General features: G+C 51.5%; 5 protein-coding genes and 1 non-coding gene across 20 annotated transcripts; 3 read left to right on the plus strand and 3 right to left on the minus strand.

Moving 5' to 3' along the window:
• Positions 1–11,333: 11,333 nt before the first annotated feature.
• Positions 11,334–63,060, plus strand: Niban2 (niban apoptosis regulator 2). 2 transcript variants are annotated; one of them, XM_020173783.2, is made up of 14 exons: positions 11,334–11,610; positions 42,802–42,932; positions 47,261–47,389; positions 49,169–49,274; positions 50,521–50,688; positions 55,979–56,094; positions 56,643–56,747; positions 56,831–56,993; positions 58,421–58,608; positions 59,407–59,562; positions 59,968–60,084; positions 60,287–60,394; positions 60,492–60,603; positions 60,939–63,060. In XM_020173783.2, exons 1-14 carry the CDS (start codon positions 11,556–11,558, stop codon positions 61,529–61,531), a joined length of 2,247 nt encoding a protein of 748 aa, XP_020029372.1. In that variant the 5' UTR covers positions 11,334–11,555; the 3' UTR covers positions 61,532–63,060. The 2 variants fall into 2 exon arrangements, with proteins under 2 accessions (XP_020029372.1, XP_073909246.1); XM_074053145.1 differs by lacking the exon at positions 11,334–11,610 and adding an exon at positions 34,426–34,546.
• Positions 63,061–64,236: 1,176 nt separating this feature from the next.
• Positions 64,237–95,861, minus strand: Lrsam1 (leucine rich repeat and sterile alpha motif containing 1). Of its 10 annotated transcripts, none has more exons than XM_074053149.1 (28): positions 95,781–95,861; positions 95,283–95,406; positions 94,836–95,048; positions 94,279–94,315; positions 93,638–93,741; positions 93,166–93,222; positions 92,242–92,286; positions 91,055–91,132; positions 90,846–90,914; positions 88,730–88,814; positions 87,745–87,866; positions 86,276–86,366; positions 83,172–83,302; positions 81,887–81,916; positions 81,653–81,775; positions 81,210–81,349; positions 80,414–80,458; positions 79,184–79,254; positions 76,456–76,555; positions 75,148–75,235; positions 74,130–74,204; positions 72,577–72,657; positions 71,123–71,218; positions 69,302–69,400; positions 68,190–68,321; positions 67,159–67,240; positions 66,352–66,497; positions 64,237–64,914 (listed from the first exon to the last, which is right to left on the minus strand). In XM_074053149.1, the coding sequence occupies exons 5-28, from the start codon at positions 93,707–93,709 to the stop codon at positions 64,789–64,791; spliced, it is 2,184 nt and encodes a 727-aa protein (XP_073909250.1). In that variant the 5' UTR covers positions 93,710–93,741; positions 94,279–94,315; positions 94,836–95,048; positions 95,283–95,406; positions 95,781–95,861; the 3' UTR covers positions 64,237–64,788. The 10 variants fall into 10 exon arrangements, with proteins under 10 accessions (XP_073909250.1, XP_073909251.1, XP_073909247.1 ...); XM_074053150.1 differs by having other exon boundaries at positions 95,283–95,513; positions 95,781–95,818; XM_074053146.1 differs by lacking the exon at positions 94,836–95,048.
• A 33-nt stretch (positions 95,862–95,894) lies between these two features.
• On the plus strand, positions 95,895–99,519 carry Rpl12 (ribosomal protein L12). Its single transcript, XM_020173792.2, has 7 exons — positions 95,895–96,056; positions 96,426–96,499; positions 97,611–97,709; positions 98,111–98,192; positions 98,733–98,819; positions 99,215–99,327; positions 99,465–99,519. Exons 1-7 carry the CDS (start codon positions 96,020–96,022, stop codon positions 99,468–99,470), a joined length of 498 nt encoding a protein of 165 aa, XP_020029381.1. The 5' UTR covers positions 95,895–96,019; the 3' UTR covers positions 99,471–99,519.
• Positions 96,941–110,615, minus strand: Znf79 (zinc finger protein 79). The gene is given in 6 exon segments (XM_074053157.1): positions 96,941–101,647; positions 101,650–101,699; positions 102,387–102,483; positions 102,773–102,899; positions 104,790–104,878; positions 108,177–110,615. Coding segments are annotated over 6 exon segments (1,479 nt in total). The 5' UTR covers positions 108,193–110,615; the 3' UTR covers positions 96,941–100,547.
• LOC141415972 (small nucleolar RNA SNORA65) lies at positions 98,531–98,659 on the plus strand. The gene has a single exon (XR_012440913.1). It is a non-coding gene; the product is annotated as a small nucleolar RNA SNORA65 (small nucleolar RNA).
• A 1,183-nt stretch (positions 110,616–111,798) lies between the features above and the next one.
• Slc2a8 (solute carrier family 2 member 8) lies at positions 111,799–121,463 on the minus strand. 5 transcript variants are annotated; one of them, XM_020173793.2, is made up of 10 exons: positions 121,317–121,463; positions 121,058–121,220; positions 120,664–120,870; positions 119,344–119,443; positions 116,241–116,440; positions 115,347–115,490; positions 115,152–115,260; positions 114,342–114,515; positions 113,811–113,956; positions 111,799–112,370 (listed from the first exon to the last, which is right to left on the minus strand). In XM_020173793.2, exons 1-10 carry the CDS (start codon positions 121,370–121,372, stop codon positions 112,233–112,235), a joined length of 1,437 nt encoding a protein of 478 aa, XP_020029382.2. In that variant the 5' UTR covers positions 121,373–121,463; the 3' UTR covers positions 111,799–112,232. The 5 variants fall into 5 exon arrangements, 4 of the variants coding, with proteins under 4 accessions (XP_020029382.2, XP_073909256.1, XP_020029383.1 ...); XM_074053155.1 differs by having other exon boundaries at positions 115,347–115,493; XM_020173794.2 differs by lacking the exon at positions 113,811–113,956.
• Positions 121,464–121,896: the final 433 nt, after the last annotated feature.

A 121,896-nucleotide genomic window follows, 5' to 3' on the forward strand; every position in this document is an offset into this window, starting at 1 on the left:
TTGAGCTATGCGTGAATAGTCACAGCAGCTTTATTTGTCACAGCTTTGAACAGGAAACAGCTCAAATATCCATCAAAAACCAAGTGATAAACTGTGGCACATCTTTTTGGGGAAATGGGGGTGTTAAGGCAGGGTTTTCTATATAGCCCAGGCTGGCCTAGAACTCACAATCCTTTTGCCTCAGCCTCCTGAGTTCTGGGATTACAGGCATGTACCACCATGCCTGACTTAAATTTGGTACATCTATACAGTATAATATAGCCTAGTGATAAAAAGGAATGAACTAGTAGTACAATAATATTGATGAATTTCAAAATAATGATATCAAGTCAATTTTCTGAAAAAACAGACAAAAAGAGTAATACTATATCATTCCATTTATATAAAATCCTAGAAAATACCAGCCAATCTATAGTGATGGAAAACAGATCAGAGTTGCCAGGATGCATGGTTGGTGGGTGGGTGGAAGGAGGGGGAATTACAAGGACCGGGGAAACTTGTGGGAGCCATTGGTATGTCTGCTGTCTTGACTGTGGAGATACTGAAGTCATTAAATTGTACACTTTAGCCAGGCACTGGTGGTTCACGCCTGTCATCCTAGTTACTTGGGAGGCTGAATCAGGAGGATTGAAGTTTGAGGCAAGCCTGGACAAACAGTTTGCGAGACCACCATCTCCAAAATAATCAGAGCAAAATAGGCTGGAGGTGTGATTCAAGCAGTAAAGTACCTGCTTTGCAAGTTTGAAACCCTGAGTTCAAATTCCAGTTCCACCAAAAAAAAAAAAAATTGCCCACTTTACATATATGCACATTATTATTCATCGGTTATATTTCCATAAAGCTGTCAACACAAATATTAAAAGCTCACTGAGAATTGTGCATTTGTTGTACATGAACTAGGCTCTCAAAAATAACGGAAAAAGAAACTGTAAATCGTGCCTGACCTTGTTTCCTAGATTGGCACTTCTGGCCTCGCCCTGGGTCCCTAAGCATCCTTTTTCCTAACTGGAGTACCCCCCGCCCCACCCAGAGAATTTCCACACATCAGGGCTCCACAGCCCAGCTGGTGCACCTGGGTCTCTACTGGCTTAGCTCACACACCACCTCCTCCTCCACAACGCCTCCCTGGCTCATGCTACACCCTCTCAGCGAGGGGCTCCCTGGGGCTTGGGCTCACACTGCTATCATGGAGCCAGTCCAGAACCCAGTGTGGCTGGTGGGTAGACATGCCTCACTTGTGTGGGGTCCTGAGTTTGATCCACAGCACCACTATAAAAAAAAAAAAATTTGAATCCAGTGCAGACTTGCCTGTAATCACTCTGGATGCCATCAGGAGTTATGAGTGTGCCAGGCCCGGGGCCAGGTGTGTTATGGATTGATGTCATTGTCTCCCTACAGCAACCAGTTTGACATGGATTGTTGGCTCCACTGGTGAAAGCCAACCTGAAGTCATGGGAGGAGTGAAGAACATGCTCCCCCCGCCACCTCTGGGTGGCCATATGCTCTCCTAGACGTGCAGAGAGAGAAGATTTCTTGTCTTCGGGACCCTTTGGAGGTTTAGGAAGAGCCTGACAGGAAGCACTAAGTTGATGTTTTCCAGAGCAGGAAACAGTGGGAGAAGGTAGGCAGCCCAGGTACATATGGACACTTGGAGTACTGGTGGAAAGGGAAGAACCCAATTAATGAGCTCAACATGAAGTCTGCCTGGTTTAGTCAGTGACTAGCTGGGGAGCAGTGCAAATGTCTGAGCCTCAGTTTCCCCATCTCTCAAATGCACCAGCTTTGTCCTACCAGTGGGGATCTGGTAGCCCTGGGTGGGAAAACTGGCTTCCCTACTTCCCACCCTTGTGACTGACCTTGTCTCTCTCAGCTTTAGTTTCCTCAGTTTAGTTTACAAAATGGGGCAAACGACAATCCAGCCTTCCTGGGACTGTCATGAAGATGACATGTTCAAAGGCCTGGCCGGTGCCTGACACATAGGGCTGCTTGGTGTCAAACCCATGTCATCCCATAATTATCATTACATGACCACTGCAAATCTTTAGGCACAATTCCTGGACAGGGAAGGCTCAAGTCAGTGAGACAACGTATTTCTTTTCTTTTCTTTTTATGGTACTGTGGATTAAATGCAGGGCCTCTTGAAACACTCTACCACTCGAGCCATGCCCCCAATTCTCCTGTTTTTTTCTTTTGTCTTTTCTTTTGGTATTGGAGTTTGAACTCTGGGCCTACATCTTGAGCCACTCCACTAGCCTTTTTTGTGAAGGGTTTTTTTCAAGATAGGATCTCATGAACTATTTGCCTGGGCTGGCTTTGAACCTCGATCCTCCTGATCTCTGCCTCCTGAGTACCTGGGATTACAGGCGTGAGCTACTGACACCCAGCACTCTCTCTGCTTTTTCAATTTTGTTTTTGAGATGCAGTCTCTCTCACTCACTTTGCCCAGTCTGGCCTGGAACTCAAGATTCTCCTGTCTCCACTTCTGGAATAACTGGGATGAGATAAGTTATCTTCAAACCACTGAGAACACTGGGGAGAGTTTCCCACAGTTACAGTCAGTATGGTTCCCTCGACAGTGTAACTGGGCACTAGAACCCTAGAGTTGGAGGTGGGGGTAGGATTTTCTCCCTGGCAGCTCTGGCCCCTTTAGCAGAATGCTTAGTATCCCCGCTCTTCAGACACTAAATGCCAACAGGGTCCCCTTCAACACACACACACACACACACACACACATTGCAACACCTCCAAGCTCAGGGCGTGGTGGCACACACCTGTAATCCCAATATTTGGTAGTCTGAAGCAGATCTTGAGTTCAAGGCCAGCCTGGGCTACATTGTGAGACCCTGTGTCAAATAGACAAAAACACTTCCAAGTACCCTTTTCCAAAAGCTTCCCAGGAGGAGGTACCACCCCACCTCCTCACCTCCCTGCACTAGTGTAACTAAGTGGAGTGGGCGACAGGAGCCAAATTCAGCCAGGGCTGCACTTGCCAAGCCAGCTGTGGCCCTAACCTAAGAATGTCCCAGACTATTGTCACTGATTTTTCTAATTCTCACAGCAGCGCCATATGGGCAAGGGCAGCCCAGGCCTTGTCAGCTCCCTGCTCACAGGTCCCTGGCCAGCCCTTAACACAGAAGCCAGTGCCCACCCAAAGCCCCACTCTGGGCTCTCCCCACCGCATCTCCCTCCATGTCTCCTCCCACCTTCCCCTTGGCCTTCTCTCTGTAACTCTCCCTGCAATAGCAGCTCTCTGCCAGACTGTGGCCCCTGGAGGGCTGGGACCAAGCCACAGTCAGTCCCCTGCACACTTAGTGCTCAGGAAATGGTTTTGGAGCTCAGGATTACCCCTAGAAGGCCCAGAGGACGGAAATCAGCAAGGCCTCAGGGAGAGAGGAAGGAGGGCTGGTTGGGTGCAGAGAGCCCCACCCTGAGAGCCTGGCCCAGCTTCGCCACAAGCTTAGTCACTGGAGGGCTGGGCAGGCACAGTAACATGGCCATTCTGGAAGGTTCTGAGTCACCCACTGGTGAGGGGCAGCTGTGGCCCAGCAGGAAACCAAGGCTGAGGGAGAAGGGGTAGGTGGGGGTTGGTGGGGCCCAAAACCCCCGCCCTGGCCCTGAGGAACTGGGAGACACTGTCCAGCACTGCTCAACAGGCCTTGCTAGTTAGGATTGGGGCTGGGGTAGGTTGGGAGGTAAGATTTGTGCACAGTTTGCCAGGACTGCTTCTTCTTTTTTTTTTTGGCAGTACTGGGGTTTAAACCCAGGGACTACACTTTGAACCACTGCATCAGCCCTTTTGTGTAATGTTTTTTCCTGAGCTAGGGTTTTGGGAACCCTAGCTGGCTTTGAACCTTGATTCTACTGAGCTCTGCCTCCTGATAAGCTAAGATTTACAGGCATGAGCCACCGGTGCCCAGTGTCTTCTTTTTTAACCACTGTGGTTCTGGGAATGCATGCTAGACAAGTGCTCTACCACTGAGTTTCATCCTCAGCACATCACAAGTCTTCTTGACAAGGGACATGTGATAAGTATGTGGGATGTACCTGGGGAACTGCGGGTTGCTAGTCACTGCAGCAGGGCAATTCGTCACCCTGTATCAAACCCTCAAAAAGAGATGTAACCCAGCAATTTCACTTCTAGAACTTTATCCTCAGAAAATAGTTATGAAAGTGTTCAGTCATAGGACAATAGTTCTCTGCTTCCTGTCCCCTCAGTTCTGAGAATGAAATCCTAAGTCCTCAGCAATTGAGTTATACCCTCAGCCCCAGAAAAATAGCTTCCTGGAGCCATACAATGTGATAGAACCTAGTCATAAAAAAATCTAGTCATAAAAACCTAGTCATAAAAAAAGTTCTTGAGACCCCATCTCAACTGACAAGTCAGACCTGGTTGTTCACAACTGCAATTCCAACCTCAAGGGAGGCATAGGTAGGAGGATCTAGGTCCGAGGCTGGCACAGGCAACAAATGCAATACCCTACCTGAAAAATAACTAAAGCAAAAAGCGCTCAAGCATGGCTCAAGTGGTAGAGTACCTGCCCACAATCATGAGGCCCTGAATTCTAACCCCAGTACTGCCAAAAAAAAAAAACAAAAAACAGGAGATAAGAGTCAGACTTGCTGGACACCAGTGGCTCATGCCTATAATCCTAGCTACTCAGGAGACAGAGATCAGGAGGATCTTGATTCAAAGGCAAATAGTTCATGAGACCCTAGTTCAAAAAAACCCATCACAAAAAAGGGCTGGAGGAGTGGGAGTGGTTCAAGGTGCAGGCCTTGAGTTCAAACCCCACCACGGCAAAAAAAAAAAAAAAAAAAAAGAATGAAGACACACATGTGTAATCATAGCACTTGGAGGCTGAGACAGAGGCCAGCCTAGAATACATAGTGAGACTCTGTCTCAAAAAAACAAAAACAGGGCTGGTGGAGTGACTCAAGTAGTAGAGTGCCTGCCTAATAAGTATGAGGTTCAGCGTTCAAACCCTAGTACCACCAAAAAAAAAAAAAAAAAAAAAAACCCAGAAACAAATACCACTCCCCCAAAAATTAGTACATAAAAATTCATTGTCATGGAAAGGTGTTTTTATGATGTGATTAAGAGACATGCAGAAATGGTGAATAGCTGGACATAGCAGAGAACCCCACCTTGTTTGAGAAACCAGTGCGTGCACAGGATTGGGTGTGGGGTGGCACATTGTAGTTCTGAAGCAGCCAGAGCTGCTTTTTTTTCCTTTGGGTGCTAGGGATTCAACCCAGGGCTTTGTGCATGCTAACTGCAAGCTCTACCACTGAACTACACCCCAGCACTGCATGGGATCTTTTTATTTTTTGGTGGTACTGGGATTTGAACTCTGGGCCTCACGCTTACTAGGCAGGCACTCTACCACTTGAGACACTCCACCAACCCTTTTTTGTGATTTTTTTTTTTTTTTTGAGATAGGGTCTCTTGAAATATTTGCCTGGCCTGTCTTTGATATGTGATCCTCCTGATCGATGCCTTCTGAATAGCTAAGATTATAGGCATGAACTATAATGCCTGGCCTGCAGACAAGTCTTACCTTTATTTCTTACTTGCTGTGGAACTTGAGACAAGTCCATTTACCTTCACTGAAACTGTTTTCTCTCCTAGAAGGTACATGGCCAGAACAGAATACGACAGAAGGTGCTGGGGTTTGAACTCAGGGCCTCCAACTTGCTGGGCAGGCACTCTACTACATGAACCACACTCCAGACCGGTTTTATTTTGTTGAGATGGGGGTCTTAATATGTACCTCAAGCTGGCCTTGAACTCTCAATCCTCCTGCAGCTACTTCCCAAGTGTTCGTATTACAAACATAAAATCACACCCAGCTCAGTTTTGGTTATCTTTTTATTAGTGGTGGTATGTATGTGTGCATACTGGATTTTGAACTAGGGACTCTCATTTCCTAGGCAGGTACTCTACCATTTGAGACACCCTACCAGCCCTTTTTTGCTTTAGTTATTTTTCAGATAGGGTCTCTTGTTTTTGCCTGGGCTTGGCCTCAGACCTCAATCCTCCTACCCGTGGCCTCCTGTGTTGATGGGACCACGGTGCACACCACCATGCCTGGCTTATGGGTTGAAATGCAGTCTTCCTAACTACCTCCTCCAGCTCCCCACACCACTCACGCACCCTGGGCTGGTCTTGAACAGCAGAACTCCTGATCTCTGCCTCCCAAGTAGCTAGGAATGACAGGCATTAGCCACTATGCCTGGCTGAGCTTTGGTTATCTTTATCATCTTGTCATTTTCACTCCTGGTCTACTTGCTGGCACTTCAACACCCCCTTGCCTAGCTTTGGTGTTATTGGGTCCAACCATGACTGAGGAAGGTGGTGAGCCCCCTTCCTGGAGGTAGGCAAGCCCAGGCTCTGCTGGGAGAGATGGTGTGAGATGGACTTTGCTCTCAAGCATGATGGGCATGGCCACTGCAGGCACAATCACAAGCTGGTCCATGGACAAGCCAGGTAAGTCTAGGGTCAGGTTTGTCTCCTGTTGCCAATTCCTCTCCAATATCCAGGCCAGGGTGTCTGTACTTTGTAGATGGTTACAGCAGCATCCATTACGTCCGACACCAGGAATGTCATGTTGAATGAGGGCATCCTGGTCCTCTATTTAAACAGATAAACAGATAAACTCCAGAGTAATCTGGAGTGTGGTGACTGTGATGAAGAAACAGTTAAGAGTTGCTGGGGAAGCAATAATGGGAGCCTGAGCTAAACTAGGGGTTGGGGAACTGATAGGCTCTCTGATGAAGGATGAGTTTAGCTGAGGTCTGAGAAATGGATGGTGCTTGGAGGGGCAAGATGGGGAAAGGGAATTGGTATTTCCTAAGCTCAGACGTAGGATAGAGCATGGCTGGTTGGAGGATGCAAAAGTTCTGGGTGGCGTGGAGAAGGGGAAGTAGAGGGACAAAGGAGAGGCTGGAAGGATGCTCTCCAGTCCCTCACTCCCACCCTCGCCGCACCACATTTAGCGTCTGACTTTATCTCGAGAATATTGGGAGCAACGGAAGGTTGAAGGCAGGGGAGTAATATGACATGCCTTTTTTTTTTTGTCTCTCTCAGTACTGGAGCTTGAACTCAGGGCCTTCACCTTGGGCCACTCCACCAGCCCAATTTTTGGGTTTTTGAGACAGGGTCTCGTGAACTATTTGATGGCTTTGAACCTTGATCCTTCTGATCTCTGCCTTCTGAGTAGCTAGGATTACAGGTGTGAGCCACTGGAGCCTGGCTTATATGTGTGTTTTAGAGCAATCCATCTGACCACCCAGTGAAGAAAATAGTAGGCTGGAGGTTGGTAACCCCAGCCAAGGGCTGGGCAGTTGCTGATGGTAGGAGTCATTAGGACCTGGACTTGGGGTAGTGGTGGAGCAGGTGAGAGGACAGTTTGGCCATTGAAGGATCAAGGAGAATGTTTAGCAGCCAGAGGCCAGGTGACAAGTGGCACAGACTATAAACTTTGGCTCCTTCCACCACCCAACAATTAATAAAAAGGGGAGGTCCAGGCCAGGTGCCAGAGTCCCTTCTGCACAACCGGCCATGCCAACCAGGTAAACAGAGGTAGACATACGATATTCCTTAAAAACAAAATCCCGATTCATTCACACTCCTTGCTGTTTACTGGAGGTGTTTGTTTTTTTTTTTTCCTCCTGGTCTATTTCAGGTCTGACAGGTTTGTAGGGAGAGCAGTGCTGGGGCTCAGAGCCAATGGGGAGGGAGAGGGACCCATGGGGCAAGGAAGGGCCCCTCTCCTTCCTGCAGGACAAGGAAGGGGCATAGGCCAGAGCCTTTGCTGAAAGCTCTGGGCAGATCCCTTTCCTTCCCTGGGCATCAGTCCAGGCTCTAGCTCCAACCTTCCTTCAAAGAATTATTATTCTTTACCTTTGGGTCCGGGTTTCCAAAAGTGCTCTAGGGTGGGGCAGGGCAGGGCAGCCCTACAGGGAGGCAGTTTGGCAGAAGCCACTTCCTGACAAAGGACTGATGAGTCAGGGACTGTAGGTGGCATTCTGTGCTCAGGAGGGGCAGGCCCAGCAGGTGGGTGTCAGAGAACCTTCCCTCCATGCCCCAGATAGCAGTCTTCCTATCCTTCATCCACATTCCTGCTGTCTACCAAGGAAAGGGTTGGGAGAGCTTGGTGGGTAGAGATGGCATCCAGAGTCCTAGAAAAAGAGCAGATATACCCCTGTCCCTGTCTTGCAGAGTTGAAACAGTCTTACTATAGAAAGAATTCTTGCAAATCAGTACGACATTGCAACAGAAAAGGAAGCAGAAGAAAGGAATTAAAAAAAACACAAATGAGCTGGGGATGTGGCTCAGGTTGCTTAGCATGAGCAAGACCCTGGGTTTGATTCCCAACACCACAAGAAAACACCAACACACCCACAGAAAATAAATGTGTGAAAGAAGGCTTCAATGTGCTCAGAATTAAAAGGCAGACATCAAAATGACTTCAGGCACGAGGGCAGAAGTTGCCAATGTTTTTAAAGTTGAGAAATTTCTCTGCTGTCTGATTTCCTGGAATCCTTCATAATACTGATGACTATAGTCATCCTAAATTCCTTAAAAAAAAAAAAACAAAAAAAAAACCACCAAAAAAAAACAAAGCAAGAACCTTCATCCACACCCAAAGACAGTAACTAGCTTGATTTACTAACATTCTGAAGAAAGCTGAGAACTAGGGAACTTTGGGATCTTCCCAGAAGGGAGGTTTCCTCAAGTTGCCTCCCAGTGTGCTCCCACCTCTCCAAGGCAGGGCTCTCTTTCCCTTCCCTATAGGAAGTCTTGGAATAGTCCTGTATGGCCTGGGGCCCTACAAGGACTCATGCTTGCCTTTGCTCCCACTGACACCCTCCTGGCATACCCTCTCCACACATCCCAGAATTTTAAGAAGGATTGCAGCCAGGTGTGGTGACCTAGACCTATATGATCTCAGCATTCACTGGGGAGGCTGAGGCAGGAGGATCTTGAGTTCGAGGCCAGTTTGGGCTGCATAGCCAGACCTTGTTTGAGAAAAACCAAGAGCTAGGGATGTAGAACAGTGGTAGACCATTTGCCTACCATCTGCAAGGCCCTGGGTTCCAATCCCAGCCCCACTAGAAAAAAAAAAGTGTAATCAGCACCCAATGAAACACTTTTATTTTAAGTGTAACTCAGTAACTTGGGACAAGTGTGTGCTCCTACCACTCCCCTACGAAGCAGACCATTTCTTTCCTCCCCCAGTTTCCTCCAGAATTTTTTGTAGCTGATAGCCTCTGCCCCACCCTAGAGAGTGATAGTTTGCATACACTGAATGAATCCTGAATTGTTACGGACTGGCCCTAAGGTTTGGTGGGAAGCTATTCACAGGCATGCATAGCACCCTGCAGTTCATAATGCCTTTCCACTTTTGAGGCTATAGCTGCTCTGTCATGAGTGACATGTGACAGAAGAGCTCCTAAACCAAGAGGGAAGGTTCCAGGCATGATCCAGGCTAAGGGGCCTTGTGACCTCACCTCTCCCTACTCAACCCAGGCTTCCAGCCTGGCAGAGGAGACAGCTGGCTCCAGCCCTCCGCTGACAGGGCAGAGCAGGCTTTCCTAGCTCTGGTAGTTGGAGCTGTAGGAAAAATGCAATGAGGTTAGCAGCATCACTTGCTTCTGGCTGCTCAGAGAACATGACGTGCTTAGGAGACTCTCCTCTGGTCATGTTTGCCTTGTCTTTACTGTGCAACTTTGACAAGTCACTTTCCCTCTCTGGGCTACCTCTGCACAAGAAAACTAGTAATCCTTGCCAGAGTGATTTCAACTCCACCTGATGACTCTCTGCTGCCTGAATGCACCCTGTTCTTCAGAGGCTGGGCCTTTGACTGCACAAGGGCCCCACTCCCTGGAATGCTGTTCCCCAGTATCTGCTGTCACAATTCTTGTTTTTCAGCTTTTAGTTCTGGTACTAGTTCTGGGATTGTCCTCAAAACAGAATGTTCTGATCCTTCCTCAAGCTTCTCTACCCGCTGGAGGGCAGGACTGAGATGAATAATAGAATGACAGTTCTGTTTATTGAGAGATGACCTGCCATATGCCAGGCACCAGGCTAGGCACTTCGTTCTTTTGTTTAATCCTTCCAACACAGCATCATCATTCTAACTTGTCAGATGAGGAAACTGAGGCCTCTTGTGTCCAAGGCCACAGAGGGCAGGGCAGCTTAGGTTTCCTCATCTTTTCACCCCTAGCATCTTGCAGAGTGTCTGGCAAATGGATAGTTGCTGCTTAGCTGTGAAATGACTGGTGAATGACTGAATGCATGACTAAGGGTTGGTAACACCTCCAATTCTTTCCAAACACATCTCCTGTGGTGGTGACAGGCTTAAGGACAGGTGCTCAGTTGGTAACTGTTATGATCCTCATTTGCTGCCTTAGATCACAGTGAGAGCCAGTCAACCTGCCAATAACGGGGTGGTAGTACAAAGTGGTGAGTGCTCCTTCACCAGAGGTTAGCAAGTAGCAACAGGGTGGCCCTCCTCAGATCTGAGCACCAGCAGCCAAGTCCAAGATTTGGAGGGTCACAGTTGTTAAGCTGTCTCCTCTACCAGCTTGGGAGGTCCTGAAATGGAACCACATTTCTCTGTACTAGAGACCCACCCATGCCCAGCCCCACGGTCCGAGTACTCAAAGTCCATGTAGATTCCTGGCTTTTCATTCCAACAGTCTTGAAAACTGTAAAGTGCGATTACATTTTCCATTCCTGACACACTCTGTCCCCACAAGCCGGTTTCCGAGTGAAGTGCCCATATGTTGGGCCTGAGGAACGCCCGCCTGATAGTGGGGTCCTGGTGCCTTTGCGCCCGAGAGCCCCCCCCAACCCCGCTCACATCCCCTCCCCCTCCGCCCCTAGCTATTGTGCAAGAAGGGCCGGCACACCTTCTGGGGCAGGTCCGATCAAGGCCAGGGAACTTCCTGAGTGCGGGCGGCGGCAGGACAGGGAGCAGGGGGTGGGAGGCGAGGAGACGAACGCCGAATTCCAGCCTGTCTGTCTAGGCGCCCCCTTCCAGTCCCCAACGTCCTACCCAGCTTAAGGAGGGGAGACCCCAGACTGAAGCACCCGGGACGCCCCGTTCTTTCCGATGCCCCCAGCAGTCCCTTTGTTCGCCTGACTCCAGGTCTAGGACTCGTCTCTCTGGGGTCTCCCTTCCGAGGACCATTTCTTTGTCTTGGTCTCCCCGCGGTCCGGACGTTCCCCGCCCGCCCGCGCGCTGCCGGGGAAGGGGGCGGAGCTCGGGCCTGGGGGCGTGGCCTGACGGGCCGGGAGGGGCGGGGCGGGGAGGGGCGCGGCGGGGCTGCGGGGCCTGGGCTGGCGGGCGCGGGAGGCTGAGGCGTCCGGCGGGAGGGACGCAGCTGGAGCCCGAGCGGAACCCAGCAGAGCGCGAGCGGAGGCCGCAGCCTGAGGCGGTGGAACGGGGGACGGAGCGGGCCGGGCTCCCATGGCGTCTGCGGCGTGCGTCTGAGCAGCGCGGGCAGCGGCGGGCGGTGGCCGGATCGGGCCGGGGCTCCTCCTCGCCATGGGGGACGTGCTGTCCACACACCTGGACGACGCTCGGCGCCAGCACATCGCAGGTGAGGACCTCGCAGCAGCGCAGCGCGCGCCGGGGGTTCAGGTGCGAGCCCCCGGGCCACGCCCCCACCCGGCCCGTGGGCTTTGCTGGGCCGGGGTCCTCCGAGAGTCAGGCCCAGGGCGGGGCGGGACCGTGTACCGCGACCGAGCTTGTTCCCTCCAAGTCTGGGCACCTCTTCTTGCCCTGTTCTGTGCCCTCCCTTCCTCTTCTTGAGGATAATCGGACGCCCCCCCCCCCACCCCCCACACACACCGGAACCCTCTTGGAGCCTGGTCGGTAGAATCCCAGGACCTATTAACCCAGGTCGAGCTTCGAAGGGGTCGCAGCCTGGCACCTCCCACCCCCATCCTGCCCAGCCTTTCAATACCACCATCTATCCTTTCTGGAATCTGCCTCTCACAGCCAGAGCGCCCTGATCGCAACCCCCCCACCCCACCTACTAGCTGTCCTGTCCCCAGCACACCCCCGTACACGTGGCCGAAGTTTCCAGGAGAAGGGCCCTTTAGGGCCCAAGACTGAACCTAGAGAATGGGGCTGGAGATGTTGGGGGCACTGGAGGGGGTGCGGTCCCAGTTCTTTAGCTCAGACTCAGCTGAGCACTCCTGCTGGTAGCAGGGACCAGGAGGCAGGCTGGTCAAGGCCCAAGAAGACTTCTCAGGGCCACTTCCTAGCCTCCCCCGTGCACCTTCCTTCAGCCAGTCCTATTCTCAGTCTGTCGCTGTATGGTGGCCAGTTCTCAGAAGGGAGCTGCCCCATGGCTTGTGAGGGAGCCCAGGGTGCTGAATTCCTTCAGGAGAATGGGAGATGTGGTGAGAATCTCAGGCTGCTGGAGAAATCTGCTCTGGCTGACCTCCCCAGGTAGAGCAGGGTAGGGCAGGGCAGGGCAGGGCAGGGCAGGGCAGGGCAGGGCAGCAGGGCTGCCCTGGGTGGAATCCCAGCATTTGCTGCCTAGGTGTATAAATGTCCCAGTGCCTTGATTTTCTCCTCTTTGAAATGAGGTCCTTATTGATGGGTTGTGGGGAGACCCACAGTTTTTGTAGCTTGCTTAGCACAGGGCCTGGCATTCAGGAGGCACTGATACATGGGGTGCTGGCCAGGTAGATTTGGCGGCAGATCCTGGAGAGGAGACAATTCCTCTTATTTCATTTGCCTCCTTGTCTAGTGAGTTCAGAGTACAGGTTTACCTGTGTTTGTCCTTGATGTCCTGTAGAGTTTTCAGCCATGTTCTCCATACGCCTTTGATAGCAGAGACCCCCTTGAGAGCATAGACCGGGTGTCCCTTAACGCCGTGTCCCCAGGGTCCCACCCTGACTGGGCTCAAAGGAGATGCTGGGGAAGGCATGCCTAGTGACTGTAGTCCTGGGCAAGTGGCCTGAGTTTCCCTTTGTGCCAGGCCTATTAGGAGTGATAGAGAAACAATCAGATCCTCTCTTGCCTCCGACCAGCTGAGTGAGGGTTAAGTCCTGGAAGGCCTCCTTGTAGGACAAGGCCTGGACTCTGGGAGGAAGGGCTGGGTGGAGTCTTCCTGTCCCCTCCCTGTTGGTGGCAACCTCCTGGGGCTCTGTAACAGTCCCTCCATTCAGGGCCTCCTGTTGGGGCCCCTTACCAGGCGGGTGGGGTATACCATGCTTCAGTGGGGTTTTTCCTCTCCCCACACCCAGCTCTGCTACTTTCCCACCTCCTGGGTTGAGAACTGCCACCCACTCTGCCCCCCCCCCCGCCCCCCCGCCCCCGGCCATTTCCAGGGGTGGAGGTTGAGCCACTAAAGCTAAGTGTGTTCTGCTGGAGAGGGCTGGGTTTGTTTTGTGGATACCAGGCTGGGAAGAAGAGGGTTGTGCCCACTCAGAGCTTGCCGACCTCTCTTCCCAGCAGTTCTGTGCTATAAATAACCCCCTTCAAGATGCCTCAGATTCCAGAGCAGGCTCACCTGAGGGGGCTCCTGAAGTGCAAGGGGGGAGGCTGGAAGGAGGGGAGCCCAAAAGCCTCCCTGCCCTCTCCAGAGGAAGTGAGCTGCCGTAGGACTCTGTGTGAAGGGAATGAGGGTGTGCTTTTTCCACCTTCAGCCACCCATGAACCCTCTTCACCCTGCCCAGGGAGTGCTGGGCTCCTCCATGGCAGACAATTAAAATTCCAGAGCCCTCCCTACCTGGGGCTACTACCCCCGTAGAGGTGTCAGCTTTGGGAACAACACTTTTCACAGTGCCCTGAGCTCCCAGAACTGGTAGGGTGCTGCAGCTTAGCCAGTAGCCTTGCAATGCAGGTGAGCAGGTGAATGCCAGCTTGCAAGTCCTGGCAAAGGTCAAGCGTGCTCCTATCCAAGGTGCTGTTTTGCTGCCCCGGCACCTTTTATCTTGAGATTTCAAAAGCTCTGGCAAGCAGGGGCTTGTTCCACAGCAGCAGCCCATGGAGCTGGTAGCAGATGATTCCCTCCTACTTTAGTGAGGAAAGAGGAAGGTATCCTGGCCTGGGAGCCAGGAGGCCAATGGAGCCCTGGGCAGGCCACTTACTCTCCCTGGGTCTGTTTCCCTAGCTGTGAATCGAAGGGGGTGTGTCACCTTCCAGCTCTGAAGGTGACCCTACAGGTCTCCAGACTTGAGCCTGCTCAAGTCCCCAACACAGACACCACAGTGTGTTAGCATGACTTTGAGCCAGCATCTCTATCTCACTTTCCTTTCTCCCTCCCTCCCTTCCTTCCTTCCTTCCTTCCTTCCTTCCTTCCTTCCTTCCTTCCTTCCTTCCTTCCTTCCTTCCTTCCTTCCATTGAACCTCAGTTTTCTTTTTGCTGTAGTACTGGGGATTGAATCCAGGGCATCCTCACGTGTTAGGGAAGTACTCTACCACTTGAGCCTTGTCCCCAGCCCTTTTGTTTGTAGTTTTTGTTTTTAAGATAGGCTAAACTTGCCTGGGGCTGGCCTCTTTACTCAGATCCTGCCTGCACCTCTTGAGTAGCTGGGATTACAGACATGGCTAAAGCCTTGTTTTGGGACCTCAGTTTTCTTGTCCATAAATTGGGAATACTAACAGTAGTTGCTTGCTAGGCACTGCTGGGAAGATTTAATGATATAATGTAGATAAGGTGCTCAGCCCAGTACTGGGGAGAGGGCAGGGAGGTGAAGAAAGTGCTCAGCAAACAATTGCTTTTATTATTGAGATTGTCCTTCAGTTTCTGTAGTTGGTTCTCTGGTGAGTAAGATGAGTGGCTAGTGTTTGGAAGGGGGGAAGGGGCAGTGGCAGCTGTGGCTTCTCTGAGGTTTGTCCAGTTGCTAGGAGCAGGATGGCTGGTTCTCTGGTTTTGAGAGTCCACCTGGGTTTCATAAGCCTTGATTTTGGTGTTCCCTCTGCCTTGGCAAATGTGTATGATAGATGTGGGCTGTCCGGAGTGGGTCCAGAGGACAGTGATAAAGGACCTGTAGAAACAGTGAAGGAACTAGATCTCGGACAGGTGGCTAAATTAGGCCAGCCTACCCATTCCATGTGACCCAGTGGACAGGACTAGTAGGAGAGAGCGTGTCTGGGCTCTTGTGTGGGTTTTGAGCCCTTTGAGGGATTCTATGCAAATATTCTGAGCCACAGAAACCAAGATGCCTCAGGTGGGGGTGGGGGTGGAGGGCTGCACGGCTGGGCGCTGGGCACTGTGCCCTTGGCAGGAAGGCTGGCATTGGGGGAATCCCCTTGTCTCTAGAACAGCCTGAGGGACTCAGCCATTGACTCCACCTCTCCCCCATCACATACCATCCGCCCCCACATGCCCAGTAAGGTGTGCTGTGGGAGTGGCAGACTTCCCAGCACCTGTGCTCCTGGTGCTCCGCCCTACTGTTGGGCTTACCTTTCCCCTGGCTAGTTCTTCCTTCCTTCCTTCCTTCCTTCCTTCCTTCCTTCCTTCCTTCCTTCCTTCCTTCCTTCCTTCCTTCCTCCCTCCCTCCCTCCCTCCCTCCCTCCCTCCCTTCCTCCCTCCCTCCCTTCCTTCCTTCCTTCCTTTCCTTCTTTTCCTTCCTTTCCTTTCTTCCTCCCTTTCTCTCTTTCTCTTTCTTTCTTTCTTCCTTCCTTCCTTCTTTCCTTTCCTCTCCTCTTCCCTTCCCTTTTTCCTTCCCTTCCCTTAGCAACTTTATAAAGACATAATTCACCTACTGTATAATCCACCCACTGAAAGTGTACAATTCAGTGGTTTTTAATATATTGGCATACTCCTACAACCATCCCCACACTCAGCTTGAGAACATTTTCATCTCTCTGAAATAAACCCTAAACCCATCTGTAGTCACTCCTGTTTGCCTGAGAACTCCAAAGTCTAGGGAACATTTTTTTTTTTTTTTTTTTTTTGGCGTTACTGGTTTGAACTCAGGGCTTCATGCTTGCTAGACAGGTGCTCTTACCACTTGAGTCACTCTGCCAGCTCCCCTTTTTTTTTGTGGTGGGTTCTTCAGTTCTTTGATAGGGTCTCGTAAACTACTTGCCTGGGCTGGCTTTGAACGAGATCCTCCTTTTCTTTGCCTTCTGGGTAGCTAGGATTACAGGTGTGAGCCAATGGCTTAGAGAACCTTTTTCTGATAGACAAATTAATTTATGCACAGTTAAGGAGGGAAAGTAAGAAAAGTGAGAGCTCCTCCATCTTCCATTTATAATCGCTCTCTGGAAGAAACCATTTGTTTGGCTTGTCATCATTTCCAAACGTACCTCTCGAAGTGTACACACTCATATAGCTTTATTTACAAAAAGAGATCCTGTTCTAGGATTCTGTGGTTTGAGTTTTTTTCCTGAGTAAATTGTGGGCATCTTTCCATGTCAGAACACAGAAGCCTGAGCCTACCTCCAATTTTCACTGCTGGTTCAGTGCTGTGCCTGGGGCAGTTAATTTACTCAGGCTCTTGGTAGTGGGCATTTGGGGTGTTTCCAGTGTTTTGCTAGTATGCATGGTGCTGCTTGAACCTCCTTTTACATAGCCTGTGCAAGGTTGCAGTATCCTAAAGACCTCAAAGTGGAACTCCTGGATTTTTTATTTTTTTTATTTTTCAAGACAGGGTCTCACTAAGTAAGTAGCTCAGGCTGGCCTTGAACTCTCTATCCTCCTGCAACAGCTGTCCAAGTGCTGGGATTACAGGTGTTCACCATCATGCTGATATATAACCTTTGAAAAAGTGGCCAAAATGTATCTCAGTGTTGAATATTATCACCCTTTTTGACAATCAAATGTGAGAAAAAAGGTAATCTTGTTTATTTATTGAGCAAAACAAATAATGCCTGTTTATGAATTGATTTTAAAAATGCACCTCTCTACATTCTGGAAGTGGCTGCAGGTTCCTGGAGTGTAGAATGCAGGTATTCTGCTATCTGCCATCCTTACCCAAGAGGCTTGCTGGTTGTTGTCCTGGCTTTGCTGAGAGACCAGACTGGCTGGAAGCAGTGCCCAAGCTGCTGCCCTTAGCTGAGGGTCAGCCCCTGGGGGTAAAGTGTCGGGGGATTGTGCTCTCTCTTGTGCTGTGTCTCATATAACATGCTTTTGTTGGCTTTGGCCCTGCTCTCCCCTCCCCCCAGGCTCCCCTAGTCCCCTCTATCCTTCCTCTCCCACCACCATGGCCTGAGCTCTGGCCTCCTGAGGGCCTCCCGCCTTACCCTCCAGGCCTTCCCACACACACTGCCAAAAGAGACCTTTTTAGTCCCAAACTGGGCCACAGCCCACCCTTCCTGCTGCCTGAGGAATGAGGCTGAAAGACATGAAGAGGGGTCACTCCCCATCACCCTTTGTAGTATTTTCCTCTTGTGTTTGTGTTATAGGTTGCTGGGACTATGACTCAAGTTTGTATCTTCTTTTACTACACCATTTGTGATCCATAATAAACAGCTCCCCCAGGTCATGAACAGTCCTAGGACAGATAGGCGTTTTCTTAGTCTCTCCCTGATTGCTGGACATTGGGTTGTTTCTTCCATGTTGGTTTTTGGGGCAAACTGAGTAACTGTTTATTTCCTTTCTGGCTCTGGATGGCTTCCCTGCTTGTTCTACTCTTCCCCTATCCTTCTTCCACCCCTCAGGGCATTATGAGGTCTGCTCCTTCCTGGGAGCTCCAGACACCTCTGAGCATCCTTCCCAGCGAGTAGGTTGGGAGGTGCTGCCGTGACCTGGGGAAGGTTACTGATGTTCATAGCCTCTGGGTGTGTGGCCACATAGTGTAGCTGCTTCCCTGGCCTGTGGCACACAGGGACTGGTCCATTTCCTGTGTGAGGATGGTGGGTGATGGAGTAGGGATGGGGTAGTTACCAGGCTTTGAATGCTAACTGTGATTAGCTATTTTTATTTATTTATTTATTTATTTATGGTGGTAGTGGGGTTTGATCTTGGGGTCTTGCACTTGCTAGACTAGTGCTCTACCACTTGAGCCGTGCTCCCTGTCCTTTTTTCTTTAGTTGTTTTTCAGATAGGGTCTCTTGCTTTTTGCCCAGGGCTAGCCTTAGATTGTGATCCTTCTACCTATGCCTCCTGAGCAGCTGGGGTTACAGGTGAGACCACCACACTTGTCTTTTTTTTTTTTTGAGATGTGGGTCTTGGTAACTTTTTGCCCCTGCTGGCCTCAAACCTCCCCATCTGTGCCTCCTGATCTCTGCCTCCCACGTAGCCAGATTATAGGTGTATGTCTCCACAGCTGGCCAAGATTAGGTATTCTTTAACTGAGCAATTACTATGTGCCAGGCCATCCTTTACTTCAATTGCCTCACTGAATTCTCACCTAGTGGCAGGCCAGGATCTGGGTGTGCAAAACCTTAGCTCATAAAACCAAACCCTACTGTGACTGTATAGCTCCTGGTGCCCAGAGTGGGCTGAGGGACAATGTGGAAAAGGCCCCAGAGAGAGGCAGCCTGAGGCCTGGGGCAAGAAGGGAGGAGGAGCCAGGTGGGAACAGAGAGGCATGTGTCAGAGACTCCTGTAGGCTGCACAAATGTACCCACCCGCCATTACGCAGTCGGAGCCTCATAGCCTCTCTTTGACCAGTCCTGTTCGCCTTGGATTTGCCCCCCTCCTCCTCCGCAGGCGGGGCGCATGACTCACTTCGCCCATCCTAAGCATCATCCTGCCGGTGCAGAAATTCCTGAGCTGCCTTTTCCTTCCCTGGCCCCACCCCTCCACTTCCCTGCCCGAGGACCAAAGGTTTTCTGAAGCTGGACTGGGCAGAGTTTTAGGCAAGGTGGAGGGCAGAGGCCTGGTTTAAAGCCCTTGAGGGGGAAGCAAAGCCACCTCCTCCTCTCCTGGTAGAGTCTCAGAGCCTGAGTCATGGGAGGCTACAGTTTTCTGATCTCAGAGATTGTAAAACTGGAAGAACAGGAAGTGCCCGCCTGTGAGGGTGCCTGTCCTGCCCCTGGGACTAGTCCCCCTTTTGGAGGTGTGTTACCTCTGGCCCATACAGCTGAAGGGACCTGCCTGGTGCCACAGTGGATAGAAGTTTGAAGCAAGGAGCCAAGAGGTTCTGGGGCAGTGCTTTGCGGTCAGGCAGCCTGGAGCAGAGCCCTGCCTCTTTGCCATTGGATAGGCTGGTGTTTTTGTGCAGCTAAGTGTTTATCTGAGCTTCAGGGTCCTCTGTAAAAGATGACAGTTCCACCTTTTCAGCACGTGAGGACCAAGTGTGACAAGCCCTGGTGGTCAGAATACGGTTGAGTGACAGCTTTTATAGTTGTTACTGTATTGGGCAAATTTGACACCCAGAAATTATGCCAGGTCTGTCCTGCACTTTCACACATGCCTGGCACTCTGCCTTGCTCTGGAAGGTGGCCTGTCCCAGTGTGAGGAGCACCAGCCTCTGACCCTGGATACCTGGGGTATTCAGCCCTTTCTGCGGGGCTGTAAGACAGGGCTATGGTTGCCTGGCCGTCAGTCATTTCACAGCATCCTCCACTCAATGCTTGTCGTTGGGCAGAATACAGAGGGTGATAGGGTCACGAGCCTGGTTCTGTTGACAATTTGCTGTGTGACTGGACCAATGACTGTGCCTCTCTGAGTCTTTTCTCCCCACTTGTGACCTCAAGACCGTATCTGCTCTTGGGAGTTCTCTGCCTCTGAAAACCCTTTTTTCTAGAGGTCTAGAGGTGCACCCCCAATGAGATCTTCTATAGATACATTTAGTCATTCTTTCTTTTACTCATCAGTATTTATGGAGTGTAGCCCATTGGCAGAGCGCTTATCTAACATTTGTGAGTCTCTGGGTTTGATCACCAGCCTTGAAAGAAGAAAATGTTACGGAGCCCTTGTGTGGCAGGCAGGCCCTGTGCTGGGGACACCAACTCCTCTGTGGTCCCTGCCTATGCAGTGGAGCACGGCTGGCTATGCCTCCTGAGGGAAGGAATATTCTGAAATGGCAAGGTGGAGGAGAGTGGATGACCTGTTGGAGTGGGGAGAGGAGTGGTGGTGGTTGACATAGAGGGAGCTACAGGCCTTGGCCTTGGAGAGGAGGGAACTTGTCCTGATTATCCTGGAAAGGCATCTTCAGGCAGAAGTGGCACAGATGAGGAGGTCAGCTGTGCATGAGGGTGGATGGGAGGAGGTGAGCCTGTGGTGGGAGGTGGGGCCTGGGCCATGCAGGTGGGGGTAGGGCAGAGTGAGGGGACACATGCAGGTGGGGGAATGGGGTGGCCAGGCCTCCGAGACGGTGATCTGATGTGCATCACTCTTGCCCTGCAGGGTTGACAGAGCCCCTCTACAGGTCAACGGAGGCCAACCTCTAGGCAGGAGGTTCTGGAACTTGTGAGTCTCCAGTCCTCTGATGACAGAAGTCTCACTCATTTCCCAAAAAGACTGAGTTATGAGAACCTTCTTCCCTTCTAAGGAAAGAAAGAGGAGAAAGAGGGCTTGTTTTGAGATTCTGCCTCAGCTGTCCAGTCTTTTATCAGATGTCTTCCCTTCTCTGGGCCTCAGGGTCCTCATCTGTAAGGTGGGCATAACAGTAACGCGGTGAGATGATATGGCTAGAGCTCTTTCTTTTCAGGAAACGTCAGTTCCTAGGGTCTTGGCTAATATTGTTGTGTAGAGTCCCAGGCAGGACACTGGTTGAGGGAGTCCCTCCTGAAAGGGGCATCAGAAATGCAGGGCATGGGCCAGGGGACTAGGTGCTGGAGTGGGGTAACTGGGTCTCCAGGAAGAGGATGGTACTTGGGCACAGGAAGAATGAAATTGTGGTTTGCAAGGTGTCAAGGTGTGAACCCCCACTTTTCTACCCCACCTGTTGGGAGCCCTTTGTGGGGTGCAGGCTGGGAAGCTGGTGACCCAGTGTAGGTGCCAGATGGCCTTTCTTCCTCCTCTCTCTGCCCATCTGTGACCCCTCCTCCTTGTGTCTGTCTGTGCAGTTGGCAGAAGTGCCTTTCCAGTTCTCACTTCTTAGGAAACTGTGGGTCTTGGGATTGTTTTTTTTTTTTTTTTGTAATGGTGCTAGGGTTTGAACTCAGGGCCTCAGGATTGCAAGGCAGGTGCCCCACCCCAGCCCAACATGAAGTGATCTTGGAAGAATTTGCTGTGAAAGCTGTCTTGTGCCCTGCCTGAGCCAGGCTGTGGGGATGAAGCTGTGACAGGAATTCTGAGTTTATGGGACTCATTGGGGGCCAAGAAGGTTCTATCAAGCTGGGTGCCCTGTGGTTTGTGTTACAGACAGTGTATGTTTACATTTTCCAAAGTGCATGCTGGTGTTAATCGCTCGGAGGCGTGTATCTGGCCTTGACCATGTGCAATAGGTTTCTAACAGGGAAAGCTGCCTGGCCTTGGGCAAGTAACTCTTGGCTGTCAGTGAAGCGGGAATGGTGATCCTTGCCTTTGGGGTGCCTGAATATTCTGAGAGATACAGTACTCAATTCCTGGCCTGTGGAAGGTGCTCTGTCCATTGTGTGTCACTTGCATCCTAGCTCAGTTTCCTGGGGGTGCTGTTTGTGTCATTTGCCCCAGCCGGCCAGGGATTTTAAGCATGATCCAGACATCCGGAGGGAGTGAGCTGACAATTACACTTCTGTTCAGTTTTTGTTGTTCAATTTTTGAGGGCAGTGGTCTGGAAGGTGGAGGGGAGAGGATTGAGCAGAGCAGAGCTTAAGCTTTGGGGAGGTCCAGCCCTGCTGGGCTGTGGGAGTTGTGAGCCCCCTGGATAGTTTGCCCACGGTTAACTTGGGACTGACAGGGCCCCTGCCTGAGCTTGGTTCTGCTGTTGTGTAGAGGCTGATTTTTTCCCCTCTGGCCAAGACCCTTTTTCCTCCCAGCCAGGAAGAACTCTTTGAAATCATTTACTCATTCCCCTCTCCCATTTCATTACTGAGTAAACTGAGGCTCTGAAAGAGGAAAAGAGGTTCCCAAGGTCTCAGAGGTTATAGAACTGGATGGGTACCTATAGCCCCTAATACCAGCATGAAGCCTTTTCCTCTCCTTCCTCCACCACTCCCATGGACAAGCCCAGACATGGTCAGAGAAGGGGTGATTGGGCTGGACTGGGCTGCAAAGGTTATAATTTTGAAAACTAAATAAACAAACAAGCCCTTGGTGAGAGAGGCAGGTCTTATACCAGCCTCACAGATATGCCAGTGTCTGGGGAGACAGCCTAGGCCTATCCAACTCAGACAGTGAGGTGCTGTGTCCAATTAAAAATAGCCAAAAAAACACTCCCAGCCCACCCCCACTTCCATATTTAAGGCTGCCAGGAAAAGGGGATGGGGAGAGGGCAGCCCTTCCTTGTGGGGAGTGGGGTCTGACCCTCAGAGAATGACTGCTAAGGACAGCCCTCCAGGCTCAGCTCAACAGTCACAGCCCATCCTGTGACTCTAGTTAAGGAATATCTCCTCTCTGAGCCTCAGTCTCCCCATCTCTAAAGTGGGGTGAGCCCATCTGTCATGGTGGTGTGAGGATGGGGGGTGATTAGAGCCAAGTGGTTGAATACAGTAGTTTCTTTCTCTCACCCTGACCCAAGGCCTGCTGGGATCTCAGAAGCCCTTCATTTCTTTCTGGCCTGGGGCGTGGGCTCCTCCTCTGAGTACAGGAGTTCTTTCTCAGTGACCAGGAATTGGCCTGGTCCTGGGAGCACAAACTTCCAATCCACGCGCGGCTGTAGAGGACTGTGCGCAAAGTTTAGCTTTCCTGTTTGAGGTTGCGGCAGAATCTGAGAAGAGCTGCCTGGGGTCCTGCCCTGTAGTCTGGGGGCTGGGCAGGTTGCCGGGCCTGGCCCCCTCTACCCAGGTTGGGCCCAGTGGATTTCCTATGCAATTAGGGACTGGGCCCTTTGCCTTCTTTCCCTTTTCCTCCGTTCTCCCAAATTTGACTTCTAAGAGGCCAGCTCTGTGGATGGGAGGCCACCCAACCTCCAACCTGCACAGACCTGTGTGGTCTTGGGTAATTCCTGCCTCCATTTTGGGCCTCAGTGTCCCATGATACAAGGGAGGGGATTAACTAGTGAGTGACCTCATTGGTTAACATGTGTCCCTTCCTTTAGGCCCTTCTAGGCCTCCTGTTTCCTCAGCGTCAAGTTCTAGGCCCTTAAAAGGCCTTGCAGACTCTTAGACCCTGTCCTGTAGCCAGGAGCACTCTTGCCTGGCCTTCCTTTCATCATGGTTGTGATTCTAACTTTCTTTCTTTTTTTGGTGGTACTGGGTTTGAACTCAGGGCCTCACGATTGCTAGGCAGGCACTCTACCACTTAAGCCACTCTGCTAGCCCCCTCTAACTTTCATCCCTATAACACCTGAGGGCTGCTTTCCCATGGGCACCTCTGAGGTGGACAGTGACCTTGCAGGTGACAACTTGCTTCAGCAGCTACTAGCCATGTGCCCTTAGGCCAGTTACTGCTCCTTAGGCCCTGGTTTCATTAGCTTAAAATGGGAAAGATGCTGATAGTTAACTGGATTATAAAGCTTCTTTATGTGTGTAGAGCACAGTAAATGCTTTAATGGAGAACTATCACGCACACTTATTGGTCTGACGTGTTTTAAAACCCGAGCAGTGAATGACTGAATAAATGCCACTGTGATATTCTATGTCATTGCTGCACAGGTACCCTAGAACTCTCTGATGAAGGGCTTGGTGAGGGCAGATGTGGGGGGATACAGAGTGGTGGGCAGATGCAGGAGGGCTTACACTTCCCCTCTTCCTTCATGTGGAAGGAGTGGTTTGGGCCTGAGGCCACAGGCACACAGCTTGCTCGCCACACACAGCACACATCTTCCTTCCTCTCCTAGTCCATTCCTCTCCATGTGACTCACTGCCTTAAGACCTTTGTTCTTGTCCTTCAGGATGAGACCCAGGCAAAGAATTCACTCCCTGACAGGCTGGTCCTCCTTCAGGGTTCCTGCCAGAACCCCTAGTGTGACAGGCAGGGGATGGGACCCTGGTCCTGGCACCCTCACTGACTCACTGCATGTCAGGCACAGGGGTGCACACCAACTGAGAGCCCCCTGTGTACTTGGCACCGATACAGCCAAATCCAGCCTCCCTGGCCCTGCCCACTCAGCTCCTGGCTCAACAGGGGGAACATGTCCAACAGGTCGTTATTAGTTATCAGAGGTGATAACCTAATCCTCAAGAGTCCATCCGTGTCTATGGGACCTTCCTAGCAATGACTGTCATTTGTTCCTCTGTCACAGATGAGGAAACAGACTCCCCACGGTCAGAGTTCCCTGAGTGGGTGGCAGTGTGGGCTCAGGTCTGGGACAAGTCCCTTCCCCCCTTGGTGCCTCCTTTCCATTCCCTTGGCTCAGAATGGTGTCGTGCAGGGCTGGGGGTACAGGAGCCAGCATCTGGTTTGAGCCTTGGGGTTATCTAGGGCTTGGCTTACAGCCCTCAAGTCCTTCCTCTGTGCATCCCTAGGCAGGAGTATGGGGTACAGAAACTGCTGTGGCTGAAGCATTGGGTCCTTCCAAAGGCCAGACAGGAAACGGTGATGGGAGGAGGGTGGTCCTTTCCTGGCCACCCCCACCCCCACTAGCAGAAAGGGAGCCACAAGCCCTGAGGGAAATCCAGGTAGTCACTCCACATGTAATTTACCCTAGTGATTTGTAACCAAATGGTTACATTAAGGCATTGGTTAAAACCAGGGATAGGGGAAACAGTGTACCAATAATTATCATTTAATGGAATAATATGTAACCATTAAAAGGGAAGGTGTAGAACTCAATGGTAGAGTGCCTGCCTGGCTAAGTGCAAGGCTCTGAGTTCAAACCTCAGTACTGCCAAATAGAATTAAATGAAGGAAGGTATAGTTTTGTATGTCTGAAAATATATACTTCTAGATAGGCATAGAAAAAAATGTGGTCCAGGCTTGGTGTGCATGCCTGTAATCCTTGCACTTGGGAGGCTGAGGCAGGACGATCATGAGTTCAAGGCCATCCTGGGCTACATAGTGAGACCCTGACTAAAAAAAAAAAAAGAAGTTTTACCAAAACATAGAGATTATTTTGAAACCATAGGATAATGGAATAATCTTTTTTTTTTCCATTCTTGATTTTTAAAAAATTTTTTAAAAGTTATTTTATTTTATTTGCTACACTGGGGTTTTGAACTCAGAGCTTCATGCTTGCTAGGCAGGCACTCTTACTGCTTGAGCCACTCTGCCAGCCCTTTTTTGTGATTTTTTTTTTTCAAGATAGTTAATGTCTCAAAAGTATATTTAATTTTTTTTTTTTATCAGCACTTGCCAGGCAGGTGCTCTACCACTTGAGCCACTCTGCCAGCCCTTTTTATGTGCTGAGTTTTTGTGAGATAGGGTCTCCTGGTGAACTACTTCCCTGGGGCCAGCATTGAACCTTGATCCTCCTGATCTCTGCCTCTTTAGTAGCTAGGATTAGAGGTGTGAGCCAGTAGCACCCCAGCTCCTGATATTTTTTAAAACAGTGAATGTATTCTATTAAAAAGAATGCTGTAACCCTGTTGATCATATTTTAGGGAACAGGTGGAGTCTTCCATCTGACTCTGGTATCTGAGCCACCACAACCTGACAGGAGCCCAAAGGGAGTAACAAGCACAGGGCAAGCTCTGAAAGGAAGAGGGCAAGGAAGATTCTGGAAGGAGGAGGTTTGAACGAGTTTCAAAGAATAAGGTGGATTTGGGCCACCGGAGTTGGGTATGGACAAGTGGAGGGAGTGACCCAGCACAGATGGTTTCCTGACGGGGGAGAGGTGCCCTGAAGAGCATCGGGGAGTGGAGCACTCGTGATACTTGCTAGCTGCACTGGAGAAAGAGGACTTTGCTTGGCTGCCGTGGGTAGAATAGCAACACATTAGTGGGCACTTGCTCTAGGCCTGGCTGCTGAGGGATTTGTGGCCGTGGTCAGATGGACTATCGTAGTTCAAGCTAGCGGGTGGGTTGATTGTGCAGACACAGTCTCTTTCCATGCCAGGCACTGAAGGCCTGGTGTGGGTGGGGGCCTCAGAGTGATGAGGAGTGGGTGGGTTCCCATCCAACTGGAAGGTCAAAGAATCATCAGTCCTCCAGCCCTCTCACCGTTCTGGCCAGAATGTGGCTCCAGGTCCCCTGAGGGGCCTGTGCTTTGTACCTGGCACTGAACTTGGGTGGCTGAAGGTATGTAGGAAGCAAGGACATTTTTTGTTTGTTTGTTTGTCTTTTTAGCTAGGGATCGAATCCAGGGCCTGACACATATTAGGCAAATACTATCCTACTAAGCTACAGCCCCAGCCCTAGGGAGCCCTTTCTGCAGGGCTCAGCGCTTCTGCTCTGCCTGTCTTCATTGTGACCTCAGCTCTCTGTGCCTCTGTTTGCCTGTCTGTAAAGTGGGATCAGCTATAACCACCTCCCAGAACATTCTGAGGGACGCCACACATAGCACATAGTAGACACTCAGGAAAAGTGTTTCCTCTTGGAATTAAGGTTCCCTGCCAGAGTCAGGGCCTCTTTCCACAGGAACCCTGGCAGCCTGGATTCAAGTGACAGCCTGTCATTAGATCAGGTCCCTTGACAGTGAGCTCTGACCTCCATCACAGACCCTCCATGGCTCTCACCTGCCAGCATCCACCAAAAGTCAGGCCCTCACAGCCCTGATGGCATGGGACCTTCCAACTTTAAGCTTTCCCAGAACTTCCCCCTTTGTTAAAGATGAACAGTATCTAGTGGTGAGCAAAAATTAGAAAAAAACAGATAAGTAGTAGGAAGAAAATGAAAACCATCAATAATCCTACCATCCAGAAATCATGACTTTCAGGCATTTTCCTGATGCATAGTCTGTTCCCCTATTTTTTTTTTTTTTTGCTTTACTAGTTTATTTTTTAAAAAATTTTATTTTATCATGTTTACATTTACTTACATGTGTATACATTATTTGGGCCATAGTAGGTTGTGGGCACACATGTCTCTGGCAGCTTGTTGTGTGGCCATAGAATATTCCATCATGCTTCAGTAGTCTGTATATTAACTTGCTCAGCCAACCTCCTCCTGCTGGGCAGTTGGATTTTTCTGTTTGTCATGGCTGTGGACTGTGCTACATTGGATAGCTTCAGTCTTTTCCATCAGATTAATCCCTTGATCTCACCATGCTTGAGCACCTTCTCATTGTCAGACTGGGTGCTAGGACTAGGGGTCCACAGTGGGGAGGTGTCCTTACTCTCCTGAGGATCTCCATTTTGGGAAGACAAATCCAGCATAGAACGCAGTGGAGGTGAGAACTCAGGCTGTCTTTGGGAGCCCTGGGCCCATACTAACCCAGACCTTGGGACCTAAATGATGACAGAAGAGGAGCGAGTTCAGGCAGAGCGTAGATCTGCAAAGACCCGAAGCGGAGAGTTCAGGGCTTGGGGAAAGGAAAATTTCCCAGACACTAGCATGTGGTTCTTGCCAGCCACAGCAGTAGCACCAGAATGTGCTCTATATTCGGTGGTCGTTTTCCAAAGTACCATCATCTGTGTCCCTGTGAGGGGCAGGGCTTCTTCTTTGGGTAGAGTGATGTGCCTGTTTAGATCTGAGTGACCACGGACTCAGGCCTTTTCACCTGCACATCCTAGTGTGGGGGAGGATGCTGCTGGGCAGGACCTGGCCTCTTGGGTTTCCCAGGCTCCCTGCAGGTGCTGGATCATCTGACAGGATCTGAGCAGGAAGAGGAGGCTGAGAATCTGAGCTTAGGTGATGGCTTTAGTTGGTGTGATGGGGTGGTGGGTGACCTTTTCTGTGGCTGACATGTGACCTGGGACTGGCCTGGCTGGCTCCAGACTGCCTTATGCAGTGAGAACCTTGCCTGATGGGCAGAACTGGGACTAGAAGCCCATTGTTAACCCTGTCCCAGGGGCTGGGCAGGAGCTATCCCCAAGCCAGGATTAACCTTTCTGGGAAAACCACGCTGTCCTGTGTCTCTTGGACTCCTGGGAGGCTCAGCTGTGGAGCTTTGGTGTGATCTTACAGATAGAGCACCAGTGCTTATGTGCTCAGTGCTGAGGGTATGTCATAACAGGACCTGGTCAGAGTCCCATCCTTTTGGGAGAAATGGATAGGAAACAATGAATAATTAAGGCCAAGTTATGCTCATGACTAACAGGGGCTTCTGATCTGAGGAGGGGGCTGGTGACAAGGACAGTTCCTTTTGGCATCCTAGGTTGACAGGTGGATCCTGAGTGGACCCCTGGAACCTGCCACTGTGGCGAGAAGAGACATTGTGTTGTGTCACACTTGGAGAGTGTTAGGACCTTGAGGGAAACCATGTAGTCTTAACTGCTGGATAGCAAGAAGGTCAGTGGGCTTGCCAAAGGGCATCCAGTGGCAGTCAGATACCTGGACTGGGGCCTAGTGGTCATAGCCCTTCATCACCACCCATTCCCCAGTGAACTGATCCCCACTCACCCTCAGAGACCCCTGGGGAAGCAGACAGAACTCAGAGCCTGTTGACTGGAACAGTCTTTCATGAAGCACCAGTTGGGGGTCACACAGGTGCCTGGAAAAGGGAGTAGGAGGCTAGTGGGGCTCCAAGAGGATTTGTCCTTCCATTTTTCTTTCTGACCCCCTCTGCAGCTATGGGAGACCTGCAACTGGTGATCCAAGGGCAGAACCCGTGCCCTCTGGCCAAGCTCAGAGGGGCAGGCCAAGGGAGAATTGCCATTTGGATAAACTTTCCATCTTCCGTTTTTTTTCCTTCCTTGTGGTACTGGGGATCAAACCCTGGGTCTCACTTGTCTGGGCAAGTGCTTTACCGCTGAGCTATATCCCAGCGTTTTTATACTTTATTTTGAGACAGGGTTTTTGCTCAGTTGGCCATGCTGCCTGGAACTCGTGATCCTGCTACCTCAACTTCCAGAGTGGCTAGGATTACAGGCATGCACCACCATACCTGGCTTTTGTCTTCTATCTGTGTAGACATCTCCATGCCAAGGGTCCCTGCCATTGTAGCCTGAGATTGAATTTCCTGCTGGCCCAGCAGCAAGCATATGACTTTCTTTGGCTCATCTTCCTCCCTACCTTTCCCCTCTCTCTCTGGCTTTGTGAGAGCAGGATCTCTTTCCTGTCCTCACACTGCCTGCTGTCAGGACCTTAGAGTGGGAAGCTGCAGAAAGCAGCACTTGCGGTTGTGCCCATGTGGCTGCATGTGTGCCTGCGTGTGTGTGTGTGCACATATGTGAACGCAGGAAGTAGTCTGGGTTCCAAGGAAGCTTGGGAAGAATGCTGACTTGGACTTAGTGAAAAGGATGTTGGCATTAGAGGGCACCTGGCTAATGAAATGTGCAGACTTTGTCCCTGTTAGGCCTTTCTTGTTGGGGCTGGGCCACAGTCACTGGCACTTATTGGTTCTGATTAGAATAGCACTGGCATTTATTGGGCTCTTAACTGTCAGATAGGCAAGGTGCCAAGCTCTCCTCATATGTCATCTTATTTGGTCTTTACAATAACTCTTTGGAGTGGTACTATTTTTTTTCTTTTGAGATAGGGTCTTGCTATGTAGCCCAAGCTGGCTTTGAACTCATGATCCTTCTGCCTCAGCCTTCTGAGTGCTAGGATGACAGGTGTGTGCCACCATGCCTGGCTGAGATGGGTACTATTTTAATGCCCATTTTGTAGCTTAAGAAACTGGGGCTCAGGAAGGTCAAGATTGATGGTAGAGCTTGATCTGTGTGGTCTCAAAGTGTTCTTACTGCTAATCTCCCTCCTGGGGCAGAGTCCTCTCCAGTCTCTGTTTGCACATGTCTAGTGGTGGGAAGCTCTCTACTTCCTGGGGTCACCATCCCATGCTGGGCATCTGACAGTGAAAGCCTTCACTGGGATCTGGTCTGGGCATCGTGGCTCACTGGAGAACAGGCTGCAGTTTGGCCAGGGTGTGGCTGCAGCTGGGCTTTCCTAGCATCTGTTTTCCCAGGGAATTATCCAACTCTGTGGTTTGGGGCAAGGCACTAAGTCCTCCCTCCTTTTCCTTCACAGCCTGGTAGTCAGCCCTTTACAGCTTTATCATACACTGTTCAAGCCTGAAACAATGTTGAAGCCTTAGAGCTATTTTCTTTTTAATTTAAAAAAAAAATGTTTTGAGATGAGGTCTCACTATATTGCTCAGGCTGGCCTTGAACTCCTGAGTTTGAGAGATCTTCTTACCTCAGTCTCTTGAGTAGCTGGGACTGGACTATAGGTGCATGCCAACACACGGGGCTAAAGGTATTTTCATTAGCATTCAATCTGGTGTCTTAGTTAATGCAGTAAGAAGGAAGGGTTGGAGGGAGAGAGGGAGGGAGGAAGAGAGAGAAGAGAAGAGAAGAGAAGAAGTACAAATACAAGATATCAGGTGAGCAGGACAGACAGCATCCCATCCTCCTGAGGCTACTATGGGAAGCAGGAGCTTAGAGACACAAGTTTGCCTGGGGCCACACATGAATTGATGACAGCTGAACAAGGATGGTGCACCACCCCTGGTGACTGATGGCACAGCCCAGGGAGAGGTGGGCCGAGGGCTGTGGTCTGGTGAGGGCTGCTGGCTGCGGTCTGTTGGGTGTTTGCTTTCAGAAGTCTTTGCTGAGGTTTCTTATCCACTTCCCTTTTCAGATTAACTCACAAGGGCTCAGAAAGATTGGGCCCCAAGTGTGTCCCTTCCCCATCCCTAGCTTGCTCTGCTGAGGGAAGGGTTGCTGCTGTTCACATGTCCGTTGCTCATCCCCATTTTGTGGCATGACACACATCACAGAAAACTGCCATTAGCCCTGTGACAGATCCCACTGCCCACTCTGGCCAGCGCTTGGACAGATGGAACTTCTAGCTCTTCAGTCAGTCATTGGTAATTGGTAATACAGTGTCCCTTTCAGCCCCCGACTTGGGCTCTGTGGAGTTAAGCCATTTCCTCTGATCCTGTGACAACCCAGCAAGGTGAGGACTGTTGGTCTTTCCTTTTACAGCAGAGGAAACTGAGGCTCAGGCAGGATTAAGCCACACACTCAAAGTTCCCCTAGCCAGTGAGGGGTAGGGTTTGGATTTGAAATGGGGTTGAGTCCAGAACCCAGACACTCACTACTCCGTGGAAATGCCCTTGGCAGAGAAGTGTGATAAGTGTTTATGGAGTGGATTAGTGCTTTCCTATGTGTATGAATCTTTGCTTGCATTTCCTAGTTCTTTTTCTGGGCGCACTTGCCCTTCAGCTTCCTCCTCCATCTCACCAGGTACCTCTCCCTCTGGACCCTGTAGGCTGAATCATTCACCCTCCTCTGGGCTCATGTGACCTGTTACACTTCTCTTAGTTGGGACACTTGCCCGTTGTAGTTTTTTGTTGACATCACATTATTGGATGTGATTTCTCCTTGATGGTAGGGAGTGGAATTTCCTTGCCGTCTCCTGAGTACACAGTGCCCATAATTGCTGAGTGAATGAATGAGAATAACACTAAAGCTTTCCCGGCCAGCATGATGAAGCCTTTGAGAGCTTCACCTGCCCTTGGCTTTACTGCCAGCCTCCATTTTGATTGAGTACATCAATCCTGATAATAACAGTGTAATTATCCCCAGTGCACAGAGGAGACATCCTAGGCTCAGAGATGGGAGGTCGCTGGACCACAAAGCCAGATGTGTCCCATGTCTGTGTCTCCAGGCTGGGTGTAGGTGAGGTTGAGTAGCAAGTGGGAGGGACTACCGTGTATGATGGATGGGCCTTCTGTGGCATCTTGTGGTTCTGAGGGCCCTCCTGGCTGCCTTTGACCCTTTCTTCATTGCTCTACTGGCCCTGGGTGTGCCTTGGCTGGTAGGGGTTAGTGTGGGACAGCAACCCTGGGAGCAGCTGAGTGTTCCCTGGAGCCTGGGCACAGTGCCCAGGGAGGGCCAGTAGGCAGGGCCTGCTGCTGGGGGCCTTGGCACCCCTTTTCTGTCCTTCCCAAAGTGCAGGGGTGTCTGTGTCCTGGACTCCCAGAACAAGCTGCCAGCCGGAGGCTGTGGGCCAGGGGTTGCTGCCAGGCAGGCAGGCGGGACCGGGAGGGGATGAGAGGGCCTTTGTTCCTCCTGTTTGTGTCTAAATGGAAATGGACTTCTCCCACTGAGGCTGAGGTGTAAAGGGCAGCTCCAGGTGGGCAGGTCTTTGCCTGCCTCTGTTGGGGGCATTTCCTTGGGCCTCCACCCCAGAGACCCTCTCCACCTCTCAGGCCCTCCTTAGTCTCACCACTCACCCTTCCCCACCAGCCCTGGTTAAATATTTGCTAGCAGAGAAGAGTTTTCAAGGCAGCTTTTTTAGAAGTTCCAGCTGACTCCCTTGCCCTAAATCTACCTTTGGGATAAGAAGACCCAACCAGCTTGGACTCTCAGATCTGCCCAGGCTTATGGAGTCCTAGGTGACCATTTTAGCATCTGGAACTTGATAACCTGTCCCCGGAGGACCTTGCTGCCTTGCCTGTTTGTGGAGTACTCACTTTGGGCCAGGCAGGAGCTGGGTGCTGGGGAGACAGCAGAGAGCAGGTCTTGGTCTTGGGAAGCTATGGTGGAGAGAGCCATTCACCTGCCATGTTTTTTCTTTTTTTTTTTTTTTTTTAATTATTATTGTTTTATTATTCATATGTGCATACAATGCTTAGGTCATTTCTCCCCCCTGCCCCTGCCCCCTCCCTCTCTCCCCCCACCCTGGCAGAAACTATTTTGCCCTTATCTCTAATTTTGTTGAAGAGAGAGTATAAGCAATAATAGGAAGGACCAAGGGTTTTTGCTGGTTGAGATAAGGATAGCCATACAGGGAGTTGACTCACATTAATTTCCTGTGCGTGGGTGTTACCTTCTAGGTTAATTCTTTTTGATCTAACCTTTTCTCTAGTTCCTGGTCCCCTTCTCCTATTGGCCTCATTTGCTTTTAAGGTATCTCCTTTAGTTTCTCGGCGTTGAGGGCAACAAATGCTAGCTAATTTTTTAGGTGTCTTACCTATCCTCACCCCTCCCTTGTGTGCTCTCGCTTTTATCATGTGATCAAAGTCCAATCCCCTTGTTGTGTTTGCCCTTTATCTAATGTCCGCATATGAGGGAGAACATACAATTTTTGGTCTTTTGGGCCCATATTTTTTCTTTTTGGCAGTACTGGAATTTGAACTCAGAGCCTCGTGCTTGCTAGGCAGGAGCTCTACCACTTGAGCCAGTTTGCCAGCCCTTTTTCTCTGTGTGTGTGTGTGTGTGTGTGTGTGTGTGTGTATTGAGTATTTTTGAGATAGGGTCTCACTTTTTGTCTTTGCTGGCCTCAAATTGCTATCCTGCTGATCTCTGCCTCCTGAGTAACTAGGATTACAGGCACGTGCCACGGGTGCCCAGCTCATACACTATGTTTGAATGCAGCTCAAGTCTGAAGAGGAGTCACGGGCTATGATCCTGGAGGTTGGGGAACCTGGACTTGGTTTTTGTGTAGGGGCTTCCAGGAGGTGGCATTCAAGTCTATGGAGGAGGAAGAGCCAGGTAGAGGTGATGTGTGCTGGTAGAATAGGCCAGATTGGGGACCTCAAGGCCAGATGCTGGTTTTCTTCCTCTGGGTACAAACATCTCACTGACTTCTTTCTCCCCCCTGCCTCCCCCACACCATTGTTCTCAGAAAAGCCAGGCCACTAACACGGTGATGGGACCCCTATTAGCTGCTTTCCCATTCCCCCAGCCTCAATTTCTCCATCAAGCTTGGACTCAATCTCAGAGGGTCCCAGGCTCAGTGGCCTGTCATCAGCCTATGAAGTTGGCTCATTGAGGAGGGAACATGTCAAGGCAGGATTGGACTCGAGCCAAAGGTTAAAATAGTAACCATGTACCTTTCTGTGCCTGCTTGGCCCTTTGACTATTGCTAACAACAAAAACCAACTTCTCCTGAGATTCCCCAGCCAGTCTGTGAGGTAGGAGGGGGACTATGACTTCATACCCATTTTACAGATGAGGAGATTGAGGCTCATCTCAATTGCTAGGTGCTGGGGAGACATGAAAAAGATGAGATACTTTTTTGCCCTGTTGATGGGAATGTGCCAGCAGAGCCAACACTTGCTTCTGAGCTCTCTGCCTTCCAGTCCAGTTTCTGCTCACATCCTGGTTTGCTCTTACTGTGTGATGCTGGGCAAATCATTGGCCCTCTCTGAGCCTCAGATTCCTCATCCAGCAACTGGGTTTGACAGTGTCCCAGTCGGGTTGAATGAAAGCATGTCCACGGTGATTGTTAACATGCACGTGAGCTGTCCTCAGTGCTGTCAGGGAGTTAAATATGACAGGCATTAGCTCATGCTGCAGTTATCTTTATAATTACATGCAAACTGGGGACTGCTGAGCCTTGTGAGGAGGAGATGGCATGAGATCAGGGCCTTGAAGTCTGACTGAGCTTTTGAACGTGGAAATGAGGGAGGGGTATTCCACCAGAAGGCACAGCATAGGTGAAAGCTCAGAGGGAGGAAACACTGGGTGTGGTGGGAGCCAGCCAGGGCACACAGAGAATGAGAAGAGGAGCGGGATTGAGATCCTGGATCTCAGATTCTATTCATTGTAACCTGTTGGTGGGCCACGGTGTGCCAAGCTTCAGGGCAGGTCCTGTGATGGTGCTGATGGGTAAGTCCACCTTCTCCTGGGCCCATCACAGTCCAGTGAGATCCTTTATAAAGTAATGATCTTCTGGACATTTCCACAATCCTTGGAGTCTAGGTCAAGTTAGCCTGGTTCAAACCCCAGAGGACAGTCCCTAACCTTACAGCCTCAGTTTCCTCAGTGGGAATGCTGCTCCCACTTACTCCTGGATTCTTATCAGGACTGGTGTCCCCCGCAGAGTGCCTGGCCAGCCTGGTCCCTCACTAGCTGTGTCCTAATTGCTTTGTGTCTTCCTTCCCTGTCTGTCCCGGGGATGATGGCAGAGCCTCTGTCCTTCTCCATTTTGAGGGTTCCCCAGTATTGCAGGCACACACATGGCAGGTGGCTGTCATTACCAGGCCCTGCCATGCTGCTGTTTATGGGAGGAGGGTTTTCCTTGTTAATGACAGGCCTCAGGGAAGGTGTGATGCAGCAGAGGGTCTCCTCAGTACACCTGAGGCTCGCAGGGAGAGAAACCTCGTGTGGCAGCCACCTTCCTAAGGAAGAAGGGTGTCTTGTGCCTTCTACCTCATTCCCAGGACCAACCAAGGCCCCTGGTTGCTGTAAGTGTCCCTTTCTGCATGAGGAATCTCGGGGTTGTGGAGCTGTATTGCTTAGCACGGCCGTGGTGCTGGCTGAAGTCTGCTGCCTCAGGCTGAGGACTCAGGCTTCTTCCTTTTTCTACTGTACACCAGGCTGTGACCCACGCTGTCAGCGGGGCTGTGGGTGTAAGGGGAGGCACCCAACTATCTTGGGGACTTCCTAGGGGACAGGACTGTGGAGAGCTCAGCAGAGGAGGAAGGAGTGTCCAGATTTCAGACACCTCAGGGGACTGGGGCACACGAAGATGCTCAGTTTCTATTCCAAAGCAGAGGGAGCCATGGGAGGTTTTGGAGCAGGGGAGGTCAGGCTACCGTCTGGCTCCTGGTGTGGGAGGTGGTGGGCCTCAGAGGGAAGTGTTCTGGCTGGGGGCAGTGACAGGGTGCAGGTTGGCCTGCACTGTGCTGGCTTCTTGACTGGCCCTAATCAGCCAGGAAGCACAGCTCGCCCCAATGGCCTTGTGCTGGGGAGCAGAGCATGTGGGGTGGGAAGTAGCAGATCTGTTCCTATGGTGTCTGGAAATAGGTTTCCAGGGACCTGGCATTGCTGGAAGGTGCCTTCCTCCCCAGGTGACTTGCAACGTGGTCTACATCAGCCCCTCTCCCTCTGGTACTGTCCCCTTCTGGACAAGCCTGAACTGGTGGATCTCTCAGCTGTCCTTCCCCTCCCTAACTCTGGCCTTCCAGATTCTGGCTTCCTGTAGGCTGACTGCCAGTCCCCTTCTGCTGACTGACAGAGCCTGTCATTACCCCCTTATCCTGGCTTCCCACCTGATTACAGTCCGGAGCAGGAGCTGTGTGTCAGCCCTTCTCCTGGGGCCACCCACAGGGCCAGTGCTGTGGAGAGGCCTGATCCCCAGAGACTGGCAATTTGGGCAGTGGGCATGAGATGGATTTGCCCAAACTTCAGTCCCCTGTTAGACTCTGACTAGTCTGGGTCTATGTCGTTTATAAGCTGTGTGTTCTTGGAGAAGTCACTTAACCTCTCAGAGCCTTAGCTTCTTCCTCTGTGAAGGGGATAACACATAAAAGCACATGAAACATGGTGTACTACACGGCTACTGGCATGCTGAACAAGTGGCTGCTGCCACTACGTGTAGATGGTGAGAATGGGGAGGTCCAGTACAAAGGCTGTGGGCCAGGCCTGCACTGGAGACCTGGCATGACAAGCCCAGCTGTTTTGGGACATGCTGTGTGACTCTAGGAGAATGCTGCTACCTCTCTGAACCTCAGGGTCCCCCTCTGTCCCAATGACAGAGACGGCAGTGCTTTGGACAACTCCACAGGACGGAAACTGAATCCCTATCCCTGCACCACCTCTGCAGTTCCCAGGGCTCTGGGGGTAGGTCAGGGCCCTAGCTGCCTCCCCCACCTTCTCACCTGGACCAGCTCCCCCCCATTCTCCAGGAACCAGGCAGTCAGGTTCTGAGCCTGCCCCACCCTCCAGCTGCTGTCACCTGCTTGGTTTCAGTCAGCAAACCTCTCAACCCTGAAACTGGGCTGGACCTTCGGGGTGAGGTGTGTCCCTGGAGCCTGCTGGAGGGACCGGATGAGCCAGGGATGGATCTGGCTTGGTGTCACAGCTTGGGCCAAACCAGGGTTGGAACTGGCATAAAGTCCCATGGTCCTCAGGAAGCTGGGTGCAGTTGTGGCTGGAGATCGCCTTCTTTGTCCCTATGCCCTTCCATCAGGGATAGGGTGGGGATTCAGCCTCAGGTTCCAGGGTCCCAGACCTGGGCTCAGTTTTCACTTTTGCTGCTCCTCAGTGAGAGACATGGCAGGGGCTGTCAGTTCTCTGGAGCTTGGGCTCCTCGTGCAAAACATCCCACAATACCAGCACCATCTGCCCCCCAGACTAAGCAGAGGTTTTGGGGTTTTGCCTGGGTAGGATGCTTCACGCAGGTGCAGCACAGAGGGGTCTTGCTGCTCTGCTTCCGTGCATATTCTCTGGGGGCCTGCACTCCTTCCTCCATACTCAGCTCAGCAAGCCTCTTTCTCCAAGCCTCAGCACAGTGGGCCCAGGGCCCCTCCCCCAGCTCCCTAGGCTGCAGGGGACTTTAGACCTCCTCTGTGGGTCCTCAGCTCATGCCCACCCTCTTCTATCGCACAGGAAGTAGCATGATCCCTAATGTTGTCAATTTGGAAAGTAAGAGATTAGCATTCTTCCGGCTGCTTGTGGTACTGGTCATGGGGCTGAGCTGGGCTGGGGGCTCTCCCTGGGTTAGAGGAAGCCTGGACCAGAGGCACTTTATGGGAGCTTGTATTAGTGCTTCCTTTTTGCCAGGGTGAAGTGTTTTATGCACATTGGTTCATTGATTTCCTTACCACTGAGTCAGGTAGGTACTGCTTCACCATTTTGCAGAGAGAAACAGGCTTACAGAGGGCAAATGACTTGGGCAAGGCCACATAGCTAGTAGGTGGCAGAGCTGGGACTTGAACCCAAAGCCTGCATGCCCATGTGGAGCCCTGGAGCCCTATTTGAGGGTTGCACCCTGTCCTCTCCCTAATTCCTCTGTCCTGCACGAGGTGGCTGCGGTCAGCCTGACTCACCAGCTGCTCAGAGGAGGTGCTGAGACCAGCATCTTGGTCAGCTCCTGAGGCCAGGGCAGCACTGATGAGATTGGTGTTAAGATTTCAGGTCAGCTGAGCTTTCAGAGACTCGCCCACCCAAATTAGAGGCCCAGGGAGGCTGGGCAAGCAGGAATCCAGTGTATGGGGAGGTCCTCCGCCAGCTTGGGCCAGATGAGAGCCAGTGGAAGCTGGAGAGCCCAGATGTATGTCCCTGCTCTGACACTGCCAACTGTGTTTTTTTTTTTTTTTTTTTTTCCGGTACTGGGGCTTGAACTCAAGGCCTACACTTTGAGCCCTTTTTTGTGTGATGGGTGTTTTCTAGATAGGGTCTCACGAACTATTTGCCTGGGCTGGCTTTGAACTCTGATCTCTGCCTCCTGAGTTGCTAGGTTTATAGGTATGAGCTACCGGTGCCTGGCCTCCAACCGTGTGACCTTTGGAAAGACACTTTGCCTTTCTGAGCTGCAGTTTCCATCTGGAAAATAGGGATAGTCAAGCCTGTTTTGTCTCCTTCCCACTTGGGACTGGGCAGAGATCCAGCAAGAGACTACAAAGCCAGGGGCCTGTGAGAGGGGCCACGGACATGGGCAGGCTTTATAGGGTTGGCTCTAAAACCCAATTCTAGCTGGGCTGAGGATGTAACTTGGGTAGAGCACTTGCTTAACATGCATGAGGCTCTGGGTTTCATCCCCAACACTAAAAGCAAATGAACAAAAAGCAACAAAACCCCCACTTCTTTTTATTTATTTATTTATTTATTTATTTATTTATTTATTTATTTTTTGTTTTGTTTTTTCATTTTTCTTTTATTATTCATATGTGCATACAAGGCTTGGTTCATTTCTCCCCCTTGCCCCAACCCCCTCCCTTACCACCCACTCCACCCCCTCCCGCTCCCCCCCTCAATACCCCGCAGAAACTATTTTGCCCTTATCTCTAATTTTGTTGTAGAGAGAGTATAAGCAATAATAGGAAGGAACAAGGGGCAAAACCCCCACTTCTGTCCCCTTCTAAGCTGTGTGCCTTTGAGTAAGTCACTGAGTCTCCCTGAGCCTCAGTTTTCTTACCTGAAAGGTGGGATTAACATACCTGTTGGGATTAAGCAGGCCACAGAGCACACTTGAAGTTCTCAGAGGGTAAGCAATAACCTGGTGAGCTCCAGGAATTCTGGGGCCAGAGTAAGGACTGACTGGTGAGGGGATCCTTCTGTGTCACCCCTCGACAGCACCAAAGGGTTCAGTCCTTGGAGATGGGTCCAGCGGTGTCAAGATCCACAGAGCACCCCTTACTCAGCTGGCTTGCAGTCAGGCTTGACTCCAAAACAAACCCCATGAGAGAGTGTGTGTGTTTCATCCTGGCCACCTGTCCTGGGAAGTGACTTCTTCAGGGCTTCTCATGCAGACATGACATGGAGACAGAGGCCCGGATGGGCGGTGGCACCCTGAGGTCTCTGGACACTGACTAGGAATCAGTTCCCAGAATTTCTAGGCTGCCCTCAGGCTAACACAGGATCCAGGACCTGCATAGGCAGCCCCTCCTGGGACAGGCCACTTAGGACTCAGGACATTTTTGTTGAGTGACAGTGAAATGACCTTCTGTAGCCTTGTAGTCTGTGGTTTATAGACCTGGAAGGCGGGACTTTTTATTTATCTATGCTCCCTTCTGGGACCAGTTGAAGAATTGGGGTGTGTGGTGAGGCAGAATCGGGGTGGTAGCCCAGTGTCTGAGTGGATGAGCTCCCCTCCTAATTCTGAGGGATGATGCTAGTACAGGGGCATAGACAGAGGAAGCCCAGACCAGGTTAGGTGGAAGCCTGGGTTCCGGGGTGTTCTGTTTGACCTTTGTTGAACCTTTGTTGAAGACATACCCATCACAGTCATCATCTTTTTGTGATTTTTGTCCTGGCTCTTTAGGAACAAAACAAAACAAAAACTTTTATTGGATTTTTTTAGCTATAAAAGTTCTACCTGCTAATAAAAGTTTCAGACAGCGACTCAGTGCTGTTATAAACTGAGGACTGTTATAATTAAGAATAACGTTTCTGGAGCCCTGCGCTGAGCAGCATGCATTGTGAGCAGGTTCTAGGGTGCCCATTTCTCTCTTTGCTGTGGCAGATCTGGTTCTCAGCCACCACACACACCCTCATCAGGAGGCTGGCCTTGGGTACTGTCAGTCCCCAGAGCTTCTCACCCAGCAGCACCTGGGGCTGAGTCAGTGCAGGAGGGAGGATGAGAGCATGTAGCAGGCTGTGGGGGAGGCGAGGTGGCACACACCCACAGGCTGCACTGCCCCAGCATCTCTAGTGCACAGATGCCATTGTATGGGGGACCCAGGACCCCCTAAGCCAGCCATGCCTCGGGTGTGGTTACAGCCTGCTTACTTGCTGCCCTGGATGGGGAGGGATGTTCTGTGAGGTCCTGTGGACTGTGGTCAAAGCCAGGAGGGGGTTCAACTGGCTGTGGCTTGAACCCCAGTTGCCTTAGTTTGACCTCAGATGAGCCCCTCACCCTCTCTGTTTGAATCCCCTCAAGGTGATGAGTCTTGTTTTCCAAAGCCCTATCTGATGTCCACCCAATTCCATGTTTCAAAAAGTTTCCTGGTGGTGTAGGCTGGTGTAGAGGAGAAGGGGGTGCCCCAGACTTCAGGGACCATCTATAGACACCCAGGCAGGGACACAGTTGTGAAATTCTGCTGGCAGCTCTCAGGAGATAGCAGCTACAGGGTGGCAAAAAGGAAAAAAGAGGGGCACTGAGCAGCACTTATAGGCAGGGCTGTGGAGGGTTGCCTGGGCCATGAGCTCAGCAGGCAGGGATGGGGGGAGGCCCAGCCTTCCAATAAGAAATGCCTTAGGGCCTCCGTGTCTGCCTGAGTCCTCTCCTATATGATTCTGTTCCTTTCTCCCTTGACAACCCTTTGCCCAGGCTGGACTTTGTGTGAGTGCTACTGACGTTTTGGGTCCTTCTGGCCCCTCAGCGCCCTGAGTCATCTCTTGTGTTTTGGGTACTTCCTTTGTACTAAGCACATAGCAGTTCCTACCCAGCTGGCTTAGGGTATCTTGCAAGAATGTGCTCGCTATCCCATGGCTCTGTCCCCACTGTCTTTCCCTTCTAACATGCCCCGTTCCCTGGCACTGCCTGTGTGCTGTCTGCTCCATCTTTAACCCCTTGTGGAATGCGCCATCCTCACCCCTCCTGACGCTGCTCCTGTGTCCTATTGCTATTTCTTTGGCCATCCCCTGTCCTTGCTTAGTAACTATTTGGCCATTGGGCCACCCCCAGCTCTCCTCCCTTTGCTGGGCCCAGTTGTGGTTGCATCAGTGAGCAAAGGGGAGCTAGGCCCACCCTGTAGGTTTTTTAAGCCTTAGACAAACACTAGTGCTCTCCCATTCCAACCCATTCAGCTCCTGAGCTTAGAGCGCAAGGCTGGTTTGTGAAAGATCCCACACTCTCAACTGTTCTGGAATTTCAGGTCATAGAGGGTTTATCCAAATATGGATCCAAGCTGGGTGTGGTAGAAATCCCAGCACTTGGGATGCGGAGACAGGAGGATCTTGCCAGGAGTTCAAGGCAAGCCTGGGCTATATAGAGAGACCCTGTCTCAAAAAAAAAAAACAAACAAACAAAACAAATAAACAAACAAAACTACATATGGATCTAGACCTTTATAGCTCAGATAGCAAGGCATGCCTGTAATTGCAGTTGGGTGAAATTAGGGTCATGGCTGCTGTGGTTTTCTTTGGAGAGGGGTGTGGAGCTGTATTCTCTTTTTCTATTCTACTTAATGGAGTAGAAGTTTCTGCCCTTCCCTTCTCCCCTGAGTCCTATGCCTCTTCTGAACTCTGGCCCACTGATAACTTGTCTGCACCCCCACGGGGCATCCCTAGAATGAATTTCATTCTGGGTCCTCCTGTCCGCCCTGGCCCCTGTCTACCCAGTGCTTTTGGGCCCATCAGCTGCCATAGCTGCAACCTGGCCCAGAGACTCAGCCTCCTGCTGGCCTCTGGTTCCTGCTCTGAGGGGCACTGGGCACAGGACTTTCTGATGCTTACTCCCTCAAGGCTCCCTGAGACCCTCAGCCTCCTCAGTGGGACAGTTGGATGAGGCCTTCTCCTGCCTCAGTCTTGCCCTGTCTGTATCCAGTACAGGGTCTTTTTGAATACAGTTTTGGGCTGCACCAACTGGGCAACCAAAAACTTCTGTGGGTCAGAGATCCACAGGCTCAAGCCCACCCATCCTGCCGCCATGTTGGGAGGATGCCCATTGGCCACAGAGGATCAAGGTAGAACCTGGGCTGAGGATGCTGGGTCCACTAGCCTCATCCCTAACAGAAGATGACACACACCACCTCCCCTGGGCTCTCATGAAGATCCTTTGGGATTGTGTTGTCAATCTTGACTGACCCTGGGTTAGCGCTCAGTCAGGCATAGCTGTCAAGATGACAGTCAGATGGTCATCTATGTTACTGTCTACTGTGAAGCCTCCTTTCTCTATGGCCCCAACTCATTTCCCGCCTCTTCTGGCCCTGCCCTGTTTAGCCTCATCTTGAGAACGATTCCCATGGTCTCTGAGAGTTCTGTTCAGGTTTTTAAGAAATAGGCATTTAGAGAACATTCCTCATTTGTTCTCCCCTTCCTTCCCCCAAATTGGAATCTGTACAGACATGACCTCATTCCATGAAAGGGTGCACAGTAGGCTAGGCCTGTGAGGGGGGCTGGGTTGAGCTGTCTCTAAAGACCATGCCCCCCACATTGTCACTGGGGCAGGATTAGGGGTGCAGGCACACATGAGAAGGCCTGAGTCTGGCATTCTATTGGTCACTGCTGAGTGAGCATCTCTCGTGGGCTTGTTGGGTTTTGGTTTTCACTGTGTGTGGCCACTGCCCATCTTCTTGTCTGGAGGGTCACCCTTTCCCAGGGTGGCCAACTTGTACAGGTGATGCAGCCCTGGCCAGAAATGCCTTCAGTGAAGTGCTTATACAAACAGTTCTACATGTATGAATCTGGGGCTTCCCGGGCACTCTGCTCTAGATATCCACGATGACCTCAGGCTTCCATTTGTCCTTTCCTTTCAGAGAAGACAGAGAAGATCCTGAGGGAATTTCTCCATTTCTATGAGGACCAGTATGGCGTCGCACTCTTCAACAGCATGCGCCACGAGATTGAGGGCACTGGACTGCCACAGGCGCAGCTGCTCTGGCGCAAGGTGAGAGGTGCTGAGGGTTCAGCTCGGGCTCTGCCACCCCTCCCATATAGCCTTGGATGTGACGTCTCTGGGCCTTAGTCTCTTTCTGTTGCCCTGATTGTCTGTAAGGGTCCACTCGTTCACTGAGGGTGACACTGTCACATCCCTCATCTGTCAAATGAGACAAGGACACTGCCTTCGCAGAGCGATTGTGCCTGGAACAGGGAAGGTGTTTGGCCAGAGTTGGCTGAAACTGTCATCATCACTGGCCTTGTTATTATCCCATAATTAGTACCAGGATCATATATGCCCAGGAAATACTTGTCCAGGGAAGAATTGGAAGCTGCCTGGCTCCACCCTGGAGGGTCAGTGTGGGCTAGAGGAAGCAAGTGGAAGGGAATCCTGTGGTTGGCCTATGGAGGGAGAGGATGTCACAGGTACAGGTGGAGCTCTGAGTTCTGGGCTGGATGCTGCTGTTTTTGGTTCCCTGCACTCAAGGGACTGCCAGTCCTTGTTCCCTGGGGATAGTGCAGGGGTCCTGTGTCAGTCCAGGAAAGTCCTGTTTGGGGGCCTCACTTGTACCAGGGCTGAGATCAGTGCCTTTCAGTGACCTCCACCCTCTGCCCCTGGATTGACAGGAAGGTAGCAAAGGAAAAGGAAAGGGTGGTGAGGAGGATGGTCTGGCCCTACAGTGACTCAGTGACAGCCCTGTAGTTACTTCTGGCTGGCTTCCCTCTGGGGAATCTGATTAACTGAGGCCATTCCCCCAGAAATGTGTGCTGGCCAGGTCAGCCAGGTGACCCAAGGGCCTGTGGCACTCAGGGTCATTAGTGGCTGAATTTCTGCGATTGGTGGGCTGCTGATGTGCCACATTTCCCCACCCTGTCCTGTTGGCTTCTGTGGGGCTGCCCAGGGCATCCTGTGCTCAGGCTGCAGGATGCTGAGGCCTTGCCACAGGGAAGGGATAGAGACCCTCTCTTAGCCAGACACAGGACTTTGTCTCCACTTCTGTAGTCTGATGGGAAAGGACTTGGGGACCTGTGTCCAAATGCTCTTAGTAGCTGGTAGCCTGGGCAGTTGGTTTGATCTCCAATCCTCTGACATTGGTTACCTCCTCTAAGGGCCAAGGTGAGGACTCAGTGAGAGGGCAAAAGTCCTGTGGTCAGGAAAGCAATTGGGTTACTCAGGTTTGAATCCTGACCTGCTGGGTAATTAGGCAAGTGGTATCACCCTGCTGTGAGGCTGATTTCAGAGAATATTGTCCTTACGGGCCAGATAAATCAGAGCAGCCTTGTGGGAGGGGAGGAGGACTTGGGGAGGGGGGGTCCAGCCAGGCAGTATTGGGATTTGGGGAAGGCCTTGGGAGACAACAGGGTGGAAAGAAAAGCTTGGGAAGGCTCCGGCCCCAGACTGGGTGGCTTTGGTTTGTTTCTACACACAAAATGAATGACTAAAAATGGGCCTATTTACCATGAGTTGGGAGGGGCCAGAATCAAAAGAGTGTGCTAGGGAGCCCAGTTTCCCAGCCGGAGGCTGTAGCTCAAGCTGCTCACAGTCTGGAATGACACCCTGGAGTCTTTCTGGAGGGAAAGACTCAGATGACTCTGTTTTCTGTACATGTTAGGTGCTGGGGCCATATGGCCCTTGATGGCCCTGCAGATGCCTAAGGTGACAGTAAATAGCTGTTGACACAATCCAGTGGGACCTATGGAGATGACAGGGTGAACACATGCCTGGGTATCAACGGGGGCTTCCTGGAAGCAGGGCTATTTCATTGGAGGACCTGACAATGGAGGAAGAGTTTACTGGGTGAGGGGAGTATCAAACTGAGGGAACAGGATGTACAAGGGCTGAGCCCAGTTGACTGACCTAGGATGGGGAGGCAGACCCCCCAAGCCTAGCCCAGGATCTGTTCTGCCAACCCCCAGCTTGCCCAGGTATCAGGGTATCACAGGGCACCACATGGCCCTTTGCTTTTGGACCCAACAAAACCTGTCTTTTTCCTTGACAATGGTAACCTCTGACCCCAAGGCATCAGGGAGCAGAGGTGCCCAGATGTGACCCAGCCTGAGTTTCTGGCAGGGGTGTACCCATCTGGGAGGAAAGGAGGCCTTGAACTCAGCCCAGGTGAGCAGGCTCAAACTGCTCTTTTATCCAGAATGAAACGTATGGGCAGCCCATGTCCAAAGAACCCAAGACAAATGGGGACCCATTGCTGTGCTAATCATTTTCTTTGTGTGAGACCTGTCTTTCACATTCACCAGGGATACATGGTTGTAGGGAAAGAGACCTATAAGCCAGAGGAGCAAAACCAATTTACTCACAATCCCTGAAAGATAGGGAGTTTTGGTCCCATTTTGCCATTCATGAAACTGACTGACACCATGTGAAGTCAAAATAACATCAGAGAAATAACTGATAACAATCATCAGAATAATAACAGTAATTGTTTTTATTAAAAACATCATAGAGATAAAATGAAAATAGTAATAATAAAAGCAGCAATAATAAGAAAGACTTAAACAGTTGCTTTGTGCTGGACACAGTCCATTCAGCCTCCACTGAGGCATGGAGAGGAGGAGACACACGAGGGCTGGCTCCTGTGATGGGTGGCAGACTGAGCGGGGAGCCCCAGTCGTCTGAAGCTTTGCAGAGTCTAAAATATTTTGTCTGGGCTGTCGGTTCTGTTTCACTTCCTGCAGACCTTCCACTTGAAACACGACTCTGCCATTTGAAAGTTTTAAAAATAAAATCCAAACCCACAGCTAGGCAGCCATTGTGAGCTGCCCCAGGATCTGGAGGTGGACATAGTGGTACAATGTGAGTCTGGCTTCCTGGGCCCAGGACAGCCTCCCTCTGGGACCATCCCTGTCCCTAAGTCTGGGAACTCACAAATCAGATGTCTAGCAGAGTGGTGAGGGGGAGGGTGGGGGGGGAGGGCTTCCCAGGATGTTAGGAGAGCCCTGGCTGCACTTTCTTTCTAGAAAAAATGGATTACAGGGCTGAGTTTTGGTGGTCTAAATATAGGCCACTGAGCAAAGCACAAGGTGTGTGGGGGTAGGGGAGCCATTTTTTCCTGTAAATATTTTCATCCTGGAGGAAGTGTGGTCTAGGGTCTTATTGTTTGAGCACAATGGGCTCTCCTTTCTGAGAGTGTTTCTTTCCCCTTAGGAGCCCAGGAGGGACTAGGGAGAGGGGAGCCGGTGAAGGGCCCCCGAGGAGTGACAGACTCAGGAGAGAGCAAGGAAGCTAGGAAGATCTGAGCACAGTCAAAATAATTTTTCCAGTTATTACACACATAAGCATTTCTTTGCAAGCAGCACCATATTTATTATACAACAAACAGAACCTGCTGAGACAGATCACTAGTCTCCCCTGGGTTCTCTATGTTGCATTATGGCTTTCATATCTCCCTTCCAGAAGCTTCCTGATGCTTGCCAGCTCAGGAAACATGTACCTGGATGGCCATAGCTTCAGCTTAAGATCCCACCCTTGGTATAAGGACCCCCCCTCTCCCCCCCAACCTCCAAGACAGTCCTGGAGCTGGGAGACTGTGGTGTGCACTCTGACTCTTCCTGCCTGCCTAGTGCCAGCTGCTGCTGCCTCCATTTCACAGATGAGGAAAACAGGGCTCAAAGAAATGCTGTGTGAGTCAGGCAGAACTAGGGCTAGTAAAAGTCTGGGCGTATCTGCAGTTCACACAGGTCATCTTCCTGCCAGGAAATACCCCCAGAGGAGGCCCCTTTTACCCCTGCCCAGGTCTGGTGAGGCCCGTAGTGAGCTTTCAGAGCTGGGGGGAATCTCTGGAGACACCTTGTTTAAGTTTTTGTTACCTTGAGGGAAAACTGAGATGCAGAGCTGGGCAGAGGCTTCCCAGATGCTGGGCCCTTGGAAGGCCTTGCCTGTGGGGTGTCACCCCTAGCTGGAGTGACTGCCGGGCACTGATGTGGCAGCGGTGGGTGGATGGAGGAAGCACTGTGCTCCCCAGACCTATTGCAAGGTGGCTGGGCCTGGCCTAAGTTAGGACAGAGTGGGAGCCCGTCAGCCTGGCCGGGCCCTGAATTTGGAACCGGCCTGGGTCTGAGTTGGACCCAGGGTGAGCCCCTCCATCACCCTGAGCTGCCTCTTCATCTACCAAGGGGGCAAGGTGCAGCTCTGCATCTACCAAGTGGGCAAGGTGCAGCTCTGCATCTACCAAGTGGGCAAGGTGCAGCTCTGCACCAAGGGTTGGGGGAAGTGCCCGCCAGAGAGTGAGTGAGAGCATGATCACTGCCTGTTGGCTGCTACCTCCTAGGGGACCCCACCCCTTCCCAGGCAGGGACCTCACACCCCACCCCTTCCATCCACAGGTACCCCTGGATGAGCGCATCATTTTCTCGGGGAACCTGTTCCAGTATCAGGAGGACAACAAGAAGTGGAGGAACCGCTTCAGCCTTGTGCCACACAACTACGGGCTGGTGCTATACGACAACAAAGTGGTAAGCGAGGCCCCAGCCGCAACCCGCTCTGGGCCCCAGTCTTCCTGGTCCATTTTCCCTGTTCCCCGAGTGCTCCTCCAGTCATCTGTCCCCTTGCCCCAGGTAATTCTCACTACATGAACCCCACTTCAAAGCTTCAGGCTCCAGACCTGCACCTCACACCTGCTGCCCTCATACCTGTTACCCTGTATCTCCCCACACTGTTGCCAGGGCCAAAGCAAAATCTCCCTGCCTTCCCCATCTCCCTGACCCCTTGCTCTCAGTGGCTCCTTGTCTGAAAAACATTTCATTCTGGGTCCAGGTGCTCAACTCACAAAACCTCATAAAGCCATCCTCCGATCACTCTCAAGTCCTCCCAATTGCTCCATCATCAAGGCCCTGAGCCTGGCCCTCCCTCAGCAGCCCTCCTGCTTCTCCTTTGACCCCTCCCATCTTTGCTCTTCAGCAGTCTCCCGGAGCTGTCTGCTGGCCGGTCTCTGCCTCCTCTACTCTCTGGGCAGTGTCACACATCCTCCCGCCTCATTCTTTCCCACCTCTGTGAGTAGGAAAGGCTTGAGAACGGATGGGAACTAGTTATATCTTATCTTTGCTTTGGGCCCTTGGAGAAGCTGCATCTGGTTGAGCCACAACCTCGCTTTCATCTCCCAAACATTTCTCCAGAGTTGGCTAAAGGACAGGCCTGTTTCACAGCAGATCAGTTTTTAGAGTAATAGAAATAGTCAGGTACAACCTTGTACCCTAGGGTAGAGGTTTTCTAATGGTAGCATGCATCAGAATCACCTGGAGACCTCAGCTCCTTATAAAAGAGGTTGCTGGACTTATTCCCCTTTCTCCTCAGGTCTAGGGCAGCAGGATCAAGGCTTTCAAGGTCAAGGAGCCCATTCATCTCTGCCCAGGTTCTGAGCTGCTCAGGCAGTGTTGGATAGTGACCCCCTAGTGGCAGACAGTAGCATGGCAGCCCTGCTGTATGAGCTGTTCCATCAGAATTGCTTCCCCCCACCCCCCCACATGCTGGTGTAGGAAAGCTGTGTCCTGACCTAATTCTCCTCCAAAGAAGACTGTGTGACACTAAAAGCTAGGAAGTTGGTGGGAGTGGGGGAGATGGGTAGTTCAAGGTGATCTGGAGACAGCCCTGGTCCACAGTCTACACCTGCTACTTCTCAGCTGTGTAAATTTGTGGCTAATCCACCACTTGAATTGTTAGCAGCCTGTGAAATGAAGCATACAGTACCCCAGAACAGTGCCTGATATATAAAAAACATTCCTTTTAGTATAGCTGCTGGTTATAGAGGCAGCTGTGGCTATAGTGATCATGTAGCAGCCCTCCTTATGTGCCAGGCACAGTGCTAAACATCTGATGTGGTTTTCTTATCCCTTCTCACCCAGCCCTGGGAGGCAGAAGCCCCGAACCAGGTTTCACTTGCTATACCACTATCACTAGTTACCCTGGTAATCAATCTTTTTTTTTTTTTTTTTGGTGTGCTGGGGTTGGAACCCAAGCACCGAAAATCCTAGCAAGTGCTCTACCACTGTGCTATATCCCCAGCTCCAGTCTACCTTTTCTTTTTTTTTTTTAACTTTTATTCATATGTGCATACAATGTTTGGGTCATTTCTCCACAGAAATGACCTTTTCTTATCCCTCTCTTTCCTTCTTTCCTGTCCTCCTCGCTACCCTGGACAGGCAGTTGAGTAGGGCCTTAGAGCTGAATTGGAGATGGGATTTGCACTTGGTCACGCCTTTAACCTTGCGGGTTCATCTCTCTTGCCCCTTCCTCAGGCCTATGAGCGGCAGGTGCCACCCCGAGCCATCATCAACAGTGCAGGCTACAAAATCCTCACCTCCGTGGACCAGTACCTAGAGCTCGTTGGCAACTCTCTACCAGGTAAAGGACAAGCCATCCCCAGCCATCCCTAGCCACGCTGCCCATGCAAGCGAGGAGTGTGATCCTGAGCCCTTTGCTCCAGGCCACATTTGCAGAGTGGCCAGCTGGATCTAGAGCTGCCCACAGGTTGTGCCAAGTACAACCTGAGCCGTCCAAGGGGAGACCTGGAAGGCCTGAGGGGTGGGGTTTGTCTGAGGCCATGCTATGGACTGGGTCTGGATCCGTGCAGGTCCTCATCCAGGTCCTGATGGTGCCTGAGTCTTAAGCTGCACAGCTGTGGAATGTGGGGGGGGTCTCGCCTCTGTCCTCCCCGCCTCCTGGGGCCCCTTGCTGAGTGGATGCTACATTTGTGAGGCGTTGCTGTTTTCCATTTCTGTTCACCCTGCCAAGGCTCAACGGAAGCCTTATGCAAAGAACACCTGCTGTGCAGACTATCCCTGGGAACTGAGGGACGTGGGGGGGGGGGGACGACGGACGGACGGACGGACATGCCAGCCTGGGGTCAGCTTGTGTCCCTAGCTGGGACTTGGGACTGAAGCCCTGATGGTGGTGGAGACTTGGTAGGAGTCCATGTTCCTGGAGGCCAGGCCTGTGCAGGTGAACACCTCCCCCTCCAGCCCTTGGCTTCTGTAGCATCTACAAGATACAGGTGCCTAGAGGACAGAGCTCAGGGTGTGGTAAAGACCCTGAGAGGTGGTGTGTGCACCATGCCCACACCAGGCCCACCCAGAACTGGGCACAGAGAACTATTATTGTCGGATTATTGACCATAGTGGCTGGTCACAGCCCAGGACCACTTACTTTGCAGGATCTCACATATCCATGAGGAACAAATAGAAAGAGAAAAATTCCCTTCTGTTTATTTCATTTTCCCACGTGCCTCCCTCCCCACTGGACATGGAAGCCACACTTTGGCTTCCACAGCTGAAATGTGTAGGGAAACCCAAGAAGGTAATGCTTAGCCTTGGAGCATCGAGAACCTTACCCAAGAGGGAGATGGGTGGATGTGACCTACTTCCGGCTCTAGGAGGGGTTCCACACGGATGCTGGATTCTGAGGTTCCCTTAGCCAGGCTGTGGAGGACAGAAGGAAGGCACCTGCCTCCCCACTGACCTGCCAGCCACTTCAGGACAGGCCAGCCTTCTCTAGGCCTAAGTATGCCTGTCGGCCACAGGATCAGGTTCCTGCTGTCCTCTGACCTAGGGAAACCACAGAGGGCAGCTGCTCAGAGAAGATTTCTCCACAGGGACTACATCAAAATCAGGCACTGCCCCCATCCTCAAGTGCCCCACACAGTTCCCGCTCATCCTCTGGCACCCTTATGCACGTCACTACTACTTCTGCATGATGACAGAAGCCGAGCAGGACAAGTGGCAGGCTGTTCTACAGGACTGCGTCAGGCACTGCAACAATGGTGAGCCACTGGGCCTGGGCAAGTGGGCGCTAAGTGTGTCAGTCACCCAGTGGCCGAGTGCTGTGTGGCAACCCTGCTCTATAAGCTGTTCTGACTTCCCTTCTAAGTTTGTAGGAAGCTGTTTTATCTCCCAGAATCTTCTTCCTTGATAAAAACATTTCCATGTTGCTCAGGAAACATTAGGAAATTGTTGAGGCGGGTGTAGTTGTTGAGCCCTTGGACTGTAGATCACAATCATAATCCTGATTTGACCACTTTCTAGCAATGTGACTTTAGAAGACTGATTTTCCGTTTGGGGCCTTTGTTAAATGGTGATAATAACCCCTCCTGTGTCTTAGGGGGTTTTTGGGAGGATTTGTGACCAGATTTGGGTCACATAGATAAGAAAGTTCTTGCTCTTTTTTTGGTTGTTTTTCTTTCGTTGGTACTGGGGTTTGAACTCAGGGCCTCACACTTGCTAGACAGATGCTCTTACTGCTTAAGCCACCCACCAGCCCTTTTTTGTGTTGAGTAATTTTGAGATAGGGTCTCGTGGGACTGTTTGCCTGGGCTGGCTTCAAACCATGATCCTCCTGATCTCTGTCTTCTGAGTAGCTAGGATTACAGGCGTGAGCCACTGCTGCCTGGCCAAGTTCTTGGTCTTGTTAGAGAAAGAATTCAAGGACAGACACAGAGGAGATTTAAGCAGGAGCAGGTTTATTTATGCAAAGCAAAGTGAACACAAAGCAAAAGTGCACCCTCCAGACAGGAAAGTGTGCAGGCACAAAAGGGGTGCTGCATTGGAGATCCCAGGACCTCAAGTTTTTAATCAGGATTTGCATTCATGGAAAACACAATTAATGTTCCAGGGGATAGGCCTTGTGTCATCATCCCCACATGTCAGGCAGGGGAGTTCGTGACCTTGGATGGTCAGACCAGGCCTGTCATTTTTTGTGGCCTGTGGGGTCTTTCTGTCAGTGAGACCCTACTCTGTGTCACAGGTCATTCCGTTAACATCAAAAGTCCAGGATGTGATTCCATATCAACATCCAAGCCATGATTCTCAGCCATCAGGTTTCCTAACTCCAGTGTCATGCTCACAGTGAGAGTGCAGTCCATGATGTGGGAACATCCTTTCCTTCCTCCTCTGTAAACTCTGGTTCACTCAGTTATTCAATAGACATTTTTAGTATCTACTCCGAAGACACAACAGGGGAGCAGGGCATGTTCCCTACCCTCATGCAGCCAGCTGTCTGGTGGGAGAGATAGATGCTAAACAGATGACCCACCAGGGTGATGTCACAGCTGTGTTGGGTGCTGAGTGGGAGCACCCAGTGAACCTTGAACATGTGTTGGGGGAGGTGCTGCCCTGTGACTGGGGAGGGGTTGATCTGGGTGGGCTTCATGGTGGAGGTGATGGTTCGGTTGAGACCTACAGAATGGACAGTCAGTCATAGGGAAGAGTGCTGCAGAGAAGCTGGAGCCAGCATGAATGCATGAGCAGTGTAGAGGAGGGAGTGCCAGGCTCTGCATTAGGGAGGGGGTGACCTGAAATGGGGCTTGAGGGGGGCTCTGGAGTCAGGTCTGGAAGGACCTTATAGGTTCTAAGGAATTAAAAAGGTTTAGGATTGTCTTCCAAGAAGGGGTGGGGCAGTGGGGGTCTTTCCAGCCCTGCCCTGGACCCTGACTTTCTTCCAGCTGATCTGGCCTCAGGGAGGCAGAGGGGAGCCCTGTGCCAACCCTGGTCTCCAGCACAGCTCCACCCAGCTGTAAGGGAGGTTTGGACACCTGGGCGGAACCCAACTCACCCCACCTCTCCAGAACCGCCTCTGCTGTCTGGAATCTGCCAGGCAGGATGAACCAGGTCTTCAGCCAGGCCAACCCCTGCCACCTGGACTGGGCCCTGCCCTGCTGCCCACAAAGAGCCTCCTGTTCCTAGGTCCCTGGGGCTGTGGTGCTGGTGAGGGTTCTGGCTGCCTGGCCTGGGACACCCTCCTCCTTCCCCTATCTCTGGCCCAAATGCCTTTCCCCAGGCTTCCAGGGCTGCTGGCAGGGTGGTGACCCCAGGTCAAGCAGGGGAAGGAGGAGGGATAGGCCGGGTGGGGTGAGGCGAACCAGTCTTCAGGTCTCCAGCTCTGTAGCTTGTGAGAAGGATTGAGATGATTTGAGTGGAACTCCTAGCCTCCAGCCTGGCATATACAGTGAGCGGCACACAGGGAGCCCCTTGGGTCTGGGGTGTGGGCAGGAGGGGAGGCCCGGGGAGAGCTGCTGGACCAGGTAAGGATGGGAGGTTGTGACAGAAAGGTGTCCTGCAGGGGCAGCCCTTCAGCCCAGGCAGGAGCTGACAAGGCTGGTTTCAGATGTGGGTCTTTCCTCCACCCCAGGACTGTGAGAAAATTCTTTGCTTCCTCCCTTTCTGAGGCCGGCCTGGAATTTGTAGAGCCTGGAATTGCTCACTCCTGGTGCTGCCAGGAAGTGGGGGGTGGGTGGGGAAGGAGGCCAAGCTGGGTGGCCGCCAGCCAGTCCCAGGGCCCCCCTCACATCCTGCATTCCTGAACAGTGGGGGGTGGCAAGAGGCAGCTGGGGCACTGGCCTACTGAGTCCTCTTTGCCGGCCTGGGGTACTGAGGTCAAGGCTTCTTCCTGTCTGACTGGAGTCCCCTCTCTGGCTGCTGCCCTGAACTGAGAATGAAGTTTCCTTTCTCAGAAAGTCTCCAGGTCTGGCTTGTCAGTGAGTCCTGCGTTCAAGCCCTGATTCTGCAGTTCCCTAAGCTGTGTGTCCTTGAGCCAATAACTTTGCCTCTCTGGGCCTCCGTTTCTTCATCAGGACTGAGACTAGCAACAGTGTTCTCGCGCAGCGTTTGAGGATTAAGTGAACTCTGTGTGAAGTCCTAGCCTAGCACTGTATCTTCATTTCCCAGGGCTTCCAAAACGACTGCACAGACTGGGTGGCTTACACGACAGAAATTTAATTTTCTTCTAGTTCTGGAGGTTCCAAGTTTGGATCAAGGTATCGGCAGGGTCATCCCTCTGTGAGCTCACGATTTTTGTTTTTCATTTTTTGTTCTTTGAGTTGGGATCTTACTATGTTGCTCCAGCTGGCCCCAAACTTCCAGGCTTAAGCTATCCTCTTGCCTCAATTTCCTCAGGAGCCAGGGTTATAGGCTGGAGGCACTCTACCTTCTACCCATTTTCTTTCCCTTTTTTTTTTTTTTTTTTGTTGTTTTTTGATGGTCTGCCTTACCAGCCCTTTTTTGTGATAGGGTTTTTCAAGATAGGGTCTCTTGAACTATTTGCTCGGGCTGGCTTTGAACCATGATCCTCTTGATCTCTGCCTCCTGAGTAGCTAGGATTACAGGCATGAGCCACATTTCTCTAAGAAATTTCCCCTTTTGCAGAGTGGCTCAACTGGTAGAGTGCCTGCCTAGCAAGCGTGAGGTCCTGAGCAAAAACAATAAAACAAAAAACAAATTTCTCTTTCTTATAAGGACACAGTCATGCTGGATTCAGGCTCACCCTATCCCCTCAATTGAATTTATCTCAGTCCCAGTTTAAGGTACTGAGGGCAAGGGTATCAAATGAGACACATGGGACCCTCAAACGTGTCAAACCCTGTGACTTGATGTGTGGAACAGAGAAGGTCCCCAGAGTCTGAGGCTCATGTCCTGCTTGAACTGGCGTAGAATCCCTCCCGCCTCACCTTCCTGGCAGACACCCTACCCCTCAGGCCTGACTTGCATGCAAATGTGGATTCCTGGATGTGAGAGAGCCAGCCTGTCACGCACTACTGGATTTTCCAGGCAAAACCTGGTCTCTAGAAGACGGTGTCCTCCTGAGAGCCTGGCTGGGGTTCTTCCAGGCCCAGGTGGTCAGCCCTGGCTGGGATACCCCTGCTCTCCTCCCATCACACCTGCCTGGCCCTGAGTCCCTGAAATGGAGGGTTCAGCATCCATGCTCCATGCAGGGATGGGCTCTGCTGAGCTCCCTTCTGGCCCTGACAAGCAGTGATTCCTGTTTCCTCCCTGTGGCCAGATCACTGTGGGAGGGAGGGTCCCCCCATGCTAGACGGGACTCAGCTTCCATGGGGTGACTCAGCCTGTAGTCACTGCAGTGGGTGCTGGGGTTTCTTTTGCTCAGACTGCTCTTTCCCCATCCTGGGCTCTGGGGACACTGGTCAGAGGCACATGGCCAAACTTGGTGTTAACCATGTTTTCCCCATCCCCCAACCCCAGTTAAATTTTGCAGCTTCCTGCTGCTTGCTTTGCCTCCTTAGCACTGGGTCTGGAGTCCATGCCTTGTTCACCCACCCACCCTCTAACATAAGCCACCAACACCACCAATAATAGCAACGCAGAAATAGTCTTTTTATAGTTGTTACCAATAATAAAGGCACTTCCTTTTTTTTTTTTTTTTTCCCTGCAGTGCTGGATATGGAGCCCAGGGCCTTGTGCAGACTAGACAAGTGCTCTCCCACTGAGCCACACCCCATCCCCCATTTATTCAGTAAATTTCTTCTAGCATCTATACCAGGTGCTGACTTGGGCCCTTAGACAAGACAGATCCAGGGCAGCAAGAGCTGGTTCTCAGTGTCTTACAGAAAGTGTCATTCAGCATCCCTGACTGTGGCCCCCTAAGACCTCACAGTCCCCATGCTGAGGGCCAGGGGGTTCCCCAGTGGGTGTGGGAGGCCAGGCCAGGGGCATTGACCCCATTGTGTAGAAACTGAGACCCTTTTTTGGGTCTAGTGATCTAGAACAAGGCCCATCAAACTACAGCCCATGCCTGCTTTTGTCAGTGAGGTGTCACACTCGCTCACTTGGCTTGAGGATCCACTGGGGCTGATCTTATGCTGGGTTGCTGGGCTGAGTGGCTGGGACAGAGGTGCGCTGGCTTGTGCAGCTGGGTGTATTTACTACCTCATGGCAGCGTTGCCCAGATGGAACAGAAGGGGTAGCAACAAGGATTAGAAGGAGAGTCCCAGATATCCTGAAAGCCATGCTGGGTACCCTCTCAGGGAAGGAGGTGGCGCCCCCTCGTTCTTCTGTTGGCTGCTTCTTTTACTGTAAAGTAGGGTTAGTGATAGGCCAGATCTCAGGGTCTTGGAGGATATAGGTGATAAAGAGGAAGCCCGAGGGTTGCCATACTGCTGATGGTGGGGGCTCCTTGCTCTTACTGTGCTGAGACTCTGCACAGTGAGCCTCATTGACCCCTCCTGACATGCTGTTGCAGGTGGGTGCCGGGTCTGGTTAGTTGGCTGGTCTTGGCTGCCACTAGGCAGTTTGCTGAGCTCTCCTCTCCCTCTCTGGGGGCAGGGATCCCTGAGGACTCCAAGGTGGAAGGCCCCGCGTTCACGGATGCCATCCGCATGCACCGCCAGTCAAAGGAGCTGTATGGCACCTGGGAGATGCTATGCGGGAATGAGGTGCAGGTGAGACCAGAGGGCTGACTGGGAAGATCTCAGAAGTCACCCTGGGGCCCAAAGGATAGATCTGGGAGCAGTGATGGGCTCTGGTGCACTGCAGGTTTGGTTTGGAAGGAGATGACAAGCTCTTCTGGACAACGGGGTGCTGGTATGCGTGCCATTTTGTTCACTCACTCACTAGGCATCTCCGTGGACCAGGTGCCTGGGTGTAGCTACACACAGGATGGCCTCAGCCCGGGCCCTCTGTGGAGCCAGGAGCTCTGTCTTGCGGGAGAAACTGACATTCCACAGACACACATGCATGTGCAGGCAAGGCAGGAAGGAGTGTAGCATGTGCCAGGGCCCTGAGGTGGGACCCAAGCTTCTGAGAACCCTGCAGGCACCCCAGTAGATGAGTCTGACACCTGTGGGTGATGCTTGGAAGCCAGCACAGTGGAGGTGTGGAGCAAATGGCCAAGCCCAGAGGAGGGGGCTTGAGTGGCCAAAATACAGAGAGAAGCACCGGCTGGTGTCCCTGCTCAAGCCCTGCCCCTGGTTATTCCTCTTGATCCTAGATCCTGAGCAACCTGGTAATGGAGGAGCTGGGTCCTGAGCTGAAGGCGGAGCTCTGCCCTCGACTGAAGGGAAAGTCACAGGAGCGGCAGCGCCAGTGGATCCAGGTGGATGGGTCCCCTAGAGGCTGGGGGGTGAGCAGCTTGTACAGTGCCTTTGGCTGTGGCGCTGACACAGCTGCTGTGACTAGATCTCGGACGCCGTATATCGCATGGTGTATGAGCAGGCCAAGAATCAATTTGAGACTGTGCTATCCAAACTGCAGCTGGCCCGGCCAGCCATGGAGGCGGTCATCCGCACCGACATGGACCAGATTATCACCTCCAAGGAGCATCTGGCCAGCAAGATTCGAGGTAGGGTCTTTGGGCCATGCTTGTCATGCCTGGACCCAAAGGTGCTTGGACCAGGCTCTCCAGGGACCAGACGAACTTTCTTTCTATCTCATGACCCATGACTTGCTGGTTGATTGTTTAGAAAAATTAGAATGGAGTTCTGAGAGTTGTTTTACAGTAATTATTTTTATAAATCCAGATCTTGAAGGTGGCTTTTTTTTTTTTTTTTTTTTGATAGTACTGGCATTTGAACCCAGGGCCTTGCAGTTGCTCAGCAGGTGGTCTACCACTTGAGCTATGCCCCCAGCCCAAAAGGGGAAAACTTTTGTTTGGGGGGGGTTCAAGCATTGTGTCTATCCTTAGCCAACCCAGATCTGACCACATGTCATTTGGTAGGCTTCAGTTTAACTCAATGATGCCTAACTTCTCCCCTAAACACACACACCGGCCATGGTTTTAGCAGTTGTTAGCTTCCTATGGCTTTTTCTCAACGAGCTGTATTCATCAGGAGCCGGATGGGACACTGAGAGTTGACATTATTTTGTGGAACAAACAACATTAGCTGGGTGGGGCAGGGTGGACACCAAAACACCCCCTGGGTAAAAATGCTTGAGTCAGAATGTTTGGAGAGCTAGCAGGGAAGAACTTTTTACACGGTATAGCAGAGCCATGCTACACCATCCCAGGGCAAGGAAGAGCTCAGGTTTTGTAAAACCAAGAGGCTCCTTGGTATTCTACTAAGGTATTTTTATATTGTTTTTTTTAAACAAAGGAGCATGGTCCCTAAAGATAGGGTTTTCTCTGCCTCTATCTAAGTAGGAAACTACTAGCACCTTTGGCCCATAGTGCTCTTAGTTTCTTGCCAGTCACAGTGTCAGAAACATGTCAGGTTCAATGTCAGGATCCCCTGGGTTTTAAAAAATTTTTTAGATGTTTTTTGGCAGTACCAGGGTTTGCATTCAAGGCATTGTGCTTACTAGGCAGGTGCTGTACCCCTTGAGCCCAGCTCTTTTTTGTTTTGTGGGACTGGGATTTGAACTCAGGGCTTCACATTTGCAAAGCAGGTGCTTTACCACTTGAGTCACTCCTTCAGTCCATTTTGCTGTGGTTATTTTGGAGATGGGGTCTTGTGAAATTTTTGCCCAGGCTGGCCTCGAACCACAGTCCTCCCGATCTCCACCAATGGAGTAGTTGGAGTTACAGACATGACAACTGTGCCTGGCTTCCATCACCATTATGTTTACTTCATGGAGTTATCTTTACCAACCCTTTCTCTGGGATCAGTGAACTTGCTAGTATTGCCACCATGGGTGGTTTTCTGGAAAGATAACACAATGGTGCCTCTGGCTTCAGGGCTGGGATGGTGGGAGGCCCAGGATGGTGGGAGGAGTTCCTGGTACTGCCTGCCTGGCAGGAACCTCTACTGACCTGGCTCCCTCTGGGCACAGCCTTCATCCTCCCCAAGGCAGAGGTGTGTGTGCGGAACCATGTCCAGCCCTACATTCCGTCCATCCTGGAGGCCCTGATGGTGCCCACTAGCCAGGGCTTCACAGAGGTTCGGGACGTCTTCTTCAAGGAGGTCACAGACATGAACCTGAATGTGATCAACGAGGGTGGCATTGACAAGCTGGGCGAGGTAAGGCCTGGACTTGGGTCTGGTCCCCATCCCCTTCCACCGGGGCATTCACTGTGTGACTCAGGGCGGACCCCTCCTCAGATAGTACTTATAGAGATAGGGACAGAGGCCACCAGGACAAAGCTATCACCAGTCTTGGTGGGGGCCAGCAGTTAGAGGAAAGAGGGAAAATTCACCCTTTGCCACCAAGCCCCTATAAAGCAAGAGAGTTGGCAAAATATAAAAGAATTTAATAGAGAAGGGAGGAAGGAGAAAAGGCAAGCTTCAGGTGTGAGCAGTAAAATTAATGCCCTGATAAGTCATGTACCCTACAAACGCAGAACGTACTTCCACGGTGCCCATGTTGGGTAGCTGACTGCCTGGAGTCCACATAGATGTTAAATGCAGATATCTGTCCTGTATCTTAGCCTTCCCCTTACACTACAAATAATGGGAGTTCAGACTATAGAATTTGAGAACCAGAAAGGACCTTAGAGATCCTGAAAAGCCATCTCCTGATTTGGGGGCTGCAAACACTGAGGTTCAGAGAGGATGAGCAACTGCCCAGAGTCACCCAGCAACCCAGAAGGAATGAGAACTGTCTCCTAGCAGCCAGGCTGGCCTCTCCACAGCACTGTGCTGCTGAACCACACCTCCCTTGCCTTCAGGTCCTCCTCTGTCCTGTCTGGGCCCTCCTGTGTTTACCTTAGTGGCCACCATCCTCAGGAGTCCATCCCTCATAGCCAGTGTGGGTTTGGGGGGCTGCCTAGCCACTCATGCAGCCCCCGCAGAGGTCCCACGTGCCCCTGCCTCTTGCAGTACATGGAGAAGCTGTCCCAGCTGGCCTATCACCCCCTGAAGATGCAGAGCTGCTATGAGAAGATGGAGCCACTGCGGCTCGATGGGCTGCAGCAGCGTTTCGATGTGTCCAGCACATCTGTGTTCAAGCAGCGAGTCCAGATCCACATGCGTGAGGTGAGCCCAGGCTCTACCCCCAGCTTACGCCACACCTGCTCACCACCATCCATGGGTCCTGTCATGGCGAGTGGGCAGGCCTTCTCTCCATTGCTGCACATTCTCTTCTGCCTCCTTGGCCAGGCCTGTCTGTGCAGAGCACCTGTGCCTGTGCACACCCGGGTGACTGCCTACTTTGGGAAGTTCTTCCTCGATCCCAAGCTCCTTCCTGTGTTTTCTGTTCTCTCAAGGCAGGGTGCTCAGCACCGTGCCAGGCCTGTAGTACACTTAGTGACCATGTGAGCGAGCACCCAGACTGCCTCTCACTCTCCACTGGCAGGCCTAGGGTGGGTGGGGGGCTGGCTGAGGACCCTCTTGGTGTGCTCACTCTATGGGCTTCACATGCCTGTGGTGTGCCCTCTGTAGCAAATGGACAATGCTGTGTATACCTTCGAGACCCTCCTGCACCAGGAGCTGGGGAAAGGGCCCACCAAGGAGGAGCTGTGCAAGTCCATCCAGCGGATCCTGGAGCGGGTGCTGAAGGTGAGTGCCTCACCTCACCCCACATGGACCCTGTCTAGTCACTGCCCCGCCCTGAGCCTGATTCTGAGTGCCGCTAGAATTGTGGCCTCTGCCAGGGCATATGCTGATGCTGTGATGCATTCAGAGTAGCATGCTGGGCTTGGGTCAGACTGCTGGCCTTGATGCTTCCACCAGGCTAAGGGCCCCCTTGTCCTCCCTGCAGAAGTACGACTATGACAGCAGCTCTGTGCGTAAGAGGTTCTTCCGGGAGGCGCTGCTGCAGATCACTATCCCCTTCCTGCTCAAGAAGCTGGCCCCCACCTGCAAGTCGGTGAGCCCATGCCCCTGCCCTCCCCAGTGCCTGAGTTTGCGGGGCCTCTCCCCAACCCCCTGGCTCTGACTCCCTGCCTGCCTGCCATGCCCGACAGGAGCTGCCGCGCTTCCAGGAGCTGATCTTCGAGGACTTTGCCAGGTTCATCCTGGTGGAGAACACGTATGAGGAGGTTGTGCTGCAGACCGTCATGAAGGACATCCTGCAGGGTGAGCAGGGAAAGTGCAGCCCAGAGGGTGGCGGGTGGCACAGACAAGGTACAAAGAGAAACTTGAGATTCTCGCCTAAGGCTAGTGTCAAGCCCCACTGGTGACCCCAGGAGAGCAGCTTTGCCCCCTCTGTGCCTTAAGTTTCTTTTCAGGTCCTTGGCTTTGCTGGGAGGGTCAGAGGAGGGACATGGTGGTTACCAGCATGGGCTCTGGGCTGGAGTGACAGCTCTGCCACTTCCTGCCATGAGGCCAGGAGGGAGGCAGGGTTCATGCGGGCATGAGGTCCAGCACAGCTGTGCCGGTGCTGAGCGTCCTGTCCGTCCTGTGGCCCACAGCTGTGAAGGAGGCCGCCGTCCAGCGCAAGCACAACCTGTACCGGGACAGCATGGTCATGCACAACAGTGACCCGAACCTGCATCTGCTGGCTGAGGGAGCACCCATCGACTGGGGCGAGCAGTATGGTGACAGCGGTGACGGCAGTGGGGGGGACAGTGGCAGTCCCAACCCTGAAGCAGCCACCCTCTCGGAGAAGCGCCATCGGGCCAAACAGGTGTTGTCTGTGGTCCAGGACGAGGGGGCAGGGCTGCCCTTTGAGGCTGGCTCTGAGCCTCCGTCACCTGCATCTCCGGACAGTGTCACTGAGCTCCGAAGCCTGCTGGCTCGGGATCTACGGGCTGAGAGCCCCCCGCCATCCAGCCCCCTGCTCAATGGGGCCCCTGCCCAGGAAAACCCCGAGCCCAGGGCAGTCCCCGAGGCCTCCTCATCGTCTGCATCACCCCTGCGGCATCTCCCACCTGGAAAGGCTGTGGACCTTGAGCCCCCCAAACCCAGTGACCAGGAGACCGGGGAACAGGTGTCCAGCCCTGGCAGCCGCCCCCCCATTCACACCACCACTGAAGACAGTGCGGGGGTGCAGACAGAGTTCTAGGCTGGTCGCCCCAGGCTTCTATGGACACAGTGCGGGCCATGCCTCCAGGGCACTGCAGGCTCTGCTCCAGGGAAGGGCAACCAACCTATACCTTGTGGGTGGAGCTGGGCAAGGGTGACTGGAACCCCTGGGGGAGCCAGGCCCACATGAGTCACTTTATTGGGTTTGGTCCACCCTTTATTGCTCTGTTTTCTCTTCTGTGGGCTGATCTTGGAGGCAGGGGCTGATTTTGAGGTTTTCCTTTGTGCTGTGGGCTGTACAACTTAGGGGGGCTGGGGAGTCCCTCCATTCTGCCCTCCTGCTGTCACCTCTATTTCCTTCACCGTGGGTCTTACTATCGACCAAGGGAGATGAAAAGCATCAATGCTGTGACTCAAAAGCCTGGGAAAACCCAGATTCCCTGTTATCTTCCCCTCAGGGCTCCCTGGCACCTTGATAGGGAGGAAGAAATGAAGGGAGAGGTGGCGGAAGGTGGGACGGGTGTGAAGATTGTCTCTGTCCTGCACTGTTCAGTCATCCCCTTGACCCCTGGCCTAGAGGCTGGATTCCAAGTGGACACTGGCTTCACTCCCCCCCAGAGGCTGAGGGAGGCCAAGAAGGAGGGTTTCAGGCTGGAGCCAAGCTGGGGGGTGCTGGAGGAGGGGAAGGAAGGATTTTGGGGTGTCTTGACAGGGGAGTGGGCCAGGTGCCTGTGATTGAAATGAGAAAGGCCTGGAATGTGCTGGTCTGTGGAGAGGAAGTGACTGAAAGGAGGAAGGAGCTGACCTTTGGGGAGAAGCTAAGGGAGCCTGTGAGCAAGAGGGTGAGGTGGCAGTTAGTGTTGTTGCAGCTGGAGCCCAGCCTGTCTCCTTCCTGATAACCTGAGCTCCCCCATTCTCGGAGTTCCCTCTGTTCCTCTCTTGGTCCCCACATTCACACTCTGGGTTGGGCAGTCTCTCAGAAGCAGGGCTTGGTGGGCATGGGCTCTGTCTGCTCCCGATCATCTCTAAGGTACTCACTGCTTGCCAAGGAGGTAGAGGGGCTCCTGAGAGGCAGCAGGAGAACCTGTGGCTCCCCAAGACACTGAGGATTTGCGTGGCTTTGGCTGCCTCTGAGTCTTGAGTCACCTCACTGAAAATTCCAGGCCCTTCTCAGATGTCCTTGTGAGTCACTTTGAACTGATGTCCCTTCCTCGAGGGTCAAGTCAAGGCCACCCCAACTTGACAGCCCCCCCTTCCTGTGCCTCCTCAGACCTTCTCTGCTGTTGGGAGGACAGAGCAGAAACTGCCTCTTCAAGGTTCCCAGGGTGGGGTCCCCTCCCCAGCCCTGTGTCCTCCATCCCTTGAACCTGCTCCCCTGGGCTGGAGCCTTAGCCTCACAGGACAAGGCTGGTGCTCAGGGCCACCAGCCTCCTCTGACAAAGTCAGTGATCTCTTCCATGCTCTCTAGTGCCTTGGGGGTTTCGATCATCCTTCCCAGGTGTGGTATTGAGAATACTATGCAAACTGTTTAAGCTTCTGCTAATCAATAAATGCTTTATTTAAAGCCCACTCCTTGTGTTGTACTGGGGTTGTGGGAGGACTGGGCTAGGGACTGGGCAGCTAGTGCGAGTGGTTTGCCCAAACTGTGAGTAAAAATGTCCCAGCCAGTCACCTGGGGGAATGTTGGCTTCCCTGGTCAGCCTGTTCATGGGCTTAGGGCTTGGGCCTGATCCTCCCTCATTCCACAGGGCTGAGGGGCAAAAGCCAGGGTCTTCGGGCTGGAAGTCGGGAGTTTAGCTGGTGTGTTGCTGTTGTCCTTGACAGGTTTCTAACTCAATTCAAGTTCCTTGGCTAGGAAGGAAGTGGCAAAAGTCCTTCCTCCTTGGGCCCAAGTCAGGAACTAAGACCTATAAAACACTGTGCTACACAAAGTGGCATTGCTTCCTTAGGGCTCAGTTTCCCTTCCTGGCCAAGCTGAACTCAGGAGGCAGCAGGGAGGATCCATCAGGCGTCTCAGAAGTCCCCAGGGAGAAGACACTGAGACGAAGCACCAGCTCCTGCCCTGGACAGTAGGCGTACAATGTGAAGAGAGCAGGTAGTCCCAATGAGGCAGGGACAATGAGTCCCGGAGGGGCGGGGCTCTTCCTGACACCAGGAGGCCTCTCCTCACCTTCCAGCTCTCTCATTGCAGTCTCACTGAACCTTGGGCGAGCACTCAGTGCCCCCTGGTGGCTGCCAGACTAAAGGCCCCATCAGGTCTGGTACCGGATGGATGGGGAAACAGGCCTGAAGGCTGGCCAGGATTACTAAATCAGAGGCGTAATTCATGCGTCCCAAGCCCAAAATAAAGGCTGCCCTTGGCTCCAAACTGCCAGAAAACATGTGCTATGTACATCCCTGCCACAGTACCCGAGAGCACTCCTGGAACTGCCGTGAATGAGTAGCACGGTGCGACAGGATGCTGCCTGGCTCCACACCCAGCACAGCCACGCGGCAGTAGCAGGGCTCCTAGCCCTAAGCCCTGAGCCTCAGCTCCCTTGCCTACCTAACAGCAATGCTGAAAGCAGCCAGGGCTACTGAGCACCGGCAGCTCCTAGATGGCGCTGGCTGCCTCCGGGCCTGGTCTTCCCACCTGTGAAGAGGGAATGGCTAACTTCCCTTTTGGGGGTACTGCTCTGTCTCCTCTGACCAAGGTGCACAGCTCCCCCTCCCAGCTCTCCAAGGACCCAGGGATGACACGGGAAGGAACAGCAGATGGATTTATTGATGTTCCTGCTTTTTGAGTTGAGCTGCCTGTGAGGGCGAGGGTGGAGATGCGGAGAGCCAGCGGGGCATGCACAGGGAGCAGCAGGGGTAGGAGTGGGGCAGGCAGAGGCCTACATGGCTCATCGCCCTCCCCAGATGTCCCTCACCCCAGGCCAGGGACAGCTTGGTATGCTCCGAGAGAGGCAGATGGCAGGGAGTGCAGCCACAGCTTGGCTAGGACGCTCATTCCTGAGTCTCTGGTGGCACAGGCACCTCTCCCCACTCTGAACCCCGGCCCTATGCCTCGAGGGGCCCCACCACCCGCGACATGCCCCCTCTCCTGTTCAGTGTTGAGTCCAGTGATGCCACAGCTGAGGAGCGCCCCCACCTGGCCCAGATGTGCTTGGAGCTCAAGGCAGGGGGTCACAGGCGGTAGGGAAAGGCTAGGGTTGGCCTCCCCCTAGTCTGGGGGGGAGGGTGACTGGGAGCCCCGGGTCTGCAGTAGTGGCGGCTGCGCTGGGGTGGCATCTGGACCTGCGGATGGCTGTGCGCTCAGCTGCTGTGGTAGATCCGGAGGCGCTGGGTGATCTCCTGGCGGCACAGCGGGCAGGTGTGCAGAGGCTGGCAGCACTGCTGGCAGCAGCAGACGTGGCCGCAGGTGAGGAAGATCATCTGGGCCTGAGGACAGAGCACAGCAGTGCACTCAGTCCCAGCACCTGGGTCATGCTCTTTACCTTAAAAACTTGGTGGCATGAGGGTTGGAAGAGTGGCTCAAGCAGTAAGAGTGCCTGCTTAGTAAGCCCAAGGGCCTGAGTTCAAACCCCAGTGCTACCAAAAATACAAAACAAAACAAAAACTTGGTGGCATGGATGCCATGAGCCACTCAAACATCACAGAAATATATGTCATAGATATGAAACCCCACTCAGTCCTGTTCGATTTTTTTTGTAGGAGTAGAGCTTGAACTCTGGACTTTGTGCTTGGCAAAGCAGGCGCTCTACCACTTGAGCCACATCTCCAGTCCATTTCGCTCTGAGTATTTTGGAGTATTTTGGGTCTTGTGAACTATTTCCCCAGGCTGGCCTTGAACTGCAATTCTCCTAAGTTACAGGTGTGAACCTCTGGTGCGCGGCCCTTCTGTTCATTCTTGTTCCTATTTTGCTATGGCTTGCAAATAATATATAAATACCGATCATCCCTAATCCTCTCCTTTCCTTCTTTTTTTTATTCATTTATTCACATGTGCATACATTGTTTGGGATATTTCCCCGCACCCCCCCCCCCCGCCTGCCCCGTTCCCCGCTCTCCCCCCTACCCCCTACCCCCTTCTTTTTTTAAATTTTTTTATTTTTCAGTGCTGAGAATGGAACCAGGGCCTTGCCCGTGGTAGGAAGTGAGCTCCTGTTTACAAGTTTCTTCCTGTGCCCTGAACCCCTAGTTTAAAATGACTGCAACCTTATGGATCAAGAGCCCTAGAAGTGCACCTAGGCTTTGCCTTAGCATTTCCTTTTGTCAGGGCTGTAACCTGAAACGTTCAAGATGCACCCTAAACCATTCAAAGTTTTCTATAACAGCAAGGAACTGGGAGCCACCTCAGGGTCCCAGCTGCTCATGCTGCCCTGTGACATTCCCTGAGTCTATTAAGGACCAGGGAACAATGGAACTGCCATTACAGGGGCTGTTCTAAGTGGCGGCAGGGAGGTTCTGTACTTTACACACTGCTATGTTTACTTTTTGCAACAAGTAAGTGTTAATTCTGCAGCAATACTTAAAAAGCCATGTTGTTGATATTTCGTGATATGAGGAATTTTCCCTAATGTAGTTAATAAGCTGGGAAAAAATTTACTCTCATGAAAAAAGGTTCAGGAAACGATGTTAGCATTGTTCACGTTTGAGTCACAGGACCACGATTCGCTTTTGTCTCCTGTACTTTTTGCTTTCCTGTATTTTCCAAACTGTCTAATGAACACGAAGTACTTATGCAACCAGAGAAAACTGAATATAATCCATGTGCCTGGAGAGGCCAAGGAGGATGGCTCAGGCATGGGGCAGGTGAGTGGAGAGGGCCGCTGGTCAGGCCCTGCACCTTGCCCTGCCCTGCCACCCCAGACTTACCTCCCGTTCCAGGCACACAACACACTCTGAGGCCTGCACCTCCAGCTCCGCAGGGGGAGCTGATGGTCTCACTGATTCCGGAGGCTCTTGAGGGGTTGTGGGGGGCTCCAGGACCCCAAAGACCTCATCCTTGGGTAGTTTCAGCTCTGTGGGGCCAGAGGGACAGGCTGAATCAGGCAGTTAACACAGATGATCCCAATACTTAGGGGCTCCCAGGCCCTGCCTGTCCCCAAGAAAGTAAGCTGGGGGTGAGCATGGGGGCCACTCTGATCTGAGCACAGGGGAAGGACTCTCCCCCAAAACCACCCCATACTTCACTTCTCTGAACCCCGTTCCCCACGCTCTGCAGCTGTGAAGCAGGCGTGGAATCCCCACACTCCCATCCCTTTCTCCCCTGCCATCTCACCATGCTGGCAGGGATGGCCAAAGCGCCTATTAACAGGGACCTCTTATTCTGAACGTCCCTGGGATCCTCCACAGCCACCCTGCAGCAGGGTTGATCACTTTCAGAGATGAGGAATCTGAGGCTCGGAGAGGAGCCATCACTTGCCGAGGGCCACGTGGTGGAGCCACAGAACAGGAGCCCACGGTTAGGGTCTGAGCTCCTCTGTCAGGTCGCCCAGAAGACTGGATGAGCCACTGCCCATCAGGTGACCAGCAGAACAAGAAGCCCCTCTCTCCCCTCCCTCTGCTCAGCAGCACTCCTAGCATGCCCACTGCTCTGCCCTGGAGCCAACAGCCCCTGAGTCTGCCAACCACAGCTCATGCATCTGGATGAGCCCCTGCAGGAGAAAGCCCAGTCAGTACCTGGCTGGATCCTGGCCACATCCAGCAGATCCTGGACCCTCCGGAGGATCTCATGCTGCAGGCCATCCTCTGAGACACCCAACTGTGGCAGTGGAAGAAAGAGCAAACCGTGGCTGACTGAGGCTGGGGTGGGAGCCACTCTGCAGCCTGGAGCTGCCCCTTGAGGACCCAAGGCCACAGGACGCCTCATTCCCAGCCTCTGGCACCTTCAGTAGAAACATGGCAGCCAGGGCCCCAGTGTCAGCACAAGACTGTGCAGTACCACAGCTGCGCAGGTGACCATTTCAGGCATGGGTGCAACAGTCATTAAGGCAGGGAGAGAAACTGACGCCCCATAGGAAAACAACACTAGTGACAGCTACAGTTTATGAAGTGCTATCTGGTACCGGGACCAGACATCCACTCAGTGTCATATCACCCCAGGACCCACACCGTCACAGTTCACATGGCAAGGGTAGGACAGAGAGAAGCCATTGAGGCCAAGCTGCTCAGAAGTAGCAGTGAATGAGCCACACAATTGGGCAGCCCCAGGACCCTGAAGTGTTGAGAAGTCCTGAGTCACAGGAGAGACAGGACAGCAGAGTGGCTAAGAGCAGAGAGCAGGGGTCAGTGCACCAAGGGTCAAGTTCCAGGTGTGCTAAGGGGCCTTGGTTTCCTTGTCTGAAGAATGAGAGCAATGAACCTCCTTCCTGGGGCCGTTGGGAGGATTCAATGAGTTGGTGTGTGACAAGTGTCTAGAATGTTGGCCAGCACCTACAGGTGCCGAGGAGGTATCAGCCACTGCCTCATTCTACTTTGAGGAGTAAGTGAATTATTTCATGCCCAAAATGCAACCAGGGCTCGAGCAGCGTTGCGGTTATCTGTGACACCATGGGGGACAGTGTTCTGGCCACTGAGCACAAGGAGGCCCTGAGTCATCTGTTCAGGACAGACCTCACCACAAACTGCAGAAAAGCAAGTTAAGCCTTGGCTGGGCTTGGCCCATGTCTGGCCAGCCTCCCTGACCTCCCCCAGGGGCTGCTGCTTCCCACCTTGGCCAGGTCCTCTGGGCTCATGTGGCGTAGCATGTCCAATGAGATGCGGTGATGGGCAAAGATGGGCAGGTAGTGATCAGCTGACAGTTCCACCAGGAGGGCCACCAGCTGGCGCTCCATGCCTTCTTCCTGCAGGACAGACCCGTGGGACAGGCCAAGTGAGTCACAAGCAAAAAGGGGGAAAAAGAGGAAGCAGAGTATATGTAGGAAAACAGAGTGCATTCTTTTTTTTTTTTTTTTTGGTGGGACTGGGGTTTGAACTCAGGGCTTCACACTTGCAAAGTAGGTGCTCCACTGCTCGAGCCACACCTCCAGCCGGTTTTACTCTGATTATTTTGTAGATATTTCCAAAATATTTCCCAGGGCTGGTCTTGATCCACGATCCTCCTGATCTCTGCCTCCCAGGTAGCTAGGATTTACAGCCATAAGACACTGGCACCCAGCTCAGAATATGCTATTGAGAATTTCCCTACAAAAACACTGTGTGTGAGTCCATAGACACACACCCAAGAGATCTCCCTGCCATTCTACTGGCAAACCTGGAAATAGTAAGTAGTAAGCAACATCCACTGAGAGGGAACGATTCAAAGAAACCAAGGTCCCCCACATACGAGATACAACGCAACTGCCTGGAAACGAGGAGGAAGAGCTATGTGTGTGCACTGTGAGCTGTCCAGCACTATTTCTGGGGGAAAAGCAAGTTACCAAATGTATATATAGAATGGGAATGACTCAATTTTTATTAAAAGTCATTGAAAAAAGGTGTGTGGGGGGTGGGAGTGGGGAAAGGCGTGGAGTGAGCTGCATCTGTCCTGCCCGGGCAGGGCCTCTGTGGACAGCTGCTCTTGTCCACACACACTGAGGCTCACACTGGGCTTGGGCTCGCTGGTCTCTACCCATACAGCCGTGACTGGTGCCTTTGTTTCCCCCTCACTAGAGTGAGTGCCCTCCTCTCCCCCTTTCCTGTCCCTGCAGGGACCTGGCCCACTGGAGTCATCAGGAAGATAAACTGAATCAAAGTGAAGTGTTTGGCAGCATGGGTCAGGAGGAGAGCCTGGCTGAGCAGCACTGGCCTCTAGGCCAGGTGGGCACGGCCCCTCAGTCCTTACCTGCAGCTTCAAGGACAGGGGCTTCTGGTTCAAAAGTCGTTGATACTGAATGAGCCAGTAATTTTCCTGCTTCGTTTCGCTTTTGGCTTCTAACTCTGTCTGCCAAAAACAGAAGCAGGCCACGTTACCTGCAAATCAGTAAATAAAGGCATAACAAGACTGGCTGGGAATGACACTCCTCTAAGCAGGTGGGTGGCCCTTAGGATTTTACAAAGGACCTTCCCACCTTTAAACTACTGAAATGAAACAGGCAGGAACATCACTGCCCTGCTACTCCAGGGAATGACCTCAAAGAAGGTAACTGAGCTAGCTGGTGCCACACGTGGTCAGGGGGAGCCCCTGGACCTGGGCTTCTGCCACCTGTCCCACATTCTGCCACTACCTGTCAGAGGGACCCCTTGTCTGCTTGTGGGAGACAAGCAGTTATCTCTTTCCCCCCCACAAAGTTAGGACTGCCTCTGGGTGCCAGGCAGGTGCTTCAGGATTCTCAGGACTTCTGCAGAGGGTTTCCCCATGGCATGAGGCTGGCAACAGTGACTCCTTCCTTCCTTCCACCACTTGAGAAAGTAGCCCCAGTAAGCCACTCTGCGCTGGCCCTCTTCTAGGTGCGGGGATAAAGCAGCAATCATTGCAGTGACCACGGTAATGACTGCAGTGGGTACCCCCCAACCCCCGAGAGTGCTCTGTGCCACGCTGGGCTGTGCACTCAAAGATAAATTTGACTTTCCCAACTATGTGAAGGGGATCCTACCTCCCAGGGTAGGAAACTGAAGTCTGAGGGAATGAGTAATCCTCCTGGGGTCAGGGCAAGGTCCAGACCAGGCTTGTCCTCCCGGGAGCTATGCTCTGAACAGCCACAGCACACACTGTGGGCAGGGTGGGACATGTGGATGGGCTCTCAGTGCAGGCATCTCTGGGCCCTTTCTGGGCCCGACTTCCTCTTTTGTTTTTGGTGGTATTGAGGCTTGAACTCAGGGCCTCACACTTGCTAGGTGGGCGTTCTACCACTTGAGCCACTCTGCAGTCTCCAACTTCCTTTTGGACGCCCCTCCTGGGCCTTATGGAGGTAGCTGCCTCTTCTGCCCTTGGCCCTCCCTAAGCCATGGATACCCGTCCTTTGTCTTTCTCTCTTTTTTCAGTGTTTTGGAGACACAGTTTTGATACACATCCCAGGCTGCCTGAAACTCTGACCCTCCTAGCCCAGCCTCTCACATGCTGGGATTACAGGCATGTATCACAGAGCCTGATGATACCTCTCCACTCTATGCCCAAGTTTCTGATTGGTCTTCTGAGCTGGTGCTAGATGTGCAGTCTCGGCCCTGCTCAGGGCAGCAGCACGGGCATAGCACAGGGCAATACTCACACATTAGTGTGATGTGTGGGAGATTGCAGAGAGGCATTGCGAGGAACAGAGCACATATTTGTGACGGGCACAAATATGGCACTTTAGGCAGGCATGTGCTCCAGAAGGAGCTGGCCTCTCTCTTAACTTGGCCTAGGATGTTTGAACTCTTGGGCGGAAGTAATCCTCCCCTTGCAGCCTCCCAAGAAGCCAAGACTATAGGCATGTACCACCACACAGGACTGGGGTATGCACCATTTTATGTCTAAAAGCACACACATGAATAGCTAAAATATGCATTATGATGTTTAAAATACACACCAAACTGTTAGTGGTAGATGACTCTCAGAAGTAAAATTCTTTTCCTTCACACTTTCCACTCTCCCTTTGACAAATACCTATTTCCTGATTAACAGAAAACCCGGCCAGCGTGTCTAGGAGATGCAGCCCGCTGTGGTGCACGGGGACCGAGCACGTACCAGGATGGTGCGCAGCTCTTCCTCCCGCTGCTTCTTTTCTTTGAGCAGCTGCTGGAGCAGAGAGCTGAGTGCCCAGCGCTGCTCTGAGACCATTTCCTGTAACACAAAGACCACAACCAGGCCACAGTGAGCTCTCTCTGCACCAGGGGTCCCCAGGGTGTGGTGGCGGGATGGAGACGGGTGTGGCCTGGGATCCCTAATCACTCAGTTTGTAGCTGAAAGCTCAATTCAGGGCTCTGTCCAAGGCCTCTAGGCAGAGTTGGGGAACAAAGCCCCATGACCCCTTTGCCCTGGCATCCCACCCACCCTCTTTCCACGAAGCTCACAGCTCCTTCCTTGTGGGCTTAAGGCCAGGCATAGGAAACTAGTGATTGATGATGATGGGGTGGTGAAAACATCAAACAAAAGAAATGATAGCCACAGGTCAATGACCACAGAGCACTTGACGGAAGCATACGGCAGGGGTGGGGGGCTGGTACGGAGCCCCACATGGGTAAGGAAGGAGCCGCACGGGGAGGCACATGCAAACTGGAGCTGTGTTTGTGGGCATGCCCACTCATCCTCTAGCCCTTGGAACCCCATGGAGCCCCAATGGTAGCCCTGTGGATCTAGTGGGCAGCTTCTCTGAGTAACCCTAGCCCCTCATCTCGGAAGACTGCTTGATGCTCACTCAGAGCCTCTGCCAGGGAGAGGCAGTGACATGCTTAAAGTCACAGAGCCCATCCTTAGCAGACACAGGAGCAGGGCTCCAGGTTCCAGCACTCTCAGTGCACTGGGAAGCTTGTGAGACAACTTGAGACTCCCTCAACTAAGCAGACACAGGGACAGTGACAGATGGAAGACTGCTCAAAAGCCTGGCATGAGCACACGGCCTCACACATGGACCCATCCAGACCCTTTGTGTACGTTTAGGGAGACAGGTCCAGATAAGGACAAGGGCCGCCTCTCCTCTCCACCTGCCAAGGTCACACAGCAAAGCAGTGGGAGACCACAGCTAGGCCAGTCTAGACCACTGTCTGTCAGTCCCTGCTGCCCTCTGGCGTCCATAAGCAGGACACGCAAGCTGAAGCCTGCAGAGACTGGCCCTCTCCTCAGACACCCTTGGAACACCAAGAAGTTTCTTCTGCAGAGAATGTCAGCCCAGAGAGTGGAGCCAGCGGCCCAGAGCATGGCTTAAAGAGAGAGGGCTCAGCGGCAACCAGCTTCCAACAAAGGCAATGTGGAGACAGCAATGTGGCCTGGGGGCCTTGGCAATGAAACCCTCCTTCCTCTGACCCGCCTGCCTAGTACCAGGCCACCCAACCTCTGGCCCTGATGTGGGCCAGGCCTCCTGGAGACCAGCCACAGAGGAGACCTGTCCTGTCTACTAGAGCACCCCACGCCATGAACTCATGAGCAACTGCCTTGGGGCCTGGAGGGGTGTAGGAGGGTGGCAGGCCGGGAGCCCTACGTACCTGCAGTGCCTCTGTGTCCAGGGACTTCCTCTTTAACTCCAGCTGTGTCAGCTGCAATAACTCAGTTTCTATTAACCTAATCTAAACAGAAGATGAGACAGGGGGTTTATTCACTTTAACCAGGTATAGTTTCATGCTGCTCTCCAGGGGCCAGATGGGGTCTAAGAAACCTTCCTGTGGCTCACAGTGGAGAGGAATCTCTAGCTTAGGGACTTCAACAGGACATGGCGTAAGAAGAATCCCCTATGTCATGCCTCTGGACACCTTGGGGCAGACACACTTGTCTTGGTCAATACCACTGACCAAGAGCCCAGCACAGGGCACTGAGTTAAGGTTGAGGGAGAGGGGCTTCCTTCTAGATCTGAATGAGCAGGGAGATACATTCTCCGCTGAACCTTATACTTGTCAGCTTCTCTTGCTTTCTCTATGTGGCTGCTATGGGGGAGCAGAGGGCAGTGGGATTGACTGAATAATAGTAGTAGGTATTTATTGAGCAAGTACTGTGTGCCATGCCTGTGCTGGTGCTTTACCTGCATCATTTCACCAGTTCACCTCTGGCTGTGAGGATGTATTATTGTCTCCATTGTACAGACAAGGAAACTGAGGCTCGCAAAATTAAGTAACTTGCCCAAGGACACAGAGCAGGTAAGTGAAAGCCCTTTCCCTGGGATGTTCCAGCTCAGGGGCTGAAGGGGACCAGCTGGCCTGAGAATGTCTGGGGTCACCATACACTCTCAGGTGTGTCTAGGGGTCAGACCTAACAAGCCAGTGACTTCTCTATGCCATGATTCTGTGGCCCTCTTCCATGCGTGAGTCCCCTGACCCCACCCACCCCTGGTCAGAGGAGTGAGCTTCACGTCCAGCAACGTGGGATTGAAAGCAAAGAGGTAAGTTGCTTTAGGTCAAACGAAAAGAAAGAAAGAAAGAAAGAAAAAAAAACAAAAAAACCATGCAAAAACATGAAGTTCAAAGGTGCTGAATATGAGGCAATGAGCGTTCCCGTAGTCCAGAACCTGCATCCTCCCGGGCCCCAGCCCCACTCGACAGAGGCAGCACTGAGGCTAAAGCATGAGGCCCTTACAGGTCAGCAGCTGAGTCCATGTGGGAGTGTGGCCAAGGTCTTTCCTCAGCAGATGGCAGGACCCTCATCAGCTCAGCACCCGCTGCACCCTGGGTGGAAAATCCACCCGGCCCAGGAGGCCTCATTGCTTGCTCAGTCAGTCTGAGATCATGGTTCTGGGAGCTGAGCCAGCTGTGTTCCCCAGCAATGGAGTCCTGCTGGGCCCTGATCAGCACAGAGGCCACCTGAGCGGTCAAGGCCACTGCCCTTCCCCAAGCCTGGCTGTCATGAAACACAGAGACAGGCTACAACTGTCAGGCAGGACTGTGGCCGGGCTTTGGGATGAGGGCATCTCCAGGACCATTCAAGGTGCTCACCGGCAGACCCACACTGGTCTTCCAGAAAAGGGAGGTCCCCAAAGTAGAGGCTTCTTGTGAGCTGTCAAGCCAAGGACTCAAGCCTCATGACCACTGCCTGGTGAGCTCGCACTCACCTGGTTCCTGATCTGCCGATGCATCAAGTCTTTCTTCACCTGGAGAGCCTCAAACGCAGCCTTTTGCATTGCACTCTGCAACAGACCGTGCACAGGCCACTCAGCCCGGGCTATGTACCCTGGCTATCCCTGGGGCCAAATCTGCACACAAAATGCTTTCAGAGGTGATTTTTATGCTTCTTAAGGAGAGTGAGAAATAACTTTTCACTTAACTTGCTTATACTTTGACAAATTTTGAAACAATACTTAAAAGAATACCATTAAAGGCTTACTAAGGCTGGCCATGCTCTTCCCTCTTTCCAACCACACACTCAGGTTCTATACACCACAGTGTCCCTGCTTCTGCTGCCCCATCTCGCTGAGGGCAGTGAGGTGCAGAGCAGGGAACTGGCTGACTCCCGGACACCCTAAGTCTGCCCAGCCCCCAAGCTTCTCCCTCACCTGAGGCAGGTGACCACCCTGATCAACAGAATTCTCCTTACACCAATCCCACAAACACATCATCTCCCATATTTTGGGAGAATAATGAGACTGGAGTTAGAAAGAAAGGAGAGAGGGGAAGATGGCTGAGCAGAATTGGATGACATCAATGCAAAGGAAAAGGAAGGGAGGTAAGGGAGGGCAGTGAGGAAGCTACAGGCAAAAGGCTGAATGTGACCACCTGGACCTATGGGGGCCTTGCTTGATCCACCTGATGGATGACAGCTAAGGAGGAGGACAGCAGAGAGAGCAGTCCTGGGAGGCAAGGAGAGGCAGAAGCCTCACCTCGGTGGGCACTGTCACCTCTTGCCCCTCGGTTTTTAGGATGTGTCCCTAGCTGGGACGGGAGGTGGGTGCCCCCGGGGAGTGGAAGTGGTGCTTCTCTAGATTCAGTGCCCTGAACCACCCTGGAGGCTTCTCCTGCCCTTGGATCCTGAACTTTCCACATGTGCAGGGTCACAGAAATCCAGGTCCTTACACTCAGTGTAGGCCAGGGCCCCGATCCCAGCCCTCGCCTCAGCCCTGGGCAAAGGCTCACCTCCTGCAGGATCTGGCTGATGGCTTTGTTCTGATCCATCTGCTGCCAGGACAGAATCTGCTGGAAGCGCTCGTCCATCTCAGCCATGCTACCAGGAAGATAGTAGTCATTCACCTGAACATTTCCCGAGCACCTATTGTGTGCTCAGGAAACCACTTACTCATCCAGCAAGACTGACGGAGCCCCTGCTGGGCAGACATGGAGTTTGCTGAGTCTCATGACCTGGGAGGAAGGTGGTGGAGCCAGGAGCTGGCAGAGAGAATCTCCTGGGTCCTCTGGCTCAGCCCTCCACAGAATCCCCTCCGCAACACCCTCCTGACATGGATGCCTGGCCTCTGCCCCACCACCTCCATGGTGGGAGAGCTCTGACCTCCCAGCCAAGAGCCACTGGGCTGGAGGAACATCCCTCTTGGGGTTCTGCCCTGGCTGTGCTCTGGGCTCAGCCCTCCAGAACAAAGTTGGTGACAGTGGTACAAATCCTCCGGTCTCACATACGCCCATGCTTCCATTCGGTCTTGGCATTGACCGTCAAGTGGCAGGCTTATATATCAAATCCTCCAACAGCCCTATGGGTAGCTACTGGGATTGACCCATTTTTCTGACAAGAAGTTCACAGCTCAGGGAGGGAAACCAACTTGTCCCTAATTTCACAGCTGGCAGCAGAAGTGTGCCTGAGCTCTCTGTGCCCCAGAGCCTGGACTCCTGAGTACCATCAAGAAAAGAAAGAGCGATGCTGGCCTCTGAGGGACACAGGGAGGCTGGCATCGTGCCTGGGAGAGGGCAGTGGTGCTGAGGCAGCCAGGGCTGCAGGACCATGTGGGCTGCTGAACACCAACTGAGTTTTCCCGCACTGGCTCTGCCAGGCACCCAGAACCTTCATGTCCACAGTGCACAGTGAGTGATCAGGACCCAAGAGCAGCGGCCATCAGCATGGAAGCAACCCCACCTCCTGGCACTTCCTACTCCCAACCACAGACCTCGGAGACAGACAAGTCTCCGACACACTTGCTGGTGTGCTGTAAAACGGAACTAATAACCACCTAGTCCTGGTGTAGCCGAATGCGTGGCCTACTGCGTGGCACACAGAACGTGCATGAGAAGCGGGCATGGCTGTAATCACTTACCACTGCCCAGATCATGGTCCAGCTAGAAAAATTCAGAAGGCTGGTTCCCACTTGTCCCTGGTAGCATGGCCGAGGCTGAGGCAGCCCAGGGCAGGGGACTCCAGTGCCCAGCTCCCCTCCCAGTCTTGGGTCCCAAGCCAGCTCCCCAGCAGTCCTCACCTGGAAGGCCTCTTCCTTACCTTACCTGGCACAGGCCTGCTGGACCAGGCTCTGCCTCTGGGACTCATAGGCCATCTGGATGAGGCGGCTCTTACAGCTCTCGGTCAGCACCTGTTGCATGGCAGCTGTGGGGTGAGAGGCAGCTGAGAAAGGGGTCACCACTCCCACTGTACCCAGGCAGGGATGCCACAGGGGTTCCCGAGTCTGGGACAGGTCTTGACGCTTCCCCTGCTTACCTGCCTGACAATCACTCTTGAACAGTCTCTTCCTAACTGTAAAAGTGATCCACACTCAGAAGGCTGGTAACCATAAAACACTGACTATCAGACACAAAAACTCTTCTATAATCTTTTTGCCCTGAAACACAACATTTTGACATATATTCTTCCAGTCAATTTTTATGTACGTTTATGGAGTTAAAAAAAAAATAAAGGAGCCGGGTGCTGTGGCTCATGTCTGTAATCCTAGCTACTCACAAGGCAGGGATCAGGAAGTGGTTCAAACTAGCCCAGGAAAATAATTCATGAGACCCTATCTTGCAAATACCCAACACAAAACAGGGCTGGTAGAGTGGCTCAAGCAGTAAAGTGCCTACCTAGCAAGTGTGAGGCCCTGAGTTCAAACCCTAGTACTGCCAAAAAAAGTAAAAAAAAATTTAAAAAATTAAAAAATAAAAGAACCAAAAAGCAGGGAACCAAACAAGCAGGGAACCAAATTAATATTTATACACTAATGTTTATAGCAGCAGTATTCACAAGAGCTGAAGGGTGGAAACAAGCCACATACCCACTGAGGAATGTGTGGATAAACACAGTGTGGTACACACGTGCAATGGAATATTATGCAGCCTTTAAAAAGAACATCTGACACTTGCTGCCTGATAAACCTTGAAGATGTTATGCTCATTGAAATAAACCAGACACCAAAGGACAAGTACTACAGAGCGCCACTTCTATGAGGGACCTAGGGTGCTCAAATTCACAGAGACAGGCATACAAGGGTGGCTGCTAGGGACTCGGGGAGGGAGAATGTGAGTGTCTAAGCAGAACAGGGCTTCATTTTGGGAAGATGAAGAGGTCATGGAGATGGGGGTGGCGACAGTTATGTAACAATAATGCCCTTGAACTACTCATCTTAAATGGTAAATTTCATCTTATGCACACTGCACTGTAATAAAAATAATGAAAATGGGAGACCAGGAGTGGTGTCTAGTACCTGTGAAAGTAGCTACTGCAGAGGCAGAGATAGGGAGGCTCCCAGTTAAAAGTTAGTGAGGCCTCATCTCAATCAATAAGCTGTGTGTGGTGGTGCCTGTGGTCCCAGCTACTTTGGAGGACATAGGTAGGAGGATTGTGGTTTAAGGCTAGATAGGGCAAAAATTCAAGACTCTACCTAAAAAAATAACTAAAGCAAAAAAGGGCTGGAGTCATGGCTCAAGTGGTAGAGCACCTGCCTAGCAAGTGTGAAGCCCTGAGTTCAAACCCCAGTGTCCCCAAAACAAAACAAACAAACAAACAAAAAAAAAATGGTTATCACATTAAGCATGGCATTTTTCACCTTTTCTGGACACTTGTCCATGCCAGCAGGATGACGTGATGCTTATGGCTGCAGAGGATTACTGTGTGGCTTATTAAAAGTTATTTAGATAATCCTGGACTTTAAAGCATTATTAAATGATACTTTGATAAACATCCTTGCTCAAATATTTTGAGAACATCTGACTATTTGATTATTCTCTAAGAACAATTCTTGTCAGTACAACTTTAAGGCCGTGGATAATACAGTGGGGTCCCCTTCCTCCCTCTGGGAAGACCCTGTCCCTGTGCCACCTCAGGCAGCGAAGGCTGGCCTGACACTGTGTACCCTCCATTTGGGTGCTACCTTTTCCTGCCTTTTTGTTATTTTTGTTGAAATTTTCCAGTTATGACAATACAGGAGGGGCTGGTGGGGCTGGTGGAGTGGCTCAATTGGTAAAGTGCCTGCCTAGCAAGCATGAGGCCTTGTGTTCAAACCCAGTACTGCCAAAAAAAAAAGAGCAGACAACACAGGGCTGGCGTGTGGCTCAGTGACAGAGCACACACACATACACAAAAGCAGCTTATGCTAGAAAGCTAAGCAGCAGGGAGGGTAGAGAAAGGTGTAAACAAGAGTTTCAAACCAATCCCACTCCACCAACAAAGTGGCAAACGGCTCCCCGAGACCATCCACAGGTTCCCTTTTACAAATGGTGATATGGTGCCCTCACCCCACCTAGGGTGGGGAGGAGGCAGGTGGCACAGTCTCTCCTGTCAGTCCTTGTTAACAAGGACAGGCAGCACCTGCCCAGCGATCCTCAGCCCAGGTCTGGAAGTCTCAGGGCTGTCAGGAAGGGGGAGAGAGCGCCCATAACTCAAGAGAGGCTGACCCCAGCTCTCAGTGGGCACAGCCAGAGCAGCCAGCTTTGTGATGCACTCAGATTCGATCAGCAGGACCTCATCTGGGAGTCCCTCCTGATGACCCTATGAGGGGCAGGAAGGGAGCTAGTGTTTCCACTACTTTGTAGAAAAGAAAACCAAGGCTTGGGAAAGTTGGGAGGAGTACCGTCCCCCAAGGTCATGAGGCTAGTGTCTGAGCTGGACTCTCAACCCAGGCAGAGCCAGCCTGCTACTCTCGAAGGCTGATGCACAGGTGACCAGCAGAAAGGGGTTACCTCCCCCAGCCCAGCCACCAGGCACGCTGCCTGCAGGCCTCGGCCTCCCCATCCTAAAACTCACAGGCAATCTCACGGCGCCGCAGGTTTTCCGTCTCTTCCTGGGTTATGGCCATCAACTGCTCCATTCTTATTCTAGGAAAAAACATCCATCCATTCAGTTGGCAAATCTAACATTTCCAACAGGGAGTCCCAATGGATGAGCGTCACCTCCTCCAAGAAGCCCTCCCTCATGTGCTCCCTGAGTGCCCAAGACATCACACGTGTCCCCTGGGGTCCTTTAACCTTTGGCCTTAGAGCTAGGGGCACCTGGTGTAAAAAGATGAAATTTTCCTTAGAAAAGTGGGTCAAGAATTCCAAGAGCTAATGCTTCAATACAGCGACCAATAAACAAACGTGAAGGTGTGGAGTGTCACCCGGAGCTAAGAAAGTCAGGTCTTCCCATTTGCTGCATTGTTTGAGATTAAGAACATCGATATGCCACATGTGGTGTGCATGCCTGTAATCTCAACCAGCCCTGACACAGAGTTAGCAAGACCCCATCTCAATAAACAAGTCGGGCACACCTATAATCCCAGCTACATGGGAGGCGTAAGTGGTTGGATCACGGTCTGAGGCCAGCCCCAGGGTGAAAAGCATGAGACCCTATGTGGAGAATAACCTAAAGCACAAAGGGCTTGGAGGCGAGGTCAAGCAGTAGAGCACTTACAAGGGCAAGGCTCTGAATGCAAACCCAGAACTCCCAAAAGAAAAAAAGAAAAAAAAAAGTGCTCTGTGTATTTTGCTTTTAATGCAGTGCCCACCCCCCCCCCCCGCCCCACTAAGCAATGGATTATGAGCGTTTTCCCTTGAGGGACGCAGTGGCCTTGGAGTTGGACTGCAAACCGTCCAGAGATGGTTGAAGTACACTGAAGGACGTATGGGGTACAGGTAAATATACTCGGCCATTTTACTGAGGGACATGAGCCACTTCAGGCTTTGGAGTCTGCAGGGGACCTGGAGCCAATCTCCCTCAGACGCCAAGGGTCAAGTATATCAGATTCTTTTTATTGCTACCAATGTGGACTTTTTTCTAAAGTTTTTAGACTCAAAATATAGTTGGACGTCATACATCCAGCCTCAGCCAGTGGCGTTTCTGCATCTCCCGGGTCTGAGCCTGTGCTCTGAGGAAGCGAAGGCAGCGATTCTTAGTTAGCTGCTCTCTAGGGCGGTGAACCTCCTCCCCACTTCAGGTAACCTGCTGACACAATCCGGGACATTCTCTCCCTGGACCTGCAGCCCTGGGGACGCTTACCTCTCGTTTTCCAGTGACTTCAGAATCTCCGAACTTTTCTTTTGTCTGTGGAGAAAACCAGAGAAGGTCCCTGCAGTCACCAGCAGAGCTGACCCTGGCCTCCCTGGCTGTGAGGGGGCTTGTGACTGTGTAGAGACACCTGAGCCCACCACTCAGGAAGTCTCAGGCCAGAGAGGTCACTCCAGGCCTCACCTGTGACACAGGAATAAAAACAAACAAACGAAACACTTCTTGGGTTGTTTGTAAAAAGTCAATGAGAAAACACATGAAGCGCTTGGTACACAAGAAGCACCCAACAGATGGTCACTTTCCCGGACTCAGTCAGACACTTTGTCATTGACAGAAAGCTGGAGACAGAGGGGGATGGGGCTAAAGCCAGTTTGTGGAATCCTCCTCAATGGACTCCCCAACTAAATGTTCTTGATCTCTACCTGACCCCTTTTTCCCCAGCCTCATCAAGACCTGCTCTTAGTAGCTTCTACCTAGGACAGAATTAGTTAAGTTAAATCTCACTATAGTGTGAATGGCTGACCTCAGAACCCAAAATCTTGGAGCAGAACATGGTCTTACTTATCTTGCTGAACCCACTCATCTTATAGAGAACGGGCCAGTGTGGAAACGCTTGCCGGAGGACACAGATGCCACCAGTAAGGTTGTAAGACAAGAACCCAGACCTTGGAATGGCTGGGGCAGGCTCTTTTCTCTGCAAGTCAATGCAAACTGAAGGCCCTGGCCTGGACCCTCACAGGGCCTCTTGTGGGAGGGCCTGTGGATCTGGTTTAGACCAGGAGCTGACCTCTGGTTATCCTGCAGGAGTTTCTGGATGCGACCGGCGATGCTCTGCTCCGTCTGTTTCAGCTGCTTTTGCAGCCGCTGCCGCTCGGCATCTAGGTAGCGCTGGCGCTCATTCAGGCCCTGCTCCAGCCGGGACTGTTCCTGGGCGGAGGAGAGGGCCTGAGCCGCTGGGACCCCCACACCATGCACCAAAGAGGCTCTGAGGGAGGTAGAAGGTGGGCTTCTTGGCCCGTGTTCTGTGACCTTGGACTGGCTCCTTCCCTCAAGCCTCAGAGGGCCCACCTGCACCTGAGGAGGCTGGCCTGGGTGACTGGTCAGGGACCTCCCTTTTGAAGGGGATGGTGGAGCAGTGTAATCCCCTGCCCTCCCACCTCAGGGGAACCTGGGCAGCATCGGGAGGTGGCAGCCGGGGCCCAGCCAGGGTGCTGCCCACTGCTCACCGACCTCCTTGACCGTCTGGAGGATCTCGTCCTTGTGGCTGTGGCTCTGCTGCAGCAGCTGGGCGTGCTCTCGCTGCCCCAGCTCCAGGCGCCTCTCGAACTCCAGCTTCTCCAGCATCTTCTGCTCCTGTGTGGACCGAGATGCACGCCTTTCACCTCTGATTTACAGCCAGCAAGATGCTATTTCCTCAAATATTTTAGTGAGAAGAAAACTGACAAAGAGAGAAGACCCCCTTACCTTCCGCTTCTCATAGTCGGAGAACCTATTCTGGGGGGAAAAAGGACAGTGGTCAGGAGAAGGTGGTGACTGTGGCTCTTGCTGGCAGGCACACAGGAACCCCTTGAATGGCCTGGCCTCAGGCAGACCCTAGCCCATGATCCAAGCTTGCTGCACTTGCATGGGCGGGGGAGGGATGAGCAGATGAAGAGCTGTGGAGGGCCCCAGGGGGAGAGCCTGTCACCGTGGGAAAAGCGCTTCAGGGCAGTGCTGGGGAGGCTGCACTCCTTGGGCTGGGAAATTCCATTTCCTGGAATGTGATGTCTGCAGACCTGCTTGCAGCATCCACTTGCAGCCTCCACCCCACTCGCAGGTGTGAAGGTATGAGTACAAGCTCCTGCAGTTCCTCCAGAGCAAACAAGGGAAGTCACTAAAATGTCTGCCAGTGGGCGACTGTGTCAGTGGGGCCCTGTGTATGGAGAGTGAAACAATGAAGACTGAAGCCAAACCCACACAGGTGGCTGGCACTCTTTCCCTGTGATGCTGCCCCGCCCATGGCCACCAGATGGCCTAGTTTGTGAGCCCCGGGTTGGGGACAACAAGGAACAAGGAACATGACAGCATTCTGCCTCTCATGAAGCTCCACCCACCAGGGAGACAAATTATCACTGAAGTTACTTAGCACAGAGCAGGCCTGATGGCGGGTGTTTTAGGGGTGATGTTTAACCTGAGAACCAGAGGGTGAACTGGGAGTGAGACCCATGAGTAGGGAGAAGTTCTGGCAGAGGGAACTGACTCAAAGGCCCTGGTGAGGGAAGGGGCTTGGCTTGCTCAGGGGACAGAGAGGAGCCCTGCTCAGCAGATGCTTGGTGAGCCTGTGGCATGAGGCTGTCAAAGGAGGCCCTGGAAAAGAAGCTAAGCCTAAAATAAATGTCGTACCAAAGTTCCTTACTTTGCATAATTAATATACTCTAAAAAAAAAGATAAAAGCCCAGCTGGAGGCATAGCTCAAGCAGTAGAGAACCTGCCTAGCAAGCACGAAGCACTGAGTTCAAGCCCCAGTACAGCAGAATAAATAAATAAATAAAATTTAAAAAGAAATAAAGCCCAGTCACTTAAAAAAAAAAAAAAAGCAGTTAAGCCAATGGAGTGAGTTCTAGTTTGCCGGAGGCATTTGGGGGTGCAGCTCTGACCACCTCCTCATGCCAGCAGCCCTCCAACACACGTAGACACACCTATGAGTGGCATGGTGTGGGGACACACTTACACAACACACCACACAGGCCAGTGGGCGTGCTTGCCTCACCTGCCACTCCACCTCCTCCCTGGAGAACCTGTCTCTGGGCCCATCAGGGCTGTCCTGGGAGTTCTCAGCTCCATCTTGCTCCAGAACTGGTAGCAGGTACTGAGAAGGGGGGTAAAAGTCCAGCCCTGACTCTGTAAAAGATAGACACAAGCTGGCCAGGAGGGACCTGGAGTCGCCAGCCCCGCCCAGCCAGGCTCTGTCCACTGCTCCGCTGTGGGCCCTGCCGCGTGGCTCACTACGGCTGACCCAAGTGCAGAATGTGCAATGCTCAGTGTTAGCTGAGTGTTATGGCAAGCTGTCTATTTCTTCTATCCCCTGAGCGAGAACAACCCTGAGATCAGCCAAGAAGCCTGGGTTCAGGATCTGCTTTACTAATAGTCCTTTGTGTCCGAGACCGTGGGCAAGGCCCCTTCCTCCTCCAGCCCCAGACAGTTCACTTTCTTTTGCCTAACCTTTTTTTTTTTTATTTTTTGGCGGGAGGGTACTGGGATTTGAACTCAGGGCCTCATGCTTGCTAGGCAGGCACTCTTCCACTTGAGCCACTCCACCAGTCCTCTTTTGCCTAACTCTTGATCTTCCTGCCTGAGTCTCCCAAGCACTAGGATTAGAGGTGTGCACCACCACACCTGGCTTTGCTCTTTTGCTGATTTGAACATGCTTTTTACATATTATAGTTAATAACATTGGGTCTATAATATATATTGCAGCTATCTTCGTCTAGGTGGTGACTTGGTTTTTTTTTTTAATTTGGATGATGTTGTCTATCAGAGGGAAAGGAGTTTTCCATTTTGATGTAATCAGTTATCTGCCCCCATCATCACAGCAGGCAGCGCACAAGAAATACTAAAAATGGACAGTAGATACAAGAAAAAATATTCAATTCATCAGGGGAGTGACAAGGACATAATAAGCTCTGTTTTTTATCAGTGACTTGTTTTTCTTGCCTTGCTGAGGATGGAACCCAGGGCCTCTCACATGCCAGGCAGAGGCTCCAGCACTGAAGCCACATCTAGCCACGGTCAGCAGGCTCTTTAAGACAATACCAAGTGATGGCTGGGTTGTAAGGGGTAGGGTCCTTTCAGACAGTCCTCATGGGTGTCAGGGAGGGGTCAGGAAAATGCTCCTAACTGCAGAAAACTGGAGACAAGCTCCTTGTTCACAAGAGGAGGGCTACATGAGCTATGGGGCTCTGCCGTGTGGAATACTACAGAGCAGTACACAAGGATATTTAAACCACAGTATGAAATAAGAAAGTGCTTAGGATTTATCTTCAAGTGGAAAGAAACAGAGCATTACCTTCTATAATTTATCTTTTATGATTTTTTTCTCTTATGTTTGTGAAAGAACAAAATGTTTTTACATATGCATATCTTCTACACAGTTGTTTGTGTGTTTGTTAATGCATTTATTTATTTTGAGACAGGGTCTCACTACGTAGCTCAGGCTGCCTCGGCCTCCCAAGTGCTGAGACTGTAAGCGTGTGCCAAGTGTCACATTGCCTACCTTTGTTAGCTATGTGCCATCCACACCCGTTTCCAACTTACGGCTTCCCTCTGCTTTCCCCACGCGTGGTATTTCCTCTTCCTCCCTCTCCCTCCCTTCTTTCTTTTGAGATGGGGAAGGGGATCTCACTATGTTGTCCAGCCTGGTTTCAAACTCCCAGGCTCAAGTGATACTCCTCCCTCAGCTTCCTTCCTTCCTTCCTTCCTTCCTTGTTTTCTTTTTCCTTTTGGCTCAGCTTCGTGAGTAGCTGGGACTACAGGTTCATAACACCTTGCCTGGCCCCTAAGTGGCATCTTCTGAAGAAGAGAAGCTTTGATTTTAATTCATTCTAATTTATCAACTGAATGGTTAGTACTTTCTGTCTTTTGCTTAAGGAAGAGTTTAAGGTTTGTTTTCTTTTTTTTCTTTTTTCTTTTGGCGGCACTGGGGTTTGAACTCAGGGCTTCAGGCTTGCTTGGCAGGCTCTCTTACCACTTGAGCCACCCCGCCAGCCCTACTGGCATCTGAACTAACGGCTTCATGCTTATCCATGATCCTCCTACATTACATCTCCCACTGTTGCTGGGATGACAGGCATGCACCACCAAGCCCAGCTTTTTTCCATTGAGAAGGGGTCTCACTGGTTTTTTGTCCAGGCTGGGCTGAAACTGTGATCTTCCTGATGTTAGGCTCCCAAGGAGCTAGGACTATAGGTGTGAGCCACTGGTGCCCAGCTTTTATTTTGCTTTTTTCTCTTTTGCAGTGCTGGGATCCAGGACCTTCCACATACTAGGCAAGCGCTCTATCACTGAGCCATACCCAGCACTGGGCTCATTGTTCTCCACAAGGCGATCCAATTGACCCAGGATCATTTTATGTTACAAAGGTCATCTGTTCCTACTGCTTTCTAACAGTGACTTCATCATAAATCAGATGGCACATGTATGTGAGTCTTGGCTCTGCTCTGAAGCTCCAGAGGTGACAGAAACTCCCAACTGAGCGTGTCCAATCTGACAGGGGTCAGTTGCTCCCTTCCTGGTGGCCAGGGCATGGGTGACTCCAGGTTTTAGCTTCTTCTGCTGCTTTGCCTGCCCTTCCTCCAAGTCTAGGTCATCATCATCTCTCCTCTGGTGATCCTACTGGCCCATCTGCCTTCCCATCCTCCACTACCTTCTTCTCACTGTATAGCCTGAAAGATTTTGTGAAAAGCAAGTCTCCTGCTGGACACTGAGCCTGGGCACCCTCTGGCTGCCTGCCCATCTCTCTTCCCTGGGCTCTGGCACTCCAGCCACACTGGCCTCGCCATAATGCCTCAAGCTCCCCTTACCCCTCAAGGTCCTTCAACAGCACCTCCTTCTGCTGGGAACATCTCTCTCTTCCAAGTTCTAGCCTCCCCTCAGGTGGTGCTTTCTCAGATGGGACTCCCCCAGCCCCAACCTAAACTGAACGTGCCAGGGTCCTCTCTCTGGAGCCCAGCCTGTGATTTCATTCCCCTATGTGGTCATTCATCGTGCCCGTTTCCTTTGACAGAGCCTGAGCTCTGAGTGGGCAGGGACTATGGAGTCTGGTCTCTGCAGTCCCCAGCCTGGGCAGCACAGTGGGAGCAGGGTGGCCTGCCTTACCTTTGCAGAGGAACTGCTGTATGGCCGCGGTGCCAGCGCCACACACCTCCTGTGGGGGGTACAACATGGATGAGGCGTCGAGGCTCAGCGTCTGTGGACACAAGGGTTCCTCTTTATTGTGTGGTTCATCTCATTGCCTAGCATGATCAGAAGCCACCGGATTTCATTATGAACGTGAATGATCACTGCCTCCCCTGCCTATCAAGCAAATTAAACCGACCTGGGTGGTACTGGTCACCATCAGTACCGTGTGGGGCTTAAGAGTGTGAACTCAGGCTGGTGGAGTGGCCCAAGTGGTAGTGTGGACTCTGGGCTGTACCTCCCCGTGTGGTGACTATAAGCCATGTGAGGCCTGGTACATTTTGCATCTTACTTAGCTAAAGTCACATCGGATTTATGACACATTTCCAGAGCTCATAGGCGGCCAGCACAGGTAAAAGAATGTTACATCATCGACAGGAGAAGTGCTCATGGCATTGATTGCCATTCTGAAGACTCATCCCTGGCTTTAAATTCCAGCCCAGTATGGTCCACTGTTTATCCTCGAACAGGTCACTGAGCTGCCCTGAGTCATGGTTCACTCAGCAGTCACACAGGCACAGTGTCACCAGCCTGGCAGGGTAATAGGTGACATCATTTGAATCGGCCTGGCACACAGTCAAAAGAGCCTCACTAAGAATGGTTGTGTTCTCAGACCCTACAAAAGGCTTGTCCCCAAAGAGGTAACAAGGGGGGAAAAAGGCTTGTCTGAGGTGCCATCAGTAGCTCCAAGGAGGTTCTTAAGGGACTGGGGACAGAGCATGCTAGACAAGTGCTTCACCACTGAGAGGCGCCCCGGCCCCCCAGAGCTCTATCTATAGTTCTTAAGTTGCCTGGTCTGTGGCATTTTGTTATGGTGGCCTAAGCTAATGCATACTGGGTCCCTGCTCCCAGACACCACCTTATGCTCTAATGATACCTGGTTTCCGCACTGCCATACCAAGGCTCAGGTCCCTCCTCCCCCCGCCCCCCGCCCACCCAGGCCCCTCTAACTCCCGGTCCCCCCATCCAGCTTCCCTGGGCTCCTATGATTTGGGATCCAGGCACAGTGACTTTCGATCACCTCACTTCCCCTCCTTATCCCACCTGTGCTTCCCACGTCCCACCTCTTCTTCCACCAGGCACTCCTGCTATAAATGTCTAGGTCCCTACATCTCATTCCTCCTCAAAGTCTGGCTCAAATGTCAAGACAGCCCCTGCAACTCAGCACTCCCTCTTCTTCACTCCAGACCTGAGTTTCTGCCTCCACGATGGCACCAAACCCACATCATGACACATGTTCCCATGTCAGTCTCTCTGCAGGCTCCTAAGGACCATGCCTCAGGATCTCTAGGACCTGGCACCCAGTGGTTAGGACAGGCACTCAGGAATTGTGGGGGGGAGGGGGACAAGCCAGAGAGGACCTAAAGAGACAATGGCTCCCCACTTACCTCCAGGGTCCGAACATGCGCTAGCATCTGTGGCAACCTCTGAATTTCATTTCCACTGATGTCGAGAGTACGCAGGCTTCGCAGCTCCCCCAAGGTGTCAGGCAGCTCCTTCAGCTTATTGTCTGGAAAGACCCCAGTGACAAGCTCAGCACTTCAGAGCCCTGTGACCACTTCCTTCCTGACACCCATAAGACTCAGGGGAAAGGAGGAAGGAGGTCATGCCTCCACTTACTAGCTGAGTGACTTTGGACAACTGACTTTAATGGTCCCTGGCCTCAGCTTTCTCAACTGTAAGGTGGGGATGACAAACACTATCCAGCCTCCAGGAGATATTGAGAGTGGATTAGTGAAGTACGTGTGGTCCTCAGCACAGTGTCGGTCACAGAGTAAGAGATCAATAAAGGGGGCAATTAGCTAAGCTGAGGACCTCTTCTGAGACTGCCCAGGGACAGGGAGAGGAAACCAAGGAGCCAGGTCTGTGATACAGGGGTTCTGTGGAGGGTACAGAGCCTGCGTAAGGATCTGGGCTTGTCACTACCTCGCTGGTGCTCCCGGGCAGGTTATGGCTCTGAGCCTCCCTCTTCTCATCTGTATGCTGAGACAAACTCCACTGTCCTCCGTCTGCCTTGCAGATCTGTCAGGAGGCTGACCATACTGGCTGTTTGCTGAGTGTGATGTGCCACTAAGGACGCCGCGGTAGCTCCTCCATGGCCGTCACCAGTCAGCCCACTCTCTTCCCATCATTTGGCTTAGCTGTCACTGCTATCTGCCCTCCTCCCCAAAGGCCGGGCTCGGAGGAGTCATGGAACCTTCCAGATACCCTGTCTCTGGCACCATGGAGACACCCGGATCCAGCAGGAGGTCAGTCTGTTTCTAGCATCACCCCTATGCTTAGTGGCTTCCAGGCAGAGCACAGCATGGGTCCTGCCTGGGATAGCCTGGAGCTGCCCAAAGGTCACATGGACAGGGCTTTCTGGCCTCCCACCTTTCACATTGAGGGTCTGAAGCTGGATCAGGTTCCCAATGGAGCGTGGGAGATATGCCAGTTGATTCCGTTCCATGTTCAATACCTAAGATAGAAAGAAATGACATGAAGAAGCGACACAGACAGCTGTGACTATGGCTGGACCTCTCACCCTTACTTTAGGCTAAATGTCATCTGAGCATTGCACACACATGCCTTCATTGCCTCATGCCAGTCCCAGAAGAAAGGTAGAGATTGTTATGGTCTCACCTGAGAAGTGAGAAAAACAAGGCTGAGTGAGGTCGTGTGCCCAAGAGAGCCAAGCTAAGACCAACACCTGCTTCTGACTAAAGTTTCATCACTTAAACTGACCACAAAATGCCCAGAACTGCTGCTAATCAGAGACAGGAAGTGCTGACAGAGGTGGGGCCAGGGTGAGGAAGGGCAGGGTTAGGTTCTAGTCATCTGGTGCATGATCTGTGCCAAGTCTCAAGGCTGGAGCTGGTGGTACTGGGATTGGACAGTGGCTGGATGGATTCCTAAGACTGTGATGCCTGCAGGATGTGACACCACTGGGTGAGCCAGATCAACAGCATGCCACACTAAGTAGCCATAAAAAATTGATACAATGAAAAGCCTAGTAGCTACTAAAAAGCATGTGACTGATAAATATCTGATGAACTAAAGGATGGATCACTGTCAGATGTTCAAAAGCTACAAAACTGTGAATGCAGCAATTCTATAAAAATACCTATACAAAAAAAGTCCCCTAGGGATTGCAGGCGGTGGCTCAAATGGTAGAGCACCTGCCTACCAAGCATGAAATCCTGAGCTCAAACCCCAGTACAACCAAGAAAAAAAAAAAATCCCTCAAGACACTATGCCAAACTATGTACTGTGGCTCAAGGTGGTGACAAACACTACTGTTCTGATACATGTTCCCTATGTGAGCAGTTACAGTCACGTCTTTGGACTTCTGTAAAATGAGGTAACATCACCTACACGGTAAGGGTGGTCACTGATACCATTTCTTAGTTCTCTCCAGGGGCCAGGGGAAGCTGCTGTCAAGGACCACATTTCAGCAGGTGACGGTCAGTGAGCAGTGAATGCATAATTAATGGTGAGACTGCAATTAGCATTCTCTGGAAATAAGCCAGGAGAAGAAAAGATGAATAAGGGGATCCACTTAGACAGGGAGTGGAGCAGGATTCTCAGAGACATTGCACAGCTCCAGGAAGGGCCGCTCCAACAGAAGAGACAGCCCAAGCAGATCAGCATGCTGCAATGGGCACAGAAGACAGAGGGTTTTAGGTAGTGACTATAGTGAGTGAAGGAGAGAAAGTAAGAGAGGAGGCTGGAAAAACAGCTGGGACTCAGCATTTGCGGTCTTCTTTTTCTTTTCTTTCTTCGAGGTACTGAGGATGGAACCCAAGGCCTGTGTATGCTAAGTGTGCACATTCCTACTGAGCCACACACCCTGCCTACACAGGGTCCCGTGTCCTCGTGAGGGGGGTGGATTTTCAGTTCTGACTACAGTGGGAGCCCCTTCTTCCTCTGTAGAGTGGGGCAGCACTACACACAGAACACAGGCCTCGCAGGATAGCTGGGAGGCACGGACAGTAGTGCAAGGGGCAGGCTTAGCTCAGAGTTGGCCTGGAGCAAGTGCTCTATCCATGCAGGGGCCGCTGTTGCAGTGAGCTGAGCGTCACAGTGGGGAATCCTTTTTTTTTTTTGTGGTACTAGGGTTTGAACTCAGGGCCTCATGCTTGCTAGGGCAGGCAATGTATTACCTGAGTCACTCCACCAGCCCTAGGAATTCTCTTTTTTTATTTAATCAATTATTTATTTATTTAGTGATTTTTAAAATTTTACTTCTTCAGAGTTTTCCATTATTCAGCTCAAGGAATCCTCTTTTTAAACATGTACACTCACTGGGTGTTTTCTTCCTTTAAAGCTGAGGAAGCTCATGGTGAATTCCCACCCAAAAAAGCACAGGTCCAAATGTAGTAGAGAGACTCCCACAGCCGACTGCATTGGTGAGGGGACTCAGACACCAAGTGCAGCCTGCGTCCACTGACCACAGTACAACCAGAACACTCCACCCTCAGAGATGGGCTTCTGGGTCCTGCAGCCTTACCTGCAGGGCTGTCAGCTGCCCTATGTCATCAGGAAGGGCTGTCAGCTGATTGTCATGGAGATCCAGAACCTGCAGAAGGATACCTCTCAGCACACAGAAGTGCCCAATAAACTACACCGATCAAACCCCAGGCTGAATATTCTACGAAGCCAACCTGACACAAGACCTGAGGTGGGTAGGGGAACCCAGATGCCTCCCTGGTTCAGTACCTTGATGGTTGCTAGGCTCAGGAGGCTGCAAGATTTGGGAAGTAGGGAAGTGAGGTGGTTCGTATGGACAATCAACACCTGTGAGGCAAAGATTAGCGAAATGTCAGCTTGCAGAAGAGCAGCAGGCAGGAAAGGCACAGGAGGCACAATGGTCCTGCCATGCCCAGGGTGTCTCTGCTCACGTGTATGGGGGATACTATCAGAATCACGGACATGCGCACACAAACCAGATGACGTTAGGATCTGGAACTCTGAGGGTGAAAGGGACTTTGGAGGTCTAATTCTATCTGCCATCCTGTGCAGGGATCAGCTGTCCTGATCTTAACCTTCCTCTTTAGTGTCTTTGTGGAAAACAGAAAATAAAGTAGCTGCCTCCAAGTCCTGCCACATGGTCCAGTGCTCAACCTAAGGCATATATCTCTATTTTTATTAGGTATCGAATGCTGCTTTAATACTTCCAGAAACAAAGAGCTCATGATGCTGCTGGTAACAGAGAGCACTTTTTACCTATTTGTGTCAACCTGCACCCCGAGCACAAATGCTGTGATGTTATTTTTTTGGTGGTGGTACTGGGCATTGGACTCAGAGCTTCAAGCAAGCATTCTACCACTTGAGCCATGCCGCTGGTCCTTTTTACTTTGGTTATTTTTTCACATAGGGTTTTTGACCCGGATCAGCCTCAGGCTGTGATCCTCCTACTTCCACCTCCTGCATAGCTGAGATTATAGGTGTGTACCACAATGCCTGGCTGCGACACTCTTCTGAAAACTCATTTATCCCTTCCCAATCTCTACTGGTGGCCAGGGTAAAATGAGAGTAGTTATCACAGTGAGGGTAATAAGTATTTACTATGTGACAGATATTATACTCGTCTCTATGAACTCCTTTAATTTGGACAAGACAGCAGAGCTATGAATGTCTTCACTTAACAGATGAAACAATGAGATGTGAGAGTTTAAAGGAGTCACCCAAATCATGAAACCAGGAGATGTCAGGGCCAGGAGTGGCCTAGGGTTTCTAAACCCACTACTTGCTCTCCTAGCTGTAACAACCCCTTCTACAGGCCAAAAGGGTGAAAGCCAGGGAGAAGGGAGGTGGCCAGGAAGATCGCTCCTAAAAGTCACACATGGTTTCCTACAGGCAAAACACGCAGTAATGGATTCTCTGAAAATGAAGACTGAACTCACCTTCTTCTGTAGAACTTTGCATGTTGCAAAAGCCCCAAATGGAATCTAAGATAAGATAAAGAGGCGATGGGTAAGTGCCTCTCTCCTGCCAGTTCCTCATGGTAATGACATGAGGGAGTGCTGGCAGGTGGTGAGCAAGGGTAAACACATAAAACACTAACATGGAAAATAGCACTCAGCTCAGCAGAGCTGGGAAGGAATGGTGCTGGGGGTGTGGCTGGCCCTCCTCCAATCAGCTGTCAGGAAACATCTGCCAGGCCCACCCTGCCCTACTCTAGTCCACCATTCCCATTCCACCCCATTCCCATCAGGGGCTGGAGAGTCCTGACTTCCAGTACCTGAGGAATTTGTGGTTACATTTTCTTCCTTCCTCTTTCCCTCCCTCCTTCCCTTTCTTTCTTTTTTGTGATTCTGGGGTTCGATCTCAGGGCCTCATGCTTGTTAGGCAAGGCAGGTGCTCTACCACTTGAGCCACTCTGCCAGCCCTCTTTTTTTTTTTTTTTTTTTTTTATTTGAGACTGGGTCTGCATGTGTAGCTTAAATGGGCCTTGAACTTGAGATCCTACTGCCTCAGTGCTGGGATTATAGATGTGTGCCACCAAACTTTCTAATTAGACTTCTTGACTATTTTTTAGTTTTATTTTCTGGTGGTACTGGGGTTTGAACTCAGAGCTTCCTGCTTGCTAGGCAGGTGCTCTACCACTTGAACCATGCTTCCAGCCTGACTCCTTGACTCTTGCAGACTATGTTGAGGCCACAGGATTTTCTCAATTCTTTTGGACAAGAATGGAATCTTAAGCAAACATCTCTTAACTAGCTCTTCTGGCCTTTTTAAAGTCTTAGTCCACATCTGTCTTTCCCAAGGACTCGGATTCCATGAAAACAGGACAGATTAAATTCACAGCCTCACCACCTTCAGTTTACCTCTGAGAGCTCACATTTAGAGATGTCGAGAATGTCGTCTGCTCCAGCTTCTTTTGCCTAAGAAGGAAAAAAATTTTTAAAATTAATTAGTTAATTGTTTATGTGTGTGTGTTGCTGGGGATCAAACCCAGGGCCTCAAGCATGCTAGGCTAGTGCCTTACTACTGAACTAGATCCCCAAGAATATTTTTTAAAGTGTTCAAGCAACACGCCCTTATGGTGTGGACAACCCAGGCAAAAAAACACAGAATTAAGGACCTGGAAGGGATCACAGACACCATCTGATTCCACTGTACAGGTAGCCCAGTAATCCTGGCTTTGCTGGAGCTTGAGGTCCAGCAAAGAGAAATCAGCAAGTAATAATGGGAGTGGAGGGGGAGTGCACTGGTAGGGGTGGGGAGGCAAGGAGGGGGCATAGGTTGTGTACGGCAGAGGGGCTTGGAACGAGTCAGAGGAGGTCCACTGTTCCTCACCAGGCACATCTGGTACTCCAGGCGTTTCCGAGCCTCCTCGCTGGGTTTTCGCTTCCGGAAGAAGAGTGGCATTGTTCTCTTTCCCCAGAAAGATCTTCAGGAGCCTGGGGCATAGAAGAGAAGTGAGGACCTGGGACTTTGTCACAATCCCCGACTCCACAGGCAGGCAGCACAGTAAGCCAGAGCATGTGGCTGGTATGCAGGATGGAGAGCTCCATGAGGGCAGAGCTGTGTCACCTTGTTTATCAGAGTTCTGAGTTCATACAGCAGTGCTCAACACTCTGGCAATGAAACACTAAGCAGCAAGATGGGGTGGAAAGAGCACACAGGCAGGCCAGGTGACCTGGGTTCTGGTCCACATTTGCCAGCGAGCCACTGACCCACTGTGAGACCTAGGCCATTCTCTCTCCCCATACCAGGTCCCATCTCTCCTCCATCTTAGGGAAGTTCCCCAGATGCCTTCCAAGGATGCTCTCTGAGGACTCTAACAGACTCAGATGATGGGTCACTTCTAGCCCCTGTCAGAGTGGCATGAGCAGGACCAAACTAGACCCAGCCATGACTTGGGAAACTCAACTACATCAGCACTACAGAGGTGAGTTAAATATATGTTATATAGCAACCTTCGGCACTTTACCTACCTCGCAGTTATTATTCCATTTGATTCTCACCACAGCCCTGTTTATAGTGGAGAAAGCATGCTCATTAATTCCAGTGATCTGGTTACTCAGCCTGGAACCCTGGTCTTTCAGGTCCTGGTCCTGTGCAGTTCTCCCAACTCCTTGATGCTCAGATAACTCAACACACACTAAATACGCTTGGAAACTGGTGCTCTCTGCCTGCCAAGGCCTGCACAGTATCTGTAACCATCACTGCTCAATCAGGGGTAATAAGCAGGAGACAATCAAAGTGTGTGGCTAACAACCTGAGCTTTGAGATGAAATATTACTGGGTGTGAATTCAAGATCTGCCACCCATCAACTGTGTCACTTTTCGGGAGGGGGGCACTGGGGTTTGAACTTAGGGCTTTGAGCTTATTAGGCAGGCACTCTACCATTTGAGCCACTCCTCCAGCCCCTGTCAACTGTGTCACTTTTGATTTGCCTCTTAGAACCTTAGTTTCCTTATCCATGATGTGTAATGATACTATCAACACTGGGTTCTGGGAGGATTCAATGATTTCATATACGCACAATACCTGGCAAAGAATGCTCAACAAACAGAAGCCACGAAACACTGCACATGGACAAACTGTTCCGGGCACTACAGGAGCCAGGGAGAAGAGGGTCAGAGGACACACACTGGATCCTCAGGACAGGTATTGATCACAGGTTTCCACCCTTGGGTGTGGGCTGTCTGGGGAGGCTGCCAAACCTGCAGATCCGGCAGGGAGCTCTCCTCACCCACCTGCCTATAGGGATGGAGAATGGTCTAAAAATGTCCCCATCCCTCCCTCTTGCATAGTGCTTACCCTTCTGCACCCCAATGATTAGCCCTCCCAACCTTCTCCCCAGTGACCACAGCTCCTCCATCCTTCCTGGTTCAGCTCTTTCCGATATGCTTCCCGATGTCCTCTCCTCAACATCCAGTCCAGATAGGGAGGACCGCACCCATCGTTCCTTGGCTGGACTGGGCAGTGGCTAACCTGGCTTTGTGGCCGGAGAGGTCTCCGACGTTCCGGTGATCACTCCGAGGGCTTGGTCATGCACGCGGGGTCGCGGATCACCCGCACGGGCTCTGCGGACCCAGAGTCCGGTCTCCTCCAGCAGCTGGGGACCGAAACTCAGAATCTCAGAAAGTCATGCAGACCAGGATGACGAAGTCGGAGACTCAGAACCGCGGAATCGCAGAATGAAGAGTTGGGCTACATTTAGACCTGAATAGATTGTTTGGAGAACTAAAATGGACACAGCGTGGAAGGGTTAAAAGAGGATTAAGATCTCTCAGGTTCTGAGGTCCCGAAATAGGGGTGCGGACCCCTCCGGGGAGGGGCGGGGCTCTGGGATTGGGTGCCAGGGACCCCGGAGCAATGCTCATGATAAGGGAGCGTGAGGAATGAGGATCCAGGACCTCAGGAGGAGCCCCTCTTCTCTGAATGCCCCCGGGCTAAATGCCCCGGACCCCACTTGGGACCCCAGCTCACCCAGGTATCCGGCTTCCACCATTCAGCACCAGGCGACTGCCCACAAAAAACATGGCAGTAAGGGCGTCGCTCAGAGGCAGGGCGGAGCCAGAAGTTATCGCGAGAGCCGCGCTTTCCTGTCTATATCCGGCGTGGTCCGAGGGCTTCCGGTCTCTGGTCTTTCGGCTTGGAGGAGGCAAAGGTGCAACTTTCTTCGGTCGTCCCGAATCCGGGTTCATCCGACACCGGCCACCTCCACCATGCCGCCCAAGTTCGACCCCAACGAGATCAAAGTCGGTGCGTGCCCTAGCTGCAGCCGGGGCTGCGGATGGAGCCCCCCTCCAGCCCGCTGCCCGTCTGGCCTTCGGCCCCCGCCACGTGCCTTCCCCTGCCGGCCTCTAGGGCCGTGCTTCCTAGGGGCCGTCGGGCGCTGGGCTGCTCTGCCGGGCCTCGTCCTTTTTGGGCCTCACTTGTAAATGGGGAGGGAGGAACGGACGACCCGGCGGCCTTGCAGCCCGCACGCCTTCGGGTAAGGCCTGTCCCCGGGCGGTGTCCATTCGACCGGTTCGCCGCGGCCGGGGCTCGGTTTTGCAGTCCAAGCCCGAGGGAGGGTCGGGTGCCTGCCCTCGCGCCCCCGCAGAGGCTCTAATCTGTACTCTCTCCCAGTGTACCTGAGGTGCACCGGTGGCGAGGTCGGCGCCACATCTGCCTTGGCCCCTAAGATCGGTCCCTTGGGTCTGGTAAGTCACCCCGCGCATGGCCGCTTGCTTATTTGAGAGTAGGGATAGGCTCAGACGTTCGGTCCTCGGCACCCCCGACTATCCTTAAGCTACTGATTTGGCACTGGTTAATAGCCCGCTTGTCACGTACTGGAGTTTGAAGTTAGGGGCTATACCTAGAGCCACTCCACCAGCCCTTTTTTGTGATAGGAATTTTTCCCAGATAGGGGCTCGCTAACTATTTAGGCTGGCTTCCAATTACGATTGCCCTGATTGCTGCCTCTTGAAAAGCTAGGATTATAGGTGTGAGCCACTGGCTGCACGTGTCCCTTAGCTGCAGCCTTTGGGTGCTAGGAGGTCAAGTTGTGAGAGCTCTGAAAGGGTGGAGGGGCATAGTGATGCCCAATGACAGGCTTAGGAATTTCAGGTGCCTGCTCTGAGATGAAAGCACAGGTAAACAGCAGAGGTCAGAAAGATTTTATTTGTAGAGAATTTACTGTATACCGGGGAATGCAGGGGGACCCGGAAACCGGTGATCTCGTGGGTCAGGATGGGGAGGGGGTTTTATAGCCTATTTTTGCATTGCCTGATGGTGGAGATGCCTTTCAGATGTGGAGGGCGTTTCCTTGACCTCCCTCGGTCTGTCCTTCAATAGTGACATTGGGCAGCCTGTTTAGCCGGTGTCCTGGTGGGGAAAGTGGGCCACACTCTGGGATCAAATGGGGTGTGGGTGGACTTCTGGTGAGTATAGGGGCTTGCATTTCCAAATATCATTAGGTCTTCAATTCTTGGACAGTGATAAGTTGTCCCAAGTGTGTTTTCCCTTTGGTCTTGCTATGCTGCCTTGGCCCTTAGCTGAGCTGGTACTTGAGCCTATTCTGTTTGGGCTGACAAAGGAGTTTTAAAATAGATAATACCAAGATCCCCACCTCACAGTTGGGCAAGACTCATTTCCCCATTTAATGCCAAGGTGAGTGTCTTGATTGGCTTGGTACACTAAGGTGCTTCTGTTACCTGCGTGCTGGATAAAGAAAGTTTGTGGTTTTGGCAAGTGACTAGAACTGGCAAGTTTTAAGACACGTTCAATTTAGGACTTTGGGCACCCTTGGTTATATAACTTTTGTTTCTGCAGTCTCCAAAAAAGGTTGGTGATGACATTGCCAAAGCAACTGGTGATTGGAAGGGTCTGAGGATTACAGTGAAACTGACCATTCAGAACAGACAGGCCCAGGTATTTGCTTGTGTTGGGTTTGTCTGTGGGAAGGCCTTGTCAGTGGTGTGGTCCTAGGGCAAAGACAAGGGTTCAGATATTCAGCCTTATCACTTTTTTTTGTGTATGTGGTTCTGGGGCTTCAACATGGTCTTCATTGAACCACTCCACCAGCCCTTTTTTTTTTTCTTCCCCGGGATAGAAATTGATCCTCCTGATCTATGCCTCTTGGGTAGCTAGGATTACAGTGTGAGGCACTGGTGCCCAGTGGGCAGAACACTTAACATCTTTCAGGCTAAGAATGGGTTTTAAGCATGTGCAGTAATCTTAACCTTTTGGCCCATGGTCTCTGAGGGCTTATATAGAAGTATTGGTCGTTGGAGGTAAGGGAGGGCAAATTCACATCAAGAATCTCTTGGCAGATTGAGGTTGTGCCTTCTGCCTCCGCCCTGATCATCAAAGCCCTCAAGGAGCCCCCAAGAGACAGGAAGAAACAGAAGAACAGTGAGTTGGCTTTTTGCTAGATTTGTTTTCCTGGTGGTTGGTTATTGATATTATATATCAAATGTTTGCTAAATGCCTGATTGTTTCCTGTTTAATGAAGCCTGGAGTGCATGTGAACTGGGTTGGGTAAAGGAAGTCTGTCAAAAAGTGCCATGTGGTGTTCTTAGTATCTGGGGGCAGGTCCTCAGGCATACAGAAAATCTGTAGAGCAACTGAGAACAGTGACTTGAAATCAGGACAGTTAAGGACTGCCTGACACTGAACCCTTAACTCCAGCACTTTAAACTTGTTTCTCATCCCTAAAACACCAATTTCAGGCTTGGGTTTGCCCTTAGCCACCCGCCACTGCACCTGACCAGTTCTGTTGGCTGGTGCAATCCAGTGGTGAGCTGATAGTAAACCCAGCTTTTAGGAAACAGGGTTATTCTTCATGTGGATGATTCTGTGCCGAAAGCATGGGAACAGCTGAGAAAGAAGTAATGGAGGGAATTGTGTTATTTTCTGGTCAGATTGTGTAAACTGCTGTTTTCTTTTCTGCAGTTAAACACAGCGGAAACATCACCTTTGATGAAATTGTCAACATTGCCCGACAGATGCGTCACCGATCATTAGCCAGAGAACTTTCTGGTAAGAGAAAGGAAATGTATAACCACCTTAACTAATTTGGGGTGTTTAACATTCTTGCCACTTGAAGGAAACAACAAGGTACGATGTTTTCTAGCTTCAAAAGAAGGGCTGGGTATCAAGAAACCCATGGAAGTGGACTCAGGGCTGAAGCAGCTGGACAGAGCATTTGGTATTAGATAGTAAGGGAGTGGGACTTCATTCCTCCGCTTGCCTGCTGTGAAACTTCCATGGTGTTCTTGGGTTTGTTTTTGTTTTTGTTTTTTTTGCTATACTGGGTTTTGAAACTTGGGGCCACTTGGTTAGGCAGGCACTTCACTTGAGCCATTCTGCCAGCTTTCAAAACCTGAGGGTTGTGGGGAACAGTGAGCCCTTCTGATGTCACCATGTAATTTTAGGAACAATTAAAGAGATCCTGGGCACTGCACAGTCTGTGGGCTGCAATGTCGATGGCCGTCACCCTCATGACATCATAGATGACATCAACAGTGGTGCAGTGGAATGCCCAGCTGTAAGTGACTTCACTTGGTTAAGAGGGGCAAGAGCTGGAGTAGGAGCAGCTAATGTGTTCCTGGAGATTAGTCAGTACTGGGGTGAGAGAATCACTGAACTCTCCTTTGCTGATAGAGCTTTTTCTCTTTCCCACAGAGTTAAGAAGTACAAAAGAAAATGTTTCAATAAATCATCTGGGCTTCTACCTTGAGGGAGCTGGTTCATTGTGGGTTGCTCAGTGGGGACCATGGTGGCGGAACCTGTAAAGTATGCTGGGTGACAAGCCTGGTGGGTAAGAGACTGTACTGTGTGGAACAAGCTCTGAAAAGACATGGAAAGGAAAGGTACTTTTGTAGGCATGTAAACATTCTGGGCCAGAAAGAAAACAGTTCAGCATGGACACACGGGAGAACAGCTCTCCAACCCAGACCTCTTCCATTCGTGGGTGGGTTGGGGGCCCAAGAACCAGAGGGTCTTTGCAAACCAGGCCTCAGAACCACAGGACAAAGAAACATGACAAGTCCTCAGTAGTTGTATGGCACCTATTGCTTACCTCTTTTCCTGATGGAGTAGTTAAACTAAGCAAGTAGAGCTTACTCTACCATGCTTCATCTAATCTTTGTTTTCCTTTTGACTCTGTGCTTACCCTCTCAGACACAGGCATTGAAACAGACTCCTCCTGGGCAGCTTGAAGCACTGCCTAAAAGGGACTCTTGGTACCATAAAAGGGAGTTGAAAATGGTTCCCCCATTTAATTGTGGAAACCTGTTAAATAGCATTAGCCCCCACATTGGGTTATAAGAGTGTGCCATATATCACCTGTGTTTTGACTGCTTTAAACTTACTTGGCCCAGACTTCCCTTTCCCTGCATGCAAGGAGGAAATTAGTATTGCCAAAATACCTGGCCTTGACAGGTGTTCTTCACTTATTTTGAATAAACCAAGGCTTCTGGAGTACATGCCACAGAGATTGGGCTCAGTGAGGAAAAGACTGTAATGCAATTGGGAGTTCCATATGGATCCTTGATATTTACTGAAGATGCTAAACAGAAAGCTCTTAAGCTTCTACCTGAGCATGGGAAGTTGAGATTGAAGTATTTATTAAAGGTGCTTTTGCATGTGGCTGTCCTCTGGATTGTAAAGTTAGCTATTCCCAGATGCTCTGGGCCATCAGCAGTTACCAGATCTGACTTGAGGTGACCTGTCATGTCTGAGGCGTTCCACCAGTTACGTTCCAAGTTATTCTCCAGCATGGATTCTCTGGTGTCTAATGAAGGTAGAGCTACACCTGAAAGCCTTCCTGCACTCACTGCATCTGTAGGGCTTCTCTCCAGTGTGGATCCTCTGGTGCTGACGAAGGGACGAGCTCTGGTTAAATGCTTTTCCACACTCAACACACTCGTAGGGTTTTTCTCCAGTGTGAGTTATGTGATGTCGGATAAGGGCTGAGCTCTCACCGAATAATTTCCCACACTTGTTACATTTATGTGGCTTCTCCCCGCCATGGATCTTTTGGTGAATTACAAGATTGGTGCTTTGACTGAAAGCCTTCCCACACTCAGTACACTGGTAGGGCTTCTCCCCTGTGTGTGTCCGCTGGTGGTTGGTGAGGTTTGCACTCTGGCTGAAGGCCTTCCCACACACAGTACACTTGTAAGGTTTTTCCCCAGTGTGGATCCTCTGGTGCTGAATGAAGGCTGCACAGTAGCTGAAGGCCTTGCCACACTCACTGCACTGGTAGGGCCTTTCTCCAGTGTGTGTCCGCTGGTGGCTGGTGAGGTTTGCACTGTGCCTAAAAGACTTGCCACAGTTGCTGCATTTGTAGGGCTTCTCCCCAGTGTGGATCCTCTGGTGCTGAACAAGGGCTGAACAGTCACTGAAGGCCTTCTCACACCCGCTGCACTTGTAGGGCTTTTCTCCTGTGTGTGTCCGCTGGTGTTTAGTGAGGTTTGCATTCTGGCTGAAGGCTCTCCCACACTCACTGCATTTGTAGGGTTTCTCTCCAGTGTGGATCCTCTGGTGCTGAATAAGTGAGGAGCTCTGGCTGAAGGCCTTCCCACATGCATTGCATTCATAGGCCTTTTCCCCGGTGTGGTTCTTCTGGTGCTGAGAAAGGGAAGAGCAGTAGCTGAAGGCTTTGCCACACTCGCTGCACCTGTGAGGCTTAATCAGCTCTGAATTCTGGAAGCTTGTGGAGCACACTTCACGTTTCCAAGGCCTTGCTCCCATAGGCACTCTCCCTCGTGGAGAAAGGACTGGTCTCAGACTGAATCTCCGACCTTGTTCACTGTGCCTGTGCTCTAGCTCTCCATGGGGCATCTCTACCTGTGTGTCTTGCACGATCCTTCAGGAAGGGTTGGCCCTGCTGGAGGTTCAATCACAGTTTTCCAGTCTGAAAAACAGAAAAGCACCTGGCTCTATAGTACTCCCTTGGAGGAACAAATAAAAGGCTGAAGGAGTCAGCTGGATTTGGTGACTACCCTTTTCACCCAGAACATTTCTGTTCCAAACCAAGAGAGGGAGTGGGTTCTGATCCTCCCCCAACCTAGATGTGTCTTGCCTAATCTGTGACAGTCCTGCTTTTGCCACCCATTGCCTTGTGATTGTTTTTTGTTTTGGGCAATCTTACTAGTTATAAGTTGATTTAAGGAAACCAGTGTCAAGTAAAATGAGGTTCTTTGATCTACTAAATGTAGCAAATTTCAAGATACTTATTCTAGAGAGTTGGTTTACAAAGGATACTGTACAGTGGGTTTGCTCATTCACTGCAGTAAAGGTGGGAGCCTGAAAACTTAAGTGAGGTGAACCAGGTAGTGTGCCAGGTCAGCCAGCAAAGATAACTGTGTTACCATCAAGAGAATGGGTACTCTTCAGGGTCTAGTGACATCACACATGCCTCAATCCTCCCAGCCCTGAGACTTGTGAGGTAAGTGAGTTTTGCAGTTGGGCTTTGCTTGAGATCCTAGCCTTGCACTCCTTGCCAGCTGTGAGACTTTTGGCCAGTGAGCTAACCTCATCTTGATATCATTGCATAAATGGTGGTTCTTTTACAGTAATCAGATGTATTAATGTGTTTCAGAGGGACTCTGCTTTCTCACATCTTTATCCTCCATAATCCGTGGGCCTTCCCTTAGTTCCAACTGGGAGTTTGTGCCAGGTTGAGAAACTGGAAGTCCTAATCAAGACAAAAGTCTCTAGGATTGTATTAAGGACAGTCACCTAGAACTTGAGAGAGCACAGGAAAAATGTTTGTTGGACCCTTACTTATGGAGGAGCTGACCCAACGCTGGAAATGACAGAATGAGGATATCCTACCTTGGGTGAAGCAGAGTGAATCTGCCTACTGGACCACACAGACTTCCCACTAGGAACATAAAGAGAATAAATAGGATTTCTTTGGCCCACCACAATCCTCAGCACCGTTCACAGTGGGTTTTTAGGATTCTTAATCCTACCTCCCTTACCCAGCAGGACCAGGCTTCTGGGCTTTCCTTGAGTCCCCTCCTTAGGCCTGTCCTGCAGAGCAGGGAAGGCAGAGCTCCACCCATCCTGGGTAAAAGCCACAGTCATGCTGCTGAAGGGTGCAGAGTCCTGAAAAGACAAGCAAATGCCTTAAAATGCCTTTTAGGGTCTAGGGGTAGGGATGACAGGGTGGTAATGTTAGTAGCTTAAGGAGAGCTAGAAAAGTCTTGAGTGCTCAAGAAAAGCGTTTACTAATCGCTTTTTTATGTCTCTGACATGCACAAAAAGTTGAAACGCACTCTTCACATTAATCATTCCAATAGACTTAAATACAAACTGTAAAAGAAGCAGTTGGGCCAAAATAGGTGCCTGGGAGTTAAATGCAGAAAATTTACAATGTGTTCATAACAGTGAGTAATCAAGTAGAAATACCAAATGTGAAAGTTAAAATTTTGGGAACACTGACAGCCAAAAAAGCAGAAGAGCCAGTTTTATACAACTGAGTGTAGTATGTATCAAAGAGATAATAGGGGAGGAAGGACAGGGAGACCAAAGAAAAGCACCACCAAGCTGGTTTAGGAGGTTGGCAAGAGAGAATCACCAGGAGTAGAGTCTCGCAAGGGAGAAAGTACTTGTAATCTGGCAAATAGCAAGTAGTCCATATTCAGAATGCAAAGAACCTTCTAATTAATATGAGCTCTGTGTGTGGGGGGGGGGGTTGATGTGAAATTTCAAGTGTCACTGAATACACTAGATGTACACCTACATGTGAAAATTGTGAGATCTGAGAATGAATCAAACAAACATGGGAAGAAGGGGCTTGTCAATGAGTTTTTGAGCCCACAGGTTTAAAGTGGAAGATAACGCATGTGTGGATATTTCATACCAGTGGAGTTTAGGAGAGATGTGGGTAGAAGATGAAAAGCTGTTTAGACCTCAAACCTCCAGCCAGCTACAATCCCGCAGGAGAACTCTGGGTTTCAGGCCAGCATGGGATCTATTTCAACAACAAAAACAGGTACCACCTCTGCAGTGTACCCTCTGCTAGAGACTTGGAGTGGGGTAACCAGGTAGAGAGGCGAGACTAGCAATTATCTTCTAGCCAGGTTACATATGAACATCTAACATGATAGTCAGAAAGCCCTGCTCTAACTTGCTATTGTCTGTTCCCAGACCAGGACTGAACTTCAGTTAAACCTAAAGGCCCAGTTGCTTTTTTCTTTCATGTAAAAGCTGAAGTATTAAAAATAAGTTTAAAATAGTTGAACTGCACTGGTATTTTGTGTTACGACATGCACTATACTCGAAACATAGGCTGCTGAATGGGCAAACCAATTCAAGGGGCTGGCGCGGTGCACACATCCCTGCTACTGCGGAGGCAGAGGTGAGGATCCCTCTGTAGCCTCAACAAGTTTGAGACCCTGCCTGAAAAAACTACAAGGGCTTGTAGCAAGCACAAGGCCCTGAATTCACTGTCTAGTACTACCAAGCAAAAAAACATCTAAGATCAAATTTGGAATATCTTTGAGAAAAAAAAAGGCCCCAAACATTCAATGTAAATAAAGAATGAAAAAAGCTGTTTTCATCTCAAGAGATAAAGTGAATTTTAAAGCATAGAGTTGTTGAGGGACCTGAAGAGTCCGTGTTTTAAAAGTGAAAAGTCTTACCTAAACAAGTAAAGAATAAAGAGGAGCAGACAGTTGATAATCTCACAAGAATATTCAAATGATTTTATGGAATGCCCTTTCTGAAATGGGAGAATGTTTATAAACTTCTACTTGGAAATAGGAAGGTTACAGAGTAGAACCAACCCACTTCAGGACAAAACAAAGGCCACACTCAATGTTACGGTGTTATACGGTGTAATACCTCTGGGCTTAAGGGTGACTTGTTTTCTGCATTTTCCAGGAGTCTGTAGTGAGTGTGGACTACTTTTATAATTGGGATAGGAAAACCTCAAACTATTAATATTAGAAAAAATAAAAAGGTGGTCTTATAGCGAGTCCGTTTCCAACTTACAGGAGGCCCAGCTGTAAGGAGACCAGTAGCCATTCCTTCCTCTCTGATGCTTTGCTCTAGGGGAAGGGCAGCATCTGGAGAAGGCGGTGCTAGGGGAAGAAAAACAAAGCATGAAAGTCTGCAGCTACTAGATGCCCCCACACACCCCGTAGGAGCACCCACAAAAAGGGGCTTCAAAGGTACCAGGGCACTTGAACTGAATTGGCAGTGGGATGTAAATTTTCCCATTCCCTCTGATGTCAGATCTATCAACTCATTCAGATGTAGGGATGTATTAAAGTGTAACAGTTCCAAGTATCTAAGAGCCACCACCAAGCAGTGTGCAAGTCACATAACCTCTCTAGCTCATTTTTCTCACCTGTTGGGTTTTTTTTTTTTTTTTCCCCAGTACTGGGGTTTGAACTCAGGGCCTCATGCTTGCTAGGCAGGCATCTCACCTGTTATATACAGGTGAATCTGCTGATAATGCCTAGCATGTACGTGTACAGGTTATAAATGCTACCTACTAATTTTTTGGAGAAAGCAATTCTGCAAATACAAGACATTTAGGATTCATCCCAGGAATGTGAAGTTGGCTCAACATACTAAAATCTCATTAGCACACTACTGTATGGATGATAGCAAAGAAAAGAACCCAACATGATTGTCTTACTGGGCAATCAACACTTTTTCATGATAAAAAAAGCTGGGTGTGGTGGATCACACCTGTAATTCTTGCTACTCAGGAGATGGAGATTGGGAGGACTGCAGTTTGAGATCAGCAAAAGTATTGAGACCCCATCAATAAAAGCTGGGCCAGGTAGAAGTGTAAATAAGGATCACAGTCCAGGGTAGCCCTGGCATAAATGCAAGACCCTATATGAGAGAAAACGCTAAACTAGAAGTAGGAAATTTCAACTTGATAATGAGATGTTGCATTAACTGAAGGGGGCGCTGTTTCTCACGTTCTCTCTTCTTAGTTATTACTGGACTTAACTGGGGGCAACTGGAAATTTTAGAAAAGATATAGGGCAGACAGAAATTTTGGGTCAGGTGTGTTGTACACTTGGCTGGAGACACACAACCCTCATTGCTTCTTTATTTTGATTCTTTAAGGCCTTGCTTCTTGCAGTTCTTTAAAACCTTGCTTTTAAACTTTCCTTAGGCTCTCACTGTCCCATGTTTGCTCTTAGCTTATCTTGAGTTTAATTGCCCCCAGGCTTGCACTGTCCCATCTCTCTAGCTTTTTTTTAAAGCCTTGGTGCTCAAACAGCCGCACCTATAACCCACATATGCTTAATTCTTAAAGTCTTGGTCCTTAGACTCTCACTGTGCCCTGTCTCATGTTCTCTTTGGCTTTAGCTGTCCTAAGGCCAATGTAGGAAGTTCTTTCTCAGCTTTGCTTTCTGAAGCCTATGTTAAAGTTCTCAGTGCAGACTTTGTCAACCCCTCTTTAGCATTTTCCCTTCAATAATTATTTTCCTTTCCAAAGGCTTCCCACACCAAAAGCAAAAGCCCCTCTTCCTCCTTCAGGGGTCTTTTATAGCGGCAAACAGGATGGAGCCATTTGAAGGGGCGTGGCATTGTAACAGGAGAAACCTGTGTTCCTGCTTCTCTGAAGGAAGCTCTGGAGACACAGCTGTTCTGCCTGTCCCTGTTTTGTGGGCCAAGGTCTGTGCCTGTCTTGGCCTACAGGTAAAAGCAATTAACTGTATTTCGCCTTGCTTGTGTCCAGTTCTTATAGGCTTAGTCTGCTCCCCACAGTTAACCTTATACTTAATGGTGAAGGTTGAAAGCTTTTCCTCTCTTAAGATCAAGAATAAGACAAGATTTATGTTCCTACCACATCTATTCAGTATTATGCTGGAGATTCTAGCTAGGCAATTAAACAAAAAGATAAAGACATTAAGATCTGAAAGGAAAAAATAAAACTATTTACAGATGACATGATTTTGTATCTGAAAATCTGAAATAACCCATGAAAAACTATTACAGCTAGTAAGCCTACCAAGATTACAGGATGTAAGATGAACTCCTAAAAATCAGTTCTATTTCTATAATACTGATGAACAACCCCAAAATAAAACAATTCAATTTTATAAATAGCATCAAAACTAGGAATAAGCTTGACAAAGGCATTAGGGTTTATATACTGAAAACTATAAAACATCATTGGAACAAACAGAAGATCTAAATGAAAAGAAAAACCGTGCTCACAGCTGGGAAGTTTTGTTGTTAGGCACTCTAGCACTTAAGCTATGCTCCCAGCAAGATCTTGTATTGCTGAGATGGAAATAATGTCTAAATTAATCTTTAGACTCAATACAATTCCTATCAAAATGCCAGTGGCATTTTTACAGAAATCATCAAGCTGATTGTAAAATTAACCTGGATATGGGACTACAGGACAGGACCAAATAATCTTGAAGAAAAAAGCTGGAGGATTCACTTGTCACATCAAAACTTCCTACAAAATCAGTCTTAAAAACAGTATGGTACTGGCATAAGGATATACAGAGATCACTGGGATAGAATTGAGACTCTAGAAATAAGTGCCTATATGGGCAATTAATTTTGACAAGGGTTCCAATAAATTAAATGGGGAAGGAATTGTTATTTTAAAAAAATGATCCTGGGGCACCTGGAGACCCACATGTAACAAAAACAAAGACCCCTACCTCACACCACGTACAAGAATTAACTGAAAATATATTGAAGAGCTAAAACTCCTAGAAGAAAATAGGAATAAAATCTCCGTAAACTCAGATTAGGCAATGGTATGACACCAAAAGCACAAGCAGCAAGGGAAAACTAGGTAAGTTGGACTTCCACCAAAATTAAAAATTTTGTACTTCAAAGGACATGATCAAGAAAGTAATAGAAAAACCACAAAGTGAGAGAAAATATTTGCAAACATTTTTTTATTGTGAATTTAGCTTTTATTCAAAATTAAAAGCAAAAAATTTAAACTTAAAAGTTACATAAAAGAAAGTTACTAGAGACAGTCACAAGTTTCAACACATAATTACAAAGTGTTCAGGGCAGCATGAAACCATGACACAGCATGGTGACCTGTGCACCTGCCCTCAAACTCCTGCATTCCAGGCATCGCTGCGGCTTCAAGAAAGGTTGGGAGGACAAGAAATCATGGAGCTCCTGGGTACGCCCCGTTTTCCTTCCCAGGAACCCCCACCCCTACTCACTAAAGGTTTTGATCTATCAGGCATTGGGATAAGAGGCAGAGACTATCGAGGCCTGCATTTTTCTAGTCCCCGAATTCTTAAACAGGATTGTCCCCAACCACATGAGGAAAAGACAAGTGGAGTTGTATTTGGGGCTACGCAGCAGCATCAGTGGGTGAACTAGAACAAGAAGCTGGATCTCCCGCAAACCGTCTACCTTTCTCACCTCCTTCCTCCAGCATGCGGGTACCACTTCGCGCCACCGACTCCCAGCGGTTCCCCGGACGTCGCGTCGCTGCCCGGCTGCGTCAACTCTAGAGGCCTGTCCCGAGCCTGCAGAACTCGGGCAAGAAAGCCACTGCTGGCTTCCAAGATAACGACAGGTGACCGGTAACCGGCCACCTGCCACCGACGAACGGAAAACAGACAAGCTCGCTGCAAAATGCGAAACCCCTACTCTACAGCCAGTGGGGGGGGGGGGGGCTGCTCCTGACAACGGCACTTCCGGTCATGCGCACTTGCTCCGGCCGTTGGACTCCATTTCCCAGGAGTCTCCGCGGGTCTGGTTCTTGGCCAAAGCCTTTTTCTCCAGCCGCTCAGGTTTGTAGTCTGCACTGTTTTCTGGGCCGTATTTCTCAGAGGGATCTCCGCTTGTTCTTCCCCCAGAATCCATTTTCCATAATTATGTAGACCGGGTTCCCCCATAAGTAAACAGGTTGACAAAATGACGGCCATGAAAACAAGATGGCTGCGCCTCATCTTTCAAATTACGACGCATACGCATTCAAGTACATTACGTAACCCAGTTACGTAACCGTGATATCATACCTGGCAATAGGTCTCCACTGTGCGCATGGTCATAGAAAGAGGGAGGCCTGCACCAGAGCAGTGCAGTGTGGACGGATCAGCTCTTACGTCACACTTGCCCTCCGCGCCGCACCCTGCCGTCCATGGCCGCGGAACTCCGACCCAAGGTTTGGCGTCACAGGCAGGGTATTAGGGTGAGGGTCCCCGGTGCCCCGCCGGAGGACCCGTGGCCACCCGGGGCTGCGGCGTGGACGTCGGGCGGCCCCTGAGGAATGGGGCAGGAAGACGCGAGCCGCCGAGGGACGAATGGCGGAAGACCAGCGGCCGAGGGCGGCGAGACGAGGACGCCTCTGCCGGGGAGGCGCGGGCGCGGGAGCGGCTGGAAGCGCGGGGCCGAGCGCGGCGGCGGGAGGACCGGGAGCCGGGGACGCGCAGCTCGCGGGGAAACGCCTGGCGCTTGACCCCGATGGCCCCCGGGGGAGGGCACCAGGGTCCCCTCGGTGGCGGAGTCGGAGTCCGCCGCACACCCCGCACACCGCTCCCGAGCTGCGGTTGTTAGCCAGGTGAAGCCGTCCCCGCCTGGCCCTGCGCCTTTGGGACGCAGGGGGACAGCCCACAGCCATCCCCGTGCCAGATGGAGAAACTGGCCTCCATAACCCTACGTCCCTCGAAAAGAACGCAGGATGCTACGACGGCGGCGTGGAGCTAAGACAAGGGAAGACGAGGAAGAACGGAGTTAAGTTCAAAGACAGCCCTCACAGCCTCCTAACGGAATCACCAGGGCCCAGCGGCCATCTGTGGCGACAGACAGATCAGGGCGACAACTCCACACATGGGGGCGCCTAGAACGGAGCTCCGCGTACACCACACCCAGCACAAGAGAACCACAGCACCGAACCGAGCGGATTCCACACTCGGAGGCAAGGATTTCAACCCTGCTTCAGTGAGTGCTGTACCAAGTGGCGGGAAGGAACTTGGAACTTAGAAAGTGTGATGGTTATGTCTCAACAGAGCCACAGGGTGTCCAGATATTGGTTAAATAGTATCTTGGGTTTTTCTGTGAGGATGTTTTTGGATGACCCTAACATTTAGATTGTAGGCTGAGTGAAGTAGAGTGCCCCACTATGTGGGTGGGCCTCATCCAATCAGTTGAAGGCCAGTATAGAACAAAATGGCTGGCCATCCTGTAAGGAAGGGGAAAGCTTGGAATACTATCTTATCCTGCTTATCAAAGTCACCTGAGTCTCCAGCTGGCCTTCAGGCTGGAATTCCACCATCAGCCCTTCTGGGTCTCCAGCTTGCTGACACACTCTAGACTTCAGGACTTGTCAGTCACCACAATCACACAGCCGACTGAGTCTTTATAACACATCTCTGCACTTACCTTCTGCCTAATACCACAGTTAGACAACTGACCTGACATTCACAAAACACGTCACCACACAACAGGAGGTGCGCACCGCACAGACTCTTCACAAAACACAACACTGTTCTGGGTCATAATATGTCTTGATGCACTGAAAGGATCAAAGTGATTTTAAAACATGATTGGGAAAACAAAACATCTTGTAGATGATCCAAAAGATAAAATTCCACAGCTGGGCCCTGGCGGCTCGTGCCTGTAATCCTAGGTACTCAGAAGGTAGAGATCAGGAGGATTGTGGTTCGAGGCCAGCCTGGGCAAAAACCGAGACCCTATCTCGAAAGTATCCAAACACACACATGCACACAAAGGGCTGGTGGAGTGGCTCAAGCTTACAGTGCCTCGCTAGAAAGTGTGAGGCCCTGAGTTCAAACCCCAGTACCAACAGCAACAAAATTCCAGAACACAGACTTAAAAGATAGACTGAGTGAAAACTGAGAGGTTACCATTCCAGGAAGTACAGTGTCCACCAGCAGTTCCAGGAAGAGGACAGAAAAGTCAGGGCTAGACTGTCAGAATAAGTTTCCAGAAGAAAGCACGGCCATTCAGAATTTCACCACGGCCATTCAGAACTTCACAGAAATGGAAAAAGAAAGATTACATTCATTCTTAGGAAATTTTAAATTGCCAAGGTTACCACAGCTCCTAAAGGAGAAAACTGGTTTACCCGTGAAATAGCGGGCAGCATGGTTTCCATTACCACAAGTGTTACAAAGCCACCTGGAGGGCCGGGTGTGGCTCAGGAAGCCCGCGGTCTCCTGCACGCACTGTTTGACAATGACACTCAAGGGCTCGGAATGGCAGCCTCAGGGACATGTATCCCAGGAAATGAAAACGGAATCCGAGCACCAGTGGAATGAATGTAGGGTTCACTGAACTCAGGTAACAGCTTTGCAGCAGCGCCCAAAGGACGGATTCCACGTCACACGGGGCAGAGACGTCACAGATGGTGGCTGTGTTCTTTATTAATTTTTTTATTAGGAAATACTCATACGGTGGGGGATTCATCGTGACAAGTCCGATTAGGTTTATGGTGTACATCATTTGCATCACACCCTGTCATCTCTCAACATGTTTTGTGAGGTCAAAACAAGGCAATTAAAAGCTTTAGGAAAAAAATCCAATGTCTTTCTTTGGGCAAACCCAAATCCGGCATTATTTTGAACGCGTGATATAAACGGCTGTCAGGAGAGATCTTTTGAGATGGAATGATGATCTTAAGCTATCTCTGGAGAAGGCAGCTGTGACTATTTTATCACTTAGCCAAATAAATGAGTTAATATTTGTAAAGTGCCTAAGACAGTGCTTGACAGATGGTTAACTGCTCCAAAAATAATGTTTTTAGATTTTTTGCAATATGTACTCCTTTGATAATGAATAATGAAAGTAATTTGTAAAATACTTCTGATTCCACTAAAGTCAAATAGAAAAAGGCTTTTTATTCTGGAAACTTAAGGAATTTGAGCCCAAGAAAGGAGCCAGACATGGCCTCCAAGTGCCGAGGGTCAGCGTGGCTGATGTGGAGGTGAACTCACAGGCAGGATGCAGGAGGGCCAGGTTTACGGAAGCAAAGGGAACACCCCCTTCTCAAGCTGGGCACACAGACAGCATGACCTGATTTCTGAGTGAAATCTTTTATTTGGCAAAGTTCCTTCCTAATGATGCAGACACGTGAGCAAACAAGCAGGTGTCCAGGACCTGGCCTCCAAAAGCACCTCCAGTCAGAAATTGGGAGCCAAGAGGCCTCAACTGTCTTCACCTGCTTGAGTGTTGTGACGATGTGCCCAGGGCTGCACAGGATGGCAGAGCTCCTCTGAGCAGTTCGGCGGGTGCAGGGCAGCAGCAGACATGGGACCCAGACCTGGTGAACCTCCCAGCCTGGGTGACTGGACAGGAAGAGGCCCTGAGGCCCAGGCCCAAAGGGTTGTGGTCCTGGGTTCCAGTTCTCCCTGGGCCTGGGGCAGTCAGGGGCTCCAGGCTAAAGCTGAGGCCCAGTTAAGAGTCACAGGCAAGGCCAGCCCAGCTCAGGGGTCACCACACACAGAAAGGCTGTCATCGCCCCTCAAAATGGGCTGTGATTTGTTCCAGAGTCTTTCCTTTGGTTTCAGGGACACAGAACAAAGTGAAAAGGACACTGATGATACAGAAGGCAGAAGCGAGCCAGAAGGCTCCATAGGGCCTGAGGACCTCCTGCAGAGAGAGGAAAGGCCACATGTAGGTGTGGCCAAAGGTCAGGAGGCCCCATACAACCTGAGCAGCACCCCCCTTTGACCTGCCCTGTGGATGCCAGGCCTATTATGTTCCCACCCAGTTCAGTGAGGACTGTCTAGCACCTATCCCACTGCCTGGGCTGAGCACCACCCACTGACTGATCCACGGGTAGAGAAACAGGCTCATGGCCCTAAGGCCAGAGGCACACGACCAAGTGACAGCAGGGTTTTTGTTTTTTTGGGTTTTTTTGCAGTATTGGAGCTTGAACTCAGGACCTACACCTTGGGCCACTCCACTGGCTCCTTTTCGTGAAGGATATTTTTGAGATAGGGTCTCAAAGTATTTGCCTGGGCTGGCTTCGAACCGTGATCCTCTTAATCTCTGCCTCCTGAGGAACTAAGATTGCAAGCAGGAGCCAACACGCCCTGCTGAGAGTAGGGCGCCTCAGGCTTGCATTCAACGCCACCCCTCATCAAGTTCCTGATCCAGCAGGTTCTCTTTATAGTGGCAGGTGGGGGATGGGCACTGTAAGCCACCAGTCGGGGCCACTGGCATGGAGGGAGGGTTGAGCGGCCCCTTTAGAGTCTGTGACCGTCTGAGTTTCAGAGCACAGGCCTTTCACTTCTCAGCTCCCTGTCCTCGGGTTGCTATTTGGTCCTTTTGTGACCTCCTTCTGGGCTTCTTTCACCCCATCCCTTGCTGTCCACCTCTCCCTCTTTCACCAGGCCTGGCCCTGGCCTTCCTGTGTGTTCTCTAAGCAGTCATGCCTGAGCGGGTCCCAGGCCAGCCAAGTGTCCATGCCACCCACCAACCTGCCTCTTGCCACAAAGCAGACCATATCCAGTTCAGTCTCTGGCACCTCAAACAGGCCTGGCCTGGTACATCCCACTGTGGAGGGAACGAATGACTAAACACGTCTTGATTATCTGCTTCAGAGCCTCTCTGATGGCTGGGAGCTGCACGGTGGGGACCACATGTATCAGTCCGGCATGAGATGGCAGCAAAATGGGGGGCTCCCATCAACCTTAAGAGGAAAGTATTGCTACTTTCTATTTTTAGTCAATGAAGCTGGTTCAGAGAGGGTAAGTGTTACACCCAAGATCACACAGCAAGGAAGCCGCCAGTGTGAGACTGGAGCCTGGGCCTGTTGACTCTTACACAAACCATGGGCTCCTGGCCAGCATTCCCGACATTCATTAGTGGGGAAGTCAGGCATGCTGTTCTCCCAGTGAGACAGATTTGGGTTCTTCACCTCACCCTTGACCAAGATGATGGCACCCCAGGCATAGCAGGACCTTGGCCTATATCAAGGCTATGGACCCAGAGTCTTTTGAAACGAAACTAATTTTATAGCTAAAGTAATTTTACAAAGTGCTCCTCTACCAGCTGTTCAAGGGGGACCCACGGGCCTGTACTCACCATGAGACTGCTGAACTCTTTTGTCACCAGGAAGGCCATAAGCCAGTTGGTGAGGACACAGACACCAGTGGCCACACCCTTGACATGCAGAGGAAAGATCTCAGACATGAGCAGCCAGGGGATGGGCCCCCAGCCCACGGCGAAACCTGTGGAAGCAAGGCAGCTTCAGAGTCCACGGGGGCGGGGCTCCTGGGCTAACTGTGAGCCAGGGTGACCCAGCTTCCAGCCTGTGGGCTGAGGGGTGTTGGATTTCTGCCAGATCTTTTCTTCCTGCTATAAGGCCTTGGGCCAGTCTCTGTAAAGTGAATAAGGACGGGGCTGGCTTGTAGGTTGTTGTGGGGATGAAGAAAAAGGGACAAGCAGAGGCTTAGCTTGGTGCCCAGCATGAGGTTAGAGCTATGCACACAGAGGTCGGGCTCTGGGAGAGGGGTGAGGCTCGGTAAGACCAGACTCACTGGAAGCTACAGGCAGCTGGAATGGGCCGATAGGAACGGGGGCCCCGACCCAGCTTCCCCCGGGCCCTCCTCTCACCAGCAATGAAGAGGCACATGCTGCCCACGGCCAACCAGGCCAGCCCCACACTGCCATTGACAGGCTCCACAGAGACAGGCACCAAGAGGTCCACGTGGGAGGAGTTGCCCGTGCCACCCTGGGTCAGCTTGAAGTAGGTGCCGAAGGCGCTTGTGCTGAACACCATGACCACACCTGCAGGCAGGGGGTGGGGGAAATTTCCCAGGGGGCTGAGTAACCGCTGAGAGGAAGGCGGGGCTCTCTGGGAGCAGCCAGTGGGTATTCTGGCACCTTGGCCCCGGGAGCCCTGCTTGATAGTACCTTACCATCTGACCTTGGGACCTCAGACCTCAGCAAGTGCTGAGAAGTTCCCAGAAAGACCCTCCCTGCCTGCGGGCACATGAGCAATGACGGACAGTGGTCTTCACAGTGTCAGCGGGCACCAAGTGTGTGGCTGAGTCCAGAACCTCCCTTGTGCAGATCAGTCGTCCTGATTCGCCCAGACGCCCTGAGGAAAGTTCTGCTGTCTTCCCCTTCCATAGAGTGGGAGACGGAGGCTCAGGGAAAACCACTTGCTCTAAAGGACCGCAAGCTTCAGAGTCACACCACCTCCCTGGCTCTCAGTTTCCCTGTGTGAGCTGGGCCTTCTTGCAGACTCACTGGAGAACGATAGCTTAGTAAAGAGCTGCTGCTAAGTCACAGCCTCAATAGCTGCGAGCTTTGGCCTCATCAGTGCTCAGCTGTCCTCCTTTGCAGCCTGGTGGCCTTGGAAAAGCCTTAGTCTGGAGCACCCTATATGCACAGGGCTGACTCTTCACCACCAGGCCTCACCTGACAAGGTTAGAAGCAGCCTCCGTCCTGCTCTGTCCATGATGAGGGCCGCAACAGCTGTGAACAGAACCTGGATGATGCCCACGGTGACTGAGGCCAGGCTGCTGTCCTAGGGGAGGGGGTAGAGGAGGGCTGGTGAGCAGGCCAGCCACAGATGGAGCCCTCTTGGTCGTCTGGATGAAGCAGGCTTCTTACCTTGAACTTGGCCGCCTCAAAGATGGTCTCTGCATAGAACATGATGGCATTGACCCCTGACAGCTGCTGGAAGGCCATGAGTGAAATGCCGATGACAAAGGGCTTGTAGATGCCAGGGTGCCTCAGCAGGGCCAGCTGGAAGCCCTGCTTGATGGAGACTGGCCATCAGTGCTTCTCTCCACCCTGTTCCAAGGGCCCCCTCTTTGAGTCCACTGTCCTAGGCTCAGTGGAGGGGAGCAAGCCTCAGTTCCTGTTCCAGCCTCAACTGTAGCCTAGAGTGTGCAAGCAAGCCCCTGCAGCCCTGGGCCTCCCAATTTGTGAGTAAGACCAGCCTTACCTCCCCATGGCTCTTTCTGAATGGTTGGGGAAGCCACAAAGAGATTCCAGGACTTGGGCAAAGAACAGTTTGTTCCCCGAGTCCCAGCCACCTTCACTGCACTTGGTGCTCACCTTGGGCCTGGCAGTGGCTGAGTGCCCTCCTGAGGATTCACTCAGCACCACTACAAAGCACCTGCCAGGACTCCCATTTTACAGATGAAGAAACTAAGGCTCAAATATAGGAGGGTCACACCTCTGGGAAGTGGCCGAGTTTGTCTCTAAACCCCACTCTGACCCGTCTCCCCTGCCATATAACTCCCGGTTCAGTCCGAGACCTTAGCTCTGCATCTGTATTTCCCCTTCTCAGGCTTGGTCTTTCTGTTCTTGGGACAGTAGGAATCAAGAGGAGGCTAGGACTCAGCTGAGTGGGGCCCTAGTGTCCCCCACTTGCTCAGACACAGGACAGCACTGGTTCTTGCTGAGGGCGGAGGGTGCCACCCCCAGGTGTGTGGCCTTGGGAACAGACTATGCTATCTGCCTGATTGTCTCCCCCCAGCTCCGGCTCCCGCCTCTCACCTGGTGCTCGGCCCCGATGGGGGGCTCTTCCCAGCCCTGTTCAGAGCCCCACAGGAACTGCAGGGCGGCCATGGCCTCCTGGCGCTTGTGCTGAGTGAGGAGGAAGCGGGGGGTCTCGGGCATGCAACACATGAGCAGCAGCATGAGGGAGGGGGGCCCACAGCCCAGCACGGCCAGCCAGCGCCACTCCAGGACCCAGCCTGGGGGGACAGAGCCAGGGTGAGCCACCCCCAGGGACTCAGCTTCAGAGGCGGGGACCTCGCCACCTCTGCTTAGCTGTCTGCACATTTGTTAATGACACTGTCATCACTATTACTGTTCATGACACAGACATCACGGGCCAGCTACTGCCGCGTGGGACATCGACACACGCATCCCATCTATGCGGTAAAATAGACCAGTGCCACCCAATGACGTTTCGGACGGTGATGGGACTGCACAAGACGAATCTCTTAACATAACGGAACTGAAAAATTCCCGTCACCTAGCAATGCATCGTAGCCGTGCTAAGGTACTGCGGTGTGTTGCGTGTTTGTGGTGCTGGTGTAAACTAACTGCTGCACTGCCAGTGCCAACTACAAAGTACACAATACCTAATAGATGACTCTTACTAGCTGGGCGCTGGTGGCTCACACCTATAATCCTAGCTACTTGAGAGGCTGAGATTGGGAGATTCGTGGTTTGAGGCTAGCCTGGGCAAATAGTTCATGAGACCCCATCTCCAAAATATCCAGAGCAAAAGGGACTGGAGGTGTGGCTCAAGTAGAAAAGTGCCTGCTTTGCAAAGTGCCAAGTCCTGAGTTCAAACCCCAGTCCCACAAAAAAAAAAAAATGACTCCTGATATATGTATGTGTTGTAATTTTTTTTTTTTATCATTTTGCAGTGTACCCCTACTTGCAAAAAAAAAAAAAAAAAAAAAAGGATTCTGTGGGTCTGCCATATTAACGCAATGCTGTCAGCAGTCTCATACAGCTTGTGGATGCCCAGGGCCCCTCGAGCTCTGCCCCCAGCTCTTTTGTTTTTGAGATAGGATCTCGATGACTTTGCCCAGGTTGACCTCAGACTCTAGATTCTCATCTCAGCTGCCTGAGCAGGTGGGATTGCAGACGTGTACAACCATGCCCAGCTTTACCATGTCTCTTGATTGTCCGGTGATTAACCCTGACCTTCTAGGTTTCTGGAAGTATACTCTGATATGTTCACACAATGACAAAACTGCCTAATGCTGCAGTCCTCAGAACTTGTCCTTGTTGAGCAACTGGTGACTGTAAATACCCTTGAGACAATGAGGAGCTGGCTCCATATTGCCACGGAGCCACGTGGCACTGTTTGTGTGGAGTCAGAAGTGGGAGAGAAGACGCACATTCCTCAGGCACAACTTCTCTGGGGGCCACCACGCAGCAGGCCTGGCTGCTCCTCCAGTGAGAAACAGGGACAGTCGGGAGACCTTCTGGTGGGCATGCTCTCCAGTCACCACTGCCTGAGGGTTCAGTCACTTAACTGATTGTCACAGTATAAATGAAATTAAAGGGGTGGTGGGATTTGGAAGACACAGGAAGAATGTAAGCACAAAACCAAAGAGTTTTCTAACAAAGGGACCCAGGAAGTAGTGAGTTTAGGGCACTAATTTTTAATTTTCCTACCCTCAGTTCCCTGTGGAAAACAGCTCAGTCGTAGCCATGGTTTTGTTTTATGCTGGGGTGGTGGTGTCCATACTTGCTATCACAATAAGGTGTAGATGAGTCACAGCTGCTCTATAACAGCTAGTTATTGAGGCACCACTGCCCCCAAGTGAAGCAAAGGTGTTGCCATGCCACTGTGGGGTAACAGCTAACACACTTCTGGACCAACTTCAGACAGCCATCAGTAAAAGAGGCAGTAGAAGCACTGGGTGCAGATGAGAAGCACTGGGGGTGCTGCAGTGATGCACACGGGATACCTGTTCCCCAGACTAAGAAGGGCAAAGTCTGCGCACAGTGGGGACTCTGGCTCACTGCAGGGTTCCTGCTGGCAAGATTCTGAATTGAAGGTTGGGGGCATAGCTCAAGTGGCAAAGCACTTGCTTAGCATTCACAAGGCCCTGGGTTTGATCCCCAGCACCGCAAAAAAACAAAACAAAACAAAACAAAAAACAGCTGAGGTGGTGGCCTCGTGTCTGTAATCCCCAGCAGGATGGAGAATTTGAGGTCAAAAAATAAGAAAAATAAAGAACTTGAGGTCAGCCTGGGATACATAGTAAGACCCTGTCTCAAAAAAAAAAAAAATTCTGAATTGATCAGGGTGATAAGTGGGTTAAAAAAATAAAGAAAGAGAGCTGAGAATGTGGCTCAGTAGTAGAGCACTTGCCTAACATGCACCAGTACCTCAGGTTCGATCCCCAGCACCACAAAAAATAAAAATAAAATAATTCTTTAAAAAAATAAAGACTAAGGACCCATGTGTCATTCAATTCTCATTTGGGACCTGCTGTCAGGAACTTTTCGTGTACCATTTAATCTGTTCCCTAAGAGCTTGGCCCAGGTGGGGTTATCTTCATTTAAAGGTAGGAAACAGGCTCCCAGGGACAGTGAGACTTGGCCAAGGTCACACTGCTGGTAGCAGGACTGTCAGGTTGACACTTGCCCTCTTTCCAGTCATTTCTAATAAGAACATGTCTTTGAAGCTTCCCTAGGCTGTCCGAGCTGCCCCCAGGGTCCCAGGGAACTGGCTCCTTTATGTAGCACTTCACTGGCACTGTGAATCCACTGTGGACATGCTTGGCCCCTGGAGCTCCTGGGCTGACCATTTCTAAAGTGCTCCTCCCTTCCCCCACACCAGAATCCTCTAATGTCCCTGCACAGTAAGGGACTGACCTAACCAGTGGACCCTCCCCACACTACTGCAGTGGGCATCTGAGAAGGACCACCTTCTGCAGCTCTCCTCAGAACCCAGTCACGAGTCCTACATATCCCAAGGTCCCAGGGGGATAGTCTGGAACCTGGCAACTTGGCCATCAGCTGTGTGATCTCAGGCAAGCTCCTGCCCTCTGAACCTCAGTTTCCACATCTACAAATTGGTCACATGGCCAATAACAGGGATCAAAAGACATCACACAAACTATACCTGCCAGGTAGGCCAGGAGGATGCCAATGACGACCATCAGCTGCACACAGGAGCCAAGCAGACCCCGGACTGCTGGGTAGGCGATCTCTGAGATGTATACCTGTCAATAATTAACACAGGTCTTTACTTGGGGTCCATGTGTTCTTAAAAACTGAAAGGCCTCATCCGTTCTGAGCTAAGGGGAGCCACACTGGTGCTGCAGGCCCATCAGCCCCTAACTGCAGCACCTCAAATCAGCAGAGCCCTCCCCAGGCTCCCCCAGCAGGCGATATGCAGCAGGTATTTCAGGGTTACGGCGTGGCTGCTGTGTATGAGGGGCAGGTGAGGACGCAGCCTCTCAGACACTCGCTCAATGCACACAAACACGGGGTAAGACTCAGACTCTCAGGCAGTAGGTCTGGAGTGGGGCCAACTTTCTGCCCTGCTGACCAGGTCCAGGGGCCTTGTAGGGTGCTGATGGTACTCAGCTGTGAAACACAGGAACTCCCCACCTCAACCACTACCAGGGGCAAAGCTCCCACCACTCCCAACCTCTGAGACCAGGGGCCACCAGGGGGTCACCTGCACTTACAGGTTATTCAATATGTCATGCTCATGACTGAGACAGTGTTTCTACCCAGTAAAAAAAACAAGGAAAAACAAAACAAAACAAAATCTACCAGCCTCCCTGTCGGCCAGTGTTGCCTGCATATGCAGAGTGAGTGAGCGGTGCGAGGGGTGCCCAGGGAGGGTTCAGAGACGATTCTTTCAACCTCCAGGGAGGAGGGGGTGGGTGGTCCTCCAAGCATGGGGCCACAGGAGCTGGCCGGTCACCTAGCAATCTTAGCTGCCAAGGTCCAAGTCCTTCCACAGAGGATGCCAGGGCCAGGGGCTTCCCCAGCAGTCTCCCCCAACCCTCACACCCACCTCCTGAGTAACGCCACAAGCGCCATTTTTACAGAGGAAGAAAGTGAGATGGGCTGTGGCCAGTAAGTGACCCTGCTGTGTGGTCTGCAAAGTGACTGAGTCAGGAGAAGGTCAGGAACTGGCTGTGACCACAGAAGCCAGCAGTCTTGGCCCCAGGGACAAACGAGAACAGGATTTTCCTGCTAAGTAGAGGTGGTCAGTGACCTGAAGATAGGGGGATTTAAGCAATAGCAAGAGGCGCTGCTGACCAACAGGTGCCATCATTTTGCAGAGCAAAAGAGGCACAGCCGAGCCTCCTGGGAGGCTCAGTTTCATCTGAAAAACGGAGGTGATAACAGACTCCTTCCCAGGGCGTGGCGAGGGCTGGGGAGATGACGTCTTATCATGGAGGCTCCAGCCGGGGGAGACACTCACCGGGGCCACCAAGGAGGCGACGCCGCAGGCCAGGCCGGTGAGGAGGCGGCCCCCGAGCACCATCCACACGTCCTGCGCCGCGGCGATGACCGCAAAGCCGACCACGAAGGGCACGGCGCAGAGCAGGAGGCTCAGCTTGCGGCCCGCGCGGTCCACGAGCCAGCCGCCCAGCACGCCCCCCGCCGCGGCGCCCAGGGTCACGATGGCCTGGGGGCGGGGCGGCCGCGGGCTGAGTGCGGGGCGCCCGTGCTCGCCCCCCGCCCCGCGGCCTGGGAAGGAAGGGGGTGGGGTGTGGGGGTCCCGGGCTGTGGTCGGGGCAGGGGAGACCCCGGGTAGAGGATCAGGACAGACACAGTGGACGGTCAATGGAGTGGGCGCGGGGCGGGGCTCTCACCCCAAACCAGGAGGCCGAAGTGTCATCGAGGCGCGGGGCCGGGGGCGCAGCACGCCGTAGGCTCGGGATGGCCGGGGAGCTGTAGCCGAGCGCGAAACCGAAGCTGAGCGGGCCCAGGGCAGCCGCAAAGGCGGCGAGGAAGACCCGGCGGCCGCGGGGAGCGCTGCGGGGACAGGGCAGAGAGTGAGTGGCGCGGCTGGGAGGCCTCGGAGGGCGAGCCTGCGTCCCCCCGGCCGCCCCCCCACCCCATCCCGCTCACCTGTCTCCCGGCGGTCTCAGCAGCGGCTGGGTTTCCTCCGGGTCCTCGGGCGTCATATCAGAGTCCAACGCGAGCCCGGCCAGGTCTGATGTCCGAACCGCCGCCGCTGTGGCAAATGCTGCCTTGCTAGCGACTTCAGCAGCGCGGACCAATGGGCGACGGGGGGCGGTGCTAGGGTAGGATCGGCATCATGGAGGTTGCAAGAGTAGCCAATGAAAACGTAAGGAGGGATTAGTTCTCCTCTAGGACACGCCCCTCAAATCAGAGCGGACCAATGGAAAAGCGTATCGGGTTGGCAGAGCGCACTAGATCCGCCCCTAGAGGTGGGGCGGAGCTTGTGTCAGGTCCGAGCACAACCGTCCAGTTGGAGTGTGGTGCGAGCGCAGAGGCGGGGCTAGAAAAACTGCCTCAGAAGTGAGCTGGCCAATGAGGGTGGAGGGCGGGGATTTTATTATTACTCTTTTTACCCTGGTACCATCTCCCAATCTAACTTCAACCAATGAGGGTATGAGCAGGACCCAGGCGGAGCACGTGGGCCCTGTCCTGACTCCCGCCCCCTACTCCCCACCGCTGCAGCTGT

Source organism: Castor canadensis, chromosome 13, assembly GCF_047511655.1.
Source record: "Castor canadensis chromosome 13, mCasCan1.hap1v2, whole genome shotgun sequence".
NCBI classification, from domain to species: domain Eukaryota; kingdom Metazoa; phylum Chordata; class Mammalia; order Rodentia; family Castoridae; genus Castor; species Castor canadensis.

Excerpts from the sequence above, each read along its gene's own strand:
- Niban2 (XM_074053145.1), top strand. The coding sequence starts at position 34,435 with ATGAGAAGAGGAGCGGGATTGAGATCCTGGATCTCAGATTCTATTCAT. Across the intron at positions 56,994-58,420 it reads TCTGGCCAGCAAGATTCGAG|CCTTCATCCTCCCCAAGGCA; the intron begins GTAGGGTCTTTG and ends CTCTGGGCACAG. Across the intron at positions 60,085-60,286 it reads TCCTGGAGCGGGTGCTGAAG|AAGTACGACTATGACAGCAG; the intron begins GTGAGTGCCTCA and ends TCCTCCCTGCAG.
- Lrsam1 (XM_074053147.1), bottom strand. The coding sequence starts at position 93,709 with ATGCCACTCTTCTTCCGGAAGCGAAAACCCAGCGAGGAGGCTCGGAAA. Across the intron at positions 87,867-88,729 it reads TCAGACCCTCAATGTGAAAG|ACAATAAGCTGAAGGAGCTG; the intron begins GTGGGAGGCCAG and ends GGGTCTTTCCAG. Across the intron at positions 74,205-75,147 it reads TCAGCCAGATCCTGCAGGAG|AGTGCAATGCAAAAGGCTGC; the intron begins GTGAGCCTTTGC and ends GGTCTGTTGCAG.
- Rpl12 (XM_020173792.2), top strand. The coding sequence starts at position 96,020 with ATGCCGCCCAAGTTCGACCCCAACGAGATCAAAGTCG. Across the intron at positions 96,057-96,425 it reads CCCCAACGAGATCAAAGTCG|TGTACCTGAGGTGCACCGGT; the intron begins GTGCGTGCCCTA and ends ACTCTCTCCCAG. Across the intron at positions 98,820-99,214 it reads ATTAGCCAGAGAACTTTCTG|GAACAATTAAAGAGATCCTG; the intron begins GTAAGAGAAAGG and ends ATGTAATTTTAG.
- Slc2a8 (XM_074053155.1), bottom strand. The coding sequence starts at position 121,372 with ATGACGCCCGAGGACCCGGAGGAAACCCAGCCGCTGCTGAGACCGCCG. Across the intron at positions 115,261-115,346 it reads TTGAGGCGGCCAAGTTCAAG|GACAGCAGCCTGGCCTCAGT; the intron begins GTAAGAAGCCTG and ends CCCCTCCCCTAG. Across the intron at positions 114,516-115,151 it reads GCTGCTTCTAACCTTGTCAG|GTGTGGTCATGGTGTTCAGC; the intron begins GTGAGGCCTGGT and ends CCCTGCCTGCAG.